Raw genomic sequence first — 139,563 nt, forward strand, 5'->3', positions numbered from 1 at the left:
CCAGACGCTATGTTGGCTAGTTCCCATGTTGTGACTGCAGAATTTTAGGAAGGACCCCAAAGATTCTGGCCCTGGTATAAACTACCCTCCTGTTCGAGTGTGGGTGAGACCTATGGATATAATGACATCTCACTACCAGGATTATGTCACCTTATATGACAAAGGGAAATTATCCAGGTGGACTTAATTAAATCACAAGGGCGCTTTAAAAGCAAAGTTTTCTCATCTTATCAAGCAGAAGGGAAGTTAGAGTCAAAGGATGAGAAGTGTTTGACATCCTGTGATGACCCTGAAGAGGGAGAAGACCATGTATAAAGACCAGAGAGCCACTTCTAGGAGTGGAGAGCGACTTCAGCCAATGACCAGCAGGGAAACAGAAGCCTCAGTCCGATAGCCACAGGAAGTGAATGCTATCAACAACCTGAGTGAGATTGGAAAAGGAATTTTCTCCAGAGCCTCCAGTTAAGAAGCCAGTCTGGCTCACATCTTGTGAGGCCTAACCAAAGAACCCAGTTGAGCCTGCTCTGACTTCTGACCTATGGAGCTATAACTTAATAAATGGGTTTTGTTTTTAAGCCTCTTCGTTTGTGGCACAGCAATAGAAACTCACTTTACTAAATCCTCACAACCATCCAAATGGAGGGTCCCATCCCCTTGTACAGAGGGAACAGGTAGGTGAGGTAAAGGGCTTTGCTCTAGGTCACACAGGATAGTGCCAGAGTTGGGATTGAAACTCTGGAATCTTACCACCTCATCTTACCATGCTTCATGGAGAGGGTATCAGAGCAGCTGGCAGAGGTTCAACATCCGAGGCCTGACTGGATGGGCACTTCGGGTCCTGATCCAGGCCAGGGAATGGAATTCCAGCTTCTGGTTGTGATCGTGTTCATCTCAGGGGCTCTGAGGGTCTGAGCCTGGTGTGTGAGTCCCTGACAGTTTATATGTGGGAGCGTCCGTGGGAGCTTGGTGAAGTGTTTCATTGTGTGTGAATCTGAGCGTAGTCTGTGCATCAGAATGTATCTGTCACTGGGAGAGATTAAGTCTGTGTGGCTGTGTCTCAGAATGAGCATGTGTGTGTCACTGAAGTGTGTCTGAGTGTCTCTTTCTCTGAGGGTCTGTGTCTGAGGGTGCCTGTGTGAGTCTGAGAGTACCAATGTTTGTGTGTATGTGTGAATCAGTGCTGAGAAGCCATCGCTGGGGGGCGGGGCTGAGTCTCTGTGTGCAGGTCTGAGAGTGTGTGTCATCTGAGTCTGTCTATGAGTGCCCGTATGTGTGAATCCTAGGGTGTTGTGAGTACTGTGGGTGCATGCGAGTGTGCGTGTGCCCATCTGAACTTCTCTATTGGTTTGTGTGGGATCTGGGGGTCTCACTGTGTGGTCAAGTGTGGCCATGTTTGTCACTCTATGTGTGTCCATAAGTCTCGGGATGTGAGTCTGTGTGTGTCCGTGTTAGAGTCTGGGGGTGTCCCTAACTGTGTGGGTCTCTGGGAGTCTGGAGTCTGGTTGGTTCACAAGCGTCTTTACAAGTATGTCTGGAGGAATCTCTCAGGTGTGTGTGAGTCTGCAGGTGGCTGTGGTGTATTTTGTGGAGTGAATGCAATTAGAGTGGGTGCCTTTTTGAGCTCCACCGTGGGTTCCTGTGTAAATGTGAGGGTTATGCGTGTCTGTCGGTCAGAGTGTATCCCTTCTGAGTGGGTCTGTGCCCCTGGGTGAGACCTGTTTCGATGGGTGACTGCACGCCTGCATCGGGGACTAGCCTGCTGGCAGCGCGTGGGGTTGGGCACGGCCACGGGACCGGATGGCAACCAGCCTGGTGCGCTCCTTTCTCCGGTACACAGCTGCCGGGCAGGGCCAGTGAGATGGCCCCCTTTGGCGCCCTCGGGGCTCCCACGCCCCGGTACACGGCGCCCCCACCCCGGGCGGCGCCCATTGGCTGAGGCGGCGGCTCCGAGCCCGCCCCGCGTGGCCAGCTGGGGGCGCCGCGGGCCAGAGCGCGCTGCGCCGCCACCGCCGCCACCGCCAGCGCCACTGCCGCCGCCACCGCCGCTGCCGGGAGCAAGCGCGCCCCGGGCTCCGCGCACTGCCAGCTCCCGGCCCGTCGCGCCTGCCAGCCCGGCCGCGGAGCCCCGACCTGGCCCCGGGCCGCCGCCACCACGCCGCGCGCCGTACTCCGCGTGAAGAATGGGGCGGCCAAGCTGCCCAAGCCGCCCGCCGCCGCAGCGGCGGCCGAGGCGGCCGGCGCCGGCATGGAACGCTCGCAGAGCCGCCTCAGCTTGTCAGCCTCCTTCGAGGCTCTCGCCATCTATTTCCCGTGCATGAACTCCTTCGACGATGAGGATGCGGGTAAGCGCGCCGCTCGCCTCCGATCCCCGGGGGTCGTCCAGGGAGCCAGACCCAAAGGTCTCCTCCCCAATCCGGTGCACCCTTAGAGGTGGCTTCTCCCTCCTCCCCACCCCCAACCCCAGCCGGGGATGCGTTCCAGGGTCTCCTTCCCCAGCCACCGGACTCCAGGGTCTCTAGGAGGCGATGTCTTCTAGCCTCGCGCCGCCCCCTAGGGACCCCTAGACCGTCTGCCTTCACTCCTTTCCCGCAGGTGGGCCCTTTGAGTCTCCTGTACCCTGCTCTCCCTACTCACATGCGCCTACTTGGTGTCCCCTGTTTTGTCTCTGGATCGTACTACCACCCTTCCTGAACCTCCTGTATGTATCCACGCTCAAACCCCAGGGCATTGGCTGCCTCTACCCCGGGGCTCCGACTCCCCCCCCCCCCCCCCCCCCCCCCCCCCCCCCCCCCCCGCCTTTGGAGGTGGCGCGCAGACCTTAACTCTCCATCTTTGTCTTGGCTGCATCCAGAAGCTCCCTGCCCTAGACCCCCTGCCCTGCGGGCAAGGCCTTAAGCACCCTATTTGTCTCTCCTCTGCTTCTAGAGGTGGGGTTTCCGGACTCCTGGTTCTTACCAGATTGGAGCGAACCCGGGGAAGGAGTGGGGGAAACTGGCCGGGTGATGGCCTATCCTCTTCTCTCCAACCCGCTGGTCCGGAAGGAGGCGTAGGGCGACGCCAACTCTACACCTGCACGCCCTCCGGAGTGTGCCCCTGACCCTGAGTGCTCTTGTCCCTGGAGTAGCCCTTCTGGGTGGGCTGAACCCAGACACCACCCAGCAGCCGGAACCTCTGGCACCCTGGCCTGCCCGCAACCTCAGCCAGAGCCCCAGGGGTGGGGAAATGTAGGGAAACCTGCTCTTTGGGGGCCTGGGACCAGGCAGAGGGAACATCAGGTTCTGCCCTGTGGAAACGAATTCACCAACAGGTGGGGTAGCTAGAGGGCCTGGGTGAGAGTTCCCCAGGGAGTGCCAGATGGAAGTCAGAATCAGGTTCCAGTCTTGCTTCTCTACTTACTAGCTGTGACCTTGGGCAAGTCTTGTCACCCCTAGCCTCAATATCCTCATCTGCAAAATGGGATGACAGTGCCTCAGACATAAGAATGGAGTTAAAAGTGTTTTGTAAGCTGAAAATCCAAGAGTATTTAAATTCAATCAGGTGACAAAAGGGAAGAGGAGTGTATGAGGTGGAAGGGGAGCAAAATGGCTTCACAGAAACTTTTTAAAACTTGATGAAAAGATGGACTATCTCTCAAAAAAAAATAAAAAAGAAAATATACACACGCACATCTACAAAATTTTGTCCACAGCTTAGTTTAGGGAGTTCATGGACCCTGCTTAAGACTTCCTGCCTAAAGGGACTCTTGTCTTGTCAACCTGTTGTCCGATAAACCATGGGATGGAGCCTGGGTGATGAGGATTCGCGTCTTCTTGCTGGAATAGGAGGCAGGTGGGGAAAGGTGGGGGGTTCTCCAGAAGAATTTGTTGACTAAGTGAATGAATGGGAGTGTGTAAAGCAGACCTTTGGTAGACCTGTCTTGCTGTTGTCCTAAGGGGGGGGGGGGTAAAGATGGTTATTGCAGAGCCCTTTTATAGAATCCCCATTTTACAGAAAAAATAACTGAGGCTCAGGGGCTTAACTCCCCCCCCCCCCCATGTAGCCAAGGGAGGTTGTGTTATCCTGGACAAGGCAAGGTGAGGAGGAACGGAGGGGCTCTCTTAATACAGCTGCCTCTACTGGAGCAAACTCAGAGAGAAGAAGTCAGGTGAGTGTGGGGGCTGGGGCCGGGAGCCCCTCCAGCCTAGGTGAGTCGGTTCCCCCACCCCTGACTTGATGATCAGGGATTCTCCTGAAGTTCAACAAGGTCTCGAGAGCCAGGCTGGGCAAGAGCATGGGTTTGTAGCAGCTTCCGTGGCAGGGACAGTTCGGTTTTCCTCCAAAGTCATGCCCTGGGTCAGACGCCTTGGTGATGGTTGCTGGTTGCCAAGTGACTTGCTTTCGCTTCACTTAAGTCAGAATAGGTAACTTCATGGAAGTAGAGATTTATTTAAAGGTCCACCTGATGGTTTTTCTTCCCCAGTGGGTTTCTTCAAATTCTTAAGTTTTTCAGTTGGAATAGACCTAGAAATCATCTTGTCCAACTGTTTTTTGCTCCCAAATACAAGAGAGAGAGAGAGACAGACAGACAAACAGAAATTCTGGTATTTGTGTGAGAGACTGAAGTCCTGGTGTGTGTGTGTGTGTGTGTGTGTGTGTGTGTGTGTGTGTAACTCAAGGTCACCTAGTGAGACAGGCACAGAGCTGAGACTAAAATCTGGTTCTCTTTTCATTAGCCCTCTCTCTGAAAGAGGATTTTTAAAGAGTCAAATCTCGCTGTGTAGAAAATGGTTCCCAGGTGAGGAGGCCCCAGGGAGTGGCTGACAGCCAGGAGTTTGGTTTGGGCATCTTGTGCCTGCTGTATGTTCATCTTAAGGGACACTTCGAGTTTGGGAGGGGGAAGGAGATAATCCAGTTTCATTTCCGGAAGACTAATGAGTGTTTGGCGAAAATCGGAAGTACAGAGCGTTGTCTTGGTGCTTAATTTCTCTCGTTCTCCTCCAAGTCATTAATTTTCTCCTAAAAAAAAAGCCTTTTGGATTTATTCTTTTAGAACAGCATCGCATTGAACTAATTTCTAAAAGCAGCTTGAATAATCTCTCAAATTCTGGACAGAGACTGCTTTGGGAGGAGGGCTGTCAGGACCAGCTTCACTCCATCACTCTCTTCTCCATTCCCTTCTCAGGTCCCCTTAACAGTCCAGAAGTGTGTCCCTGAACGGCCTTTGGCTCATCCAGGTGCCTCCTCTTGTCGCTGCTTCTGACTCCTATTGGAGGCATCTTTTTCATCAACCAGATGGAGCCAGAGCCATCTTCAGGGCTCACACGCCACCCTTTAGCTGGTTTCCTGAGAAACCGTGTGAGGAGACTATTTCATTAGCCTTAACTGGGCCAGAGCACTTTACTGCCTTGGGCTTGGGAGGTTTGGACATTTTGTGGGCAAAGGAAGCTGCCCCTTCCTCTCAGCTCTTTTTAGCCACCTTGGGGCTCAGGATGCTGGTCATTGCAGATTCCTAGAATTCCTCTCAAGGGGTATCTTTCCTTGCACACTCAGAACTTCTTCCTTATCTTGCCTTTGCCCCTTTTCACCAAGATGCTAGGGTTTTAAAGAGGCCTGTACTTGGGGGCATTTTCTGTGTCTGTGTCTTTGTCACTCAGCCTTGCTAGCACTGGGTCTGTCATTGGGGAGGAGAGGTGGGGAGGAGTTAGACATGGGACCTCGGCTTTTTCTTCTGTGTGAAAAGAAAAACAATAGCGTGGGCCACATAAAGTCAACATTTAAAAAATGATCATCTTTGAATAGGCATCCTCCTAGGCACTTTAAATATATTATGTTAATTATTTCCTCATAGCAACCCTATAGAATTAACATTTAACATATCTATGTTCAGATGAGAAAATCGAGGCACAGAGAGAGGATTTGTTCAAGGTCACTCAGCCAGGAAGCGAGGGAATTAGGATTTGAACTTTAACAATCTGACTCTCAAGCACCTGTGCTTTTGATTATTATGCTGTTTGTGCTACGCAAAAGGCTTAGTACAGTCAGTACCTAGCACCAGGTAGGCTCATAATATCTGTTAGCTGTTATCTGTCTTATTACCAAGTAAGATTTGTTTCTCAGCATGACTGTAAAAAAAGAAACTGTAGGTTTGGGGAAGGGAAAAACTCCATTCTCAGAAATGTTAGCTTGTATGATTTGTAATAAGCTAATTTTATTGCTTTGTTACAGCTACTAAGGTAGAGTTGGGCCCTCCTTCTTGGAATTGGTTTAAAGATGGGGATTTGTGGGACTTACATGGGGAACAAGAGGCTGGGGAACAGTCTAGCTCTCCATGTCTCTGTTCTTCCTGAACAGTTAATTTCCATCACATCTACAGTCCCAGCCCTGCCACTCAGGGGCACAGCTGAGGAGCAGTGGTGTCGCCAGTTTCCAGCAAATACTAAAGAGGATTCTTACATCAGGGTCTGGAATTGAGGATGGTGTCCCTGAGTCTGACCAAGTGGTGTTGGCATCCAGTTCTCCCCCGCCCGCCCAGGAGAGGGGCGGAGAATCTGAAGCAGCCAGCTCTGATTTGCCCATAGGATGCTTCGATCCAGCGCAGGGAGAAGTTACCATGGCAACACCGGCTGGCCACCGGTCCCTCTCCTAGGCGTTTGGGCAACATCTCTGGGCTGGAAAGCCCTTTACGGCACCTCCCCCTTCTGCTCAGTCCAAATCTGGTGGGTGGGGTAGTATGATCGATGGATCCCACAAACAAGTGTCACTCCCCTTCTTTTAGCCAGAAGGGAAATGGAAGGAGGCTGTCTGAGTTACTTACTTCTCCTGGGCTGGGGAGCAAAGATACCCATACCCTGCCAGATAGATCCCGGTAAGGGGAATCAGCGCTCCCACCTCCTCCCCTCTAATTTACTCCGTTTGGCAGAGTTTTCTTTCCCAGACCAAGTGCAAACTTTTGTCCTTGAAATTTGACCTAAGCTTTTTCTGGGAAACGAAATGTCCTGCCGGTCCACCCTCTTCCCCCTGAGATTGTGGGAACAGAGTGCTTCAGCCTTAGAGGGGTCCTGGATGGATACAGGGGAATGGTAAGGGGGAGGCCTTAAAATATCCTTTGGGGTCAGGGCCACTTGAGAGCATGAGGCTGAGGTTTTGAAGCCCCTGTTCCTTCCCTCCTGCCTAGGGCAGGCCTCTTCCCGTCCTTCCCCGCCCCTCCCTGTCCCTCCCCCAGTTTACCACCCAGAGCAGTCATCTCCTTTCTGTGTTGGGAGTTGGGCAGAACTCTTCTAGATTTGGATAACTGAGGCATGGTAAAGAATTGAACCAATTATTCCCATAATTCAAGTCGTGGGATGGGGTGAGAATATGGATCCCCCACACTACTTTATCTTAATCCAGTTACCCTGAAAGAAGTGTCTTAGAAAAATCAGGTGCACGGGGATTCACTCCTTCCCCCACTACCCAGATCACTGGCACGAGGACCTGCTCTGACGCTGTTAGTGCTCTTTTCTTAAACTCTCTCTGCCTAGGGTATCTCCTCTTCCCCGGCCCCAAGCTGCTAGACTCATGGCTCCAGCGTCCTTGCCTTTGCAGCTGCCAGAGGCCCACCTGTTCTGTTTGGTGGGAAAGAGGGAGGAGGGGTCTATCCCTTGTCTTCCTTTGAGGATGATACTGCCTCCCTCCCCACTCCTTCATGCCAGAGGCAGAGCCTGCTTGAGCTGCAGGCTGGCTCAGTGAGTGAGGGCTGCCGGAGGAGTGGAGGAGAGCAAGAAGGTAAGAGAGCTACCATGTCAGCTGACCTTCTCTCCCACCCCAGGGTCTTTCTCTGAGTTTGCCTCCTCTAACGTCTTTAATGGCCTTAACAACCATAGCGTCAGCATGTCTTTTAAACAGTGGTTTTCAACTGCTGGTCCACGAAGGAGTTAACCACCCTGACATTTTATGAGGAGTTAACCACCCTGATGATGTATGAAGATTATGTAGACATATAGACAATATGTCTATATAATTGTAGACAATCTTCATACAACATCAAAGTGGTTAATTCTCTCCTGGACCGGTGATTGAAAAACACTGCTTTTAAGAATTGTTAGAGCCTGACCAGGCAGTGGCGCAGTGGATAGAGCGTCAGACTGGGATGCAGAAGACCCAGGTTTGAGACCCCGAGGTCGCCAGCTTGAGCGTGGGCTCATCTGGTTTGAGCAAAGCTCACCAGCTTGGACCCAAGGTCGCTGGCTCAAGCAAGGGGTTACTCGGTCTGCTGAAGGCCCGCGGTCAAGGCACATATGAGAAAGCAATCAATGAACAACTAAGGTGTTGCAATGCGCAATGAAAAACTAATAATTGATGCTTCTCATCTCTCCGTTCCTGCTATCCCTCTCTCTGACTCTCTCTCTGTCTCTGAAAAAAAAAAAAAAAAAGAATTGTTAGAAAGCTGGCCTGACCTGTGGTGGCGCAGTGGATAAAGCGTCAACCTGGAATGCTGAGGTCACTGGTGGCTTACCCGGTCAAAGTACATACAGGAAGCTACTATGAGTTGATGCTTCTCACTTCTTCCTTTTTCTCTCTCTCTCTCTCTAAAAAAAAAAAAAGTTAATAAATAAAATAAAATAAAAATTGTTAGAAAGGTGCCAGTCTTGGGGAATGTGCTCCAAAGGGTGCAAACATGTCCCCCACTTTAATCTGTTCCCTGCCCACCTTTCCGGGGCTACAGTCAGTCCCCCTGTGTCACTGTTAGTGCTCCAGTTCCTACCCTTTGGTCACCTGCAATGAGCAACCAACTGCACCGGCCTTCTCTCCCTCCCCAGCTCAGTTTAATCCTGGGAGTTCGGGTCTGACTTTTTTTTGGCTCCGGGGCTTCAGTTTTCTTATTTCGGGAAAACAGGAAAAAACAGGTTAATTCTCCTTGTCCGAGCTCCCTCAGGGTTGTAAAATGAAATGACTGAAGGCAGCTTGGTTGTGCTCCGTGCTTTCCGTGATCTCACTGGATCCTTGGCAACCAGAAGGTGCTACTGCTGCAGACGTACCCATTTGGCAGATGAGAAAAGCCGGGCAGCTTGTAGTAGTTTAACGACTCTCTTGTGTTGCATGGTGGCGATTCAAACCCGGGTGTGTTCCACTCCACAGGCCCCCTCTGCCTCTTGGCATGAAATGAGATTCCAGTAAGCCCTAGGGTTGTGCTTGTGCCCTCAAAACAGCAGCCGGCAAAGGTCGTGGTATGGGGGCCTGTCACATTCATTCCCCCCCTTAGGGGCCGCCTTCCCACTACAGTGTGCCCCGCCCCACTGGAGTGCCTTCCTGGCCACCAGTTCCTGGATGTTCCCCGTCACAGGGCTGCCTGGCCTCCTTGAAGAATCCAGTTGTCTGCCCTGGCCCTGGGGGCCAGCCATCACCTGCCTCTCCAGACCGATGTAGGCCATTGCTGGATTATATTTAACGCTGTGCTATTTCCACTTGACAGCTCCAGAGCGCCATGCCCCCTCCCCTTTTCTCCTTCCTTCCCCCTCCCCTTCTGATTCACTCGGAAACTGAGAGGCTGATGTCAGCGCCTTATTCTTAGCCCCCATAATTGTAACTGCATTTAGCAGTGTGCACTTCATTAACAGTTTCTGTGAAGGGGAAGTGAGAGGACTGTGTGCCTGGGCAGGGACACAGTGAGGGTAGGGAGCGGGCAGCTGCTGCAGGGACCCTGGCCAGCTGCCTCTTCTGGGTGGACCGACTGGGCAGGTTCCAGGCCTACCTTTCCAAGGCTGGCAGTCTTAGAAAGACACTTAGCAAGTATCTAGTCTATTGCCCTCGTTAGGCAAGGAGGGAAGCTGAGGCTCAGAGAGGCAAAGTGGCTTGCTAGGGTCACATATTAAGGAGGCAGGACTCTGGTCTCTGAGTCTGGGTTTTCTCCTTTGGTATTTATTCATTCAACTAATATTTAATTAGCTTCTCAGTGCTGCTGGGGATATATTGGGGGACAAGACAGGCACAGTTTCTGCTCTCATGGAGTTATGTCCCAGGGTGGGGGAGACAGACAATAAACAGGTAAGCAATTAAAAAATAATTTCAGGTTGTGTCAGCGGACTGAAAATAAAACAGGTTAATGGGATAGGCAATAACATTAAGTAAGGTAGTCAGGGAAGGCTCATTCTACATGACATTTGAGTTGAGGCCTAAATAACAAAGAGACAACAATGGAAATAGGAGGGGATAAAGTGATCCTGGCAGAGGGAACTAGCTGGTGCAAAGGCCCTGAGGTCAGTGTGAGTTTGGGTGGTTAAGGAACAGAAAGCAGACCAGCATGGTTAGACAGAGTAGGTAGAGGAGACGAGGTCAGAGAAGTAAACTGGGAGCAGATCATTTAGCCTTGTGGACAATGATATCAGGTGGGGAAACTGAGGTTCAGAGTGGGAGGAGAAAAGCTCCCCCTGCCCAAGATGGGTAAGGTGGGAGAGAGGCTAAGAACAAGTGTCCTGAGCCCCTGTCTTTTTTGTTCCTTAGACAGCGATGGCTGTTCCTTTAAGTGTACCACGTGGCTTTCTTTCTCATTGTAGGTGGAATGGTACTGTGGAGCTCTGGGCAGGCCCCTCCCTACCTGCCCTGCTCCCCTTCTTGAATCTCACCTGACCCAGCTTTATAGTTTCTTGGGCTGATGTAACTGTGAAAGTCCCTGGGAAGCTTCCATGGTGGAACAGAAAGAAGATGGCCTTGGGGGCCCTGGCCCAGTAGCTCAGTTGGTTAGAGCATTGTCCCGACATGCCAAGGTTGTGGGTTTGATCCCTGGTCAGGACACATCCAAGAATCAACCAATGATGCATAAATTAGTGGAACAACAGGTCAATGCTTCCCTCCTCACTCTATCTCTCTCAAAATTATTATTAATAATAATAATAATAAAGAACATGACTTTGGAATCCAACCGATCGGAATTTTCAACTTGCCTTGGCCACTTCTAAATTGTGTGACCTTCAACAAATGGCTTCAATTCTCTGGGGCTCAATTTCCTCACCTGTAAAATGGGAGCATGATAATAGTAAGTTCTTCAAAGGCTTATTGTGAGGAATAAAATGTATGTGTAGCCTAGTGCTGGGCATGTGGAATTAAGGTTTCCTTAGTTACAAGGACTAATAAGATTGGGTTTAATGCTGGGCACATAGTAGTTGCTCAGTTAGTGGTAGCTGCTACAATTGTTGTGGTTATTACCATCAGTTTGAATGGGGCAGAATCATCGAGGGGGCTTGTTAAAACACCGGTTGCTGGGCTCCACCCCTGAGTGTTTTTATTTTTTATTTTTTTTGTATTTTTCCGAAGCTGGAAACGGGGAGAGACAGTCAGACAGACTCCCGCATGCGCCCAACCGGGATCCACCCGGCACGCCCACCGGAGGGCAACGCTCTGCCCACCAGGGGGCGATGCTCTGCCCCTCCGGGGCGTCGCTCTGTTGCGACCAGAGCCACTCTAGCGCCTGGGACAGAGGCCAAGGAGCCATCCCCAGCGCCCGGGCCATCTTTGCTCCAATGGAGCCTCGCTGCGGGAGGGGAAGAGAGAGACAGAGAGGAAGGAGAGGGGGAGGGGTGGAGAAGCAGATGGGCGCTTCTCCTGTGTGCCCTGGCCGGGAATTGAACCCGGGACCCCTTGCACGCCAGGCCGACGCTCTACCACTGAGCCAACCGGCCAGGGCCGGCTCCCCCCCTGAGTTTTTCATTCAGTTTGGGGTGGGACCTGAAAGTCTCATTTCTGACAAGCCCCCCCAGGGATGCTCATACTGATGCTGCTGGCCAGGGACCCTCTATTGAGAGAACCACTGGGTTAGAGACAAGAGTTGGAGAGAAGCGAAAGGGTCTTCTCAAGTTGGGATGTCTCCCGGCAACCTGTGTCTGAGATGCTGGGACTCGGGTACCAAATTCAGTACCCAGATACTAGTCTTCAGGCGCTCCTGTTTCCATCACATGGTCTCAGATCAAATGAGCCTCCGCTGTTGTCCTGCTTTGCACCAAGTTCGATGTGGAGCACCCCATCAGACCTCTTGGAAGTCTTCGTCTCTGGAAATGCTACATGAGTAGACATGAATAACACATCAGGTCATAATATCCTTTGACGGGATCTAGGCTCAGACAGCTCTGGGGATTCTGAGAGGTTCAGGTCTGACATCTCACCAGAGGCAACAGGACACAGCCCCTTTCCTGTGTCAGGGAAAGGCAGGGCGATGTGTGAAAAGCGGGAGGTTCATTTGAGGACAGGCCTCTGCTGGGAAGAAGCAAATCAAAGCAATCAAGGAATTATCCATGTAAAGGGGTAAAATGCTGGGAACTGCTACCAGGGGAGTTTACTGAGTCAGTTTATTTACATGTTTCTCCGAAAGGGTCGCTGGTGATTTTCTAGGGAAAGCGGAGTTTTAGCTTGGATTAGAGGCAGAGGGGACAAACCGTATGATGTGATAGGCTTCCCATCCAGTCCCAGAAAACTCAGAGTGTGACGACAAAGGCATTGACAACTAGTTTCCAGGTGGGACTTGTCCTGAACTGGTGGGAAATAATTCTTCAAGAGGGGTGATTTGTGTAGCAAAAGAGCACGAACTTGGGAGGCCCCAAACCTGCTCTGAGCCTGTGCCCAGTACTGGCTGTATCTCTTTTTTTTTTTTTTTTTTTTTTTTTCTGAAGCTGGAAACAGGGAGAGACAGTCAGACAGACTCCCGCATGCGCCCGACCGGGATCCACCCGGCACGCCCACCAGGGGCGACGCTCTGCCCACCAGGGGGCGATGATCTGCCCATCCTGGGCGTCGCCATGTTGCGACCAGAGCCACTCTAGCGCCTGGGGCAGAGGCCACAGAGCCATCCCCAGCGCCCGGGCCATCTTTGCTCCAATGGAGCCTTGGCTGCGGGAGGGGAAGAGAGAGACAGAGAGGAAAGCGCGGCGGAGGGGTGGAGAAGCAAATGGGCGCTTCTCCTGTGTGCCCTGGCCGGGAATCGAACCCGGGTCCTCCGCACGCTAGGCCGACGCTCTACTGCTGAGCCAACCGGCCAGGGCTGGCTGTATCTCTTGACTGTGGCATGTCACCGTTCTGGGCCTTGTCCTTGTCCTGCACAAAATGGAGTAAGTCCTACCTCATGAGAATTAGAAGTCAGTGGAAGCTGCTGCTTTTCCTGCTGTTGTAGACATCCTGGGTACAGGAAGGACAGGACAGTGGGGTTGCCCTGCCTGGCGTGGGACACCTGGCTCTGGTCTGGAGAGTTGGTGTTGACTGTGCTCCTGGTAGAGACCGAGAGGCTCTACAAGGAGTTGGGAGAAGAGGTCACTGCGCAACTGCTGAACCTCAGCGTCTCCTCTGGCCACTTGCTTTGTCTTTTAGGCCTTGTCATCTCTATCTGCAGAGTGTGGGTCTGATGGGCTTTGTTTAGATACAACCAGAGGATCCCAGGACACAGAGGACACTAGTCCAGGCCCCCTAGTTCCTCCTTTGGAGTTCTCCCCCACTCTGCTACCATCCCTCCACGGTCACTCACATCCCCAGAGCGTCCCCTCCTGCCAGGGTTTCTCCCTAGTTCGTCCTTGGCTGATTGATCATTGAATAATTTTTAAAAGAATAAGTAGTGTTTGGATTAGGTAGTATATGCAGATGGCACAACATTTTAAAAGCATGGAAGATACCCAGAGAAGAATATCCCAGGCACCTCCATCCCCTGACTCTCCTGTCCCTTTCCTGGGACAGCCACTGCTCTCAAAACCCTTTATGCAGCTGCTACTGGCAGTAATATATACCTGGTTAAAAAGCCAAAGAGCACCAAAGGACGCCCAAGGAACATCAGTCTCCCTCCCCCTTGGCCACCAGTCCCACTTCCACAAACCACCACTGGTCTTTTACGCTACCGGGTTTTATTCTCCAGTTATGAAATTCTTATTAAGTGCTCGTGGTGGTGCCCAGCCCTGTGCCAGGCGCTTGAGGATTCGAGAATAGTCAGGTTATAAAAGGCAGTTTGGCATGGTGGTGGTTACATACGAACTCCACAGCCAGATGGTCTGGGTTTGAATCCTGGCTTTGCCACTTAGTAGCTGTGTGACCTTGAACAAGTTACTGAACTTCTCTGAGCCTCAGTACCCTCAATTGTAAAATGCTAACAGTATCCCCTCCCTGTTTTGAAGGTGTCATGAAGATTAAATGAGTAAATATTTGTAAAAAGTGCATTGTAGAGCGCCCATGCGCAGTATAAGTGTGTCAGAAGTGTTAGCTATCTTAGCGCCTTCAAGGAGAAGTCTGTCTGAGGTCATCTACTCATCTCCACTGGAAGCCCAGAGAGGGATTGCATGGCTTGTCCGAGCCTCACAGCAGGTCTCTGGCAAAGCCAGGAACAGAACCTGTGTTTCTGGACTCCTTGCCAAGGCCCTTTTCTCTCCCTTGAGGTGGCCCAAGCAGCCACCCTGGATCCTATTGGCATGTGTGGCTTTATGTCCACACCCTGTGTTTCCAGCACATGGTGTCCCTGGAAAATGCCACCTCGAGTGGTCCTGGGAGTGGGTGGCTAGATTTGTTACTAATTGGGGCCCATAATGGAAATTAATTAGCTCCTTGGCAAATGTCTTGAGAAACATCTTTTATCTGCCCGGGCCCAACACCAAGACTCGATGGAACCAGGTGCCTCTGGGGCCCACCAGGCCCTGGCCAACCCACACCCAAGCCATCTGGTCCCAGCAAGCTGCCACTGCTGCCCAGCTGGTGTTGGGTATGCTGAGTGCGCCTCTGTAGTATTCTCAGACTCCTTCCATCAGCCTTCAAGTTCAAAAGAATACAGAAGATGGGAGAACTCTTCCCTCCTGTGCCCACTGTCTCAGCCCGAGGCATAGATTCACGTGCAGGTATGTGCTGTGCCGGTCTCAGGTGAGGCCCGCGGGAAGGTGAGAAGGACGCAGGATGGGCAGGAAAAGAAAGCAGCTGAAGGTGGGTGCTCAGCCTGACCAGGCAGTGGCGCAGTGGATAGAGCGTCGGACTGGGACGTGGAGGATCCCGGTTCAAGACCCCGAGGTCGCCAGCTTGAGCGCAGGCTCATCTGGTTTGAGCAAAGCTCACCAGCTTGAGCCCAAGGTCACTGGCTGGAGCAAGGGGTCACTCGATCTGCTGTAGCCCCACGGTCAAGGCACATATGAGAAATCAATCAATGAACAACTAAGGAGCAGCAACGAAGAATTGATGTTTCTCATCTCTCTCCCTTCCTATCTGTCTGTTCCTCTCTCTAACTCTCTCTCTCTCTGTCTCTGCCACAAAAATAAAATAAATTAAAATTTATAAAGGTGGGTGCTCAGCCGCAGGCCGGCCTCAGCCTGATCCATGGGAAGTTCTAGAGAGCGGATGGCATCACAGAGTCGACTGGCCTTTTGTGCTCCTGTATCAGTCATTCATTGGCTCTGGGCAGTCCTTTAGGTTGGAGGGGGGCATAATTTTGGGGGCAAGGCAGCTCTCATCAGCTCAGGGCAGTTCTCCAAACAAGGGGCAAAAGTGAGCCAGAGCCAGCCCACAGCTACTCACAGCAGATACTCACAGATACTCCTGCTTGGCAAAGGGCATCTGGCTGGGCTGGGTTTGCCCCCTGCTGTCTGGGACGTGGGGACAGCAGGGGCGGCCCACGCTGTGCTGCTGGGCAGGAAAAGAAGCAGCTAAAGATCCTGTTCACCCCTAGTTCAGGCCGCCCTCTCCACAGTTCTGTGAAGTGTATGGAGTCATTGCGTTTGATGGGCAGGGAGAATTGAATATCCGGAAGGACTCTTGGCTTGGCCATGTCCCACAGCCAGTGAGGGCCAGGAAGGGCTTCAAACCCAGCTCTGCCTTCCACACTTGCGGTCTCCCCCCAATTCTGTACTGCATTTAGGTTTTTTTCGTGCATATAGATCTTTGTGCACTCCAGTGGGCTTTTACCAAGTGCTTCTTCGAAGGGTGTCTATCTTGATTTTCTCCTTTGTGCCTTGCAAAACATAAAGCCCTTTGGCTCTGACAGGACACTTTTGCCTGTTCGCTGTCATCTGATCCTCATAGAAGATTGGCAGGTAGGGGCCGTGACAGGCTGCCTGAGGTGAAGAGTTTAAGGGGTAGCTGATTTGTCACCGAATGAGTCCTGGATTGGTCATAAGAAAGCCTGGATTTGCGACCCCATTTCTGCCAATTTGACTGAGGAAAACAGAGCTGAGTCTTACTGCGGGTTTCTGGGAAACTGAAGACTCAGCAAACTCCCGTGAAGGGCCAGACAGTGGATATTTTAGTCTTCGAGGGCCAGAAGGTCTCTTTTGCAACTGCTCAATTATGCAGTTGGAGCTCAGAAGCAGCCCTAGACAATGTGTAACTGCTAGGTGAGCCTGTGTTCTTTTATTTATTTTTAAAGATTTTATTTATTAATTTTTTTTTTATTTTATTTTATTTTTTTTTAGCGACAGAGAGAGAGAGAGAGAGAGAGAGAGAGAGAAGGGAGAAGGAGCAGGAAGCATCAACTTGTAGTAGTTGCTTTTCATATGCCCTGACCTGGCAAGCCCAGGGTTTCAAACCGGCAACCTCAACGTTCCAGGTTGACGCTATATTAACTGTGCCACCACAGGTCAGGCGAGGCTGTGTTCTAATAAAACTTTATTGATAAATATATAAGCAGTGAGCTGGATTTAGCTCATAGGGCATAGTTCCCAGATCCTGCAGTATAACTTGCACCCCGGTTATCCCAGGAGCGAGGGAGGATGGGGGGGTAGTTATACACTGGCTTCTGTGACTTTTCTGCTGCCACACTGTGAGCCACTCCGGCTCAGGGACTGTATAATTCTCGTTTGCATTTCACCTAGGGGATTTGGAGCTAAAAGGTAGGGCTAGTTCCCAAACTTCTCTCTCCTTCCCATTCTTCCTTCCTCCCATTCTCCTCCCTCCATTTCCCCTTTTCTTTCTCCAGTAGCTGTCGATGGCCAGGCCCTATTCTAGGTGCTGGTAAGCCAAGGCAAGCTCAGTCTTTGCCCGCATGGAGTTTACAGTCTGCTGGCAGTGATGGTGGTGGTGGTGGGGGCTAGACATTTGATAACCCGAAGGAACAACTAATAATTTGATCATTGCTGTAATGAGTGTCATACAAGACAACTGCCGGGAGTCAGAGAGGCTGGAGTTTGGAGAACTGACTTGTCTGGAGGTGGGAGGAGGCGAGTATGGGAAGGGACAGCTAAGCTGAGACCTAAGGGATAAGAGGAGTAGCCAAGTGAAGGCAGGAAAGTGGGACCAGAAGCCATAATGCTGAGAGCACAAACTTGGGAGTCAACTTGGGGGAAGGGTTTGAATCCTGGATAGTCTCAATCTGTGAGGCTGCCCCTCCCCCCCCCCACACGCATGCACATGAATGGAAATATTAATAGCAATTGTGTCTGCATGGCAGAATTATGCATAATTTTTGCTTTCTAGTTTGTACTTTTTAGTTTGTGCTTTTAAAAAAAATATCTTTCAAATTTTTACAATGGATGTGTCATGGTGAAGGTTGAGGGCTTCAGAGTCTGGAGACCACGCTGTCACTGGTAGCTGTGTGACCTTAGTGACGTTGTCTAATCACTCTGTTTAATTGCTGTAAAATGGGGGTAATTTTCAGCGCTCGTTACATTCTGACACTTCACCTCCACTACCTCGTTCAAGCCTCACAACTGCTCCACGAGGTGGGTGCTTTCACCAGCCCTGTTGACAGATGAGGAAACAGGCACAGAGAGGTTATGTACATTGCCAAAGATTACGCAAGCCAGTATGGGTCAGAAGCAGGATTCAAATCCAGCTGTCTGACTCCAGAGACTAAGCTTAATCACTGGGCTAGACTGCCTACCTCCTAGGTTAGGGATGAGAACAGTGCCAGGCACACTGGTATGGCTCTATTAATTTAGTTCTTATTAGCAGCTGTGCAGAGGCCCTGTGGTGGGCACTCAGTGTTTTGAAAACCTGGGCAAAGGTTGGGGAAATAGCAGGACTGGATCATACTAGGTCTTTAAAGTCATGATTCTTGGATTTGAGCTTAAGGACAGTTGAGCCCCTGTTGGGTGTTTAGCAGCAAAGGGAGAGATTCAGATCTGGGATTTGTTTGCAAAGACCTCTTTGGCTGCAGGCTGGAAGAATGGGGACAAGAGGCCCATGGATAGCTCCCTTTGGTTATGGTGACTGTCTCCAAGCGAGTCTGACCATTCCAGCGTTGAATCCGCATGCCATGGCGGTGATGGTGATCTGGCGTCTGGACTGGCTGTGTGGGCTGGAGCACAAGGCACGAGAAAGTCAGGAGCGTGTCACCAGGCGGGTCCAGTGACGCTGGGAGGCTGGGAAGTGGCAGCTTGCAGGCAGGAACAAATTACTCTCCTGGAGACGAGGCTGGGCCAATTCCTGCCGTGTTACATTATTAAATTTGTAATCTTCATTCTAATACTTTCCAGCAGTGAATACGAACCAAATTTAAAATGCCGGCTTTACATTTCTGGAAGGAAGCTCTTTTTCAAGAACTCTTGAAACCCATAATTTCTCTCCAGAGGTGGATGTCTACATCTTTTTTAAAAAAAAGAAAAAAATTAAAATAAAAAAAAAATAAAGGAAAACCACTCTTTAGTTAAAGGTTGGGTGTGCTGGATTGTCTGTGACCCTAATCCTGGCCAGGAATTGGGAGCAGGGGTCTGACTGTCTCCAGCCCCAGAAGAGGCTCAGAGTAGGACTCAGCCTACAGATACTGGGGGCTGCCCAGGAAATTTAAACCCCTAAATCTGGGCCTTGCTAGGGAAGACAGGTGAGAGAGGCTGCACGCCCACCTCACCCCCCAAGTGGTTGGCAAATCTGTTGATTGGTGAAAGAGTTTGGTAACACTTGGGTCACAGTCCCCAAAAGATCAACCCACGTCAGGTTCTTGTGAGTTTTCTCACGACCTTTTTGGGGAGCAGTAGACCTGGCCGCTGGTGGAACCGTGGGCCGTGTCATTACCGCCTTTAGACAGGAAAGAAAGGCCCTGATTTGGGGTCACGGTTGGGTTGCTCTCCAGCCCTCCTCATTGGGGCAAATGAGGATATGCCCACTCTCTATTCAGGCCGTGTTCTAGGGAACAGGGGGCCCCAAAATTCCCTGTCCAGAGAGGGCTCTGAGTCCGCTTTCAGGGTCTGTTTGGACCACTTCCCCGGGTCCATCCAGGGTGGACTTTGTCCATCACACCTGATAGGTGGCCCCAAAGTGGCAGTTTGTGAAGTGAGAACAGAACATAGATGTGCGGGGTGGGCCCCTTGCTATGCGCGGGGGAGGGGTGTCATGGGGGGGTGTGGGGGTGGGGACACAATGATGACAGGAAGGGACAGGCTGCAGCTGAGGGCCGGCTCCCTTCTCACTTCGGATTTAGCCATGGAGCACTGAGGAGTCTAAATTTGAACCTGTCTCGGCCTTCAAGGTCATTATGAAGGCAGATTTGTCAAAGTGGAAGGACAGGACATATTTTATTCAATAGCCTGATTTATAACTTTTAAATATTTAGAATAAGTATGTGGGCCTCAATTGCCCTGGGCACCACATGATCATTTGAACTGAGAGGGAGAGCAACCCAGGGATGGCCCTTCCCCTCATGGTCCCATGTCCCGGGCCCTGTGTGGACACATGGTTTGTATGACACCTTTGTGCCAAGGAGACACTTTCTCCCCTTACGTCCACCTGGGTGATTAAATTAAACAAATGGTACCTCCTATAGGAGGATGGGTTAGAAAAAGACTCCCCCTTCTCTGGTGCCAGCAGGGTGTATGGCTTGGCAGGTGATGACAGGCTGGACTTCAGCCCTGTGACCACCCCCAATGGGGCACCTTTGTGCAGGTAGCAACCATTCAATAGTTCACAGGGCCCCATCAACCCGAACCAGAGAGGAGCCACGGGCAAGACCAGAAGGGACAGTGCTCACCCTCTGGGATCTCGAGCTAATCATAAGTCATCCTACACCTTTGGTTTGGTTTGGTTTGTTTTATTTATTTTGTTTTTTAGATTTCACATGTAAGTGAAATCATATGGTATTTGTCTTTCTCTGTCTGACTATTTCACTTAGTATAATATATCCTCTCGGTCCATCCATGGTGTTGCAAATGGCAAGATTTCATTCTTTTTCTATGGCTAATACCCCATTGTATATATGTACCACCTGTTCTTTATCTATTTGTCTATCGCATCCTACACTTTTAATAATTGTCCTCATTATGATAGCTTATGTTTATTTTGTGTTTTATGCATGCCAGGTACTCTGAGCACTTCACCTGGATTATCCTATAGAAACCTCAGAATATGAGGGAGTACAATTGTCGTACCCATTGTATAGAAAAGGAAAATGAGGTTCAGAGAGGACAGGCTCATCGTTGGCCCACGGCCATTCAATAGTAAGGTCAAACCTAGGCCTGCTGGTACTGAGGATGTTAGCCTGACCACTGTTCTGCACTGCCCTTGATCATTTTTAAAAGCAACCTTTATGCAGTTAACGTATTTACTGACCCCTGTTCTACTGTGCTGGGTACTGAAGGTATGGTATGAGAGAGGATGGGGCCTCCCTCAGCCAAGGAGGAAAGGCAAGCAGAGCATGTAACTAGGTGACCCCATTGAGCGGGGGGCAGGGGGGGCGGCGCTGAGTACTGCCTTGAAGAGGAAAAGCTGTTCACCAGGCTGGACTTGGTGCTTCAGTCTCCTGGGCATCCATGTGGTCAGGGAGGAGCTTCCTGGGGTTTTTATTTATGTCTTATGGAGGCAAGGTAGGTGCATTTGGCAATGGGCACAGGGAAGAATGGGGCCAGGAAAGAGGCATGGGTGGCTTACAAAATGCCCAGGGCCTGGCCCTTCTCAAAGACCAGAGCTATGTCATCATTGTCAGGCCTCACCACCACCACCAGGCTTTTCAAAGGCAGAAAAACGAGATTGAAAGGGGAAGGAAGGGCCATAGGGTGCTTTCAACCAGGTTGGGTGTGGAACACAGGCCTCTGAGCCCTTCTAGGCTGTGGTCTGTACCGGGAGTGGGCGAATCACTATCGTTTTAATTTTTTAGAACAGTAATGTGCTTTCACAAGTTGCAAACACTTGTGTGACTGTACTAGCTGGCATTTTCTGCACACATCTGTGTTCTGGAGGCTGTGCTAAGATTTCATGCACGTGACCTTGTGTCTTCCTCAGAGTGAACCACCAAGAAAGGTCCTCTTGCTCTTCCCATTTTATAGATGAGAAGATCAAGGAACTTCCCCAAGGTCCCTTGTGGCTAATGTCTTTAGCCTACACTGCGTGTACTCATGGTGAATTTGGGGGAAATGCAGGGAAAGCACACACAAAGAAAGTCAAAGTGACTCCAGTTCTGTAGTCCAAAAGCAGAACATTTAACCATCAGGGGCGTCTCTTTTTATTTGTGTGTGTGTGCGTGCATGTGCACGTGTGTGTGCAGGGATGCATGTTTAAACCGAAGCAGGGTCACGCTATGATACTGTTCTGTAAACTGAAGCCACTATTTAAAAATCACCTTAAAAGGACCTTCACAGGCTGATCTCCACAGGGACACCCATTTCTAGGATCAGGTCTGGAGCTGCATATGATTCGTCTGCAGATCACAGGCTTGCCAATGCGGGCCCAGGGCAGCTCACCCCGACAGCCACGCTTCATTTTCCACTCTGCTTTCTGCTCCTGTTCTTGTTTAAAAAAAAAAAAAAATTAAAACCGATAGACCTACCCAGCATTTTATTCCATGCCTGGCCCGGCATTTAAATGCAAGAAGCAGAAGGCTTGTGAGCTATAAATAGCCCAGGCTGCTTCTGAACGGTGGCAGGGAGAATTTGTAGGTTCTGTTTCCTCCCAACCTGGTGACCTGGATTACTTCCTTCCTGCAGCGGCTGCTGTCCTCGCTGCCTCCTCTGCCCATCCTTCATGGAGCAGAGCAAGTCCCTCTCTGAATGTTTAGTAAGCACCTACACCGGGCGTGGTTGCTGGGCACACGGACTGGAGTGAGCCACCAGCTCTATCATGACCGGGATGGTGGGGGTGGACATAGACACAGACATCTGCAAGTGAAAATCTTGTCATTGTGCAAGCCCAACAAGAGGTCTTCAGGTCTGGAAGTCAGGGAAGGCTTTCTGGAGGAGGGGATGGTGGAACTGAAAAAGGGAAGAAGGAGACAGGGACCTGGGGAAGAAGTGGCCTGGGAGAAGCAGTCTGTGGGGCCAGAGTGTAATGCTTGGCATAGAGCAAGGTTTCGTTATTACTAAGTGGTCACATGCTTTTTGCGGGCATGTCCGAGGTTCCTTTGGTGGCTCTCATGGCTTCTAGAATCCAATGATATTGGCTAAGGAAGGTGCTCAGCATTTCGCTCATCCAGTGATTCTCAACCTGCTTTGCACATGCCTTTCTATCGGGGACCAGGTTCCTGAGCTCCAACCCAGAATCCTGAGCTCCAACCCAGAATCCTGAGCTCCAACCCAGAATCCTGAGCTCCAATCCAGATCCTGAGCTCCAACCCAGAATCCTGAGCTCCAATCCAGAATCCTGAGCTCCAACCCAGGATCCTGAGCTCCAACCCAGAATCCTGAGCACCAACCCAGAATCCTGAGCTCCAACCCAGGATCCTGAGCACCAACCCAGAATCCTGAGCACCAACCCAGGATCCTGAGCACCAACCCAGAATCCTGAGCTCCAATCCAGAATCCTGAGCTCCAACCCAGAATCCTGAGCTCCAACCCAGGATCCTGAGCTCCAACCCAGAATCCTGAGCACCAACCCAGAATACCGAGCTCCAATCCAGACAACACAATTAAAAGTCTCAGATGGACCTGGAAATTGTTCCTTCACAAGCCTCCGAGGTGGTCCTGGTGTTCGACCATGTACATTTGGGATTCACGGTGCCCATCCAGGCTCCCATCTGGGGACCGTGCCCTCGCCCCCAGTCCAGGCTCTCCTGGATGACGGTGGAAGGAGCTCACAGCCTTTCAGGGCAGTTCCTTCTATGGACAAACAGCTCAGCTACACAACGTCCTTCTTCCCTTGTGCCCAGACCTTTGCCATTAATTCTAACACAGCGATGATACTGAAAATCAAAAATGTACAGTCCCTTGTCTACAAACTGCTTATTAATTTGAAGGCAAAAACTGCATAGGTTTTAAAGTCAGACAGACTGTCACTTAAACCACTTCCCTTTTGTTGTCCTACCCTATTAGCTTTGACTCAAAACCAGTTAGCCTCCCTGTGTCTCAGTGTCCTGTCTCCTAAATGGAGGTAATAATAGTACATGCCTCTCAGGCCACTGGAAGGATTGAGTATAACGTGTGATACGAGCTCGGTCCAGTAGTGAGACACTCACTTTATAATAATTTACTAGTAGTATTACTGCTACTACATAAAACATTTACATGGTAAATTCAACATCCTAAAGGTTTTTACTGAGTACTGAATGAATGCCCAACCCTATTGTAGGCGGCGGAGCGCATCATGAAAAAGTTCTTACTAAACAATGGCTGTCGCCATTATCAGTATTAGTATTACCTGAGCCACACAGAGCGGCTGGCGGAGGAAGCAGTAGGAAATTCATCCACCTTTTACTGATAGGAAGATGAAGCTCAGAGGCTTAGGGAGTTTTGAAAGCCCACTCAGCTGATGAAAGAAGGGAAGGAATTGAATCTGTCTTCCATTGAATACTCTTCCTTTCTCCCCCTTTCTTAGAGCCTTTTGCAATTGTCCGTATGTGAAGGAAGACAGGAAGGAAGGGAGGCCGGGAGGGACCATTATGCTCAAGGTTAAGGGACTTCCCCAGCATAGCCTCCAGGGTCTCCTCTGTTCCAGGCAGTTTCAGGACAGATCTGTGGTCCTTTCTTCTCTCCCTCCACAATATTCCATCAGGAAAATCCAGTTCTGATGTCTCTGAGCATCTTGCAGATAAAGGAGACCCCAAGGAGCGCTGGGTGGCCTGGCTGCTCGGCCAGCTGCTCCTGGTTGGGTTTGCAGCCTGAGTGTCTTCAGATCTGCTCTGGCAGCTGCAGGTGCAGCTGACAGCTTGTCCACTGTCTGCAGCCCCTGAGTCACTGCCCCGTACTCAGAGTGTGTCTTCCCCAAGTCCAGGCCCTACCTGATCTGTTGGGTCCCAGGCTGGCCTCTGCTGGCTATAGAATGCCCCCTGCTCCTGGTCCCCTTGCTTCCCCAGGGAAGTCAGCAGGAGCTTTGACTACTGAGTTCCCTCTCCCAGGGGACTGCCATTTAGCCTGACCTCCCTCCACTGGTTGAAAGTCCCTGCTCCCTTATAAAGAACCCACACACATCAACGAGGGAAGGAGTGATGTAGCTGGAAACGGGCTCCTGTAATCAGACGTCCAGGCGTGTTCGCTGCTGGCGAGGTGGGTCCCAAGCCAGTGGTTCTTATGCCTTTCATCCTGTATAAGATGTTGCCTTGGGCTTTCCTCCTACGAGCCTTTCTCTGAGCTTGCTTGCCCTCTTGTGCCACCTTAAGCCACCCTATTCGGTCACCCCTTCCACCCACTTCAGTAATCATGCAAATCTCACCTCTGGTAGCCCCCGACAGTGGGAAAACCCTGGGTTGAGAGGAGACAAGCTGTAAAGCAGCACTGCTCAATAAAAACTTCTGTGACGAAGGCCACAGGTGACTGTTCAGCTCCTGAAATGTGGTTAGTGCAACTGAGGAACCAGATTCTTAACTTTTAAAACATTTTAAATAGTGTAAGTAGTCACATGTGGCTAGTGGCTATTATCTTGGGCAACCAAGCACTGGACCCAACTCTCTATGTGCTGGGCTATGAGACCTTGCACAAGTTTTTAACCCTCTCTAGAGAGATAAAAAGGTACAGTTAGAGAATCCAGAAAGAAGCGGTCTGGAATGGAGACTGAGGTCTGGGGTCGAGTCTAGCTCCAGTGGTGTGATCTTGGGCAGTCATAGCCTCTCTGTGCTTCAGTTTCCTCATTTGTAAAAGGGGCATACCAACAGTCACCTCACCGGGTTACAATGGGGTTTAAATGAGATACAGTGAATCTGCCAGTGTCTCCCTCCCAGGAGTCTCTTGACAAGTTGTCAAAGTAGTTTTAGCTGGTGTTTTGGGAACCCATGTTCCCCTCCTGCCACTTTAGACAACTCTGACAATTCTTGCTTTTGCTACCAATGTTTGCGAAGCACTTACTTTTCAGGGCCTGAGTTCATAACCTTGAACCTCTTGAAATTATGTACAAGTTGTGTCATTGTGCGTCTTATTTTTTTATTTTTGGAGAAAACCAGAATTTTTCAAATGAGGAAAAGCCGCTTTCAAAAGATTTTCAAAGGAATCCAAATGGTTTAAGAACTCTAGGAGGGAAAGGAACTGGTACTCACGGCGCATGTGCAGCCGGGCTGGTGGGATCAGGGAGACAGCGGATTGGCTGCAGGCTGCTGGCATTCCTGTCCCTGCCCCGCCTCCTCCAAGCTGTGTATACCTTTGGTTGTACCTCTGTAAAGTGGGAATTATAGAGGACCTATTTCATGGGTTAATTAGTTTAAGTGGTCACATGTCGCTAGTGGCTACTATCTTGGGCACCCCAGCCCCAGATCCACATTCGGTGGTTGAGCATAGGGCCTGGCACGTGGTCAGTGCCCAGTGAATGCTGGCTGCTTGTGTCTGCATCATCTTTTCCCTCCTACCATTGTGTCCATCCGCTGCATACCAGGCTTGATGCAAGTGGCGCCGTCCTCCCAAAGTCTGGACTTCCTCGCCGGCCACACCATCTCAAAGTTCATTTCATACCACCCTCTCCCCCTCCTCATTTCGCTCCGGCCGCTCCAGTTTCCTTGTTGTCAAACATGCAGACGTAAATGCGGTTCGGGGTCTGTCTGTTTGCGGTCTCTGTGTTGGGAGCACTTTCCCCCAGATGTCCACCTGGCTCGTTCTTACCCACAGGTCATAGTGAGACCTCCCTAACCTCTATTTAGAAATGAAACACCCATCCCTCCACTCACCTGTCACCCTCTATATCTTTGTCTATTTGTGTGGTTTAAGGTTTGCTTGCCTCTTCTAGATGGGAGCCTTAGGAGGTCACTGGGTGTCCCTTATTTCGCTTTTTGCACTAGCTCCAGTGCCTAGAGCAGCACTTAACATACAGAAAATGCTCAAGAAAAGGCGTGGTGAAGGGAGTGAGTGAATGCATCTCACTTAGTCGGAGATGGACTCCTTCCTGTAGGATCCGGGAGTTCCCGAAGCTGTTTCTGGATTTAAGCAGTAGCTGTCTCAGGTAATAATAATTCACCAGATATGCCCTGCACCCTCCTCTGTGCCAGGTGAGGTCTTAGGTTTTGGAGATAGAAAGGTGAGAAAGAACCTCCCAGCTCTTGAGGACTCACAGGCATGGGGATGACCACGGTGTACTCCCTACCAAGTAGCTGTTAACTGCAGAATTGTGGCCATCTTGTTTGCAGCCCCCCCTCCCCCAGCCTGGATGGGCTTAGCGGACAAGGACCCGCGTCTAACACGCTTGATGCTGTGTCCTCGGCACTAGTACAAGGCCCAGCATGTGTAGGGGCTGGATGCATGAGTGGGCAGATACAGGTGTAGCGGGATAGATACGGACGGGCAGAGGGTCTGTGGCTGAGCCAAGGAGGGGCACTGGCTAGCCTGGGGAAGTGGGCAGAGGCGTGGAAGAATTCACGCAGGAAGCGAGGTGAGGAACCTTCTCCTGTCCCTGGGGAGCTTGCCGTGAGTCTCACTTGGCCAACAGTGGAGCAACTTGGGGATGAAGGGAGGGTGGCAGCCTCCCCTCCCTCAGTCAGGGTGGCCTGTGGCAGCCCTTCTGTGTTTGAGCTTCTGCCTGAACCTCTGTCCTTGGAGTTAAAAATAGCCAAGGATGGGAGCACAAGGACATGCTGTCTTTCTGTCATGGAGCAGGGATTCTGCTACCTGCTCTCAAAGGGGGCTGCAGGGTGGCAGGTTTGAGAAGGCAGCAGCTTAAAGAGTTATCTCTTCCTGCCCCCTTGAGGAGAAGCGCAGACTTTCTCTCTCCCCAGTCTGGGATGACTCTAAATAAGCTATGGAGTGTCACAGCTCCAAGGGCCCTCTAGGCCTGGGACCTTAGCAGACATCACCAATTAATTAAGCTCCCATCCCCCCCCCCCGGTTTCCTGGGACCATGACAGGAATCACCAATCAATCATGGTACCCTTTTCTGCCAAGTCTAGACAGACTAAGAATTCTTAACATAGGATATTTTAGGTAACAGCTACCCGAGTTGGCAAAAATAAGAAGACGTATTTATCATCATAATCTAGTCCAGTCCTGCCATGGTGGGGGAAACTAACTAAAACTCAGAGACAGGCAGAAACTTGTCTGATGTCACACAGGAAGTCCACAGTGAAGCAGGGACCGGACCCAGTAGCCGCAACACTCTGATGAGCCCATCCCCACCCCCGTTTTCTACTGCGTCCTCTTTTCCACAAAAACTGTCCAGAAGAAAGGTTTTACTGCAAGCCTCAGAATTTCAGGCAACATATTGTGTGGATGTGCTGGCAGGTAGTTTTCTAAGGAAAGAGAGAATATCTTGCATCAGCTTCTCACGAGGATGGTTGCACAATCAAGAAAGGCAAAGAAATCAGGAAAAAAGAGTGAGTGAGATGGGCTGAAGGCTTGCTGTTCTAAGTGGGGGCCATAGACCAGCAGCACGGGCCTCACCCAGGAGGTGTTAGAAATGCAGAATCCCAAGCCCACTTGCACCTACTGAGTCTGAATCTGTACCCCCCCCCCCAAATACTTGTTTATTGGCAGTGGGCTGGAAAGGCCATTGGAGTTAGCACATCCGTGAATCTGTATTTTAACAAGATCCCTGGGTGATTCATTTGCACATTAAAGCCTGAGAAGCACGGAGCTGTAATTTGAAAGCATTGCAGGCTCTGGTTTCCTGGATGGGTGTGGAGTACCTGCTGAGTGCCAGGCACCTTTGCAGGTCACTTCCCTGCCCTCCTTTGAGGGAGCAGAAAGAAACTGAGGCTCCTTCGCCAAGACGGGGCCCAGCAGCTCTGCAGCTCTGCCAAGGCCGAATCAAGGGAGATTTTTGTTTCAACTGTTTGCAAATAAAGGGTTGAACTTCCATCTAAGGAGTGTGAGACACCCCCCCCCCCCGCCCCCACCTGCGTTAGGCAGGTGTGCAGGGACGTTCCTGCCTGGAAAGCTGCAGTGGGCACACTTAGCCGTCCTCCTGCAGAGCGGTGCGGAAAGGGACTGGATTTTAAGGCATCATGAGACTTGGAGGAGCTGAGAGGGAGCAACAGGGGATGTGGTGCTTGAGGCCAGCGTCGCCGGCAGCCTCCGGTGCTGAGGACAGCTCATCCTAGGCCGGTTTCCTCCGGTGAGTGCTGGTGACAGGTGCTTCTAGCGGGTTTCAACTGGTCCCCGTGGATCCTGGCTAGTTCAAACTGAGGAAGGTGGCAGCAGGGAGCCTGGGGCACAGACAGAAGGCCTGCCCTGGTGGTGCTGAGAGGAAGGAGCCCTACCCCCTCGCCCTCCGTGTGCCTGCCACCTGTTTTTGTGTGTGTGCTTCTGTGGGGAGACAGGTGTCTGTGTGTGCTCTAAAAACAGGCTTCACATGCTGGCAGAGGCCAGTGCTGGCCTGAAGAAGCCTCACCCACCCCTGTACCACTGGCTCCCTGACCCTCTGGGAGTCAGTGTAGAGTGGGGTCAAGAGCAGGGCCTGGGAGATGAGATGGATATATACGTAGACATATAGATGCACTATGTTGAAATAAAATTACATAGCATACACTTCGCCTATTTAAAGTGTTCAACTCAGCAGGTTTTTAGTACATTCAGTTATGTAGTCATCAGCACAATCAATTGTAGAACATTTTTATCACCCAACAAGAAACAGTTATACTCATTAGTAGTCACTTTTTATTCTCCCCTCACTCTAGCCCCCGGCAACCACTAGTCTGCCTTCTGTTCCTTTGGTTTTGCCTATTCTGGATATTTTCTGTAAATAGTCATTGAATAGGGTTGTTTCTTGACTGCCTCCTTTCGTATTCCTTATTTTCAAGGCTTATGTACATTGTAGCATTTTTCAGTACTTTGTTCCTTTTGATGGCTGAGTAATATTCCGATGTCCGGATAGACTACATTTTGCTTGTTCATCAGTCGGTAAACATTGGGATCATTTGCACTTTTTGATTCATAGGAATAATGCTGCTGGGAACCTTGCATTCAGCTCTTTGTGTGGAGGGGATGGGTTTGTGTTGCACCTTGCCTCCACCACACACACTTACTGGCTGTGGGACTGTGAGTGAACTGCTTCAGTTCGCAAAGCCTCAGTTTTCTGAGAGTTCCTGGGAATTGGGCGCAGTGCCGTCCGTCGCAGAGCAGCTCGATAACACTACGTGTTGATAATTGCAGTTATAATCTACTGCGTGCCTTTATCTTTTCGTCACTGCACATATGTCATTGAGTTCAGCCCCACAAGGAGCACGAGAGGATTTATTTTACAATTAATGTGGACCTGTGCTGTGATGGGCTAACAGGCTGCCTTGTTATAGCATATCATTTGGTAGCTTGATGAAGTCTCTTTTCAATGTGCATGCAGGGAAGAGAGCTCCTCACCCCTCCCCTGCACTTCTGGCTTTCTCACATTATGAGGTGGCATATTTCTTACCTTTTCTTTTGTACAATGTAATTGGGGAAAAAGTACAGTGGCTGGAAGAACTTGGGTTCCACCATTCCTGATTTCACCCTGCCATGAGATCGGCACGTCCTCGATAAGGCTGCCTCCTCCGTCCTGAATCCCCCCAAACATTCATGGGATAGAGCCACAGTGAACTCACAAAGGATGTTTAATCCAAGCAAGAACTAAACCTTTGTTCTCAAAGCCACTGAGATTTGGGAGGGGGGGGGTCACTTGTTACTGTAGCACAACCTAATGAGAACTGACCAATTCATTTAATCTTTCCAATAATATGTGAAGTGGATGCTATTATTTATTTCTATCTTTTTTTTTTTTTTTTTTTTTTTTTTACAGATAGAGAGTCAGAGAGAGGGATAGATAGGGACAGACAGGGACAGAGAGAGATGAGAAGCATCAATCATCAGTTTTTTCGTTGCAACACCTTAGTTGTTCATTGATTGCTTTCTCATATGTGCCTTGACCGTGGGCCTTCAGCAGACCGAGTAACCCCTTGCTCGAGCCAGAGACCTTGGGTCCAAGCTGATGAGCTTTTTGCTTGAACCAGATGAGCCCGCGCTCAAACCAGTGACCTTGGGGTCTCGAACCTGGGTCCTCGGCATTCCAGTCCGATGCTCTATCCACTGCGCCACCATCTGGTCAGGATTTATTTCTATCTTATGAGGGAACTGAGGCTCAGAGAAGCTCAGTAGCTTTCTTTAGTGTTCTCAGCAAGTAGCAGAGGGACGCTCCAAGTCCCAGACAAGCCCAGTTATTCTGGCTGCAGAGCCTGTGCTCTACAGAAGACGGAAGTATGTGGGCTGTGTTTGGTGAACGATGAGTAACCCAGTGTGGATGGAACACCGGGTATGTGCATGGCGTTGACTGGTCGTGTGTAGGCTCGGGGCAGATCACAAAAGCCTTGAGCACTGTGCCCAAAGACGCTACCTGTGGTCCGCAACCCAACTTCTTCTGGAGCTGCCCAGCTTTTCCAAGGTGCAGGTGGGAATGGCTTCCCAGGGAAAGGCAGCCACTTGTGGGGACTGTAACTTGTCTTCCTTCCAGTGACTGCTGAGAGTCCCCCTTCTGCAGGAAGTCTGCACCCACGCCAGCTGGAATAGAGTGAATGGCTTCCCCCTGACCATCCCTGCTGGGTATAGGACCTCCCCCTCCTTATGAGGGCATTTATAACTCTGCCTTCGGTTTATATTTTGGTTCCACATTTTTACCTTCTCCCTCCGTGTTTTCACTTAGCAGGATAGTTCTCGGTTGTAAACTTCCAGAAGGTAGTGCTTGCATCTACAATAAAATCTTTTATGATTTTATTTGCAATCAACTTCAATTCAGTATTGAAATAATTCTATTGACAACCCAGAGCCTCCCTCAACTTCCAATGCTGTATTAATTACTCCTCTTATTACTCTTACAATATGTGTATATTCTGCCCTTGAACCATGCTGTTGTAATTATAACGCCTTGTGTTATAATTGCCCCTTTACTTGTCTGTCTCCCGGTACACTGGGAGTTTCGGCAAGCTCTGGGTGTAATTCTTCTGTGTTATGAATCTCCAGCACAGATCCTGAATGGGCACTTAGTAAGAGTTTGTTGAATGAATGTTAATTACTTGTCTGTTTCATCCTCCCTCCCCCTCTACTAACTGTATGTTCCTGAAAGACAATGACTGTGTCATATTAGAATCCCTAATGCCAAGAAAAGCACGGCATAGAGGATGAGCTCAGTAAATGTCTATTTTATTGGATGAATGAGAAGAATACATTTCATTCCAGGGGCAGAGTTACAAAGTACATTCATATACATTACCCAGTTGATCCTCTCAAGCTCTTCAGATTTTCACCATCTAGTGTTCTTCAATCCTTATCATGGGCCCTTTGCCTCCCTTGCTCCCACCCCTTTAATTTTTGCATCTTTATGATCTCTTCCATTTTACCCTTTAAATCATCTTGGAAAAAGATCCGAGGCATTGACTGCCCCACCCCCTCCTCCTTCCCCAGTGTAAAGCAGCCTAAAGGGAAAATTGTGCTCTGATCTGCTCCCGCTTAGCGGCAACTCTGCCATCTAAGGGAGGCTCATTGACCCCCCTGACTCAGCGTTCTCTTCAGAAAAATGAAGACAATAGTAGTTGTGAAGATTAAATGAATGTAAGTTGAGCACCTATCATAGGTTCTGATTGAGCTCAGAAAGTCCATGTGGAACAGTGGACTTTGAGGCATCAGCAAGCCAGTGGAAAGGAATTGTGGTTTAATAACAAGCCTGGGGCCCTGGCCGGTTGGCTCAGTGGTAGAGCGTCAGCCTGGCGTGCAGAAGTCCCGGGTTCGATTCCCGGCCAGGGCACACAGGAGAAGCGCCCATCTGCTTCTCCACCCCTCCCCCTCTCCTTCCTCTCTGTCTCTCTCTTCCCCTCCCGCAGCCGAGGCTCCATTGGAGCAAAAATGGCCCGGGCGCTGGGGATGGCTCCTTGGCCTCTGCCCCAGGCGCTAGAGTGGCTCTGGTCGAGGCAGAGCGACGCCCCGGAGGGGCAGAGCATCGCCCCCTGGTGGGCAGAGCATCGCCCCTGGTGGGCGTGCCGGGTGGATCCTGGTCGGGCGCATGTGGGAGTCTGTCTGACTGTCTCTCCCCGTTTCCAGCTTCAGAAAAATACAAAAAAGAAAAAAAAAAATAACAAGCCTGGGATGGGGTTGTTGTTTTTGAGATCTCCCCTTCCTGTGAACTGTCACCTTTGCCCCAGGCAAGCCTTGGCCTCCATTCCTGGTCAGCACTACGGACAGTCCCATTCCCCCCCCCCCCACCTCCCCGCTGCCCCGAGTCTGGGGGATCGTGTGAAGACTGCACTTAATAGTGTCTAAGCGGCATTCACTCAAGTCATGGGTTTATTGTATATACCACCAAGAAAAATAAAACGTCACAATTCACCTCTGACTTGCCATCGGTTGTCACTCATATCTTAATTTTAGAGATGTTGAAAACATGTCTTAGAATCAATAAAATGAGGACAAATTATGAGAGATAATATCAGTAAGCCATTGATCATTGACCTTTGAATGGTTAGTTATAATAGCCCAGCATTTATTGAATGCCTACTGTGTTCCACGCCTTTTTTTTTTTTTTTTTTTTGTATTTTTCTGAAGCTAGAAACGGGGAGAGACAGTCAGACAGACTCCTGCATGCGCCCGACCGGGATCCACCTGGCACGCCCACCAGGGGCGAGGCTTTGCCCACCAGGGGGCGATGCTCTGCCCCTCCGGGGCGTCGCTCTGCCACGACCAGAGCCACTCCAGCGCCTGGGGCAGAGGCCAAGGAGCCATCCCCAGCGCCCGGGCCATCTTTGCTCCAATGGAGCCTTGGCTGCAGGAGGGGAAGAGAGAGACAGAGAGGAAGGAGGGGGTGGGGTGGAGAAGCAGATGGGCGCTTCTCCTATGTGCCCTGGCCGGGAATCGAACCCGGGTCCCCCGCACGCCAGGCCGACACTCTACCGCTGAGCCAACCGGCCAGGGCCATCCCACGCCTTTTTTACACCTTTGTCTCCTGTCCTGGGTGCTCTCTGCCCTCTATACATGCATTTAACAAATATTACATTTGGGGGAAAGAAATGTGAGCCAGATAGACAGTTAACTGTTTTCTCACCATTATTCTTCCCAAAATATTCCAGGCCTGAGCCTTATTTCTCAGAACATTGCTTCCTGCTGAAAGGTAATGTAATGTGTTAACATTTTCAGTCCACATCATGCTTTACCCATTTGTAAAGCATTTCAAATTATAGCTTATGACCCAACAATTTCACTCCTAGGTATGTGCCCAGAAGAAATGTGCACATGTGGTCACCAAAAGACACAGACAAGAATGTGTTTGTGTTTGACAAAACTATTTGTAATATCCCCAGATTGGAAACTAGCCAAATGCTCATCGACAATGAAAAGGATGAGAACAATTATGATATATTCTCACAGTGAATGACAGGAAAGCCACGAAGATGAATGAACTACAATGGAACAATCAACATGAACCTCACAAGCATAATGTTGAGTGAAAGAAGTCAGACTCTAAAGAATGTATACCAGTGATTCTGTGTGTGTAAAAGTACAAAATAGTCAGAGCCCATTGGTGCTGTTAGAAGTCAGGGTAATGCTACTTTTTGAGGGGAAGTAACTGGTACTTGTTGGCGGGGGCTACTGGGGACATTGGCAATGTTCACTTTCTTGATCTGAATGCTGGTTCCTTAGATGAGCATGCTTTGTATACAGAGACCTGGGTCTGAAACCTAACTCTATCTTGTCTGGTGTAACTTTGGATAAGCTGCTGGACTGCTCTGAGCCTGTTTCCTTTTGGTTAAGTTGGGATAATAGTACTTGACTCTCAGAGTTATGGTTACATTATATATATAGCATACACACACATATATGCATGGGTGAGTTCTAAATAATATTATAGATTACGTGTAAAGAATATGTTATATAGTGTACATATTTGTCTGGTACAGGGTAAATGCTAAAAATAATGTTACATATTCTAATAATTTATCATTGTCATCATTTTATTATCCTGTTCCTTATGAACAGTTGGTTTGGGGAGAAGGTACATTAAACACATTCACACTCAATTATAGACGACCTAGTGAGAATTTGCATGTTCCTTGGGGACACATCCTAAGAAGGAAGCAGATTCAACCAAACACACGCGGTTAGTGAGATGAGCCAGGCTGAGCGCTGTCCAGGGTGCTGAATGACAATACGGGAGGAAGTGGCTTACGCCGTCGCCATCAACTGGGTTGAATGAGGACTGTTTCGAGGGGCCGTGGAATAGAGACACCAGTAGAGGTGAATATAAAGGGCTCTTGGGGCTCAAGTAGTTTGATCAGGGGAGTCCTTGTGGAAGAGATGGCATTTGAATTCTGTGGGAGAACAAACTGAGTTAATGATTTGACAAAATCATGGTATTGGAGCCAGAAAGACCTGGGCTTGAAACCCGGCACTGCTGTTCATAGCTGTGTCTGGCCTTGGGAAAGTTACTTAGTTTTCTTAATTCTTATTTTATCCCCCTGCAAAATCAGGTAGTAGTTATCTAATTCATGACTTCCTGTGAGAATTAAAGGAGATGGTGCCTGTGTCAGACACTTGGCATAGCATCTAGCAAAATGGTAATAATAATTTTTATAATGGCCACCTTTGTGGAGTGCTCACTTAATGCCTCCACCCACCAAGGATGTTCTGAGGATTAAATGTTGTTATATTATTACATTACCTTATTGTTGTATTTAATCTTCATGAAAGCCCTAAGAGTTTGGTGAGTGCCCAATAAATTATGTGTTATTTAAAGCTTAACTCTGGAGGATAATTAGAATGTGTATAGGGAAGATGAAGGAGGGAGGGAGGGAGGCAGGCAGGCAAGGGAGAGAAAAGCAGGGTGAGGAAGTTATTGAGGGTGTACGTGAGCACTGAGGTGCCTAGCTGGGCTGGACTGTGGACACTGAGGGAGACCAGGAGCAGATGGGGAGGGAATTGGGCAATGGAGAGTCTTGAATACTTGGGTTCAAAAACTGAACCTAATTTGACAGGCAGAGGGGAGCCATTCCAAGGTTTTAAATAGGACTATAGTGTGATTAAAAGTGTGACTTATTTACGAATTTGTATTTTATCTTCATTTACATCATAGAATTAACACGTTATCTGTAAAACTTCAAGAGACATAAAGGAATACAAAAGAGAAATTTTCCCCAGTGTGCTGGTTGGAGTATAAATTAGTGCAATTACTTTGTGAAGTTATTTGGCAGTGTCTTCTAAAGCTGAATGAGTGCCTGCTCTATGGGCCAGTAATCACTCCTAGGTATGTTTCTAAGAGATCTGTGCGCAAATATTCACCAGGCCATACACTAAAGCAATTATAGCAGCATTATTTTTAATAGTCCCAAACTGGAAAAAGATCAAATGCCCATCAACAGTAGTACAATGGATAAATAGATGGCAGTATTTCCATACAGTGGCGATAAGCCATCTCATCTACAACTGCATACAACAATATGGATGGATCTCCTACAGTCAACTTGATAGTGAGCAGAAGAAACACCCCTTCTCTCAAGAAAGGCCATGCCTTGTATACAAAGTTCAAAACCAAACAAAACTGGCCCTGGCCAGTTGGCTCAGCGGTAGAGCGTCGGCCTGGCGTGCGGGGCACCCGGGTTCAATTCCCGGCCAGGGCACATAGGAGAAGCGCCCATTTGCTTCTCCACCCTCCCCTCCTTCCTCTCTGTCTCTCTCTTCCCCTCCCACAGCCAAGGCTCCATTGAGCAAAGATGGCCCGGGCGCTGGGGATGGCTCCTTGGCCTCTGCCCCAGGCGCTAGAGTGGCTCTGGTCGCGGCAGAGCGACGCCCCGGAGGGGCAGAGCATCGCCCCCTGGTGGGCAGAGCGTCGCCCCTAGTGGGCGTGCCGGGTAGATCCCGGTCGGGCGCATGCGGGAGTCTGACTGTCTCTCCCCGTTTCCAGCTTTTAAAAAGAAAACAAAAAAACAAAAAAAACAAACAAAACTAATATATGGTGTTAGAGATCAGGGCAGTGGCTACCCTTGTGGAGCAAGGGCTTTGGGGACCCTAGCAAAGGTCTGATTCTTCACCATGGTGCTGATTACATGGGGATGTTTAGTTTGTGAAAATTCATCAAGCTATACACTTAAGGTTTGCGCACTTTTCTCTATACACCTTATACTTGAATGAATAGGTTATGGAATAACCTTCCACACATTTTTTTTCCCCCCTCTCCTGGACAAATATGTGGTGATGGAAAATGATTTGACTTTGGGTGATGGTTATACACCAGTTATAATCAACAGTTCAAATGCTATAGAAATGTTTACCTAAAACCTGTATACTCTTATGGATCAATGTTGCTCCATTAAATTAAATTTTCTAAATAATAAAAAAATAACCCTTTCTCCCTACAGTTATTCCCCCTTAACAGACTTTTCTGTGTTTGTGCACAAAGATAAAGATACGTATAATCTATAACTTTACAAAAACAACCATATGTTTTACATCCTATCCCACAATGCGTTTTGGGTTTTTTTCTTTTTTTCTTAATATGTTGAGGCAATCTCTCTGTTACCGTACATGTAGATCTAGGTGATCCTTTTTTAACAGTTGCACGGTATTCTACTGTGAAATGAGTCATTTTGTAAACAGGTCCCCTGTTGATGGACAGTTAATTCCAGCATTTCATTGATGTGAACGATCCTGTGGAGAATGTCTTCATGCATATCTCTGTGTACTTGAGTGATTATTTGTGGAAAATGAATTAGCAGGGGTGGAATATCTTGGTCCTAAGTGGTAATTTAAGATAGTTAATCTATTAATGGCTTGTTTGGTGGGTGGGTTGGAAGCAGGGAGCCCAGTTGGGAGGCTGTTAAAATAGTTTAGACTTCATGTAATGAAGGTGGTTGGATGTGAAGTTGGTCGAGGGATAAGAAGGGAGAGATTTAAGAGATATTCAGGGCAAAGCCTTTGTCTGACTTGGCGTTGATGGCGGAGGGGAAAGGCAGAGAGGTCCTGGGGCTTCTGAGTCTAGGAGACTGGGAAGGCTGGAAACACAAGTCAGAAGCAGTTGATTGAGGAAAATGGGACCAGGGATGGGTTTAGTTTTGGCCAACTTGCATTCCAGGACCCCATTCATCACGCAGGTGGTGATGGCCAGAATGCAGCTGGAAGTATTGCTCCTGATAGAGTTAAGGGTTTCAGACTGAGAGAAAGAATCCAAGGACTGCATGGTGAGGTCCTGGCGTACAGGGATGGCAGGAGTGGGCAGACGGACAGGAGGCAATCTGCTAGAATTCGCTGTCGCAGAGGCCAAGGAAGGAGGGGTCTGAAGTGACTATTGTTCAGAGTAGTCTTTCTGTTATTTCCTCTCCCTCCAGTGGGTGTTATCATTATCTTGTACGTGCTCTTCAGAGCACTTCCTACACTTGTGATTAATCCACGTGTCCATCTGTTTAATGTCTGCCTCCCTCGCTGAACTGTGAGCTCCGTGGTGTCAGGAACCACAGAACTCTTGCTCTGTGTCCTCAGCATCAGGCATGGTGTTTGGCACACACGGCGTTGGTTCCCTAAGTGTTCGCTGCCTCTTGCAGGACTCCAGCCGTCCACACACCCTCCCTCTCTCCCAGCCTCACCCACAATACCCTGCGCAGGCTGGGAGAAGAGGGACTTAGGACTCAGTAGGAGAAAATTCAAGCTGCACAATTGGAGTGTTGGGTGCAGCAAGTGTGAGCGGTTGGCCAAAAAAAAAATGGGTCATTCCAACTCTGTTTATGTGTGTATCACAGTGACCAGCCACAACTGGTATGCAGAGTTTAGAGGACTCCACTCCAGGCTTCTGCCGTAGAGTACCGTGATGACCATGGATAAGGAAGCCTCTCTTACCAGTGTAAACCAGGCTTAGAAGTATGCTTAACAATATCATGAGGGCTTCCCACTGAACAGGAAGGCACTCAGTAGTGTTTCCAGCGTGAATGGAAGTGCCACACTTCAGGGGTCGGGGGCTTGAGAGGAGGCCCTTGTGTGCAGTCAGGGCAGTCATCCGACTGGTTTAGCAAGCTGAGTGAACCGAGAGGCAGTGGCAGCCACGCTGTGGCTGTGAGAGGTGGGAGTGCGTGGTCGGTGATGTGGTGGGAGAGGCTGTTCTCTGAAGTGTGTCGGTTGAAGGGGGTGGTGGAAGAAGCGAAGCCTTGCGCAGGCTTGCTGGAGGAGTGGAAAGAGCCAGAAGATGGAGAGGTGGCAGATTCAAGGGCCAGAGAGGACCAGGGATGGGAGGAGCTTCCAGGAAGGGTGGGGGGAGGTGGGATGGGAGAACAGATGGCAGATCAGCCTCGGCAGGGAGGTCACCCCTCCCTCTCAGCGGAGGGGAAGGTCGAGGGGCAGGTTACAAGGTCTGAGGATTGTGAAATCTGGAAGTGAGAAAGAGCAAGTCAAAGAAACCTCTCTTTTCAGCCAAGTAGGAGAAAGGCCATCTGCTGGGATGGATGGGGCTCTGGGGCGGGGAGTGGGAAAGCACTGGGACCCACACTTCGGGCACTGTGACCGCGTGAGCAAGAGATAGCCAGTGGACGGGTTAGAAGGTGGGCCTTGTTGGTGTGGTTGGGCACAACTGTGCCCCCCAAGATTGGGGATTATGAGGTGGGGAAGGTGGCCTGTTGGGGAACATGCAAGACAGTTGCTTGGGGAGATTTGGGGGGGGGTGCTGGGAGGTCTTTCTCTGCAGTGGCTACGGCTGCTTTTGTTTGGCACCTACTATGTGCTGGGCACTGTGGTAAATGTTGTCATTTAACCATCTCAATAGCTCTATGAGGTAGATGCTACCCAATTTGCCCAAGGTCAGCTTGCTCGTGACTGAGCCTGGGCTGTTGATCGCAAAGCCAGGCTCACCTGTGTGGTGACTCACATCTACCTGGGGCCCAAATTGGGTACCGGATGTGGGGTGCTTCGGGGCTGTAGAATGTGACATGGATATGAAGCTCACCTCTCCAAATTCCGCCAGCCCCCATGGGGACTGGGTTGGTGTCATGTTTTGGTTCTGCCCTTTTCAGGGGGAGAAATGTGTCAGACCCTGGCGGATGGGGGCGAGCCAGTGTGGGGCCCCAGACCAGGGCTCAGTGGGGAGGTAGAAGTCCCAGGCAGGGGTCTGGTGTTTGTCCCCGACATATATGACTGTGCTGGTGTGTATGTGTGAACGGAGGAGGGACGTCTCCGTGCCTGCGAGTCTGTTCCTGAGTGCGCACGCTGTGCTTCTGGGAATCTGCCTCAGCGCCTCCGTACCTGTTATACACAGAGGAAGAGAAATGCTGGGCACGGGGCGGGGTGTGTGTGTGTGCTGCAGATACAGTGAGTGAAAGAACAAACAGTGGCGTGGAGGGAACAGAATGACACGCACATCCCCCTACATGCTCTTCAGAAACCCTTGGGGTGACACAGAAATGCACAGTGAAGGTCTTGGATAGGACGGTGTGTGCTCACAGGGTGAAAGAGATAGATTGAGCTGCTGAGGGACAGGGCTGCCCAAGGGGAGGGGAGAGCAGGGGCAGAGGGCCATCTGTCTTCGTAAAAGCTTTGTTGTCTCCTGTTTTACAGTTGGGGAAACAGAGGCACAGAGAGGCTGAGTAATTTGCCACAAGTCTCACAGCCGATGAGAAAGAGACCCAGGATTTGAACCACCTGAGCAGTCAGGTTTCAGAGCCAGTGGTTGAAATTGGCGGTCCTCAATTGGGGGTGACTTGTGCCTCCAGGGGATGTTTGGCAATGCCTGGAGGCATTTTAGATTGTCACACTGGATTGGAGGCTGCTACTAGCACTTACTCGTACAAACTGGGGGTACTTTAGACCTTTACGATGCACGAGACGCCCCTGACCACAAGCCAATATCCCATCCAAGCTGCCAGTTGTGCTGGGGTTGGGAAACCCTGAAAAGCATTTGACAAGAGTATGACACATAGTAGGTGTGCAGTAAATAATTGCTGAAGAAGAGGAGGAAGAGAAGAAAGGATTTGGAGAAGGTTGCAGGGGAGAAGTGAGTTTCAATTCAAAAGGGAGAAACAGTCCATATAGAGGAATCTGTTAGTGAAGAGAACACACGTGACACTGTTTTTTGGGTGGCTCTGAATGGCTGTCTGCCCCAGGAAGGGTGGGTAGAGGTGAGGCCGGTGGTAGGAGGAGGTTGATGGATTGGGGGTGGGGGCCGAGGCTGGGCAGCCACCAGCCACGGAAATGCTAACCTGATGTCTCGCCTCTCTGTCCCCTCCCACCCTGTGTCTCTCTCTCCACTCCTCTTGGCCTCTTTGCCAAGTAGGGGACAGCCGGAGGCTGAAGGGGGCCATCCAGAGGAGCACGGAGACGGGCCTGGCGGTGGAGATGCCCAGCCGGACGCTGCGCCAGGCCAGCCACGAGTCCATCGAGGACAGCATGAACAGCTACGGCTCGGAGGGCAAGTGAGTGTGGAGTCTGACCTGCCCGCAAGCCTTCCTGGCTGGCGGTCTTCCCCGGCCTAGGGCGGGAGGACCTCAGACTGGGAGGGGCCGTGGCTCAGGGTCCCCTGGCCGGGTCCGTCTTCAGGAGGGAGGTGATGAAGCAAGGACGCTCTGAGGAAGAGCGAGGAGGGCCAGACCCCAGTGCCTGATGGTCTAGATTTGAATCCTGGCTCCACCACTCACCAGCTGTGTGACCTTGGTCAGGTCGTCTGTGTCTCAGTTTCCTCCTCTGTAAACGAGGGTAAATACTTCATAGCGGCGTTATGAAGACTAAACAGGTTCATTTTTATTAAAAGCGTAGGCTAGTGCTCGACCTCCACCTCAGCTCCCTCCCATTTGGGGCCCTGACTGGCAGCTGGGGGCTTCTGCTGGCTGAAAGCCTGCCCGCTCCAGGCCCTCCGAAACTGGACATCTCCGGCCTCTGAGTGGCCTCGCCTTGGCAGATACTGCCGTTCCACCCACCTCCTCAGAGACTTTCCGGAGGGCGAGGAGAGGACAGGCGGAAGGGAGAGGAGGAGAAGGAGGAAGGGAGAGGAGGAGAAGGAGGAAGGGAACAAATGTTTTCTTTAACCTGAGAAACTTGGCAAGGCAGCAGAACTTGGTGGAAGATATTCTGGGCATCTGAGTAGCAGCGAGTCCCTGCTGAGTTCGTGGGGATTGGGAGGTGTGGGTCTGGGTCCTGGCTCTGCCTCAGACCCCGAGTGGCCTTGGGCATGTTCCTTGACCCGTCTAAGCATCAGGAGGCCAGAAGATGTCTCGTCTGTTGGTTTCCAGGCACGTTGGAGGACCAGGTCGTGGGAGGGTAGTGTGGTGCAGTGAGCATAAACAGGAAGTCAGACCCATATTCCCATTTTACAGAACAGGAGGCTCGGAGATGCCACACAGCGTTCTCCAAGGGGAGCAGCATAGGAGGGTAATAAAGTTGTGAGGATTAAATGAGCTAATATATGTGAAAGCACTTAAAATAATGAATGGCACATAGCAAGCAATATTATTCGTTAAGATGACTGTTGTTTGTTATTGACTTAGCTGCTGTTACTTGGGTATTTTGTTCTGTGAGGTCAGATGCATCCTAATGGACATAGTGAACCCCCCTAAATATAATCATTTCTATATAAAGTGCTTAGCACAGAGTAAGCACAGGATAAACGTTGGCTTTATAATTATTAAAAAGTTTTGGGAGGATGCCTTGAGCCCAGTTGAGGGAGGATCGGGTGGGTTGGAGGGGGCAGGGTCTAGCCGAGGGCAGAGTCTTGCCCTCCTGAGAGAGGCTGAGCTCAGTCAGGTGCTGACACCCTGTTCAACACCTGGGCAAGAAAGGGAAGGTGAAGGGACAAGTGGGGACCTTGAGCTGTGGTTGGCCTCCTCCTTGTTCTGGAGGTATTTTGGGCACTGGCAGAACTGAGGGGGTATGACCGTCCTCCTCCTGGGCTCCTGCCAGCCCAGCTCAGATTCACAGGAAGCCAGCCTGCCCAAGCAGCCCCTGCCAGCCTGAGGCCCAGGGCACTTCCGGATCTGTCTGTCCCGGGCACTGGATCACCGGGCATGTGTCTTCCTGCTAGTGGGCACAGGGGTGCTCCCCCGTGGATCTTCATTTCAGCAAACAGGATCAAGCGCCTACTGTGTGCCAGACAATTGGACTGGGCACCTCAGGTACCCTGCTTTCTTCTGACGAAGTAGCTAGCAGCGGTGAGAGCTGCAAAGGACAGGAATAGAGAACTTGGGGACTGTGTCCCACCCCGGACTTGGGGCTGGGAAGGTTCACGTGGGTTGGGCCATTCAGTCAGTGAAGGTCTTTGGGCTCTAGGTTATACTATACCAGGTGACCGTGGCTTCAGCCCTTGCTGCTTGGGCTGTGGTCTCTAATCCGGCAGCATTGGCATCCCCTGGGACCTTGGATGGCGCATCCATCCCAGACCCACTGAATCAGTCTGCATTTTAACAGGGTCCCAGGTGGTTCATGTGCACATGAAGGTTGAGCAGCCCTGGTGTAACAGTAGTAATGTGCTAGAGCTACCACTTCCAGAGACCTGGCTGCGGGCAGACATTCTGCTAAAGTGCTTTTACGCATACTGACTCACTCAATTCTCAGAGCAACCCGATGATGCTGGGACTATTAACATCCCCATCTTACAGACAAGAAAATGGAAACCAAGAGAGGTTCATTAACTTGCCCAAGGTCACACAGCCAGTAAGTGGCTTAAATGCTGGGATTCAAACCCAGGCATTTGGAGTCTGCACTTAAGTGTTACACTTGACTCTCTCCCTCATTTAATGGCTGCATCTACTTCCGGAGGTAGATAATTTCAGGATGGTTTGATGGCTGAATTACGCCATCAGGGGCCCTGAGTCTCTCTGTTTAGCCAGGGGTCCCCAAACTTTTTACACAGGGGGCCAGTTCACTGTCCCTCAGACCATTGGAGGGCTGCCACATACAGTACTCCAGTACACTGACCACCAATGAAAGAGGTGCCCCTTCCAGAAGTGTGGCGGGGGCCAGATAAATGGCCTCAGGGGGCTGCATACGGCCCATGGGCCGTAGTTTGGGGACGCCTGGTAGGTCTCAGTATGTTGGACTGATCCTGGTTTATCCCTTGAAGCTGAGGAAGGGCTTTCTTTCCCTGAGCCCCGTTCCGCCTGACTGAAGGCTGGGGTTCTCAATGTCAGGGGTGGAAGGGAACAGCGGTGGGTTTGGCAATCAGCCAAGCTCCCCCCACCAACAGGCCCATCTCCTCTAGACAGAGAGCAGGGATTCAAGTCCCCTGAAAAAGGGCCATGAAACAGTATCTCCCTAGACCCCCTCCCAGAATCCTGAGATCCTCCCTGGTGACGGTCTTCTTCAGTGTGGGTTCCTCAGAACCCAACCCAACACGTGGATTCAAAGGCAGCTAGGTCACGGGAGGCGATTCTAGATAACCACGGCGAACGAGCACCTGAGAGAGACCGGGCAGCGGCGGCATCCAGTAGTGTGTGCCCGGAGATGCCAGCTGCCACTGTGGGCAACCGGAGTTCAGTCCTGATGAGACCTCTGGGAGCCAGTGTGGAGTGTGTGCCTGAGAGTCATCCCCTGGGAGGCGAGGGAGCTGAAGACTTTACACTCAGACTCTCATCAATTACCGGTTGAAGGCGGCTCTGGTTAACCCTCCTGCCCTTCCTGCGGCACAGGGGGCTTCGGGGGCCAGAGAAGTTCCTCGGGGGCTAGGGGACGCGTGTGCTGGCAGTGAGAAGTCCGTGTGCCGTGGGGAGGGTCAGGGGACATGGAGGGTGGAGGCCGGCAGAGTCTGTTCCCCCGTCTGAGTGCACAGCACCACGTCCCGCGGCCCAAACCGGAAACCCGGGGTTCTCCCCGACGGTACCCTCTCTCACACTCCAGACCCGATCCCTCACTGGGCGCTACTCTTTCACTCCCGATTATCTCATGACTCCATTCATTTCTCCCCCTCCTCCCCCTTCGGTGAAGCTGCCTCACACTCCTACCTGGATGCCTGTAGTAAGTGCCCTTTTTGATCTGAGCTCCACAGGCTGTCACTCAGCACTTAATTCCTCTGCCCTGTGCCTCCGCTCCAGCGCCCGGAACCTCTTACGCTTCCCTGTCTCACCTCTGGGCCTTTCCTCCGCTGCGCCCTCCTCCTGGCACCCCCTTTCCTACCCCTGCTCCTGCTGCATCCTCTGACTCATTCCTCCTTCAGACCTCAGCTGAGAACTGGCACGTAGCTTTGTCTCATGTGCCAACTCTAGTTAATTGATAATGGCTCCCTGGATTGCTGTGTTCAGAGGGGTTCTGGAGCCCAATCCAAGTTTGGCGGGAGTGTTGAGGTTGATTAGTAATGTCTGCCCTGGGCGTGGGCAGGGGAGGTGGAATGGCGTGGTCTGCCACTCCCTGACTGTATCAGCAGCGTCCAGGTCATTCTTGCCCCTCACAGCACCTTCCACCCTGTAGTAATTCTCATGCACGTGTCTGTCTGCCCCACCAGACACTGAGTTAGTTTAGTGCCTGCCCACCATGGGGCCTGGCCCAGAGATGATGCTCTGCAGATTCTGTTGAATAGTGGGTAGGTACCACGAGCAGAAGCATGCACAGATTCTGCTTTTCCTCCTTTCCAGTCTCCTTCATCACACAGAATTGGGGCTTCAGCATCCTCTCTGTAAAGCCCAAGCTCTCCGAGCTGGCTGCCAGCACCCCTCCGGCCTCTCCCCTCTGCTCCTCATTGTCCCAAGGTGTCTGAGTTATCAGCATCCAGCTTCCTGGGTGTCTAGGTCACTGTGCCCACGGCCCTGGAAAGCAGAGTGTGGGCTGGTGGCAGGGCCACCTGGGCCCCCCGGGCTCAGGGGCTAATTCCTTCCAAGCTTGATTGCAAACCACTGAAGGCCAGGAGTCTGGGTGGGTTGTCAGAACCCCCTGCCTCTTCCCCACGTCTGATGTTAGCACAGACACCGTGCCTGAAGGACAAACCAGGACTGGGTGTGACTGGGCGAGGAGACAAGGGGGTTATAGGCATGAGTGTTTGTTGAGCATTTGGCTGTGCCAGATTCTGTTATGAGAAATATATCTCATTTAATATTTACATCAGCACCGAGGAGGTTGTAATCTATCATTGTTTGTTCCTATTTCACCAAAAAGGAGAACCAGGCTCTGGGAGGTAAAGACTGTGTCTTCACAGCTAGTGAGTGGGGAGTCAGGATTCAAATCCAGGCCTGCAGATCCCAAAGCCTGGACTGCAAAACCCTGCACTCTTCTCTGGGCAAGGCTGTGGTCCCCTCAGGGCACATAGAGACAATAAAGCAGACTGGTTAAGAAGATGACCTCTGGGCCAGAATCCCAGGGTTCAAACCCCAGGTCTACTACTTATTAGCAGGGTGATCTTGGTTGGGTTACTTGACATTTCTGTGCCTTGGTTTCCCCTTCTGTAAAATGGGTATTGGTAAAGCATACCTAGCCTTCATGGAGTTGTTAAAGGAGACTTAAACAAGTTAATGTCGATAACCTAGTACTATCGGTGCTTGGCTCATGACAAATTTTTAATAAATTAAAAAAAAAAAATAAATAAGATTCCCAGCATCATGCCCACGAGCCAAACTGCCATGGCAGGTGGGGGAGGGGCTGGGGGAGGGGCCGGTTTGGAGCCGTCTCTCGAATGCTGGAGAAACCGGAGTCAGGACTGTGCGAGGCTGCGTATCCTGGCGTGTGGTCAGTCCTGCTTCAACGTTTTGTTTGAAAACTTGAATTTGTTCCCACGCAATTGGAGTCTTGGGAAATAATCTGAGCACAGCACACATTTTTGCCTTTGCTCAGGTACGATTTCATACACGAGAAGCATTAGGTGAACGGAGGATATTTGCACCCACGTAGGACTACGTGACGCACACGCGCACACCTCCCCCCCAACATAACCTGCTCCCTCAGCCTCCGTGCGCTGCCCCATCCACACCCCATGTGACAGCTTCCTGTCCCAGTTCATCAGCCCTCCTCACCCCTTCACAGTCAGTCACACGCTGCAATCCTGACACTCATTTCCGCAGCAAACTTCCGGTCATCGGCAAGGTAAAGCACGTATTTATTGTAGTATTCGTACATTTCTTCACCACTTAACGTGTGTAAGACTGGGCTTCCATCTTTACTATGTTCCTGTCTTTTATTTCCTTTCTTTCTTTTTTTGGGGTGTGTGTGTGTGTGATACTGACATAATATTTGGGTGTTGTGCCCCAACCCCATTTTCCCCATGAACTCTGTAATTTTTTTTTTTTTTTTTGTATTTTTCTGAAGCTGGAAACGGGGAGAGACAGTCAGACAGACTCCCGCATGCGCCCGACCGGGATCCACCCGGCACGCCCACCAGGGGGCGACACTCTGCCCACCAGGGGGCGATGCTCTGCCCCTCCGGGGCGTCACTCTGTTGCGACCAGAGCCACTCTAGCGCCTGGGGCAGAGGCCAAGGAGCCATCCTCAGCGCCCGGGCCATCTTTGCTCCAATGGAGCCTTGGCTGTGGGAGGGGAAGAGAGAGACAGAGAGGAAGGAGAGGGGGAGGGGTGGAAAAGCAGATGGGCGCTTCTCCTGTGTGCCCTGGCTGGGAATCGAACCCGGGACTTCTGCATGCCAGGTCGACGCTCTACCACTGAGCCAACCGGCCAGGGAGAGCTCTGTGATTTTTTACTGCAGGATTTTGCACGCACAGTAACTTTTAGCACGTGTATACTTCATGTTACAGCACAACTGGTTGTGTGGTAGGCTCAGCAAGGCCGTGAGAAGGTGGATGGATGGGTGGATGGACGTGGGGGGCAGGCAATGCAGGATGGACAGAAAGTTCATAAACTTCAAAAGCCTTTCAGAACCACAAGACCCATCATCGCCACGAGGGCTGCGCAGCCTTTTAGTTTCAGATACAGTTGTGACAGGTGATCCATCCGGAAAAGAGGACCGAATCCAACCCCCAATAACCCAATTACTTCTTTAACCTTCGAGAGCATGGACAGTCCAGGGCCAGGTCGAGCTCAGTGATTCATCATGAAAGACAAACAGGTCTCAGCTCCTCAAACAAAACCTAACAGGATTTTGAAAGGCAGCTAATCTCATTTCACCATTAACACAAAATCAAAGGCCAGTAGAACACGGGCTGTCATCTCTTTTCAGGGCTCCACATGGCATGTGCCTCTGGGTGGCCCCACTTGCTGCAGCTGTTCCCCCTCCACGACCCGGGCTTGGCCTCAGAGGTCCAGATGCCGCACTTCTTAACAGGTCTGCAATCAGAAATGCAAGAGCACCAAAGAGAGAAGAGGCTCTTCCAGGCCGGGCAGCAGGCCACGGCATCTCAGTCCTTGATTCATTCAGCACATACTGTCTGCTAGGTCCTGCGCCAAACACCTTGCCTCCGTTACCGGCCTGCCTCTCCCCAGCGACTGCAAGGTGGTGACAGTGTAGTCCCATTTTATGCAGGGGGAAGCAGTAGCTCAGAGAAGTTACAGAACTTACCCCAGGTTGCACAACACTGCAGTCCAAGGCCTGTATTATGCCAAAGTCCGGTCTTAAACCACTATATTTTTTCCAGTTTGGGCCCAGCGGAAGCGTCTGGCAGTTTATTGAGTTCCGACTGCAGGGCAGTGAACGTTTACTGAGTTCTGACTGCAGATGAGTCATGGTCTGTGTAGTAGCGTGTATGTGGTAGTAATTCACAAGCTCTTTCCTACCCCGTTACAAATGGATCCAATGAGCAGAGATTTCTGATGCATTTAAAACTGGCACAACACCGGCACCGCTAACGGACTGGCTGCACATTGTCTAAGCGGCAGGTGTGGTCTTGTTTGCAGAGAAGAGTCACAGGCAGAGACAGCGGCAGGTGGCCAGCAGTTGACTCTGAGGAGTAGAAGCAGCTCTGACTGTGCATCTGCAGCCTTTCGCCCCGCCCCCGGGAAGACCCCAAGGTGGAGTGGGGTCCCCGATGCTGTTGGTCCTCTGGCCAGCAAGGACCTGCCACCACTGTCTTCTTTCTTCTGCCAGCCCCATGCAGGATGTGCTAACCCGTTCAGGGTTTCTGGGGCGTCTGCCTGGATCCTTGGCAGCTGGCGAGGCCCCCTGGATGGGAAAGCAGGCAGCCGCCCAGATATTATAAACAATTACCGCTAATTACCAGGCCTGCCAGTTCCCCATTGTCTGCTCACGATTCCACCAGGAACCGAGCAGCAGACAATGGCGTTGTTGGAGGAAACTTTCAATTTTAGGCTGCAGAAGGCCGGCTCTGATTGAGAGGCTGGGTCCCTTCAGTGATTTGGAATTCAAGAGGTAGCAACAATTTTGGAAGCAAGCTCCCAGACCCGCTCCCAAATGGCCAGGAGGTTGAGGTGGAAAAGAAACAGGTGTGGAGGGAAGGCCATGCCACCAGCTTTTGCGAGAGAGTCTGGTCTTTGCTGTAGTGCTGTTCATTAAGGGTCTTTGGGTTTGCAAGAATAACGAGTACTCATTTCTATCCCCAGATATTTAAGTTATTTTCCCATACTTTATGATGCTGTTGCATAATCGTTGAGCTTAGAGGTTTGGGAGCCCAACTGCTTGGATTCAGATAGCGCTCTGCCCCTGCCTTGCTTTGGCCTTCTCTTGCATGCAGCGGGAACATGTGGTCCCCTCTGCGGCATGAGGGACAATAGAGCCTGAGAGTCTCACAGGTTCACTCCACAGGATACCAGCAGCCACTGCTGCAAAGCATCCTGCCCTGTCCTCAGCGCCACCCAGGAGAAGGGTGGGCACAGTCCTCTGGGCTTTCAGGCTCCAACCCAGCTGGGGTTTCCTGGCCTCCTTCAGCGCCGCCAGCCCAGCTCAGGGACCCAGACCTTCCTCGAGGGTCCTCCAGCCTCCCAGCTCCCTTCCTTCCCACCCTGACATCCTTTGCTCCCCCAGGCTGAGGGCTTTTGTCTGCTTGTTTATTTGGAGACAGGGCAGCCTACTTTTGTACCTATCCTTCTCAGTCTGTTTCTTCTTAGATTTGAAGCTCAGAAGCCAGTAATCTGACGGTTTTATTCTCTGGCTGCTGCCTGGGTGGGGCAGCAGGAGGTGGTCGGGAATCATGAAAATGAGACGCACACAGGCTAAAATGTCAAATTGTTATTCTGCCAGCGACTGCCGATAACAAATAAAAACAAAATTTATTGGAACGATGATGGGGCCTCTTACAAAGCTGAGAGAGAGAGAGCTGAGCAGTCAGGACGAGGGGGCTGGTAGTTGGAGGCTGTTTGTAAGGATAGCCATTCACAGGGCTCAGATGGAAACTTTGTTACCCCCACTTCAGAGCTGGAAGAGAGGAAATTCACTAAAATTGGCTTAAGCAAAATATATTATAATTATATTTGTTGTTGTCGTTCTTTTGACTCGTGTGACTAAATAAAAAAGTCACACGACTTTTTTTATTTATGAAGTTCTTGCCTTAGGCAGAGCGTGGTCCAGGAGCTCACGGAACGCCATCAAGTTCGATGGCTTCATTCATGGACTCCAGGTGGTAGCAGGGTAGCTGCCAGAGGTTCTGGTCTGTTTCTGGGTCAAGACTGGTGGGAAGAGAGAGCATCTCCCTTCCTGCAGGTCAGAGAAGCTTCCCAGCCTGGTTCCTGGGGGCTGAGTCTGGCCACGGACCTGTCTTTGAGCCAATTTGCTGGGAAGAATGGGCCAGGCTGAGCTCATACCAGCTTCTGGCATCAGGTCTGGTCCACTGATGGAAATCAGTACCTTGGGGAGAGGGCTCCCTAGAGGAGATTTGAAATCTCATTCCCAAAGTAACGGGGTCGACATCGGGCAGCCCCCAGCAGCAACGAATGCAGACTTCCAAGGTCGAGCCACTGGTCCCTTCCACGCCGCTCGAACTGTCAGGTGCGAATGACTCTCCTGCGGATCGTGTTAAAAGGCAGGTTCTGATTCAGCAGCCGGGGGTGGAGCGGGGCGGAGTTCTGTATCTCATTAGCTCTCGGGTGATGCTGGTCTCTGGGCCACACTTTGAATATCACGGCGTTAAATCATAGGTACCAGGCGCTGACAAGCATCATCTCCCGCAATGCCTCCAACCAGCCCGAGACGCAGGAATCCCCTCACCCATGTCATGGAGGTGGGACCTCAGGCTCCGTGACAAGAGGGAGGGAAATGGGACAGGTCACAAAAGCTAAGCCCCAGAGTTTCGGAGTCGGAGCTGGGATTTTAGGGCCGTGAAGAGAGAAAGGAGAGAGAGATAGGACATGGGTCTGCCTGAGCCCGAGTGACGGATGTGGACAGAATCATCATGGCACGAGGGACGTTCTGGAGCTGACCGCCTGAGTCATCTGAGTCCTCGGTTGGCCCCGGGGAACATGAGTTTCCATCTCATCCTTTATTCTTACAGCCTGAACTATGGGGGAGTCTGCCTGGCGTCGGACGCACAGTTCAGTGACTTCCTGGGCAGCATGGGGCCGGCGCAGTTTGTGGGCCGCCAGACTCTGGCCACCACACCGATGGGTGAGTGCCCCAAGACCTATTCCAAAGAGGGGTGTCCCTCCGGAAGCCCTGCATTGCCCCTTCTTCCCCTTGGCTGTATCTGCTGGCACCAGCTTAGAGCCTGGTCCACACCTGCCAAGCCCTTAGCAGAAGCTGAGCATGTGGTGTGGCAGTTGGTTCTGGTCTTATTTTGGGCTGGGAGCAGGGGAAGGGGATTTTATCTCTAAGCAGAGAGGAGGTTCTGTGTCCTTGATTGAGCTTTCAAGCCACTTCCTAGTCTCATCTGTTGAGCCCTCTTGCAGGGGACGTGGAGATTGGCTTGCAGGAGCGGAATGGTCAGCTCGAAGTGGACATCATCCAGGCAAGGGGACTGACGGCCAAGCCAGGCTCCAAGACACTGCCAGGTGTGGAGTGCCCTCCCCTCTGCGAGGTGGGGGTGGGAGGTTGGCAAGCATGACTGGAGGTATATCTGGGTCCAGAAGAGAGAAAATTGAGCCCGGTGCGGAGGTGGAGGATGCCTTTGTCCCAACATTAGTGACTCACAAAGAACTGGTGATTCAGGGTTTGTTCTGGGGACCCAGTTGAGATTATCAGCTGACCTTGTTGTCATTCCCAACTGGACTGAGCTCCTGGAGGGAAGGGACCTTCTTTCCTGGGTAGGATTATACCCCAGTGTCTGGTCAGGTTCTTGGTACCCAATGGGTGATCAGAAAACATTTGTTTGGTGAATGGATAGAATGAATGTATAAGCCAGGAAAGGGATGGGCATGTCAGAGACAGAGAAAGGGACCAGGTGAGTACAGAGTGAGCAAGGGAAGAGGGAGGCTTGCAGGACCATTTGAGGGGGTGGCGTAGCCCCACCAACCCTGGCTGCACCCCATCTAGTTTGGCCCTGTTGTCTCCTCCCCAGAACCCCAGGGGGGCACTTTGATGCCCAGCGGTGGTGGGCAGCCTCCCTCTATGGTGCCTATGCCCACCATGTGAGGCCCACACTAGAACTCACCCTGCTGGCTTCTGTCCCCAGCGGCCTACATCAAGGCCTACCTGCTGGAGAATGGCGTCTGCATTGCCAAGAAGAAGACCAAAGTCGCTCGCAAGTCACTGGACCCGCTGTACAACCAGGTGCTGCTGTTTCCCGAGAGTCCCCAGGGCAAAGTCTTGCAGGTGAGGGGCGTGTGTGTCGTGTGTAGTGTCACACAGTAGTAAAGGGAGAGGCAGGCGCCCCCGGGGCGGGCCGCGCCTGGAGGAAGTGGAGTGCTGTGGTCGATGGGAGCTCCACAACTTGCTGTGCAACTTTGCACAAGTTTCTTTCTGAGCCTCAGCTTCTGTGTCTGTAAAGTGGGGACACTAACAGTACTTACTGATAACAGTGACCGTAACAGTAAAATGTGTGCTTTGTGCAAGAAAAGTATTTGCATGTTTGGCCTATAGTGAGTGCTCTACAAATGGCTTCCTTCATCACCATCATCACCATCATCATCATCATCATCATCATCACCATCATCATCATCTTCATCACCATCATCACCATCATCATCATCTTCATCACCATTATCAGCATCAGCATAAACCTCTAAAGGCCTAGGGCTTGGCCTGAAGCAGTGTTAATAAACTGGAAGCCCTTTGAGCATTCACACAGGTGTTGGGCCCTGTGGTCATTAGGAGAATCCCAGTGGTGACTCAAACCTGGAGCTAGAAACAGCTGCCCATTGCGGGTATGGGCAGGGCCCAGGCCAGATGCCTACAGAAGCAGGATGCCCATCCTTTCAGAGTTGTCTTTTAGGCCAGGGGTCTCAAACTCAACTCAGCATGTGGGCCGCAGAGCAAGATCACAGCCGTTCGGCGGGCCGCACTAGGTCTACAAAAGGCAACTGTTACGCAACACTTTTCTCACTGCAGTTGAAAACAAAAAAAAATCAGTACAACAAGCACAATCGTACATGCAGTTTACTCAGTGTCACAAAACGACCAGAAACTGTAGTTCGCATCACAACTGCTGTTAACTAAGCTAATATCTAGCTAGGATGCTAGAGAAATGAAAAATACGAGTAGGCCCCTAGGCTTACTTAATTTTATCCAAAATATTTTGAACTTCGTGGATTAGTTTGCGGGCTGCACAAAATTGTTCGGCGGGCCGCATGCGGCCCGCGGGCCACAAGTTTAAGACCCCTGTTTTAGGCACTTTCTGGCTTGCACCTAATTTCTTGCTTCTCACCTGGGCAGGCAAAGCAAATGAAGATGGGGCCAAGGTGTTACCAATGGCTAAGACAGTGGGACTTTTGCTAAACTGGGAGGCCAAGGTCCTGTCCAGGACAGAGTGTTTTGACCTGTGGGTAGAGACCCATCACTGAGTTGTGAATCAGTTTAGCTAGTCCTAACACTTTTTCCAATGGAGTGGATAGGAGAGAAAACATTTTTCACTCCTAGTAAGGTTAAGTCTCCTTCTTTAGTGGGTCACTGGCTTCAATTGTGAAGCCCATGTGTGCATGGGTGAGGATGATCCCTGTTAAAAAAAGGTTTGCAAAAGCCCTTCAGATATCATTTCAAACAACCGAAAGACCGTTTAGCTACTGTGCACGTACCTGCCACTTTTAAAAACTTTATTTCAGCCTGACCTGTGGTGGCGCAGTGGATCAGGCGTCGACCTGGAATGCTGAGGTTGCCGGTTTGGATCCCTGGGCTTGCCCGGTCAAGGCATATGTGGGAGCTGATGCTTCCTGGTCCTCCCCACTTCTCTCTCTCTCTTTCTCTCTCTCTGTCTCTCTTCTCTAAAATGAATAAATAAATAAAAATAAAAACAACTTTATTTCACGGGGGGATTCTGAGACTCTGGAAGCAAAAGGCCCGTGGGGCAGAAAGCAGGTAGGGAACTGATGATACGGGTCAGCCCTCAAGACTTGGATTCAAAGACGGGGCGTGAGGAGGACGGAACAGAACAGAGGGCAATACTGGAGGCAGGAAGCCAGTCATCTCTATGACTGATGACGGAAGCACTAGAGCCAGCGATTTTAAGGTGGTCGAATCACAGGAAGTGAACTGGATGTGGGAGTGAGCCCAGGGTCTGGTTCTGGGCCTGTGAGTGGCACCGGACTATTGGAACCACTGTGTCTCTTGCCCCGCAGGTGATCGTGTGGGGGAACTACGGGCGGATGGAGCGGAAGCAATTCATGGGTGTGGCCCGCGTGCTGCTGGAGGAGCTGGACTTGACCACCCTGGCCGTGGGCTGGTACAAGCTCTTCCCCACCTCCTCCATGGTGGACCCAGCCACAGGCCCCCTGCTTCGGCAGGCATCCCAATTGTCCCTTGAGAGCACCGTGGGGCCCTGCGGCGAGCGATCTTAGTGCCAGGGATGGGGAGGGGCTCCCCGAGATGGCCTGGAGACCACCCAGCCCCGACCTGGGACCCTAGGCCTAGGGGCACCTTGGACAGAGGAGGACGGGGTTCTCGCCCACAGTGGGGAAGCAGAACAGGGAGACCCCTTGGGACCCTCCTCACCCCTTCTTTGCCTCCTATCCCCTGAGACCTTTCCTCTCCCAGTGGGATTGGCTGCGCTTTTGACTTGGCCGGTTCTTGACCTGGTGGATGTAGCTGCAATCTGAAGAAGGAAAAGACTGAGGTGGCAGAGCAAACCATTCTCCTGCCCCAGACTCTGTCTGACTGCTCCCCCTTTTAGCGTCCTCGGAAGCTCGCTGCCCAGAGCCAAGTCCAGAACCCAGCGGCCATCTCCATGGTGCCAATTACCAGCAAGTGTCTTTCCTGTGGCACCGGGTTCAGGCAGCTACACCTGCCCCAAAGCTGACGGGGCAGCTTTGCAAGGATCCGGAGCCAGCTCCGGGGCGGCCCAAACCCCCCACTTGAAGAGGAGCTCCGGCCTCCCTCCGCCGGCCCGTGGAGGGAGCTTTGCCGCAGCCTGTCCGAGTTCATCTGTCTGTCCCCTCCTGCCTGCCCCTCTTCCGGTGGGATTGGGGTCCAGCGCGGACCGAAGGGAAGAAGGAGGTGCCCAGGGCCTGGCCCAGACCCCCCACCCTGGGGTGCCTTGCTCTGTGGGACTGAAACAAGTTGCTTTGGAAATGTGGGACAGGAGAGAACCCTGTCACCTGGGTTTTGGTGGAGGAGCTTTGGGACCCTGATTTTCCAGAACCCCAAGCCAGAAAGCTCACTGTCTCTGCATTTTGGGGTGCTGGGTTGGAAAAGAAGTCTAGGGAATGCTGGGGTTGGGACTAGTGATGCCTAGGTGAGGTTTCCCAAATAGGGGAATCCCTTCTTGTTGGATGAGGTCAAAGGTCATCTTGTCTATCCCTTTGCCTCCAGGCTAGGGGTCTGGGGAGGCAACAGAGCTCCCCTATTTTAGTCTTTTTAAACAAACCACATGTACTAAGGGCAGAGCCCACTGCCCTGGCCTCAGTTACCTTGGCTCAAGGAGAGAAGGAGAGAGGAGGTGTGAGTCTAAGAACCATGAGATTCCTTCTCGAGCAGGGGGGAGCTGCCTTCCCGGCCCAGCCCTCCCCGGGGCCTGTGGAAGCCCTGTTGCATGCTGGGGAGGACTCGGGCTGGCCCCTCTTTATAGAAGCACATTTCTGCCACCTCTCCCGGGAGGCCCCCAGCAGCCCGCCACCCCTCATCACCCAGTCCCTGCTGTGTAGGGCGTAGTCCAGGTTAGCTGGGTAGAGTTAGTGCTCCAAGCCCTGGGGCCTGTCCTTAGCTTGCACATAGTTCTCCCGGAGTCCCCAGACGGGGTGCAGAGGAGGGAACGAGTACATTCCAGGGGGCCACTGTCCCCTTGCTGGCCTGGGCCTGGGCCTCGGAGGCCAGCCCCTCCGTCTGCCCCTGCCTGCCCCTCGCCTGTAGTCTTGTAGCCGGAGCTGCCCACTCGACTCAGATATTCTGGTTTATTACCCTGGGCACTGATTTTATGAAGCATTCCTAAGGTTGTGGGTGTGGGTGGAGGCGGCCTGGACACTGTCACAGGGGGTCATTTTCCACTGCGAATACCCGCTGTGTCCAGTCCCGCTGTACAATCCTGGTTTCACTGTAGGCTACTGACCAGGTGGTTCTGCACCTGGAATTGCTCACACACACAGCCCTAACCTCCCCTCCCTTGCCTGTTTGAGCCCTAGGCATCCTTTAAAGTCTGGCTGAGTTCCCTTGCCTCTGGGGAGCTTGTCACATTACACGGGGCAGGGGCGACGGAGGCCCCTTCATTGAGGAGGCCGTCAGAGTGCCGGGGTTTGTGGGGTGGAACCCTGAGATGGGGCAGGAGGCAGCCGGCTCTGGCTGCACTCTCGTCGGAGGCCCAGAATCAGCCCCTCAACATTTGTTTTTGGTTTTTTTTTAAACCAGTGTGCTTTTTCTGCTGTTTGTTTATTACTCGCCATTTGGAATATTTTGAGCCAAGAGAGCACCTTCTCTCTCTGCAGCCGTCGCTGCTCTGGTTGTTCAGGGGTAGTTTTCAAAGATGGGGCAGAGAGCCTAGCCATCCCAACCAGAGGGAGAAGGGGCGCGGTGCCCCCCAGCCCGAGCCCGCCCTCTGGTGTCTGCACAGCCTTTATAAAGAGAGAGGGAGAGAGAGAGAGAGAGAGAGGCTCCAAAGCAATAACATCCTGGGGTGGCCCCCGAGGGCCCCCTCACTGACTTTCTTGTTTGTTCTGTGAAAATCAGCTCACCTCCTGGAGGGGTGGGGTGGGTGGGGGCTGGAGCCCTTTTTCTTTGTATAATCATTGTGAGCACGTGCCCCCTTCCGAGGGGCTCTATTTGACATGGGAACCACCGTCTGTCCTCACCGATCGGGGTCTGGGGAGGGGGTGACTCTTCTCATTATTAGCTTTGGGACCCTTCAAGCCCAGCCTGTCCCCACTGCTGTCAGGTCCTTTGCAGCTCAAACACCATTTGGAGAGGATCAGAGAGGGTGGAGTTGGGAGGACCTGGGTGGGGAGGGGCCGGGGTCTCTAGATGGTGATTTTATTTTTCAATCTCTGGTTCAGATGTCACTTGCAGAGGTAGCACGGGAGGGAGTCATCTCCACTTTCCTTCTTCAGAATCTGCTTTTCATACTAAAGGGAAGGCGGCTTTGGGACCATTATTAGAGTCATTTCCATTTTGCAGAGGGGGAGCCCGAGGCCCGTGCAGGAATTGCTTTCCTCTGGGGTCACCCGTAAGTTCAATAGCGCCCCTAGCCTGGGGCTCCTGCTACCTGAGGCTGAGACAGAGCCAGGGTAGGAAGGGGAGGGGGCACTGCCATTTCTCACCACGCTTCCTCCTCCCTACTCTTAATGGAGCCTCCCGGTGACCTTGAAAAGATGGGCAGGGCCTGAGAGGGGAGGAAAGAGGCCCAGAATGGGGACAGGAGACCACCGCTCCAGGGCCTGTCTGCTATGATAAGTATTTGTGGCCTTTAAACCCTGGTCCACCCAGCCCTGCTTGGCTCCATCTCCATGGCCAGTAATTTTTCTGGGCCCGGGTTTGGGAAAGAGGGTTTGCCATAGAGACCTAGCTCTGGGAGTCTGGCCCAGCTGATTGAGGATTTGGCCCAGGCCTTGGTGACTGGGTGGGGGCTCCCATGAAGGGGCCATAACCTTCCAGGACCAACCTGAAGGAGGTAAGAAGCACCGTTTCCTGCCAGGGGCTGCGTGGGTGTGAGGCTGCTCTGTACACCTCATCCCAAGGCAATCCTCACAAAACCCTCGGATGTAATACTCTTTGATCTCCCTGTAGTACTTTTCAGACATTTTTGTTTTCGAAATGCTTTTACTTCGACTGTACACCTTTACAGGAGCCCCTGGGCAGTAGGTGTGGGGGGGCTTATCAGCCCCTTTTTGAAGAAGAGGAAAGCTGAGAGGCCCTGGGAGGGGACGCTACCTGCTAGGCTTCCACTGTGAGGTAGTGGCCGAGCCTGGACTAGAACTCAGTTCTCCAACTGTTCAGAGCTATTCCTTCTAGGCTGGGAGATAGAGCCATTTAGGGGGTGGTTATGCACTTCACGAGCTGACTCACCATCCAGTTCCTTAAACCAAGAGCTCCCGGGCACACTCCGGTGTCCAGGACAGCACTGAGCCCCTTCCCCTTGGAGCACAGCTGTTGCGGCAGGCAAGACCACCTGTGTTTATTTATTGAGCAGCAGCGTTGTGCCGGGCCTAGGGGACAGGGCCACCCCCATGCCCCTGTGATATCTATCTCCTGCAGCCCTCTGGGAGGGCCCTGTGTCTGTATGGCAGCACCTAGCAGGGGTCCCCAAACTTTTTACACAGGGGGCCAGTTCACTGTCCCTCAGACCATTGGAGGGCTCCCACATACAGTGCTCCTCTCACTGACCACCAATGAGAGAGTTGCCCCTTCTGGAAGTGTGGCGGGAGCTGGATAAATGGCCTTAGGGGGCCAAATTGCGGCCCATGGGCCGTAGTTTGGGGACGCCTGATAGAGTGATGGGAAGCTATCATGTCCATTAGCTCCTCTGACTCACAAACCCTGTAGGGAGGCTGACCGTGCCCATTTTACTCATAACTCTGTGAGAGCAAAGTGGAGACTTGAACCCAGGGCCTCAGACATCATATCTGGGGCCCTCTCACTCTCCAGCTGCCTCCTGAGGGGGTGGCAGGAAGGCAGGACCCCGGATCCTCAGGCTGAGGCCTCTCCATCCACCCACCTTTCCTCCATTCCCACTCCAGGAACGGGAGCCACTTGGGCCTTTGGGGAGGGAGGATTCCCCAGCCCCTGGGTTGGAGTGGGTCACAATGCATTGTGTTCATGATCATGTAGCTCATGTTGAAAATTAAAGTTTTTGGCTTTTCTAACTTGTCTTGCTCTACTTTGTGTCGGGACAGTTCTATTTGGGGCGATAAGGGCAATTGGTGTTTTAAGGAGCCGAGTGCTACAGGATGCCAGCATGCCCCACCATGGGCTTTCATGATGCCCCTCATCGGCCCGTCCCCAGGAGCTTCCAGAGGTGCCCAGGAGGGAGCAGGATCCTGGATGAACCCTGTCATTTTACGGGTGAAATTTAACCGAGGACCAGGTGGGGGATGAGAGTCCCCAAAGTCACATTGTGGGTGACTAGCAGGACTAGTCACATCTCCCAGACAATGTCTCACATTATTCAGCTGTGTCCAGATGGCCCCAGTGACATGGTGGGAGTCAGCAAGGCCCCCTAATACCAAAGTGGGGCTGGCCAAGGACAAAGAGCATCAGTTTGAGTGGGAGGAGAGTGTGCTTAATTCCCACAGGGTCCATCCAGTTCCTCTACATGCTGAGCAAGAGAACACGATTATTGTGCAGTGATTTGCCCAGTGGTCCACACTGGCTGGTAGAGATGGTTCCCATCAGTTCCTCTCCATCCCGTTCCTCTCTGGTGTGAGCAGCTGCCCTCACGGGTAGGATTCCAGAGTTGAAAATCGTGCATTTCCCCTGTGACACGGAAAACAGGCCTTTTCGTGGGGCAGAATAGCCACCCGTTTCCACTCGGCAGGGCCAGATATTGACGCAGGCCATGGAGCCTCTTAGGTGGCTCACGTGGCCGCACCTTCCTAAATCAATTTGAACCACAGATATTTGCACCTCTGGGTGACTTTAGAGTCGTGGTTATGCTTATGATGCAACTTTAATATATTTTTGGAGAGGAGAGAAGGGCTAGCTGCTGAAGGGAATGAGAACCTGCTTGTGGCAGGAGAGGACGTTGCAGCCTGGTCCCGGGCCCCTCTCCAAGTTCTGGGGAGAGTGGCGCACTGATAGGTGAACCCAGACCCTCTGTTCCAGGATCAACCCCCAACAGGGTAGGACTGTCAGATGGACTTCCGCCGGGCCGGGGGTCTACCTGCCCCGCCGCCGCCAGCCATAGCGCCAGGGCTCGCGGGGGGCGAGAAGCCCAGATTGTCGCGGGCCCACATCTCCAGCTGGTGGATGCGGTAGGAGACGGAGGAGCTGCCGAGGCGCGCCGGGAGGCAGGGCAGGGCAGGGCCGCGGCTCTCGGGCGCCCCCTGGCGGCACGGGCTGGCGCGGCGGGCAGCGTGCTCGGGCGCGTTGGTGCTGGCAGCCAGGAAGCGCAGGACCACGAGGTTGAGGAAGGCGCCGATAACCGTGAGCCCCAAAAGGATGTAGAGGAAACTGAAGGCCACGTAGGGGGGCTTCCTCTGCAGCGCCTCGTCGCTCTGCAGCGCCACGAAGTCACCAAAGCCGATGGTGGTGAGGGTGATGAAGCAGTAATAGTAGGCGTGGAAGAAGGTCCAGCCCTCGAAGTGCGCGAAGGCGGCGGCCCCGAGGGCCAGGGTGGCCGCGCACACCAGCAGCCCGGCCACCACCATGTTCTCGGTGGACACGCGCGGCCGCCGCAGGCCCAGGCAGCGCTTGGCCGCCAGCAGGAGGCGCCGCACCAGCGCGTTCAGCCGCTCGCCCAGGCTCTGGAAGGTGACCAGCGTCAGGGGAATGCCCAAGAGCGCATAGAACATGCAGAAGACCTTTCCGGAGTCCGTGCCTGGCGCGGCGTGGCCATACCCTGAAGACAGAGATAGAAGGGGAGGGTCGGCGAGTACCCAGTGCCATCTAACAACACGGTCGCCCTCGGCCGGCCTGCCCGGTCTCCCATCCCCCAGAGCAGGCTGGGCATCTTGAAAATGCTACTTCTATCTAACTAGGTCATTCTCTGGTTTCAAAACCTTGCACGGTTATCCATAATTACCCCAAATTGTAAACAGCCCAAATGTCCCTCAGTTAGAAAATGGTAAACCACCTGAGAGGTACATCCACACAATGGAATTCTTTGGAGCAACAGAAAGGCATGAACTGCAGTTATCGGCAGCAACAAAGGACGAATCTCAGATGTATTATGCTGAAGCCAAGCTCTCCAAAGGTACAAACTGCATTGTTCCATTTAAATGACATGCTGGCAAAAAAACTATGGGGACAGAGAAAAGATCTGTGGTTGCCAGTCACTGAGACTGAAGGGGGGGTTAACTACAAAGGGGCTTGACAGAACTTTGGAGGGTGATGGGAACGTTCTGTCTTGACCGTCGCCGCTGTTACACAACAGGTCTTCATTTGTCAAAACCCACAGAAGTGTGCACTGAAAAATGGTGAGTTCTACTGAATGTAAATTGTGTTTGGATTTTTTTTTTAATTTTTTAATTATTTTTTATTTATTCATTTTAGAGAGGAGAGGGAGAGACAGAAAGAGAGAGAGAGAGAGAGGAGAGACAGAGAGAGAGAAGGGGGGAGGAGCAGGAAGCATCAACTCCCATATGTGCCTTGACCAGGCAAGCCCAGGGTTTCAAACCAGCGACCTCAGCATTTCCAGGTCGACGCTTTATCCACTGCGCCACCACAGGTCAGGCTGGATTTTTTTTTTTAAGGCAGAATCTTCTGTGGCTCCCATTCCCCACAAGGTAAAGAAAAAGTTCTCACGGGGTGTCTGATCTCCTTCATGATCTGAATCCCCCTCACCTCTCCAGACCCCCATGTTCTTTCCCCAGCCAGCTCGTCCCACCTCTCCAGACCCCCATGTTCTTTCCCCAGCCAGCTCGTCCCACCTCTCCAGACCCCCATGTTCTTTCCCCAGCCAGCTCGTCCCATCTCTACCTGCCTTTGCTCATGTCACCCCTCCCCATTGTCCTATCTGCCCTGCCCCAGTCTACTTCTCCTCCGCAGATCCTACTCCAAGCCGGCGCTCACTGAACACCTCTGCAGCCTGGCTGGCGTAGCAATTCTTCATTCGGTCCCCTTAGCTGGTGTAGAGGCCAAAACATATGTGGATAATTATCTTTTCCAAAAGAGAGGAGGGAAAGCTTTCACGGTATTTTCAAAGGCTGACCCAGGAAAATTCAGGTAGGCTTTTCCCAACAGAATATGCTTTCTCTAGCAAATTGGCCCCATCTGCCAAAAACGTAAAATACCCAAACCCTTTGACCTCTGCAGTTCCACAGTTAGAAAGTTAGTCCTTCAAAACACACATGTGCAAAGTGATGTATGCACAGGGGTTATCATCGAAGCATTGTTGCTCATAGTGAAAATTTTAGACAACAAGTGTCCATCAGTAGGGGCCTCATTAAATAAATCCCAGTGTCATCCAAATGATGGAATGTGATACAGCAAGTTACAAGTTACCGGGATGATTTCGCTCCTAAGGGGACATTTGACAATGTCTGAAGACATATTTGGTTGTCAAAACTGGAAAGTGGTGGCTGTATGCTACTGGCATCTAGTTGGTAGAGGTGAGGGTACTGCAAAGCATCCTGCCACCCCCAGGACTGCCCCCACAACAAAGAATCATCCAGTCCAAAATGTCAGTTATGTCGAGGGTGAGAAGAGCTGCTATACAGCCATGAAAAAGATGACACAGTTCTTTAGGGACTGATATAAAAACATCACCAAAATGCAGGATAGGGTACGTTTGCAGCTGTGAGTATGCGAAAGAGTTTGTTCTTGTATTACTGTTTGTTAGTTATTGTATTATTTTCCATGCAAATAATTGTAAGCCTACTTTTGCCCCACCCTGTATATAAGTTAAAAAGGCAAGAGACAAAACAGCATGCATAATATAATGTCTGTATAATGCATGTGCTTTAAAAGAATGTATAAGGAGAGAGCATATCTAGGAGGACTCACAGGAAACCGGTAACAACTCTTTGATCCTGGGAAAGGAATTTATGGGTTGAGGGACAGGGTAAGAAGGAGACTGCCTTTTCATTCTATACTGTTTGGGAACATGTGAAGTGCATACTGTGTGCATATGTAACTTACTCAAAATATCAACACAATATACAGTGTGTCCATAAAGTCATGGTGCACTTTTGACCGGTCACAGGAAAGCAACAAAAGACAATAGAGATGTGAAATCTGCACCAAATAAAAGGAAAACTCTCCCAGTTTCATACCTATTCAGTGCAGTTCGATGTGGGCTCACGCACAGATTTTTTAGGGCTCCTTAGGTAGCTATCCCGTATAGCCTCTACAGACTCATCACTGACTGATGGCCTACCAGAACGGGGTTTCTCCACCAAACTTCCAGTTTCCTTCAACTGCTTATCCCACCGAGTAATGTTATTCTTATGTGGTGGCACTTCGTTATAAACGCGCCGATATTCACGTTGCACTTTGGTCACGGATTTGAATTTAGCAAGCCACAGAACACACTGAACCTTCCTCTGTACCGTCCACATCTCGACTGGCATGGCAGTGGGCTGCTCTGCTTGCTGTATACACGGTGTTACGCCATCATCTGCGCATGCGCACATGCTGCCACATCATCCTACAGAAACTGGGAGGGTTTTCCTTTTATTTGGTGCAGATTTCACATTTCTATCATCTTTTGTTGCTTTCCTGTGACCTGTCAAAAGTGCGCCATGACTTTACGGACACACCGTATGTGTTTAAAGACCTATGGCTCCCCTTCCCCTTTTCTGCTGCATGGCCTACCTGTCACTAGGGCAGTGAGGCTGTGCCCATCACTAGACTGTGAGCTCCCTGAAGCCAGAAACTATCCAGCCACTTCCCTATGTCCCTCGTCACTGGGGCCTACAGATCCTGGCACAGACTATGGGTTCAGTGAAAATTTAATAATCAATACTAATTGTTATCATCAAACCACACTGAAAGGAGTGCTGAGACCAGGGGACCTCTTAGAATCAGAGACAGCCAGTATGGTTCCCAGCTGTTTGGGGCTGTGTTAGGTTTTTGGCAGAGAGTGAAATGAATGACAACTAAACATGCTGGGTACTTTACATGGATTATCTTATTTAACCCTTTCAGTGCCTGTTTGAAATGATATTATCGCCATTTTACAAATAAGGAAATGAGGACTAGAGGGATAGAGCTGCCCAAAGATCACCAGGCCTGAGCTATTAACTATTATCTTCCATTGCTTCTCAGTGTCCCTCTGTCCACGCAGTGATGCTCCTGGGTCCTGGGCTCTCTGCAAGGTTGGCTTATGCAGCCCGCACCTCACAGCTTATGCTAGCGCCCCCTGGTGGCCCAAAAGGCAAAATTCCTGTTTCCCCCCTCGGTCCCTTCCGCAGGCTCTGAGATGCATGTTGGTGCGGAGGCTGGGGGTAGGGGGTGGGGAGATTAGCCAGGAGAGGAGGCCAAACCCAGCTGGGAGGCCTCTAAAGAACGCAGGAGGAAAGTAGAAGAGACTGATGGGGTCTCGCACCACTGGGCACAGTGACAGGGAGGCTCTTAGGCTGAGCTAAAATAGAGAAGTGGGGGTGTCCGTGTTGACAGGAGAGGGCATAAGGGCTGAATGGGAGCTGAGCCCACAGTTGGCAAATAATAAATTGTCATTATTACTAATTAATAGTGCCTATTTAGTCTCAGGCGCTAGGCCAAGCATTTTACATGCTTGACCTCATTTAAGCCTGGCAGCTACCCAGTGAGGTAGGAACAATTGCATTTTGAAGTTGAGGAAACCGGGGGCTTAGAGAGGTACAATCGATTACCAGAGAGGCAAGAAGCAATCGAGATGAGAGTGAAACTCTGGTAATTGTAATAGTAGAATTCAGGCTTTTAACTCCACTGCTAAACCCACAAGCTCACATTCACCTGCCAGAACATTATGGAGATATATATCCTTCGAGGTGCAGACTTCCAGGGTGGTGGTCCTCAGCTGGGGCCCCAGCAGTGGCTGGTACCCAGCTTGGAGCCCTGCAGAACCTGCTTCTCTCCTTTCCTGATTCCCCAGGCTTAGGCTCTGAAGGTACCAGCCACACGGTGGCCATGACAACGGCTGGCGGTCCAGATGCTGCAGAGAAGGTGCTCTGGATCCCCTCGGGTGAGGTCCAAAGCTTGTGGTAATCAGTCATTCCTGTAACAACTATTTATTAAGTGTCTACTGTGTGCCAGGCACTGGTCATACTGCAGTGACTAAGACAGAATAATAATACAAAAATCAATTTCTTTTTTTATGCTTTCTATGTGTCAGGCCCTGTGTTAAAACTTTATGCATATATTGTTTCCTTGATGATAATGATCTTACCTCAACCCGAGAGAGGGTCGATTAGCACCCCAACTTTACAGAGGAGAAAAGTGAGGCTCAGAGAGGTTATGCGACTGTCTCAGGTCACACAGCTAGTGTGATGCAGCCAAGGAGGCAACTCCAGCCACTTGGGCTTCCGAGTCCCACTTTATTTGCCTCCCAGCCCTTGGAGTATTTTCTGGGCACTCTTGCGTGCCAGCCTCTTGGCAAATTTGACCTACTGACTCCTCCCAGCCCAGCCTGCGTGGAATGACAGCCCATTTGGCACAGTGAGGCTCGCTGAGCTGAAATGACTTGTCCAAAGTCACCCAGCTGGGCAGGGGCAGAGGTGACATTCAAACCCAGGGCACCGCGGGCGGCTCGGGATGGAGCGAGCGCCGATGGGGGGCTCTGGGGCGCTCACCGATGGTGGTGATGACGGTGATGGCGAAGTAGAAGGAGCCGGCGAACTTCCACTGGCGGCCAGCGCGGTGAGGCTCGGACTGCAGCGCCAGGCGCTCCAGCTCGCGGTAGTCTTCGGCGGAAAAGCCGTACTTCCTCCGGAGCTCGCTCCGCTTCTGAGCCAGCAGCCGCTGGCGGCCACTCTCCGCCTCGGACTCGAGCGCGTCGAAGACGGCGGCGCCCACCAGCAGGTAGGACAGAATGCACAGGACCAGCGCGGCGGTGCGCACGCTCTGCTGCCTCATGGCGGCGCCCCGACCCGCGCTTTTCCGCGCCGCGCCGCGCCAGCCGCGCCCCCGGCCCGGGCCATGCGCCCCGACGGCCGCCCGGTGCAGCTCCGCCCCAGCCGGCGCCCGCGACCCGCGCGGCAGGAGGCCAGACGCGCACCGCCGGGTGGGGCACCCAGAGGCGGGGCCTCTGTGGGGAGGCGAGGAGGCCGGAAGGGCTCCCCCGACTGCTGCTGCCCGGCCCCTGCCGTACAGATGCCTTTGTTTACCCCCTGGCGCCCCGGGGCTAATGTGTCTGCAAACAGTGACATCTGGAGCGAAGGGCCCTAAGCCTGAGTCTGCGAAAGTACGGTCAGCTAAGGTGATGGAGGTGGGGGGCTTCCTGGGAGTCACCGCGGAGAGAGCATCCAGGCAAGTGCAAGACCTTTGGGAAGTGAGGCTGGAGCCAGGAGAATCGGGGAACCGGCAGAGGATGGCCGAAGGAAGACAGAGGCAACTTCGCACAGGTCTTCCAGGCCCTTCTATGGGTTTCATCTGTAGTACAAATGGAAAGGCTATAAGCAGGAAAACGAATACACCAATGATCTGATTGACATTTTTAAAGAGAGCGTCCCTGGCTGTCCTGTGGAGAAGGGGGGATGGCTGAGAGTGGAGGCCAGTTAGGGGACTCTTGTAGTCCAAATATGTGCTGAGGGCGGCCTGGACTAGGAGCACTGGAGAGGGAGAGAAGCAGGTGGACCTGAGATGTGTTAGGGGGTGAAGCTGGGCACGCACAGCTACCACATCTCCCAGCCTCGCTTGCACTTACAAGCTGTAGCCAACGGAATGTGGGCATAAGTGACCTGTGCCACTTGCAGGTCTAGCCCATAAGACCCCCCCCACACACACACACAAGCCATGCTCCACCTCTCTTCCCCCACTTGCAGGCTGAATGCAGAGTCTTTAGAAGAGGGCAGAGCCACAGGATGGAAGGAACCTGAGCGCCTGAATGACTCATTGCAAAGGTACCTTCCACCAGGAACGCCTATTCCGAACTTCTGTTGCCATAAGCCCCTGGATATGGGGTCGGTCTGTTACCACAGCTACTGTCATCTTGCTGCACAGAGCAACAGGACTTGCTGATAGCTTGGATATGGAGGGCAAAGGGAATGACTCAAAGATGACCCCTGGGTCTTTGACTTGAACAGTTGGGTGCTTGAGGAGCCTTCCACTGACCTCACTCACTTTCCAAGGAATCCACTCCAGCCCCATAGCACCAAAGTGACACTCACTTCAGAGTATGGGTGAGTCTCCGTGGAGATTCTGGGCAGAGCACCAAGCAGCCTCTCCTGCAGCTGTCCAGAGCACCTGCATTCTCTGGTCTCGGATGCAGCCTTGGCATGCGTCACCTGTCCCCCATCACTGGTCTAGCCTCTCTGTCCGAAGCCCCTCTGTCCTAAACTTTTAGCTCCTTACACAAACTCTTGCTCTGCTTGGAATTGCCCTCTCCCTATCCATTCAACAGCCAGCACTTACTGAATGCCTGCCAGGGGGAAGACACGGGCTGAAGCACTTTACAAGGATTAATGCATTTAATCACCACAGTCTCCGTGTGCTGTGGGCGCGGCTGGCTCGTGCCCCATTCGTCCTCCTGCTCTCAGTTCATTTGGACATCTTCCTTCCTGACTCCTCCCCAGGTGGCCCTCCTCTGCTGCCAGTGGCCTCTGCCACCGACCATCTTGCATTGCTCCCACTGTGTTGTGACTCTTGCTATTCCATACTCATGTCCCCTCTGAAGACCAGGGTCCTGTCTTGATCACCTCTGTGTCCCCAGCACCCGGATCTGGCACAGAGAGCACACCAGTGACTGTGGACAAAGGAGCAGCTGCAGCATGTAGAGGTTAAGAATCTGGACTGTACACCTCGACTGCATGGGGTCATATTCCACTACTGTTGTTTACTAGATGTTTGAAATTGGATGCCTCACTTTCCCCACCAGTAAAATGGGGTTTAAAAAGTTCCTATCTCATTAGGTGCTGTGGTGGGCAGAATAATGGCCTCCCAGAGATGTTCAGATCCTATCCTTGGGACCTGTGAATATGTTAGGTTATTTCGCAAGTGGGAATTAAGGTTGCTAAACAACCGACTTTGAGCTGGGAGATGATCCTAGAGCTGTGATGGCAAACCTTTTTATAAAAACCACCCACTTTTGCAGTGCTGGTCAACCTGGTCCTCTAGCCCACTAGTGGGTGTTCCAGCTTTCATGGTGGGCCAATCACAGCGCCATTTGGTTGCTCCACTATGACCCACCATGGAAAGCTGGACAGCCCACTAGTGGGTGGGAGGGACCAGGTTGACCAGCACTGCAAAGGTGGGCGGTTTTTAAAAAAAGGTTCACCATCACGGTCCTAGAGTATTTGTGTGGACCCAGTAGAATCACAAGGGTCCTTATAACTGGGGCAGGGATGCAGAAGAAGAAGAACCAGAGAGATGCAAGATGAGAAAGACTCAGCCTGATGTTTCTGGCTTTGAAGATTGAGGAAGGGGCCACAAGCCAAAGAGAACAGGCAACTTCTAGAATCTGGAAATGGCAAGGAAATGGGTCCCTTCTTAGGACTGCATCGCTCCTTGGTTTTAGCACAACGTGACCTGTATAGACTTCCACCCTACAGAACTGGAAGATAATACATTGGCGTTGTTTAAGCTGCTAAATCTGAGATACTTTGTCACAGCGGCAATAGGACACGACTACAGGGGTGATGAGGATTAAATAAAACAGTAGAGGTGATGCTCCGACAGCAGCCGCCAGCCTTGGAAACTTGTCTAGAAGTGTTAGCCATTATTACAAATATCACAACCAAACAATGGCCTGGGCCTGTGGGACGTGGCACCCAGAACCTGCCTGACGCTGTTCCCTGGCAGAGTCAGGGCCCAGTGCCTGGCGGGGGGTGTGTGTGGCTTGGACTCCTCTGTCCCCTAAAAGCTGGACTGAGGCCCAGTGGCCTAGAAGTGGGGTGTCGGAACTGCCACCTCAGCCTTATTTTTAGCAATGGCATCAGCAAGTTTGATTTTCTGACTCTTGCCCAGACTTTAGAGGCGCAGAAATTAGGCTACAGTCTCAGGCGGGGTGGGTGGGGCCCCTGGGACCGACAGCCCAAGAAGGGCCTGAGAAGAGCTTGTTGGGACGGTGTGGTGGTGGGGAAGGCTTGTTCCTAGGAGAAAGACTGGGCCTACGCTGGGGAGTTACTGGGGGTGTGGTCATGATCATCACTGAAGTCAACGGGGCCTGGGTTCAAATTCCAACTCCTCCACTTTCTAGGTGGGTGTCTGTAGATAGAGCACTTCTAATTTTCTGTGCCTTGGTTTTCCTGTCTGAGAAATGGGGTGATAATGATGCCAACCTCACAGGACCGTGTTGAAGGTTATATAAAATATTGTGTGTCACTTTCCAGGTGTGTGGTCGCAGGTAGAGCCATCTACCCGCAACCCCCTGTTTACAACTGTGTGCCTGCCGATGTCAGGAATTCTTTTCCAGAAGCAGGGGCGAGGCCGAAACTGTGAGCACCTGTCCACGCGCGGCCTAGTCACAGACGTGACTGATGGGGACACAGAGGAGCAGAGGTGGTGGCTGAGCCAGCACTTGAACTCGGGGCTGCCTGGCCACCACAGCCACGATCCTGCCAATACACGGTCCCGTTGGGCAAGATGCCGCCGCCTTTATCACCTTCCTGTCGCCGCTACTCTGGCCCTCACTTGCCTCATCTCTGAGATGGGACTGAGGAGTGCTGGCTGGATGCCCCTGCCCCCGCCACCCCGTGTGCACACACACACACTGTCGTGAGGACCCTGTGCCCTGCAGCTGAGAAGTGCTTTGTCAGATGTGCCCTCTCGGGACGGGTATTATTGGGGCCGTTGGGGGAGCTGTCTGGCCCCGCCAGGCAGGTGACTCTGCCCTGCGATTGGCATTTTGGGTTCAGTGGCTCTATTTTAAGCCAGAAGAGGTAAGAATTTGTGTATGTGTGTTTCTCAACTGTGCAGTCACCAAAAACAGCAACACCCCGAGGCATCCCTGCAGCTCCCCTCCCTCCGCCTCCCTCCCTTCTGCCCCCTTTGGGAACCTGAGAGCACCTAGTGATTTTCCTCTGTCCCTTCATGCCAGACGCACGCCCGTGACCTTTCATTGGGGCCTTGGATCTTCTGCAGCTCCAAGGTTGTCAGCTTTGAGGACAAGGAGACAGGTGATCCCAGTCCCCAGCTGGGCCCTGGGTGCCTTTAAAGCACTTTGCATCCCTTATGAGTATAGATCCTTCTGAAAGCTTAGTGAGCCGGGCAGGCCCTGCCATCCCCACACCAGGGAGAGGAAACAGGCTCGGAGAGAGGGGCCCATCATTGAAGGGGCACAGGGTAGGGCCGTGGCTAATTGAGGACGTGGGTGTCTGAATGAGCCAGACCTCGGTTTCATCTCGGGTAAGTGACGTCCCCTTTCTGAGTCTCAGTTTCCTCATCTGTGACACGGGGTAAAAATATCTGCCCCACCGTGTTCCTGTGAGATCGGAGGCGAGTGTGAAGGAGCACTCAGTGTGGGGGCGGTGCCAGTGAGCTCGTTCGCCTTCTCTGCCCAGTTAATTTCTTCTTTCCCTTTTCCACGTTACCTATTCCCCAGGCGTACTGGAATCTTAGGCATTGATTTTTATAGTTTGAATATAGTTCAGTAATTTTCCCGAAGGCCAGAGGGTCTGGCAGTTTTCCCCAGTAACATCTCTCTCTTCTCTCTCTTTCTCTCTCTCTCTCTCCTAAAAGAATGGGATGTTTTGACCTCAGGGGACAATAGATACCAGCTCCTCTGAGATGGCAGCTGTGGCTTTCTGGCAACCCTGGTATCGTTTAGGAATGTGGCTTGCAAGAAATTAAAGGCTGCCTCGCGCTAATGTAAAGAACATCATTGGCAGGCTTTGGGGGTCTCCCAGAATCTTCCAGGCGCTGGAAGACAAACCACATGGTTTGGGGAACTCTGAGAGGTGGCACGTTGAGCATCTTCAGGGAAACACCATAGCCGTGCCCAGTATGAGGGGTGCCATCGTTCCCAGGATGATGAGGATATAGTTTGGGGGACAAATGACAATGGTCTGAGCTTGACCCTGCCCCTGACCTTTGGGACCAGGGTTGCTCAGGAAATTCCTGGTATGTGTGAGTGGTCATTTAGTTGGAACCCTTGGGAGTCTGGTCTTCAGCCTCTTAACAATGGGTATCCGTGGGTGAATGGAGGTATTGAAACCTTTACTGCGGTTAATAATTTAAAAGCCTAAGCGATAGGAGTGTTGGGGGGTGGTTTATTAACCCATTCTCTTTACTTTTATGTATGATTGAGGATTTTCACCCGCATTGTTGTTTCCTGCTGCTCCCTTGGTCTGAGTGGGAGGGAGACTCTGAAGGTAGGAGTGGTTCGGAAGGACATTACTGAGCAGCGGCTGTGATCCAAGCAGGCATCACCTGGTGCAGTCCTCACAACACCAGGCACTTCTGAACCCCAGGGAGAGGAGGAAACCACTGCTCAGAGGGCTGTGGTGATTTGCTTGAGGTCACACTGTGAAGGAGGGAGGGAGCTGTCGGGTCCCGCTGCCAAGCGCTTCTGCTACAGCCACACTGCCCCAACCCGACGAGCTTAGCGGTGTGCCAGCACAGGGTGCCCAGCACAGGGTGCCCAGCACAGGTGCCCGAGGAGCTTAGCGGTTTGCCAGCACAGGGTGCCCAGCACAGGTGCCCGAGGAGCTTAGCGGTGTGCCAGCACAGGGTGCCCAGCACAGGTGCCCGTTGCTGCCACACGGCACTTCAAGCTCAGCCATGGCTGACAGACGCCTGTCCCGTTCTCCAGGCAACACAATGGATTGGAATCAAAAGATGTCTGAATCTCTTGATTCAGGGAGCATGGTTCTTTTTTTTTTGTTAACTTTATTTTTATTCATCTTTAGAGAGAGAGGAGAGAGAGAGAGAGAGAGAGAGAGAGAAGGGGGAGGAGCAAGAAGCATCAACTCCCATATGTGCCTTGACCAGGCAAGCCTGGGTTTTCGAACCAGGAACCTCGATGTTTCAGGTCGAGGCTTTATCCACTGTGCCACCACAGGTCAGGTCATAGGTTTGCATTTCTGAAGATGGCATGGCTGCAAAGGGTCAAAGCAAAGAGATAAAAGCGCGTAAGTCTCTAAGGAAGGCATGTGAGTATAGCACGGAGCTGCAGCCACTCGTGGCCATTTATATTTAAATTAATTGGAATTAAATTAGGTTTCAAAATTCATTATCCGGTCACAGGAGACACATTTCAAGTGCTTGTGTGCTAGTGGCTACTACCGTGGACAGGCACCTGTAGAAACAGCTCCATCGTCATGGGAAGTTCGAGTGGACATCACTGGCATCAAGAGTGGACTTTGCAACCTGACCGGCTCGTTTTGAACTGTGGCTCCACTCCTTACCTGCTACTATCCTGGGCCTTGGTTTATTCACCTATAAAATGAAAGTAATAGTCTCGTAGAAACCCACACGTCCAGCTTAACTAACTGGACCAGGGGTTAGTCATTTAATCAGAGAAGCAGGGAGTCATTTTACATGACATCCACCTGAACGTTTGCCCATCTGTTCTTTGAGTGTGGGGCTGATTGGCCTTTCACATTGTCCCTCTGACATACCGTAGTTCCCCATGTATGAGATGCTCCCATGTATAAAACGCACCTTAATTTTGGGGCCCAAATTTGAAAAAAATGTGTTACATAAAGTTATTGAATTCAAGTTTTATTCATCATACAGCTCCTCATTTGCGTGAAAAAGTGGGAAATGCAAGTAAAAAAATCTACAACCACTGTATAAGACGCACCCAGTTTTTAGACCCTATATTTTTCAAAAATGGCTGCATCTTATACATGGGAAAACATGGTAAACTGCACCAAGATTCCATCTCGTTATTTCCAGTTTGGGTTTATTTTAAGCAGAATAAGGATTTGAAGTCACTTGTGGAGCAACTTGAGTGCAGAATCCCCCTAGATTCTCGTGGTAATTTTTTCCAGATCTTTTGTGGCTATTTCTTTCATGCCTAACCTGACAGTGTTTTTTAGCAACTCATCTGTATTGAGTTTCCACAAAAACACAAACCTCTTCCCCTTTTTGCACTCATATTTCATCAGCTTATTAAATTACATCTAGTTATATTACATTAGTATAATAACAGGTCTGGTTTGGAAACCAGATGCCACCGATTCTTGGCAAATGTGCCGTTTGTCATAGCTTGGGATGCTATAACAGAATACCATAGCCTGGGTGGCTTCAATCACAAACATTGACTTCTCGTAGTTCTGGAGGCTGGAAGGTTGAGATCTAGGTGTCAGCATGATCGGGCTCTTGGAAGCCCTCTTCATGGTGGGGTGGTGAACACACGATACGGCGTATAGATGATGTGTTGTGGAGTTATGCACCTGAAACCTGTATAATTTTGTTAACCAGTGTCACCCCAATAAATTCAATACAAAAAAAGAAAGCCCTCTTCCTGGTTGACAGCCAGCTTCTCATTTGCAACTCACCTGGCAGAGGACAGAGAGAGGAAGCAAGCTCCCTCAGATCTCTTCCTACAAAGGCACTGATCTCATTCATAAGGGCTCCACCCTTGTGACCTAACCGCCTCCTCAAAGCCCTGCTTCCTCATACCATCAGATTTGGGGGGTAGGATTTCAACATATAGATTTTGAGGGGATACAAACTTTCAGCTTTCAGTCCATAGAGTTGTCTCTGGAAGACACCTGTCCAGTCAGAGACTACATTTCCCAGCCCCCTTTGCATCCTAGTAGGACTAGTTTCCACCAATGGAACAGGAGCGGGAGTAGTGAGTGTCTCTTCGAGGTGGGGCCTTATGGAAGCAGGTGAGTCTCTCTCTCTCCCTGTGCGCAAGCTAGATACACAACACGGACACCGAGGCCTGGCCCCAGAGGATGGCGGAGCTGTAACAAGTAAGTCACCTGGCTCACCAGGTGAAAGAATGCCACCCTCCAAGCAGGAACGCCTCCCCTGGAATATTATGTGAGTAAGAAATAAATTTCTGTTGTGTTAAGCCACTGGATTTGGGGGCTTTAATTATAGCAGCTACCATTACCCTAATTAATAAATTTAAGAGGGCTGTTGTGAGGATTAAATTAAGACGACATACAGACTCTTGTAACAGACTCTTAAATGGGACTTTTCCTTTGTCTCATCGTTTTAGTTAAAGCCCCCCCCACCCCGTATTCAAGGAAGCCACAAACACACCTGTGGGATTTTCTCAGGGACATCATACCTTCCTAGGGAACCCTGTCCCCACCACCTTCAGCCTCCGTAATCAGAAGACTAGAATCTGAGAATGATTTTCTAGAATAGAGAGAAATGATATACCTTTCTTGTCTTGCGGGAAGAATAAAAAGGGAACTCCCCCCGTTCTGACAGGTCCCACTTGTAGAGATTTGGGGTTCCTGCCAGAAGCGCGTGGCATCTGACTGCTTGTCAGGCAGGCTTGCAGATATGCCTTGGTGCCTGTTGGTGCGAGGAGAAAGTGCTTAGGGAGCAATGGTGGGGGGGGGGGGGGCGGGGGACATTCTGTATACCCAGCATCTGGTGCATAAGAATGGCTGAGCTTGCCTGACCAGGTGGTGGCGCAGTGGACAGAGCGTCAGAATGGGATGCAGAGGACCCAGGTTTGAGACCCCAAGGTCACCAGCTTGAGCGCAGGCTCATCTGGTTTGAGCAAAGCTCACCAGCTTGGATCCAAGGTCACTGGCTCGAGCAAGGGGTTACTTGGGCTGCTGAAGGCCCGCGGTCAAGGCACATATGAGAAAGCAATCAATGAACAACTAAGGTGTCGCAATGAAAAACTGATGATTGATGCTTCTCATCTCTCCGTTCCTGTCTGTCTGTCCCTATCTATCCCTCTCTCTGACTCTGTCTCTGTGAAAAAAAAAAAAAAAAAAAGAATGGCTGAGCTTTCCCTGAGCCAAGGGGGTGCCAGGCCGTTGGGTCTGTCTGCTGCCCAAAGACCCTTTTGCTGCCCACAAAAGAGGCCCCTGGCAGAAAGAGGCTGTGAAATGTACTTCTGGGGACAGGGTCCAAGAGAGGTCAAGGGGTCCCAGATCTCCCTTAACAGCCAGGAGACTAAAACTGGGACCCCTGAGCGAGCTACCCGTGTGGCCCAGGAATGCTAGCCTTCGGACACTTGCCACATGGAAGACATCGTCTTCCTGAGAGGACTTGAAAAAACACCAACTAGATTTTTGTCTCCTGTCCCCTGCTGTTTGGTCCAGGCCTCATAAACAGGAAAACACTAGAATTTAGAAGGGGCGGGGGATAGGAAGGACCCTCACAGCGCCCTCAGCGCTGCAGAACACTGTAATGCGGAGATCAAGGGCAAGTCTCTGGAGCCAGACAGCCTGGGTTTGAATCCTCTGTTCATAACTTACCAGCTGTGTGACCTTGGGCACGTTACCCCACCTCTCTGGGCCTTAGTCTCTTGTAAGATGCGTGGCTTTGTAAGGTTTCACTGAGTCGGGCTATTAATAGTTTGTTGAATTTAACAGCAATGCATTCTTGAGGTGAAGGGTCAAGTTTGATGTACAGGAAGTGTTAAATATTATAGAATATAATTTGATGTTTAGACTGGACCGAAAGGTGTGGGGCAACAGGAGAGATTTGCGTGAACGTGTTCAAAGGCAATGGTTTAAGAAACACTAAACCTATGAGTGCGTGTCCTTCAGCCAGTTCGTATTATTCAGTGAACCAGTTACACATGTGAAGTCTTTAGATCAGTGTGGGACCCACTGAAACGCTCAATGCACATTAAATATTATTATTACTCAAACTCATGCGAGGTCAGGAGTCAAATCCTCTGTAACCTTTATTAGTTGGGAGTGATAGTAAGAAGGGCTGTGTTTGTGGTGGTGTGAAGCAACAGTTCTCATTCTTTTTGGTCTTCCTAAAATCACTGCATCTCAGAAAATATTTGTGAATTCAAATAACATTGCCGACTCTGTTTGCAAAGTAAGAATAAAGGGAAAATCCACCTGTACTCATTGTACTCAGCCTCATTTTATAAAAGAATGGTTTTCGTAACCCTTCAGATGAGGAAGGTCTTAAGTTCAAAGCCCAGGCCAGCTCCACAGAGGGAATCCATTCACCTTGATGAGATTTTACTGCGCTATCCTTATTATTTGCGCCCGTTCCCTGACTGGTGTTTGAAGACCTCGGCTATAAATTACCATTAGAGTTTGCAAGCATTCAGAGCTATCATGCCCTTTAACCCTCAGGATTACCCTGTATGACTGAATCATTGTCTCCATTTTCATTATGAGGTTCAGAGAGGTTAGGTGATTTGCTCGGGGTCACCCAGCAGGAACAATAATCAGGCCTGGCCTCAGATTCTCAATGTTCCTAGAAAGTAATAATAATAATTATAATAATACTACAACCGGTCCTCGAATAATGTCGTTTTCTTCTATTTCATTTTGCTGTAACATAGACAAGAAAAGAAGAATTGATTCCCTTCCGGGGCCACTGTGTGGAGTGTGCATGTTCTCCCCATGTCTGTACGGGTTTCCTCCCCACCCCACCCCACCCCCAAAGACGTGCATGTGAGGTGAACTCATGGGTCCCGGTCTGAGCCTGGGCGAGGGTGAGTGCGCCCTGCGATGGAAGGGTGTGTCCTCGGTGGGTCCCGCCTTGCCCCCTGCGCTGCTGGGACAGGCTCCAGCCACCGTGACCCTGAACTGGAATAAACAGGTTGGAAAAGCATGAGGTTTCTTGTTTTTACTCCTCTTTCTGAAATGTGTGTAGAGCTCACATTTATTTCAATGTTTAATATTAGAAAAAGAGTTTTTGGCTTTCGTTTAGAAGTTTGGTGATGTGTTTATGACCCGAAATACACCGTAGGAACGTAACTCACCTGTCCATCAATTAGCCTGTGGTCTAATTATGGCTTTGTCGTCTGCCTTCAAGTCGCAGTTTTCGAGAACTGATCCGCGATGTTAGGTGAGAACTTACTATATAGTCTCACCTAACCTGTGGCTGTCACGAGTTTCTAAACCTTGGGCTTTAATGGGGTTGAGAGTGGGGCACAGAGCAGGAATCAAGAGAGGAAGGGAGAGGAACAGGACGTGAATCAGGTGTCTCAGAGATGGAAGGACACAGGAGGGGACTCAGGACACAGAGGTCCAGTCCTCGAGGTGAGAAGGGGATGAAAGTCAACACCAACCACTTGTGTGTGACCGCCTGCTGGCTTCAGGGCTGGAGAGAAGCAGCTGACGAAGCTCGTGTCAAAGTACTGGCCATCCAACAGAGTGGATGAAATGCCCTAACTCGGTGTTGAGACTGGAAACACTTTTATGAAAGTCAGTGTTGAGGGGCCAGAAACCAGCAAATAGGCCACAGACAAGAATCAAACCAGTGTGATGGGGCCACTTACAACTAGGCTTCTTGATCCACCTCGCGGTGTCCGAGAGGCATAGGCTCTTGCCCTTGGGTTTACCCTGATATCATACTTAATTGCAGTGGAAGAGAAAAAGAGATTTCTCCAGAATTAGCTAAATCACCACCCCATTGCTGAGAATGAGCCTCAGACCCTCGGCCACAGTTCAGCAGGTGGACTTTTTGATGGCACGTCAAACTTGCTGGCCATATGTGGCCTTACCTTTCCCAGGGACCCCCGGGGAGGCTGCTGGAGTTGCCCCTTGAGGAAGGAACTCCACCTCCTGTTACCAGGGTAGCCAGGATGGGCATGGGCTGGTGGGCACCCTTCACAGCACTAGAAGAAAGGCCAGCATGTGTGTATATTGATGGAGTCATCTGGAAGATGTGGGAGGAGGAGGGGTGGAATGGGAGAAGGACAGCACCCGGGCAGGTGAAGGGATGGGAGGCTCGGCTGCAGCCAGCAGGGGAACCGTGACTAACGAAGAAGAGTCAGGGGTCTGGGTGGTGGGGACAGCGTGTCCAGGCAGAGGATGCAGTCTGGAGAAAGGCCTGGGCCACGGGGCGGCCCTCCGAGCGGTCTGGTGTGGCCAGAGCACAGAAGAGTCCGGAAGACACAGCAGGCCCATGAGTCATGGAGGGAGTTTGGACTGAACCCAGAGGGCAGTGCTGGGCCTCAGAGGGGTTTAGGCAGAATGACATAACTATAATTATGCTCCAGAAAGACCTTCTGGCTGTGCAGTATGGGCGGAGGGAGCTGGGCTGTGGGCAGAGGGACCAGGGAGTCAGCCAGGGGACAGATGGAGGTGCCCTGGCTCAGGGCCTGGCAGGGGCCCTCATAGGCATCTGTTTAAATAATATTTTAAGAAAAAAAGCTGCTTGCATTGGTCACAAACAGGAAAGAACTTTATGCCTAGCTGTATCACTGCCTCATTCCGAGACCCTGGTCAAGGTGCCTCCCTTCGCTGAGACTCGGTTTCTCCGTCTGTGAAATAGGAGAAGGCCGCTGGACCCCAGTCTCTGAGGGTGCCTTTCCGCGGTTCACACACAGAAGTGCCACAAGGGGGCAGCAGCACACCACCGTTTTTCTTCTGATTCTGGTCTGAAGCCGCACTGTGAATCTGACATAGATTTTAAAGAGGTGGAAGGTTTGTTCAAACACAGATATATGGACCCCACCCCCAGAATGTCTGTAAGTCTGGAACAGGACCAAACCTTTGCGTTTCAAACCAGGTCCTTGGTGATGCTGATGCTTCCGGTCTGGGTACCCCACTGAGAAATACAGAGGTTGATGTTTAGGGGCTGGTAGGGGTGAGCTCTGACCCACACAGACATGGCACTGGGAAATCACTAGGAACTGGGCAGCCACTTCTGTTTGTCAACTACATAATTACTTTTCTAAGCCCCATTAAATCTCTTTTTTAAAAGCAAGAGATATTATTTCCTTCATTCAGTAATGACTGAGCTAGATCCTGTCCTGCGCACCGCTCTAGGTCATGGGGATCCATCAGTGAACAAAGCAGATGAAGTCCCAGTACTTGTGGAGTTAGGCAACAAATAATAAATGTTATAAGTGAGTTATGTACTGTGTTCAAAGGTGGTATGTATGATGTGCATGAGGGACATAAATGTTAGCTCATTATTTATGCAGTAAGTCTTTATTGAGCACCTATTATGTGTAGAGACTTCCATTATTTATACCAGGAGGTAACGTGACCCCGGAGAAAGATCACAAGCCCCAACCCAACAATTCGACTTCTGAATATATGTCAACAGAAATGTTTACCAATGTACCAGAATTGTTCACAATGCCCTATTCATCATAGCCCAAGCTGGAAACTACCCAAATGCCCATGGAGAGTAGAATGAATAAATAGAATGTAGTATATCCACACAATAGAATATTATACAAGAAAGAATAGACTATTGTGCCTTGAAACAATGTGGATGCAATTTACAATGACATGGATACAATGTACAAATATAATGGGAACAGCTGGGCTGGGTATTCTGGCTTTGAGCTGCAGTGAGGACAGCCGGATTTTCACCTGGGGACCTTTGCCCCCCAACACCTCCTCATCTTCTCCACAGATAAGATTGCCAGCCTTGCCTTCTCATCGCTTTCTGACTTGGAAGCAGGGTGATAATAGCTTATATTTAAGGTGAACACAGAGGAATTATTCACCTGATATTTGCAATACTCCTACGTGGTAGATACTCACTCATCCTTCTTGTGATTTTCATCTTGCGATTGATCCTGGAGGGTGGGCACTATTATTTATTCCCATTTTACAGATGAAAAACTAAAGCCCCAAGAAGTCAGTTCAAGATAATAGTTAAAATGTTTACTTAATTCCCATAATATTCTCTACAACCCTCTGTATTGAGTAGTGCCATTATCCCATTTTAGAGGAGAGGAAACTGAGACACAAAGAACTTAAGTACCCTGCCTGAGTTCACACTAGGACACAGCAGTGCCAGGACTGGGCAGACTGGCCCAGACCACTCTTCACGGTTCCTCTCACAGCGGCTCATTGGTGAGGTTAGGGTCTGTAGTCACCCTGGCCCAGCGTCCAGCACCACAATCCTGGGCAACTCATTAATCACTCCGAGCCTTAGTTTACCCATCTCTGAAATGGGAATATCAATAGTACTTTCCCTTAGGGGTGTCCCAAGGGCAACATGCAATTCTGTGGTTGAAGCGCTCAGCAGAGAGGGCTCTGTAGGAATCCTCCGATACAAGTTCATTGTCCTCACCCTCACTCTCTGCTCTCATTTCTCGGGATTTTGTCAGAATTTGAACTGGTTCTGTGTTCTGAGTTCACCTGTGCAGCGCCAGGTCCACCGAAACTCTCAGCCCATGAGAGACCATAAAGCTTGGATGAAAATCCCACCCCAGGAGCAGACCAGCTTTTAACCAGGCCACTTTTCTACTGTTTCCTCGTCTGTGAACTAAAGTTAGTTCCATTTTGTGAAGATGAAGTGGCCCGAAACGCTGGCTGTGGTTCTCAAACTGGGGTTCCCAGAGGAGGCGGAACCCGAGCGGGGCGGGTCATTCACAACCTTGTGGGCTGGACTCCCCCGGCTCTCTGGCCCTCCCTCCCCACCCTGGCTGTTTGTGTCTCCGGGCTCTGCATTCTCAGGCTCCATCCCCAGCCCCCTCCCCAGTAGGTTTGACCAATGGGAGGCCCCACTGGAAATTGGGGAACAGGAGAGAGCTGAAGCTGGGGGCTGTCTCCCCATCTCCATCCACTTTTTGTAAGGTCTATATGGCTTCATCTCCTCAGAGGCTCCTGTTCCCAGCAGGCAGCCCTCCCTGGGCTCCTTGGCCCCAGGGCTAGAATTGAGCAAAAGCAGCCATTCATTCAAGAGTACCTACCTACTGTGTGATTCTATCTATACGAAGTTCAAGAACAAGCAATACTCATCTGTGGTGACAGAACTCCGATCAACAGTTATCTTCAGGGAACACGGAGGAGATGAGTAGGAAGGGGGCGGGGGAAACTGTCTGAGATGATGGCAATGTTTTATACCTTGATTGAGGTGCGGGTTACATAGGCGTGTATATTGTAAAGACTCATTAAACCACACGCTTAAGACCTGTGCATTTAACTGTGTGTTTTCTAATTTCCTGGTTGAATCCTGAAGGAAACATAGTTTTTCACAAATACAGTAGATCATAGAGGAGGACATAAATTTATAGATAAGGGTTTTTTTTTAAACAATAGAACTTCATACTTGGGTTGGTTTATTTCAGACTGTGTTCTCTGGCCCCCAGGGGACAGACTCCCCTGCTTTTCTCGAGTCCAAAACATTGCAAAGCACTGATCTGTACAAAGTGTCCAGCTCAGCGTCCAGCACGTCGCAGGTGCTCAGAAGGGGTAATTATTAGAAATACAAGCTGAGTTGAATGAACCCATTCAAGGCCGATTTTCTGACTCGCTGCAAGAAATGATTCCCTCTTGCGATTTTCCTGAAGCATTCAGCCCCGGAATTCTGCCCAAGATGGGGAGGGCTTTTTCTCAGCACAAGCCTGACATGCGAGTTCACGCGTGGCACACGTTCAGGGACGTTTTACAGCATCACAGGAAAGGGTGCAGGAGGTTCAGAAGACCTGGGACCCTCTTCACCACACCCCCAGAGAAATAGCCAGCCCAGCCCAGCCCAGGACCTGCCTGAGCCTGATGGTTGAGGAGAGATGATTGTCCTACCTCCCAGAAAGCTAGTCCGCGTGTGTGTTTGATAAAGGCTGTGTGTGGAGCCTGGGAATGGACCAGAAGGCCCTAGAAACCTGTCCAGCGCCCCAGGCTGGGAGTTAGAGGAAACGGGACTAATGCATGCATCCCTGCCCCATCTCACGATCCAGACAGACCTCGTGACCACTCTTGTCGTCCTCCAGGGCCCGCATGGGGAACCTGAGCTGGGTTGTTGCCTGTAGCCGAGACTGCCTGGGCCTGACTCTAAAAGGCACTGTTCAGTGGGTAGCGGCCACTGGCGGGCGGGCAGGGCCCAGGCAGGCACAGGCGGCGCTGGGTCTCTAGTCGGCAGAAGCGGTTCTGGTTGGACACCCGGGTGGTCACGCCTAGCCCACAGGAGGTTGAGCAGGGGCCCCAGGCTGTGCTCCATTCTGGACAGGGGACCCCAGCAGCTGGGGGAGCAACAAGACCAGAAGACTGGAGTCCTGGAGGGAAGAAAGAAGGGTCAGCGCTGTGAGGTCAGGACTTGGCAGCCAAAACAACCCGCTGGGTTGTGGTACAGTCTTGGTCATGTTGCTTAACCTCTCTGGACCTCAGTTTCTTCCTTTGTAAATCTCCTAATGGTCGATCGTTAGGATTGAATACAATAATGGAGGTGAAGTACTTAGCACGGCACCTGCTACTTGTACACGATGGTTACTGGGCAACTCTGATGGTGCTGACCGTGACCGTTCACCGGTCATTGGTGGGTTTCTCTTTTTACAAGGAGGTCAGAGCTTGTGCACGGTGCTGCCGTGTCTTGGCGACAGGGAGGCTAGTGACTCCAAGGCTCTGCCTGGAACAAACTGGCGGGTTCCCCAGGGCCTGCCTTTTCCTCCTCCCCAAGTCTCAGTCTCCTCTGCTGATGCTTTGGTGTCCTTCCTTCCGGCCCTTCATAAGAGTGGTTCTCAGCCAGGGATGATTTTGTCCTCCAGGGGTCACCGGGCAATGTCTGGAGAAGTTTTGGTTGTCACTACCAGGGGAGGTTGCTACTGGGATCTAGTGGGTAGAGACCAGGGATGCTGCTAAACATCCCACAGTGCACAGGATGGCCCCTCGGTGAAGCATTATGCGGCCCAAACGTCAGTAGTGCCCAGGTTGAGGAGCCCTGTGTTATATGCACACGTGTGCAGCACGTATGATACATATATGTACACACACATAATGGAGATATAATTGCACACACAGTGTCCCAGCCTGCTTTTTATACATAAGGTGGACTCATGGCATTCTCCTATGGATTTAAACAGATGTGATAACAACAGCTACTTACTGCCAATGGAGTGCTGTGGGCTGGGCTTTACCTGTATTAACTCATCCAGTCCTTACAACAACTCTGTGAGGTGGGTGCTCTTACGTTACAGTTGAAGGACCTGAGGCACAGAGAAGTTAAGCAACGTTCTCGGAGTCACACAGCTAGGGAGAACTGGGCTTAGAACGCGGGCAGACTTCATGCTGAACCCACCACGCTCTACTGCCTCTCCTGTGGTGCCATCATCTATGGAACCAATACCTGCCTTTCAGTTTCCTTTAAAAAAAAATCACATTCATATAATAATAATTTTTAGAAACCCTCACTATAACAACAAACTCTCTAAAACTGAAGATTTCCTAGCAGGCGGTAACTGTCTTCCTCCACCCCTGCCCACCTCTGGGCCCATGTCCCAGAGCCAACCCCCTGGCTACATTCAGTTTGGGGTTCCTCTTTTTTTTTTTTTTTCCTGAAGCTGGAAACGGGGAGAGACAGTCAGACAGACTCCCGCATGCGCCCAACCGGGATCCACCCGGCACGCCCACCAGGGGGCGACGCTCTGCCCACCAGGGGGCGATGCTCTGCCCCTCTGGGGCGTTGCTCTGTCGCAACCAGAGCCACTCTAGCGCCTGGGGCAGAGGCCAAGGAGCCATCCCCAGCGCCCGGGCCATTTTTGCTCCAATGGAGCCTTGGCTGCAGGAGGGGAAGAGAGAGACAGAGAGGAAGGAGAGGGGGAGGGGTGGAGAAGCAGATGGGCGCTTCTCCTGTGTGCCCTGGCTGGGAATCGAACCCGGGACCCCTGCACGCCAGGCCGACGCTCTACCACTGAGCCAACCGGCCAGGGCTGGGGTTCCTCTTTTGATAAGCCCAAATAATAACAGTATATTAATATTATATATATATATACACGATAATATACTTGTTATGTTATATAAATGTTATTAATATGTATCAATATTATTACAACTATTGTAACAATACATATTATAATAGTATACTTTACTATGAAATTGAGAATTTGGTTCAAGCATTCTAATTCTCCTTTCCCTTCTCCACTCTGCCACCAGTTTTTACTTTTATTTATTTATGATTTAAAATGACATACTTCTACCACTGTTTCTGGTTATGTCGGTTTTAAATAGGTCTGTGACTCTCTACTCCACTTTCCTATATGTCTCCTCAGTCACTGCCCCCTCCCTGCTGCTGTCAGTAAACCTTGGCCTTGATGGGTCCAAGTGTTCCGACACCTCAGGCCCCGCCCCTCCCTCCAGGCGGCCCGCCCCTTCAAGCGGCCCCGCCCCTCCAGGCGGCCCTGCCCCATGGCCTGGGCACCCCCTGCACTCACCTTGGGCTGGGAAGGGCTGGACCCCCAGCCACCCTGCTTGGTCGCACACCCACTCAGGGCAGCACCTGCCCGGAATCTCCACCCTCTTGGGATAGGGGCAGTCCCAGCTGGGCAGACGGACATCCTCACTGCACAGCGGCACACAGGTGAAGCCGCCATCCTCACAGCGACAGCGAATCCTGCAGTGGGGCTGGAAGACCTCCCCATCCCGGTACAGGTGGCCATTCACCTCACAACTCCCGTCATCCTCTCCCCCTGCGGAGGACAAAGAGGACCTCCATTGGTGATCCCCACCTTTTCCTGGTCAATGCTGTGCTGGCCGCATCCTCCATATGGTTCTGTGCAGAGCTGGCCCAGAGCCCACTGGCCGGCAGCGCCCTTAACGCTCTGAGCACTGCCAAGGGGCTCCAGACCCATGATCTGCACCCCTCCCATGGCCTGCCTGCCCTGGCACCTGCAGGAAGATGGCGTGACCAGTGCATCCTGGCACAGGGTCTGCAAGAAGACTGACCCGGTTTGAGCCCTTTATTAGCTGTGGACCTCGGCCAAGTGATTTCACTTCCTGCTTCAGTTCCCTCTCTTGAAAAACTGGCCATAAAGGTACTTACAGGGGTGGGCAAAAGTAGGCTTACAGTTACCATACAAATAATACAATAATTAATACATAATAATACAAGAACAAAATCTTTTGCATGCTCATAACTGTAAACCTACTTTTGTCTCACCCTGTATTTCATGGGGCTGTGATATAGACTAAACAAACATGCTGTATGAAATGAATACGACATAAAGGAGAAGTTAACAAATCCTAGCCGATCTGTTGTTGCTATTAGCATAGTTATGACATTAATAATGAGTAACTATGATATACACAGTGAAATTTCATACAACACATTTTCATGGTCCATCTACTTGTCATCACTGGAGGTCAGGGCTTAACTTGCTGGCCCTGTGACTTCAGGTAGGCTACTTAACTTCTCTGAGTCACCTTAACCACAGCAATGATGAGAACAGTAATCTACCTTCAGTTGCATGAGATAATTTGTGCATATTACCCAGCACAGTGCGAGGTGTATAGTAGGTGCTCAGGAAACACACTTTGAATGGATCCCTCACGATATGGGCGTTATTACCACTTCCTCTGCTAGACTTGCTTGAAGTCTGGGGCTGAGAATGTTCACCCTGGCATTTCCCGTGCTGGTTCACAGCATGAATGGGACACATTCATGCCCTTTGAATGAATGCCTGGCACAGGGCCCAGCACATCAGAGACACTGATAAAATAGTTCTGACTCCTATAGTTCCAGAGATATGTATTGTGTCCCTTCTATGTGCCAACCACCCTACCCTGCTCCTGGCCAGGAAGGACTAAGACACAGTCCTTGTCTGGACAGACTCAGGGGCCAGAGGGGGAGACAGATGTGAAAGTCATCATCCCCAAGATATAATAAATTGCCCTGGAGAGGTGCCTGTGAGCTGCTCGGGAAGTTCAAAGAACGGCGCAATCAGGAGAGCTTCCTGGAGGCGTGGGTGGCAGTTCAGCTGGGTCTGGAAGAAAGGACTTGTTGGCAAGCAGGTTTTTCCAGGTCAAAAGAGAAAAACCTCAAAGAGGCCCGTACACACGCAGGAATTTTGGAACCATATAGACTTGGGTTCAAATGCCAGTTCCCCACTTGTAAGCTGAGGGCCCTGGGACAAGTTACTTCACCTCTCTGAGCCATGGTACCCTGCGCACAGGGCCGCTGCTGGTAGGTTAAATGAGCTAGTGCACTTCAAGCATTTTGCCCCAAGTCTGGAACATAGCAGATGCTCAATAAACGGGCATGAGTGATGTTTCTTCCTCTGGGGGCACAGGACGAGTGTCAGCTCTCTGTCCTTGCTCCTTCCTGACCACAGCCCTTTGGCTTCAAGTCCCAACCTTTTGGCCTGGACCATGTAGCTACTGGTGTCCCAGAAACTGCAGGGGCAGTTGCACCTTAATCCCAGTCTCCAGCCCTGGTGCCGCAGCCCTGGGCCTCTTGGTTGCTGAGATGGCCTGGTAAACAGAGGGACTGTTTAGGAAAGTCCGCTGGAGGGGTGATAATTTTAGCAAGGTTTCTTGGAGCCTCTCCTGGGTCCTCCAGCTCAGAGCTGGCTGGGAAGGCGGTGGAGGAATGACGCCTGGGCAGCCACTCCCCAGCCCTGGTGCACCGTGTACATGGTCCCAAACAGCACGAGCTGCCCCCAAACTCACTCGCACTTGGGTCCCCATCCATCCATGCACACATACTGCTGCCCAAACCCCACTCCCGTTCTCATACCCTCTCCAGTGCCCCCTTGTCCAACAACCTTCCCCAACTAATTTCAGGCCACGGGTTTATCATCTCGTGATTTCTGCATCCGTCTTCCCTCTAAAAGTCCCTTGCAGGAGAAGGAACAATACAAGTTTTTGTTTTTGGGGGTAGGGAAGTTTGTCTTTAGTTATTTCCGTGCTGTGTGATCTTAAGCAGGTGATTTAACCTCTCTCAGTCTCTGTTTCCTCATCTGCAAAATAGGAATAATAATAGGACCTACCTCATAACTAAAGTTAAAATGAAGTCATGAGCGTAAAGGGCTTGCTCACAGTACATGCTCAATAAATAACGCCTAATACTGCTAGCCCTACTAGAACAATTGTTATTAATCATTCATGCACTCATTCATTCATTTAATGGTTATTTATTGAGTGCCTACTATGCACCAGGCACTATTCCCGGCACTTGTGATACAGCAACAACTAAAACAGGTAAAACAAGCAAAATCTTGCCCTCATTGGAGCTTTTTGGCTCTAGTGGAAATAAACACAATAAACAAGTATGTAGAGTTTATGATATCAGATTAGTGCTGGAAAAATAAAGGAGGGCAGGGTGGTAATTTTTTAAATGTGGTGATCAGGGAAGGCCTCACTGAGGAGGTGATGTTTGAGCAAATATGTGAAGAAGGTGAGGGAACTTATCATTTGGGGAAAAGAACACAGTACAAGGAATAGCCAGTGCAAAGGCCCTGAGGTTGGGAATATGTCTGGGATATTTAAGGAGCAGCAAAGAGGCCAGTGTAGCTGGAGCAGAGGACAGCAGGGAGAGAGGGAATTAGATAAGAGAGCTAACAGGATCAGGACCCTGTGGGGCCTTGTGGGTCATTAAGAGGACTTTGCTTTTTACTCCGAGGAAATACGAAGCTGTTAGAGGCTTTCAGGCAGAGGATGGATGTGATCTGACTTGTGTATTAAGAGGGGCCTTTGGGCTACTATGTTGAGAATAGACCAGGACAGAAGCAGGGAGACTTATGGAACTACTGCCAGATCCAGGCACGGGATGATGGGGCTCAGACCAGGGTGGTAGCCGTGGAGGGACAGAGAAGTGTCAGGTCCCGGAGTCTTGCGAAGAATTTGCTGCTGGCTAATATGTGGGATGTAAAAAAAATAGATATCAAGAAGGACTCCAAAATTTGTAACTGAGCCAGAGGAAGGCTGAAGCTACCCTCCGCTGGGCTGTGGAAGCTGCACGTTTGGGGTGAGGGAGCTCAGGGGACTGGGGGACCCCTCAGAGCCAAGACCCAGTTCAGCCCCTGGGAAGTCTTAGCTGGCTCTGGCCCGCCTGTGGGATTCACCAGCTCCCAGCCTCCAAATTCATTTCAAATCATGAAACAATCATGAGTACCCACCATGTTGTGTGACCGGGGCTGGGTGTTGCAGGAAGGGGCAAGGACCAAGTAAATTTTTGGCCCCCAGGTGTTTGAGTCTGAATCAAGATGGAATTTTAAAGGTCCCTTAATGAAGTTATTGGTTCTAGCAGTCACTAGGTACCAACCATATGCTGAGTGTCAGGCTTTAAAGCAATGGAAACTAAGTATAGCCAGCTTCCTGTGTTCAAGTCCAAGCTCAGCTACTTATGAGCTGTGTGACTTTGGCCAAGAAGCTTAACCTCTCTGTGCCTCCTTTTTCCATTTATAAAATAAGGATAGCATCAGTGCCTGCCTCACATGGTTGCCATGAGATTAGATGAGGTGATGTTTGTGAAACTCTTAGCACCTGGCGTCTGCTGAGTGCTATGCAGTGTCAGTGCATAAACTCTGCCAGTGCCTTACACGTGCCGATGCTAATCTAAATATCAGCCTTATGATCTAAGTGTGACTTGTCTCATTTCTTTCTTTAGGTGCATTTTTATTAGCAATCATTTATGAGTTTATCTAACAAATGTCCCCTTTCTTCTTCTTATAAACCTCTGATCAAATAAGGGATGTAACAAGAATTGCCTAAAGGATAACTTTCTGTCTCTAAGTTTTGTTGTTCTGCTTGTTAACAGGGTTGTTCCTATAAATGGACTCCCTGTCAGTGCTTCATGGGCCTCTGTCTCCTGTTCTTGTTTTTATAAAAGTTTGACGTGTAATAGATGAAAGAGGTCTATTGCTCTACAAGGCTTATTATTATATAGAAAGAAAGAGGGGGAGAGGAAGGAAGGAAAGAAAGAAAAGTAAAAAGAAACAGTCTCTTGGTTCTTTCTATTTTTCTAAAGCAGTGTTTCATCATTGGAGATGGTTATGCCCCCCTCCCCAGGGCACACTCAGCAATGTCTGAAGACAGATTGTCATCATTTGGGTGCCATAGGCATCTAGTGGGTAGAGACCAGAGACACTGCTAAATATCCTACCAAGCATAGGACAGCCCCCACAGCAAGAATTATCTGGTCCCAAATATAAAGCTGAGAACCTGGTCGAAAGCGCCAGGGGCCCGAGGCCTAGAAGAGTGGTGGAAGATGTAGGACGCTCAGGGTCACTGGGAAATGCAGACTCAATTCAAACTGGGACCTGACCTGTGGTGGCGCAGTGGATAAAGCATCGACCTAGAACACTGAGGTTGCCGGTTCGAAACCCTGGGCTTGCCTGGTCAAGGCACATATGGGAGTTGATGCTTCCTGCTCCTCCCCTCTTCTCTCTCTCTCTCTCTCTAAAATGAATAAAGTCTTAAAAAAAAAAACCAAATTAAAAAATTTTTTTCTCTAGATCCAGGGGGAAGACCTTTAGAGCCTGTTGGATCAGGTCCCAAACTGTGTGATATTAAGCTTGTCAGTTAATATCTATGCACCTCAGTGTTGTCATCTATAAAATGGGCCTAAAGGTTCTTACCTCAGAGGATTATTGTGAGGGTTATGTGATTTATGTAGTAAGTGCTAAGCACAGTGCCTGGCCATATGTTATGCCCTAAATAAGGGATTGCACTTTTATTTCCCCGAAAGTATTGTGAGGGTCCTGAGAAGGGGCTGAGGATTTCTGGTTAGAAGAATCTGCGACGGCTTCTCGGGGAGGAGGTGTTGCATTTGGCATTGCGAGTTGGCTATGATTCGGACAGGTAGGAATGGGGGAAGCTGCTCAGGCAGTGGCACGGTCGTCAAATAGAGAGGGGAGAAGCAGGGAGTGGGCCTAGGCTGGAATTGATGGTGTACCCGAGATGAGGTTAATGGGGAGAGAGAAGGGCTTCCCTTTGACTGAGGACACCATGGCCTTGGCGCCCCTCCCCTCCAACCACACCCTCCATCGATCCCGCAAACCTGCTTACAGAGGCACACGGCCCCCCGGCCACCAGGGCCCGCCCCGAGCTGACAGACCAGGCCCTGGCTGGGGTCACAGACGTGGAGATGGTCGCAGGGTTCCCCGAGCCGACGTGCACATACCCGGCAGCAGTTGCAGCCGTCCAGCACCAGGGGCACCCCCAGTGGGCACTGGGGTGGCGGCCAGGGGCAGGCACATGGTGTTGGGCACAGCTGGGCACACACCTGCAAAGACAGAGCCTTCACTCAGCCATGGTTGTTGAAGGTGGGCAGTGAGACCCTCCCAATTAGCTACCTCTCTGCCAGGCTGGGAAGTGTGGGATCCACACCCTGGCCCCAGAAAGACACAGACCTGGCCTTGAACCCTGGCAGTCCCCCGGTACTCACTGTGGTCGCGAGCATGGACTCCGGACTAGCGTTCCAGTCCTAACTCTGCCGGTTATTAGCTGAGTGGCCTTGGGCAAGGCACTTAAACTCTCTGAGCCTCTGCATGCTCACTTGTGAAAAGGGGGCAATCTAACTCAGGATTGTGGGGGGAGCACATGAAACGGTGCAGCTTAAACCCTTAGCACAGGCCTGGCATGCAGCCGAGGCTCCATGCGTTTGGCCGTGACGGTCATCATGGTGAATTACATACAGTAAAGGGCTTAGGCCCTGCCCTTCCGGAGCTTACAGAAGGCAAAAGCTGCCACATGAAGCTTCAAAACCACAGGGTCCTGTACATTTTCCAGCAGGCAGACTGTAGATACTTGTCTTAAGGGCTGAATAAATCCAACAGTATCATGGGGGTTTTTTGATCTGGAAGCCAAACCGGAATATGTTGCTGGACGAGCAGCCATGAACCAGGAAACTTGGTAAGACACCAGCCCCTAGGCCTCCTCCGGGACTTACTGGGTCAGAACTTCGGGGCGGGGCCCTGGGATCTGAATGTTTAACAGGTTGTTCAGGGGCTTCTCTAACCCTTTCCCCTGCCATGTACAGAGGGACACCTGAGCGTCAGACAAGGGAAGGGACTTGCCCAGAGTTGCAGTGTGTCAGCTGCAGAGCTGGGACCTGCCTCTTCGCTGAGGACCCAGCATCCCAGGGTGGGGGGTTGACTCTTCCTGTCATAGGGGAAAGTCTGAGCCTGGGACCCACACCCCGGGGGCAGTGTCCTGACTGCCCCTCCCCACTCAGGACAGAGAAACAACCAAACCAGAAACCAGATGCCATAGGCTCCTCACATGTCCAGTTGAAGGTGGGGACCAAGAGGTAGACATAATTCAAGCTATTCCCAGTGGCCACACCCATGGAAGACTGAACTTTAGTAGGATCCCTGGGGGACTGGACTTTTTATCTAGCGAAGAGAAGACTACAGTTTAGGAAGATGAAATCAATCATCTTGGGCCCCTGTGTGGCCCCAAAGCAGGCAATGACCCGGTTCCCATCTTGTCCCACCTCTACTCTGCAAACATACTATCAGTGGCTTGCAGTTCCCACCCTAGCCACGAGGGGGCGCCCCAATCAGGCTGACCAGCTTCTGGTGGGGTCTCAGAGCAGGAAGTGCTCACCAGGCTCCCATCTAAAATGGCACTGGTGATGGAAGCTGGTGGTGCAGCTGGGTGCCCTGGGCCTCACGAGGAATAAGTGCCAACGTTTGCAGGAATTTCAGGCAGGGGACTAGGTGATACTGAAGAGATTCTAGACAAGGTGGCCTGGCCTATTCTCGCCCCTCAGTGCGGTCTAGACCAGTTACAGAAACCTCACCAGGAAGCTTATTAGATATGCAGCCTCGCGGGTGCTTCTTTATGAATTGAAATCTGCCTTTTCTTTTCTTTTTTTTTTTTGTATTTTTCTGAAGTTGGAAACGGGGAGGCAGTCAGACAGACTCTCGCATGCGCCCGATCAGGATCCACCTGGCACACCCACCAGGGGGAGACACTCTGCCCATCTGAGGTGTTGCTCTGTTGCAACCAGAGCCATTCTAGCGCCTGAGGCAGAGGCCACAGAGCCATCCTCAGCGCCCAGGCCAACTTTGCTCCAATGGAGCCTTGGCTGCGGGAGGGGAAGAGAGAGACAGAGAGGAAGGAGAGGGGGAGGGGTGGAGAAGCAGATGGGTGCTTCTCCTGTGTGCCCTGGCCGGGAATCGAACCTGGAACTCCTGCATGCCAGGCCGATGCTCTACCACTGAGCCAACCGGCCAGGGCAAAATCTGCCTTTTAATAAATGCAGATTAACATGGAATTGACCTGAGAGGCAATAGGCCGGCTGGAATTTTGGGTCCCTTGCCAAACAGAAGGCTCATCTCCCTTGGCTAGTGGGAAGTGGGGAACCCTGCCCAGAACTGGCTCTCAGGTCCCTCCCACCTGAAAGCAGGCGGTGGACATGAGCCTTCGTTTTGTACCTGGCTTCCCACTTCGGGCTCTTTCTACCAGGCAAGCTTGGCAGGGGCTGGATACCCTGGAGAGGTTACTAATGAGATCAATGAATATGGCTAATATTCACGGCACACCATGGGCGTGCCGTGTACTGAGCCCTTTAATATATTGTCTAATTTTACCCTCCAGTGTGAGGTGCTGTCATTATGCCCATTTTAAAGATGAGGAAACGGAAGCCCAAGGCAATGTTCCTCTCCAGGAAGAGGTAAAGCCAGGATTGGAACCCAAGGCCTCGGCTCTTCATTGCCATGCCCGCCTCTTGTTCTCTGGGGTCTCTGATGCCAGCTTAGCCTTTGCCTCAGTTTACCCATGTGTTCAAGAGGACTAATGACAAGTTGGGGAGGGTGTTCCAGCATAGCCGAGGAGAGATATGCCCTCTCTGGTTTTCCTATCTCCACCTCCATCCTAACCACCCCATCCCTCTGTTCAAGTGGCCCCATTCCCCCCTGGTTTCCCAGACCCCTGCTGTGCTCACCAGGGGACAAGGGTCTGTGGTGAGAGCCCTGGACATGGCATCTCCCGGGCAACGTTGAAATCTAAAGAATACCACTGGCTTGCTGTGAGGCCTTGAGCACTTCACTTAACTGGGGAAGGAGTTGTTTCCTCCTCAGTAACATGGAATGGAGACCACCTATCTTGGGGTAGTGACAGGGATTAAGTAAGGTCACAGCCAGTTCTCAGTTAACGTGGCTCTGCTTGTTTCCAAATCTCTGCCCCCAACCTCTGTCCATAGCCCTGAGCCCAGGAGCCCACCGGCTTGGAGGACATGGCATTCTCTCTCTGAGGATTGTGGTGGCTTTCCATGTTCACGATGACAAAGTCCCTGTGTTCTAGGTAGGATGCTGCCCGGCTCCCGGGGCCCCGGGAAGAACGAAGGGGTGCACAGGAAGTCAAGGATGGCTTCATTTTGGCTTTTCATTTAATCCTGGACCCCAAACCCTAAGTCCCCTGTTCCAACTCCCCCAGCCACCCACCCTGGCATGTGTGTTGCCCACCCCTTTGGCAGAACAAACAGTAGGATTGGGGTACCCGCAGGCTTCTCACCCTACCCTGCTCCAAGGCTTGAGATCTGAAGGGAGAAACTCCTGCCCAAGCCCCTCAAAGGAGCATGAAAATACAGAGAGATTATGGCTTGGGGGGGGGGCGTCCCCATTGGATGGAGAACTCAGCATTTGCTGAGGGGATGACAGAGTCCAGCAACTGTGGCCATGGCCTAGGCTGGGGTGGAGAGGCACAAACTGAAGTCTCCAGCCCATCCCCACACGCCCAGGACTTATGTCTGCTCTACCTCCTCTATTGCTCTGATGTTTCTTTACTGTGTGGCTTTGGGCAACTTGCTTACCCTCTCTGAGCCTTGTTGTTGGGTACGTTAGACAAGGTAGCCATTCCATAAGCTCTTTGAAAAATGTCCCATAAGAGAAGGTCATTATTCTATGAAGATGTCTCTCTGTCCCGTCTAGCCAGGGTTAGCAGGTCACTCACTGCCTAAAGGCCCAACAGAATCAATGCCCTTGCGGTATGAACTTTCCAATGAGTTAGACACCGGCATCCATTCAAATCCTGGCTCATTGTGAGGCAAAGCAGGTCAGAGTCCACCTTGCGAGGAGGACACCCCCTTCCGCTCTGTAGAGCGTGGTGGGGTTGGTAAGATGCATGCAAGTTCTCCTTTGAACTTTCGCCATGTGCCAGGTCCTGTGCTAAGCACTTTAGATGAATTATCAAAAATGATCTTCACAAAGACCTCAGGAATATCGTGCCCATTCAACCGAGGGGCAGCTGAGGCTCAGAGAGAAGGGACTTGCTTGAGGTCACACAGCAGAGCGGGCCAGAGGCAGCTGTCTGGGCACCAAGGAGGGAACCTCCCTAGCCCAACACGGTCCCTGCAGGGCCCCTTCCAGGGGTCCTCGGCGGTGATTTCGTGCCTCCCCCACCATACCAAGGAAGTCAGCGATGTTTCAGGGCCCCAGCGTCCCCCTTACCTTTGAGAGGAGGCAGAGGAAGGAGAAGGCCAGGAGGTGGGTCTGTAGTGTGCCTCTCATGTCACTGTGTCCCCCACGGAGCCAGCTTTGAGCCTGGGAGGCAGGACCTGTAAGTCTTTATGTTCCGGAGGCTATGAGGTCACTCCCAGGCTCACACACACGCAAACACACACACACACACACACACACACACGCAAACACACACTCACACACACACACACACACACTGGTCTTTGCATTCCTTGCTCCTCTCCCCATCCTCAGCCTCCCGCTGATGAGCCCATTTACCTGAAGGTGAGACTGTGGAGGCCACCAAGGGGGTGTCTGCCAGTGTGTGTGTGTGTGTGTTTGTGTGTGTATGTGTGAGTGTGTGTGTGAAAGCCAGAGCCAGTGTCAGCACCAAGAGCCTGTGAAAGGCTGGCAGGGGCCTCTGTAGCTCCTCCCAGCCCAAAAAGGCCTTCCCATGCCTCAGCTGTAGCTGCGGCAGCCCTGCCCAGACCCCCTGCCCGACCCCGGGGGGCTGTGGATCCAGGAAGTGTTGGGCAGACACCCCCTTAGCGGAGCTGACCCAAGTCCTCCTAAGCCCTGTGGCCCGGTCTCTGGGCAGCTTTGGAGGACCTGCGGTTTCTGGCAGGAGGACTGGCAGCCACCCAGAGGTGGGTGTGACCCACAGCAAAACTTCCCTGGCGGCCTGTTTGCTTTTTGGCAACAAGGGGCCTCCCCAGAGCTTGCTTGCTGGGCGCTGGCAGGCGGCCGCAGCAGATGAGCCCACACAGGCTGGACCTATTGCGTGCTGGCACTTGCTGGGCACCACCATCAGATCTGGAAGAACTGAATCTATTTTATGCCCTCCTGCTATCTCTGAGGGACTGGATACACAGTACGGCCATTGGGTCAAAGCCCAGAGTCGGAGACGACAGTGAGAAAACAGGTGGAATTTCTGGGCACACCAAGGAGGGGTCCTGGTTGAGACTGAGGGTGAGGGACAGCTTTCTGAAGGAGGCGCCTTCCCAGAGAGCCAAGGAAAGATGGCGTCAGAGAGGGCAGAATGTTCCAGGCAGAGGAAACAGCATGCACATACACCTAGAGGTGGGGACGGGCATGATAGCATTGGCTGTTTTAGGACCCTAAGATCCCTGGGGTCACCAGGGCTGACTGTGAGGAGGGCAGTGGTATTGTACGTGGAGAGTAGGACACCCAAATTCAAGCCACTAGTGATTGGGGGACATCTACAACATTCCAGCCCTGGGGTGAATGTAAAGAATGAGCTTCAACTGTAGACTTTGCAAAGATAACAGAGGTGATGGCAAGGGGTGGCTGGAGAAGCCTTTGGCCCCCATACTCTCCACCAGTACCCCGAACCTCAAAGGGAGGGAGCCAGAGAGCAGAGGGTTCCAAAATGGGCGGCTGGTGGAAGGGGGAGAGGGACTTGATCCAGGTGTCAGATTGAGGGACTTTTCAGCAGCGGGGAGACACCCCTCCGGTTGCCATCTTAGGGGAAGAAGATGAGGGGGATAGAGGATGTCAACTGATGATCACTGGTGCCAATTCAATGCCAACAGGAATCCCCAATTTGGGGTGCAGGAATGAGGGAAACTGTACTCAGTGCAAAACAGCTCAATTTTGCTACAGAACAACTGTGAAAACAGCACAGCTGTGAGGCAGCCCTGAGGCCAAGCAGCCTCTCTCTGGCTACACAGTTCTGCTCTGTTCCATGGTCTGTCTGCACTCTGTGCTGATCTGCTCTGGTGAGACATCATCAGTGTTTCAGCTCAGCCAGGGAGACACAGCCTTCTGTCTTTCATGGAAAGGAACAGTGCACTCAGAGCCACAGGGGAGCTGGCTTATATAGACAGGAGCCCCTGCCCCAGGTCCCTGATTGGTCTGTTCTTATGCAAATGAGGACTCCAAATTCTCACAGTTTGATTGGTCCAAAAGGCACCATGCTGATTGGTCAGAAATAAGCCTTTTTGATTGGTTGGGGCTGCACAGCTCCAGCTGGATGGGGAAAGCCTCAGCCCTAGTGCAGGGGTCCCCAAACAACTGCCTGTGGGCCTGCATGTGGCCCCTTGAGGCCATTTATCCAACCCCTGCTGCAATTCCAGAAGGGGCACCTCTTTCATTGGTGGTCAGTGAGAGGAGCACAGGATGCACCCGTCCTGTGCTCCTGGAGTACTGTATGTGGCAGCGGCACCGCAAAGCACGGCATTGCTCAGGTACAGTACTACTTCCGGTGACGCCGGACGCTTGCGTCACGGCTCCGGAAGCGCTTGTTACGGCTAGCAGTGACAAATATGGAACTGGACATTGACCATCTCATTAGCCAAAAGCAGGCCCATAGTTCCCATTGAAATACTGGTCAGTTTGTTGATTTAAATTTACTTGTTCTTTATTTTAAATATTGTATTTGTTCCCATTTTGTTTTTTTACTTTAAAATAAGATATGTGCAGTGTGCATAGGGATTTGTTCATAGTTTTTTTATAGTCCGGCCCTCCAACGGTCTGAGGGACAGTGAACTGGCCCCTGTGTAAAAAGTTTGGGGACCCCTGGCACTAGTGGTTGAAATGGGATTCCAGGAAGCCTTTAGAAGCACTGGTCAGATGGCAGAAACACTGTAGGCAGGCAGTTCAGCAAGGCTTCTCTGACATGTGCAGTGTGCCGGAAAGCCCTCTGTGCAGAACATGGCTGCTAGGCTTTGTTTTTTAAAAAAATTTGAGCCCAGTAAGCCACCAGGAACCCTTCTTAGTAGGTATCTTTTTTTTCTCAGAGTTCACAGGATGAAGATAAAAATGCAGAATTTGATTATTTATGGTTGGAGGAAGTGGCTAGGGGTAGGGGTGGGGTGTCTAGACTTGCAGGGAAGGAGAGATACAATGACTAATTGATTGTCTAATGATTGATGGATAAATCCTTGTTTTATATCAGAGGCATGCCTAAGGTATTTTATACCCCGAGTGGATAATTTTTGAACACCCTCTTCTTTATACAACAAAATGATTTTCAGTAATAATCATCAGATAAAAAAAAAAACTTCATGTGTGAACTAAAATCTGCACTTCACATGATCATTATCCTTCACAGCTCACACGGTTTCAATGTTTTAAATTTTAAACACCAGTCAGAACGCCAAGCAGTCACATAAGACGACAGGATTGAAAAAACTGTGTCTTCTTCTTCCCCCTCACTCGACAGTCATTGTTTTTGTGTTTTTCCTGTTTTAACAGGTTTATTGAGGTATGGTCAGCATAGAGTCAACTGCACATCTTACAAGTGTACAATTTGATAAGTTTTGACTTGTTCACCCATGACACCATCAGTTTCTTCTTTCTCTGAGGAGAGAAAGGAGACGGGAGAGAAAGGAGGTGTGAGGAGGCGGTGAGGGGCACGAGGAAGGGTAACATCAACAACATCACTCACAGGAAACACTCCCCTGATGGTGAGGAGGTGAGGGGGCAGCTGCCCAGGGAGGTGCCAGGAGATGAGTGGAAGTGTTGCCGCCGCCTGAAGGGGCTGCTCTGAGTCAAGCATGGATTTTTTTTTTTTTTTTGTATTTTTCTGAAGTTGGAAACGGGGAGGCAGTCAGACAGACTCCCGCATGCGCCCGACCGGGATCCACCCGGCACGCCCACCAGGGGGCGATGCTCTGCCCATCTGGGGCGTCACTCTGTTGCAACCAGAGCCATTCTAGCGCCTGAGGCAGAGGCCACAGAGCCATCCTCAGCGCCCAGGCCAACTTTGCTCCAATGGAGCCTTGGCTGCGGGAGGGGAAGAGAGAGACAGAGAGGAAGGAGAGGGGGAGGGGTGGAGAAGCAGATGGGTGCTTCTCCTGTGTGCCCTGGCCGGGAATCGAACCCAGGACTCCTGCATGCCAGGCCAACGCTCTACCACTGAGCCAATCGGCCAGAGCCAAACATGGATTTTTTCTTGGGATTTGTCCTCTCTAGTCACCGAGGATGGGCACGTGTGGACAGCGGAGGCCCTGCAACCCAGCCAATTCAGGAAGCACGCGCTGGCACCGAGGCCCTCTGGCCGTGAACGTGCGAGTGATGAGCCTTTCATACACAGTTCAAAGTGCCCAAGGACTGCGGCCAGAACTGCCACTTTGCTGACTGCTTGCCTGTGGTACAGGCCCCCAAACTGCCAAGTTTGGCACCGGAGGGATGTGGCAATCCAGGGAACCCATTGATCTTTTGGCTGCTGCTATGCCCCCCCAAATAAGACTCCAGAATGAGCATGTGTGCCCTTTGCATTGCTGGAAACAAACTCAGGCTCATAGTCAAATGGTCTGGGCTTCAAATCCTGGCTCCCGCCCGGACTTACAGTGCTAGCCGTAGGGAGGGGAAGAGGGTCGCCCAGCGAACAAAATGTAAGGAGCTCTCCCTCTCGGGCGCCAACCTTGCACTTGCAAGATCCTGAGAGTGAGTGCCCCCTTAAGAGTGATGCCTGGGGCACAGGATGAGTTGGAGCTCAATCAATATTGGTTGAATGACTAAATGACAATTTCCTATTTCAGTCTGTTCATTGGGTTACATTAGGATCTTCTGATGTTGATGCATTTCTGAGATAAACCTTTCGGTACTGTAACACACTGTTCAGTTGGCTAATATTTTTTAGTGTTTTGCCATCCCATGTTCATAAGTAAAACAGGTTTATAATTTTATTTATATTGTCTTGTTCATTGATTGCTTTCTCAGATGTGCCTTGACCGGAGGGCGGGGGGTTACAGCAGACTGAGTAACCCCTTGCTCAAGCTGGTGAGCTTTTAGCTCAAACCAGATGAACCCGTGCTCAAGCTGGCGACCTTGAGGTCTCGAACCTGGGTCCTCCACATCCCAGTCCGATGCTCTATCCACTGCACCACCACCTGGTCAGGTCTTATCCAGGTTTTTTAATCAAGATGACACTTGCCTCAGAAAATAAATAGGATGGCTTCATTTTTTTTAAGCTACTTGTATAGGTTAGGCATTAACTGTTTCTTAAATTTCAGCAGAACTCACCTGTAAGAATGTCTAAGTATGATGATATCAAGGGATGAGAGGGCTTGACTACCACTTCCGTTTTAATAATCCTGATTGACCTTTTTATATTCTCTATTTCAATAATACTGATTGACCTATTTATATTCTCTATTCCTTCCTGGGCTAACCTTTTCACATTTTATAGCTTTCTATAAAATTTATCCATTTTCCCTAAGTTTTCAAATTTATAAGTGTGTAACTGTTCGCAATGGTTTTTAAATTACTTTTACTCCCTGTGAAGTCCATGTCCTTCTTCTTCTTTTACTCTGTATTTTATTTTATTCCGTCATTTCTCTTGGGTCATGATCAGCCTTATGAGGAGTCTGTTTCATGTTCATTTCATCCTAACCAGCTTTGGTTCTGTGGCTCCTCCTCATTCTTCTTTAGTTCTCTGATCTGTTCTCGGGAGGTGTTCCCTTATGAGCAGCTGAACCTCCTTTTGGCCCTTGCCCTACTGAGTTGTTCCACATCTTCAGTGAGGTCTTCTCCATCAGGAAGGTCCATAGAAGGGGCCCAGCAAATAGCCACGACTGGCCCCTGTCTGGGCTTCTGCTCCTTAACATAAAGCTCTATCTCTCCAAGACTGGCAGCCTCCACTCTGCACAGCCTAGGGCCATGTTGGGAGGGGCTGATGTGGGGCGGTGTGATTGCTACCTGTTGCCTGTCAATCTGACCTGACCCCAGACACCCGTCTATGGCCTCTTCTTCCACACCTCCCCTAGTCTGGGTAGGAGTTCAGAGGTCAGCTCTCAGCCTTGCAATCCCAGGTGCCATGATGAGCTTCCAGGTCAGCGGTAGGGCTTGAACAGTTTAACACGTGGCTTCAGCCTGAGCTGGTTCTGTGTGCAGAAACCAACACAGTCCCCACAGAGAGAGGGTGAAGTGTGGCGCTCTCGGCGCATGTGTGTGACCAGCTCTGTACACAGCTGCACATGCCAGTGTGAGCTGGGAGTTCCCGGCAAGAATGTTGTCCTCATTTTCTGGGTAAGGGGGTTGGCACGGGGACTGTGCCAAGGGTGCAGCTGGTGAGGCTTAGGTAAGCCTACTGGGGAGCTGGAGGAAGTCATAATGGGGCAAGGGAGAGGCTTCGGAATTGATGTGAGGGTTTACTTACAGACCTAGTGTGCCAGGAAACAGGCACTGAACCTGGCATACATTAGGGGCTAGATACATATTTGTTGCATGAATGAATGAATGAATGAATGGGAATGAATTGGAGGACCCAAGACCTAATGCCAGCTTTACTGCATTCTTAGGCAAGTTCTATGGCCTTGCTTGGCCTCAGTTTCCTCATCTGCAAATGGAAGAGGGGTGAATGCCATACTTTCTAGGGCCTATTGGCTCTAGGAATCTACGTTTCTATACCTGGAAGCATCTCCGGAGAGGCAGTTCTGACCCAGAGGGGAGTATGGAGGGAGGGCGCTCAGGGTCACAGAGTTCTAGAATGTCAGAGGCAGAGGTGGCTCCTGTAGATGTCTGACTAATTACCTGAGTTCAAGAGACCTCAGTCAGTTGAAATCAGTCGGTCAAGAGGGCCCTGGCACCTGGGCAGAGATGGCTGTGCTCGTGGCCAGATATCCCATGGAGGAGGCAAATACAGTACCAGGTTAGGTGACTGCCTCCTCAGCCAGGAGCCCCTCCATCAGTCAGGATGTCAAGTTACTGTCTGAGTCCCTACAGATGCCATTATCTGTCTGACCCACCCATCCATTTGTCTGTCAATCCACCTGTCCATCCACTGATCCATGTGTTTATCTATCCAGCCAGCCAGCCAGCCATCTATCCATCTATCTGTATATCCATTTATTCATTCAACAAACACTGAATATAGTGGGCCATGCATTCTATTAAATAAAGAATCAAAAATAAGGTCTCTGCCCACAAGGAGCTCAGAGACTAGAGGGAAAGACAGAGACAAGCGCTGTTAGCAGCAAGTACCAGGTACTGAGGGCGACGAGAGACGAGGACCTAACCCAGCCCGGGAGGTGGGAAAGGTGGCTTTGGAAGTCTTGTTGGAGGAGGTGACATCTGAGTTGAGTCATAAAGCAAGAGTAGGAGTCGTCCAAGAGAAAAAGCACTTAAAACAGGGACCAGAGAACAAAGACCTGAGGCCAGCGGGGGAGCGGGAGCTGCTGGGAGCTGTGAGGAGCTGAGTGAAGCCTGCAGAGCCAGGCAGGAGGCGGTGCAATGAGGCTGCGAGCCTGGCGGGGTTAGTTGGGGAGGACATTTGTAACCGAGGGTGGGAATAGGGACAGAAGCCTCGGGAGGGACCTCCAGGGACTATCTGGAGATGTAGCAAAGCGCTGGGCCAGGCTTCAGTATGCCAGGTTCCTCCTTCCTTCTACCCCTGAGTGGCCTTGGGCGAGTCCCCCCCTCACCTCTCGGGGCTCAGTTCCCCTGCTGTAATATGACAGGGTTGACCCGTGTGGCTTCTTGAGACCCTTCCAGTTCTGAGGGAGCCGGAGTCACATGTAGTCAGCAAAGCCAATGCCCACGTGAACATCTGGCCCGGCCCGAGGAGAGAGGTAATTGTTCCCAGCCCCTATGTGTGCTGGAGGAGGGGGGGGGGGGGCGAACACTGGTCAGGAGACCCAGCTGAGAGGCTGTCCCCATAGGACTCCCAGTCATGGATGGCAGGAAGTGCTGAGAAGGGAGTGAGTCACCAGCCGGTCATCAGCTCGGCCCGAGGTCCCCAGGTAGGAGGAGGGGAGCCCCGTTCATGCTCCTTGCTGGCCACAGCTCGGCCTGAGGTCCCCAGGTAGGAGGAGGGGAGCCCCGTTCATGCTCCTTGCTGGCCACAGCTCTCACGTCCCCACCCTCCGCCAGCAGACCCTTGTTAGGAACAAAATCCCGTACGAAACTAATATTTAAAAAGGCCCAAGGAAAACTGTTCAGGATGAGGCAGAGTGTAGGGGGCTCTTGCCCTCCCCCACCCTGGGGTCCTCAGGAGCCACCCTGAGTCCAAGAGTCCAAGCGCCCTCCCCCCTCGGGAGGAGACACTGAGACCCGGAGGGGAAGGGCCTGGCCCGAGCTCACGCAGCGCGTTGACTCACTGCTCTCCTCTCCTGGGCTCTGACCTCGGCAGGGCCTCCCTTCCTCCAGAGGCGGCTGTGCGTCCAGTGACTCCCCTCCGCTCAGACACACCACAGCTTCTCAGTGGCCCCACAGGAGGCATGGGCTAGAGCTATGCTCTGCCCCACGCAAGAGTCAGCAGGCTTGGCCTCCATCTCTGGGCCTGTGTCTCCCCAGCTCCGCAGGGGACGGCTGGCGAGAGACTAGAAGCAACTAGTGTTCGCGGAGGCCTTACCACGAGCCACGTGTTCACTCGGTCCTCACAGCAACCCTCTAGTGTTGTATCGTTATTGTCCTCGTTTCACAGACGGGGAAATTGAGGCACCGAGAAATGAAATAGCTTGCCTAAAGCCACATGACCAAGAGGAGGCAGAGCTGGGATTTGAACCCAGGCATCTGAGCTGGCCCCTGAATCGCTGCTCTTCCCCACTGTGCTATGGTAGCTCTTAGGCAATGGCCTGCAAACACCTTCCAGCTCCTACTGCCTGGGACTCAGACAGTAAGACAGAAGTGGTTCAGTGCGAAGGGAGAGACTCAGTCCCATCCTGGCTCTGTCACTCACTGTGTGACCTGGGGCAAGTTACCTTACCTCTCTGGGCCTCTGTTTCCAAGTGGGCTGATTATGAGAATTAAACGGCTAGGGCCAAGTTGTATTCAGGAGATGGTGCCCTCACCACGATTGGCATTTCTTCAGTACCCCCCATGGCACCTTGTCACCACTATCTCTGGGTGAGAAGGGGGTGATGGCCACAGCTGAGACATCCCCTTCCATCTCCAAGCTATCTGGCCCTGGCTCCAGTTTTTTGTCCCCCCACCCCACCCCCTGCCGCCCTGCAACCTCTCAGAAAGGAGCAACAGGCTGCGTTCCAGCCACACCCTCCCTCTGGGCTCAGCGCCTGAGCCTGTCCCCTTAGAGCCGGTTTACCCTCAGACCCAGTGGCCATGTGGGCTGTCCAGGCTGCAGTGAGGGGCTTCTACACCAGCTTTGAGGAGCCCAAGTGGAGGTAAGTGGGACAGGGAGGTCCCAGAGCCCCATCTCACCAGCCACACCGGCCCCAGAGCAGACCCTTTATTACCGGAAGCCCAACCAGGCAGAGGGGGTAGAAATGGCCGTGTTAGAGGAAACCGCACAGGGTCAGCCAAACCTCTGCCCTTGGGGCCAGCAGCCCGTGGACTCACCACGAAAGGCTGGCTCACTGGGTGTTTACGGAAACGCTGGCCCTGGAGTCGGCCCAGCTGCTGGGTTGGGATCCCCTGAGGCACCCCCGGGCCTCCGAATGCCAGCTTGGCAGGGGACATCAGAGGCTGCAGCTGGGACCTTGTTTTCCTCCACAGCCCACCTGGGGAGTAGAAAGATGAGGAGTCCAGAGGTTGGGGCACTGAGGTGGGCAAGGTCTTCGTGCCAGCCCTGGGGCTCCCTGAGCCAGGGGACCAAGCCTGTTCTGGACACCCCTGGGAAGTGGCATTCACTCGGGGGGGGGGCATGAATCAACTGGAGTCTGGAGCCAGGCAACCCGGGTTCAAATCCTGACTGCGCCCCCCATTGGCTATAAAACCCTGGGAAATCTGCTTAACTTTTCTGTTCCTCAGTTTCCCCATCTGAAAAATGGAAATGGTGATAATACAGAACCATTGTTGTATCATTAGTATTGTTGTAACAATGAAATGATTGTTACAGAAATGTTTGCAGCTGAGCATCCAGGCAGTGACTGAGGAGCCAAGGTCACAGAGATAAATTAGATTCAGGTTCTGCCCCCCCCGGGAGCTTCAAAGTCAAGGTTCCCGCCACACCCGGGAGGTGAGAGTGACCTACCTATGTCACAGTGACAACCCGTTGGTGAGCGTCTGCCTCTCCAGCCTCTCTGGGCCACATGAGTCCCTTCACCGCTCTATCCCAGCACAGAGACCCGTAGATACCAAGGGGGCGTTCAAACCTGACTGTGGAGCAGGCTAGTGAATACCTGATGCTTTCTGATCCCTGGCCGTGCTGCAGGCACTGCGCCTGAGGCTGTGTGCATGGCCTTCCCCTCCCTCAGAGCCCCCCATGAACTAGGTCGTTTTATTCTATGTTCAGAGAAGCAAACTGAGACACACCGGGCCAGCCCAAGGTCCTGTAGCTGGTAAAGGGCAGGGCTGGGGTTGAATCCATCTCTGTCCAAGTTCAAAGCCTGCATTTTTGTCATGTAGCGCATTGCGTAGTCACTCTCAGGCCTGGAAGTTCAGGTGAGCCCAGCCCAGTCCAGCCCGAGGAGAGAGATCTGGGGGAAGAAGGACATCTGAGGCAGAGGGAGCCGCCTGGGGAAGGCAAAGAGGCCAGGCCAGCCCACGGCACGAGTCTCTGCTGCACGACCTGTTTGTGGAATAGCAAAGACTGTGGTGTGCGGGCCTGAGGTGTGTGAATGGTGGGAGCAACAGAAGGCAAGGCTGAGGGATGTCTGCAAACAGCTTTGGATGCCAGGAAAGCGTTCAGACGTTCTGTGGGGTGAGAGGCCATGGACAGTCCCGAGCAGAGCCTGCAGGTGGCCAGGGATGTGATCACTCTGGTGGCCAGGATGGAAGATGCTTTTCATAGGAAGGAGGTTGGAGGCAGGGGAAAAAACTGATGTATACAAATAACAAACCTCAGCATCTTTACTGGTGGTGAGCTATCCTCCCCAAAGCAAAACTTACCTGTCTTGTGTCCTACTTTATCCAAAGTAACGTGTGTGTGTTTGGGAGCCTAGCCATGGAGCAGCCAGACTTAGAATGTTTGGAGCCCAGACATGTGCCTTCCTCCCACCCCACCCCCAGCCCTCGCTCCTGCAGAAGGTGGCAGTGACTATGGTCAAGTGCCCACAGGGCCCCCAGCAGCCAAACCTTCACCCAGCCGCTCACCTGGGATTCAGGAAATGGGAGTCCAGATCTTGGACCTGCCGCATATTGAGCTGTGACCCTGGTCTGGAAGTCTCCCTCAGGCACAACACAGAAACAATAATAAATGAGGACGCTCTCCCGAGGCTCGATGGAGGCCTTGAGGCTCGATGGAGGCCTTGAACGCGAAGCATGTGGCGTAGCGCTGGTTCAGAGTGAGCGGTCAGGAAATATGAGCTCAATGTCAGTATCACAGCCTGAAGGCAGAAGCCATTGTTGGCTTGGGAAGAACTCAGAAACTACTTGCTGTGGCCTGGAAAGGTCCAGAGCGTATCCGGGCCATCCTGTGTCCCCAGGTGTTGGGACCTGGCACAGCTCAGAGAAGTCAGCCTTCCTACCTGGGCACGGGGGCCCCTGCCTCCAGCCACCCGTCTGCACCTCTTGGGGGAAGGACGGGACCAGGTGAAGGCGCGGTGTTCTGGGCTCCGCCGTGTGGGTTTGTGGGATTAGACCGCCTTGGTCTGCCCCCGGCTCCAGCCTTCCCTAACAGCACATTCTTGGATACGTTACTTAATGTTTCAGTGCCTCAGTTTCCTCACTTGCAAAGTGGGCATGATCATAGTTCCTACCTCACAGCGTCATGGTAAAGCTTGAATGAGGGCTGGTACAGGACGCTTAGCACAGCACCGGCACGTGGTAAGCACCCACTCAATATCAGCAATCACAGCTGGAATGCCGCAACCGGGAGCAGGAGCTTTAGGACTAGGAAAGTAATGAAGTTCATAGTCATTAAATATTGCAAGAGGGGGACAAATAATGACAGTACATGCTGGTGGAGGAAGTGACAGAGGCCACAGAGAGTCCCAGAGTCAGGGTCCAGCCTACCTGTGAAAGGCAGTCAGTAAGAATAATTGTAATAATAACAGCATTTCTCAAAGAATGAGCACTAAGCATGTACTAGGCACTGTGCTAATGTGTTTGCACAGAATATCTCACTTCCTTCCCTGGACAACTCTAGGAGTAGGTTGGGCATGAGGGTGTGGCTTTAAGGTGACAGGGTGCATAATTTAAGGAGGCACTCACCCTCAGGCTCCTGCATGTACAAGGTCAGTGCCTAAGACCCAGCACTTCCTTAACTATTGTGTGCTGGGTACCTGAGTTACTGCACCCTAGTCCAAGATCAGCTGTGAGATTGGGATAATAATTATCCCCATTTGACAGATATGAAAACCGAGGCTTTGCCAGGTTGGGTGCCTGTCCAATGCCACACAGCTAGGAAGGATGAGGTAGACTCCTGGTTTTTCTGATTTTGAAGCCGGGAGCTGTTTTTACCCTGAGGAGCACCCTCCCGGCTTGGGGATGAAAGGTCCCTGACCTCCCTAGAAGGCCCTGCCTAGAACCACCCTCCTCTCTGGTTGGCCCAGGCAGCTGGGAGAACTGGACTGGAGGGCGGAGGCCTGGAGACTTCTCCCTACATTCCTGGGGGCTAAGCCTGGGGACCCAAGCTTCTGGCATCAGCAGTCACGTTCCCCAGAAAGAATCTCTATTCATAACAAACCCCAAAGGTCACCCGTCTGGGAAGGAGTTTCTGTCTCCACTCCAGGGCAGGAGAGAGGGCCCCCGCCTTTATGGAGACCACCCTGGTGTCCAGATGGGAATGACCTGCTTCAGGACAGCCTGAGAACCCCTCTTTCTGCTCTGGGTCTCCTCTGTGGACACTGTCCAAATGGGACAGGTAGAAAGAGAGGGTGAATGAACAGTCGCAGCGGAAGGAGCGCCGAGCGCCCTGGCGCAGTAAGTGTGTGGGCTCTGGATCGACCCGCCTGAGCTCAGACGCCCCTTTTATTACCTCCTAACTGTGCGGCCTGGGGCAATTACTTTACCTTTTTCAGCCTCAGTTTCCTCTTCTATAAAATGGGGCTAAGAACACCAGCTATGGCATAGGGTTTCTGTGAAGGTTAGATGAGATCTAGTCACTCAACAGCCACTCCCAGACAGTGAGTGATAAGTCACTGAGTAAGAGACAAAACTCTACCTTCAAGTTTTCAAAGAGGAATATAGTGACGATTTTTTTTTTTTAATTTTATGAGAAGAGGAGAGGCAGAGACAGACTCCCCTTGCAACAGAGGCTTTGATTGATCTGTTGCAATCAGAGCCTTTTTTTTTTTTTTTTTAATGCCTGAGGTGGAGGCCATGGAGCCATCCTCAGCACCCAGGGCCAACTCACTCCAATTAAGCCATGGCTGCAGGAAGGGAGAAGAGAGAGATAGAGAGATAGAGACAGAGAGAGAGAGAGAAGAGAGAGAGAGAAGCGAGAGCGGGAGGGGTGGAGAAGCAGATAGGCGCTTCTCCTCTGTGCCCTGGCCCTGAATCAAACCCGGGACCTCCATACACCGGGCTGATGCTCTACCACTGAGCCAACCAGCCAGGGCCCGGATATTGTTTACTTTAGAAAATGCTGGTATCAAAAAAAAAAAGACAACAAAACAAATACAGTAAAATGTTAACAGTTGATAAGTCTAGGGGATGGGCAAATGCAAATGGTTGTTCACTATATGTTTTCTGCATGTTTGAAATATTTTATAAATAAAAGGGAAGGAAGAAAAAAAAGGGAGATGGAAGAAAAGGAAAGAAGGAAGGAAGGAATCAAGGAATCTCTTTGTAAACTTCCAAGTAGGGGAATAGAGGACAAACACAGAAGTCAGCCACGCAGTGTGCAGACCAGTTGATGCTAAGTGCTTTGGGGAAAAAGAAGAGGAATCACAAATGCCAGGATGATGGGGACGAGGGGTCCACGTTAAACTGAGCGGTCAGGGAAGGCCTCCTCGGGCAGGCGACATTCGAGAGTAGGGCCCAGTTCTCCTGGTTTCTGGGTCTGGGTGCTCCCAGGGTCCATGGGCGACCTCCTACCCAGGGCAAGACTCATAGCAAGAGCCCCGAAACTAAGACTCTCGGATCCTGAAACCTTAGAGTTGTGTGTGGCAGGTACACGGTTCAGTTCCAATTCAAAGGGTCAGAGAAGATCATCTATTTTGAATTATTTCTATTATGAAACCCCACTTCCTCTGTGGGAAGAAAATTCATCTTGATCAGTTTGGTTACTTTCCCCCCGTCATGCACACGCATGCACACGCATGCACACGCGCGGGCACACACGTTCCCTGTGGTTGTGTCTACGTGTGAGGTTGTCTCAGGCCCTCCTGGCTTGGACCAACCGCATGACATTTCATCTCTCAAGTCCTTCCCCCACCCTCTACTTTTGGATTCTTCAAAGCTCTTGGGGTCACATTGACCCACAGAATTAAAAATATGTTGTTCACTTGTAGCTTTTTCTCTGGCTCTCTTCCCAGTATTTTTATTCGGGAGGAAGGAGGGCGGGGGAGGGGAGAGATGTGCCTCCAGTCAGGGTCGGCCGGGGGAGGGGCAGGAACAACCACCCGCGAACCTTGCTTCTCCTGACTCCTGCTGCACGTGAGGTTGGCCCAGCCCCACTCCGTGTGTCCTCACCGCGGGGTCCCAGCTTCCGGAACTGCCGCCACCCGCATGTACCCACGGAAGGACAGAAATCGAGTCACGCCTTGCTCTGATTCATTAGAATTAATAGGCCCCCAAGTCCCTTCCGGAATGGTTTTTTTTGGAATGAAACAGGGCTTTTGAAACCTAAAAGCTTGTCCTCTGCTTTTACTGAAACATCCCTCCCCTGAGGAGTCAGCAGATGTGCTCCAGTCTACCTGTCTGGATGGGGAACAGGGCGTCCTGGGGGAGACGCAGGCAGTCTCGGATTCCTAGAGTTTGAGTGTCGGGCAGTCTTAGGTTGGAACTGAGAAAATGCAACGGGAGACTGACAGTCACAGCTTTTCAAAATCAAAAGGTCTTTGAATCCAAAGGTCCTTCCCATGCAGGAGTTGGCTCTGTCACCTTCCCGGATGGCCGTCAGCTGTGGCTTGTTCCCTCCAGGGCCAGGGAGCGTGTCACACACCTGCCAAGGCAGCCTTCTCCATCAGTTCAAGTCATTCAACACTTCTGCTTCTCTCTCTCTCCCCTTCCGGTCCAGGGTCGTTCCTGGGACAGCAGGGGTGCAGCCTTCACCAGGACAACCCTGGAGGTAGGCTGGACTGGCAGCCAGCTTGGGGAGTGAGTCCAGGAGACCCTGCACAGCCCTGGGGGTCAGATGCAAGTAACAGAACATCCCGATGCTCCGGACTTTGACAATAAAAACTTTTGTGGCCAAGAAACCTGGAGCTTGGGTGGCCCACGAATTGGTAAACTCAGGTGCTCAGTGGTGCCATCCAGGACCCAGATTGCAGCTCCAGCATCCTTGGGGTGTTGGCTTTAGCCCTCTGGCTTGGCTGCCTCATGGTCTCAACATGGCTGCCAGAGTTTCAAACATCACATCTTCACACAACCACTTACAGAGGAAGAAGAGGGAAACATCTCCCTTCACAGCTTTTAAAATCGAGGCCAGCTCTCCTCAGGCCCCCCGGCAGACTTTCTGTCCCCTCCTGCCGCATTCTTGGGAGGCAGTGTGGTGCAGAGCGGGGGGTCTAGAGTTTCACATGCTAGTCTAGCCTCACTGCTGTCTGGCTGTGTGACCCTGGGCAAGTGCATCATCTTTTCTGAGCCTCCTTAACAATCGTGTGAGGCGATGGGACTGTAGGCTGTCCTAAGGACCCATATGCCTATCATATTCACTGGCTCCTTCCTCACAACAGCTAGTGGCCAAGGAGAGAAGGTGTGGCTCCCGCCAGGGGTTCAGGGTCAGGGTCACTGCTCTGTGTGGAATCTGGTCTCTGCTGCCCAGAACTGCCTCTTCTGGAATTTCACCATTAGTGACTCACGCCTTTGGGAAATCGTTGCCCTTACCCCACTGAGTAATAACAATCACAACCCCTCGTGGCTTCTCTGCAGAGCGCTCACACCCACAGTCTCTCTTGGTCTCATCGCGCTGCTGTGAAGGAGGAGAGACAGGGATGAAAGTTCGGATCAGGGGCAAGAGTGCTGTGCTCAGAGCTACCCAGGAGTCAGTGGTCGAGTCAGGAGACCTGGTCTCCTGGCTTCTTGGTCAGGGCCTTTCCCTCTAACAACTTTGTTTAAAAAAATGTTTCCCTGGGTATTTGCACACCGATGTTCACAGCAGCCAAAAGGTGGAAGCAACCCCAGTGTCCGTGGATGGATGAACGGATAAGCAAAATGTGGTACTTATATAGGGGGTCCTCGGGTTACGACACAGTTCCATTCCTACAACAGTGACATAACCCAAATTTTGGTGTAAGTCAAAACACACCCTAGCCTTAGTCACTTACCTATCCTAAACAGTTGTAAAATCATAATCTAGAACATAGAAACACAACTAAGCCACAGAAAAAGGAAAAAGGACATCAATATACTGTACGGTACACTGTACCGTAGTAACAGAAAAAAAATGACAAAAAACTGAGTGATAAAAAAAGTACAACGCTAATGGTGTAAACTAAAACACTCGCGTCTCAATTTTTTAAAAGTTTTTATGAGAGTGAACGTTGTAAACTCGAAACGTCGTATGTCGAAACTGTCGTAACCCGAGGAGCCCCTGTATATATATATGTGTATATATATATACACACACACACACACACACACACACACACACACACACACAATGAAATATTATTCAGGCTTACCAAAGAAGGGAAGTCTGGCGCACAGTACAACATGAATGAACCTTGAGGACATTGTGCTCCGCGAAATAAGCCAACCACAGAAAGACAAATACCATAGGACTCCACTCATAAGAGGTACCTAGTGTGGTCAGAGTCACAGGGACAGAGTGGAAGGGGGGCTGTCGGGGCGGCGGGGAGGGGGCGTGGAGAGTTGTTTCATGGGTACGGGCTTTCAGTTTACCAGAGAAGAAGAGTTCTGTGGGTGGATGACGGTGGTGGTAGATAATACTGTGACGGTCCTAATGCTACTGAAAATGTCCCACTGAAAAATGTTAAGATGGTAAATCTTATGTGTATTTTGCCATGATTTAAAAAGTAAAAAAAAAAAATTTATTTTTTAATGCTGCTCCTAAGAGAAAGATGGTAAGTGCTAACATTTTTAAAGGACATATAACTTAGTTTACCATGATTTGTATCAATCAGGATAAGGGCGAGGTCATGCTACAGTAACAAGCAACCCCAAAGACCAACTCCTGGGTCAAGCACGTAACCCCTGCGCCCTGCTATCTCTCCTTCTAAACCTTGTACCCTCTGGGACATTCCTCCTTGCTGTCCTAAACCTCTGTCTGCTCTGTGTACACCCCAGGCCCAGGAGAAGGCAGTGAAATCAGTCAAGTTCACCCTTGGCTGGCTGTGTGGCTGTGAGAAAGCTGAGTAACCTCTCTGAGCCTCAGTTTACTTATTTGGGAAAGGGAGAACAGTAACAGGGTGTATCTTGAGGGGAGAATTCAAAGAGCATGGGAAACATGAGTGTGGCTGAAGGCGTGCTGTCAGGCTGTGGGTATATTTAAGCCTCGCATGGGGTTTGGCATCCAGGCAGGAATGGCGTAGGCTTGAGTCTCCTGCCGGCCAGGCCCTCAGCTTGAAGAAATACCTTCCATCGCCCCAGAAATACCTTCTTCCAGCGAGCCTTGCATCAGGGATGGGGAATGAATGGGAAGGGAGCCAGAGGCTGCAGAGACGGTTGTCTTGAGCCTGAAATACTTTTCTCCCCGATAATCTGTTTTCAATCTCACACTTTTTTTTCTTTCTTTCTTTTTCAAATCCATGCTGCCAAAACAAACATGTATGTGTGCGTCAGCTCCCAGCCCGGCCCACATCCCACCCTTTGGGAATTTCTGGCTAACTGCTGGGATACAGGCCCCTTCAATACACCACGCATGCGCCAGCCCCCGCACCTTTGCGCGTGCTGCTTGTCCTCCCCGCGGTGCCATACCCTAGCTCCTGCGTGGGTTCTGATTCTGCTCATCAGCTGTCCAGGCTTGGCTGCAGGACCTTTTCCTGTGGCAGCCCCTCTGGCCGCTCCCCCGTCCCCTGTTAACCCTCACAGTCTCCCCAGGTCTGGGCACACATCTTTAATTCTTGTTTCCCTTAGTTATTAACACCTCTGAGGGCAGGGACGGTGTCATCCATCTCTTTGCAAAGTCCGAGATTTTCACGAAGAGTGCTTCCATCACCACCAAATCAACAGAAAGAAATTTCTATTGTGATAGCCCCATCTTACAGATGAGAAAATGGAGGTCCTGAGAGCGGAAGTGAGTGTCCTTGCTTGGGCTGAGCACCCAGTAGCAGTGCGCCTCCATGGGCATCAGCAGGGGACTGGGCAAGCGGGGCAGAGACTGGCAGTCCTTTCGTCCGCTGCCTGCACGCAGCGAGTCTGCATTCCCCGGCCTCCCTTGTGAGGGAAGCACGGCCTTTTTTGGTAGGCTGGGCATAGCACGAGACAGAAAGTGGAAGGTGCTGACCAGGGCCTGGGAGAAGGAGGGCCCCGGAGCTACGGGGAATGGGGACAGAGTTTCCATTTGGGGTGATGAGAAACTTCTGCAGGTGGATGATGGTGACGGCTGGACAGCAGTGTGATTGTACCGATGCCACCGAACTGGAAAGTTCAAAATGGTTAAAATGATAAATTTGATGCTGTGTAGTTTACCACAATAAAAAAATATAACACAAAACCACAAATGCAAACCACATATGTAATTTAAAATTTTCTAGCCGACTTTTTTTATTTTATCTTTTATTGTGAGAGAGGGGGGTAGAGAGGGAGAAAAGGAGAGAGAGGGCCCTGGCCGGTCGGCTCAGCAGTAGAGCGTCGACCTGGCGTGCGGGGGACCCGGGTTCGATTCCCAGCCAGGGCACATAGGAGAAACGCCCATTTGCTTCTCCACCTCCCCCCCTTCCTTTCTGTCTCTCTCTTCCCCTCCCGCAGCGGAGGCTCCACTGGAGCAAAGATGGCCCGGGTGCTGGGGATGGCTCCTTGGCCTCTGCCCCAGGTGCTAGAGTGGCTCTGGTCGCGGCAGAGTGACGCCCCGGAGGGGTAGAGCATCGCCCCCTCGTGGGCAGAGCGTCGCCCCTGGTGGGCGTGCTGGGTGGATCCCGGTCGGGCGCATGCGGGAGTCTGTCTGACTATCTCTCCCTGTTTCCAGCTTCAGAAAAATACAAAAAAAAGGAAAAAAAGAGAGAGAGACAAGAAAGGAGGGAGATGAGAAGCATCAACTCATAGTTGCAGCACCTCGGTTGTTCATTGTACGTGCCTTGACTGGGGGGCTCCAGCTGAGCCAGTGACCCCTTGCTCTAGCCAGCAACCTTTGGGCTCAATCCAGTGACCACAGGACTATGTCAATGATACCATGCTCAAGCCAGCAACCCTGCGCTCAAGTCAGCAACCTCAGAGTTTTGAACCTAGGTCCTCAGCATCCCAAGTTGATGCTCTATCCACTGTGCCACCGCTGGTCAGGCAATGTATTTTAAAAAGTAAAGAGAAGCAGGTGGCATTTAACTTTTTAAATGACCTAATCAATTAGAATATGATTATTTCAACACATCATCAATATAAAAAAGTTATCAAGGAGTTATTTTATTTATTTTTCACACTAACAAAATCCGGAGTATGTTTGACACTTACAGCACATCTCAACATGGACGAGCCACATTTCAAATGCTCAGGAGCTACCTGTGGCTCGCGGCTTCCATATTAAACAAGCAGGTCTAGTACGAATCTTTCGATTAATGTTTTATGCATCTCTGTTGGATGCCTGTGCATTTTTAAAATTTTAATTGAATTTATTGCAGTGACATTGGTTCACAAAACCATTCAGATTTCAAGTGTGCTATTCAGTAAATTATATCATATTACCAGATTACCTTCCATGGGTGTTAAACCATGTTGTTGTGTTTTTAAAAAATTTATTTATTTAGCCTGACCAGGAGGTGGCGCAGTAGATAGACCGTCGGACTGGGATGCGGAGGACTCAGGTTCAAGACCCCAAGGTTGCCAGCTTGAGCATGGGCTCATCTGGTTTGAGCAAAGCTCACCAGCTTAGACCCAAGGTCGCTGGCTTGAGCAAGGGGTTACTCGGTCTGCTGAAGGCCCACGGTCAAGGCACATATGAGAAAGCAATCACTGAACAACTAAAGTGCACAACGAAAAACTGATGATTGATGCTTCTCATCTCTCTCCCTTCCTATCTGTCTGTCCCTATCTATCCCTCTCACTCTGTCTCTGTAAAAAAAAAAAAAAAAAAAAAAAAAAAAAATTTAAAAACAATTTTAATCCTGTCAGCAATGGATGGGGGTGTGTTTCCTCAGACTCTCACCTGTATAACTGTCCATTTGGTAGATTAAGAAGTGTCTGCTCCTTGTGCCTTTGACACAGGATTCTCTGAGTAGAAGTGAGCTCTTTTTATTTGTTAAAAGTCATTGCGTTTCCTTTTCTGTGAACCATTGGCTCACCTCATTTGAGGGCTGTATTTAATGTTTCTCTGCCACCTCTCCATGCTCCTCAGGCCCCACCAGGACCGGGGACTAAGGCCAGATGTTTCAGAATCACGCGATAGGGGTAGCTGGCTATTCCTAGCAGCAAGAATTCTGTGGGCCACGTTCTGGGAAGCAGAATTTACCTTTGAGGGCATAGCTCCCTCTGCTGGCGAGGCTGAGTCTCTCCACTCCAGCTCGAGCCAGAGGAGGTGGCCTAGACAGCTGGGGACTAAACGGGTTGCCTGTGAAGTCTGGGTTTGATCTCAGGTCTACCATTTGCTGCTGTGTGACCTTGAATAAATAACACCACCTCTCTGGGCTCTCTGTAAAATAAAAACAGTAGCCATTCCTCTCACTCCCAGGGTTGCTGGAGGAACAATGAGGTGACAAGCCATGCTTAACAATGGCTATAGCACAAAACAAGTGCTAAATAAATGGTTGCTGGAGTGTTTTGGACCCGGGAAGAGAGGAAAGGATGGCTTTCAGGCTGCGAAAGGAGGCAGGGGTGCAGCTGCACTTCCATGGTCCTCCACTGCCTGGCCAGCTTCAAGTTCCTCTTCTGCAGAACGGCCACCTCACTTCACAGCGAAGGGCTGGGACGTGCTGCGACGCCTAGGACCCTCAGACCCGTGTGATCCCCTGCCTAACCCGGGCAGAGCCCTGGCCTCCCCCCACATTGGGCTGGGCACACAAGAGTGTTCAGCAAACCCAGGCGAAACACCCCACTGAGGCATTTGGACCCTCCCAACCTGGACTCTCCCTCTCAGGGACCTGCGGATGCCCTGGCAGGGGCTTTCTGGAGACATTTGTCCCTGAGAGCACCGCAATGGAGGGTCCTGTGTGATCACATCACCTGAGCACCAGCTCTTTGATGGGTGAGGACAGTTGGATCTGAGCCAATCTGGGACCTGTGCCATAGGGCCCTGTCCTTTTATCAGACATTCAACTCTCGCTTAATTGACAATTACACTTGAATCCTTCCTCTGCTCTAAAATCTCCCATGGCTCCCTATTGCCTGCCAAGTAGCCCAGATTTCTCAACCTGGCATTCAAGACCACCCATGGCCTACATTTGGTCTGCCTGTAGGGGGTGCTCCTAGACCACATAAGAAACACTCACTAAAATCCTGCCCTTCTATCAGACTGAACTAAATGCTACTTCATGCATTCATTCCACTCTCATCTATTCACTTACCACAGTTTATTAAACACATTATTTATTTATTAATAGGTATTTACCACCCACTATACGAAGACATTATTCTCGACACTGGAGGAGAGACAATGATCTTGACCAGCTGCAACTAAAATGTCCTAATTTGTAAATTTTATAAGATGTATGACCATGTGAGCACATTGTAGAGTCCCCCAAAGGTCTTGGACGGAGCATGCAAATGAGGTATCCTGAAGCGTCACTAAACTCAGGGTAAATCCACTTTGGGTCCAACCACGCATGTCCGGCTCCCAGTGCAGGAAGCCTTCCTTGACAATGCTTCCTCCTCTGAGCTCCACGGGCTTGACTCCTGGCTGTGTCGTGGAAAGTCATTTACCTAAGTGGCCCAGATTATTTTCTCAAGTGGTAGCAATGATTCCTACCTTGAGAGACTCATTGCAGGAGCAGCTGACTTCAACCCTAGTTCCCAGCTCTCTGAGGGATCTAGGGGTTTTCTTCTTTTTTCCCACTAGAGGGCATCAGAAATCACAAACGACATCCAGTGCTCTGCACCCTGGAGAAGCAGGCCTCCCAAACTCCTGGGGGGTAAGAATAAGGGGTTTCTGGGGTTCAAAAGAGACCCCACCAAGGCAAACCAAGAGGTTAAAATTAGTACCATGTGACCCAGCAATTCCACTCCCCCCAAAAATGAAAATATATGTCCACACACAAATGTTCATAGCAGCTTTATTCCCAAGAGCCAAGAGGTGGAAACAACCCAAACATCCAATTGATGAATGAATATATTAAAGGTGGTATGTGCATACAGTGGAATATTATTTGGCAATAAAAAGGAATAAAGTACTGATTCTGGTCACAACGTGGATGGCTCTTGCAATCATACTAAGTGAAATGAACCAGTCACAATAGACTTTGTGTGATGTCTGATTGGCTTGATTCTATTTCATGAAATGTTCAGAATAGGCAAGTCCATAGAGGCAGAAAGAGAGTAGGTGATTGCCATGTGTGGGGGCGGGGCAGATCAGCAGAGGAGCCAGTGATGATTGGCATTGTGGGGGGATGAGGAGAAAATTCCAGCATTGATTGCGATAAGCCTGGTAAAAAACCACTGAACTGTATACGTTAAATGGGTAAATTATATGGCATGTGAATTTTATCCCAATAACGCTGTTAGAATAATTTTTTAAAAGATAGAATGGAGACCCAAGATGATAATGAAAATACCCACCATCATTTATCGGGAACATGGACTGTGGGTCAAGTGTATGTTAATCTCACTTCACTTTCACAATAACCCTATTAGGTCATTTTCCCCAGCCGTGAGAACACAGTCAGGAGGCACAGAGGGTTTGAACCCTGTATCTGGTACCTTAATGCTTGTGTCGCCTCCTTGGAAGGGGCCGGGAGCTGGTGCACCGGGTCAGCTGGAAAGTCATGCAGGGCCCAGGGTCTGGGGCCCCTCCCTGCCCGTTATCTGGCATGGGTGGCCAGAGCTTGCGGTCAGGGCTCTTTATCTCTCCTTCGGACCTTCTCCCAGCTTCTCCCTGTTTAGGGCCCTTAAGGGGACACCCAGCAATAGGCTGCCCAAGCAGCCCCGGACTGGTTTGGCAAATAGGTCCGGCTCAGGCCTCTCTAAGGCAGGGCTCGAGCCTCTCCCCCGGGCAGCCCCTGAGACTCCCCATCTTTGCTATACAGAAATAATAATATGAGCGCACAAGATGCATGAACAAAGATTTTCATCATAGCATTGTTTATAGACCCCAGAAAGAACCCGGATGCCCAACACTGGGGAGCTGGTTACTAGGCAACAGAACGCACCATGGAAGGACACAGTGCAGCCCTCACAGCTCCTCTAGCAGACGAATGCCCACCACCAAGCAAGAGGAGGTTCCCAGTGCATTAAGTGAGAGGAGCGGACCGCTGCCGGCCACCCCCACCGCCCAGCGCCACCAGAGCGCGCCTGCCTGCGTCCTACCATCTAGCCATACTAAACTTCTGACCCCCAAATGCCCAGGCTTTCTTCTCAGGCATTTGCACTTGCTGTTCCTTCTGCCTGCAATGCTACTCCATCCCTTTTCTTTTTATTTATTTTCCAACTGGTTAACTCTGGTTCAGCCTTTAGGTCTCAGTGGAAAGATACTGCTCACAAAAATTAGGGGATATTTCAAAACGACTCTGAAACTATAAAATATCCCCTAATTTTTGTGAGCGGTAGATCTTCCCCCCAGAAGTGCTCTCAGGCTCTTGGGCTGAGACAAACAGGGTCCCTGCTCTGTCCTCTTGCAGCCCCTGTGGACCCCCAATCATGGCATGGATCACACTTATGTAACTATCTGCCTCCTGCCTTTGACAGACAAGGACAGGCCTGTCTTACTGGCCGACCTCTTCCCAGGGTCCGCTCTCAGAGTAGGCACCTTCCAGGGACTCCCTGGGCAACCGGAATAAAGCCAGACCCCTTTCTTGTTCTACCAGGCCTTACGAGATCTGGCTAGTGCCCACCTCTTCAACGTCTCTCCTACGATTGTCGCTCACTCTGCTCACGGGCCTGGATGCTTCTCCAACATGCAGCTGCCTTCCTGCCACGGGACCTTTGCATTTGCTGTTTCTGCTGCCTGAAGTGAGTGACTGAATAGTCAAGACTCAGTCCTTCACTCAAGTTGCTCACAGACCAGCGGGTGAGGCAGACATGTAAATGGACCCTCCTCTGGGTCCTGGTTTCTTCACCCTGTAAGATGGTGGGGGTCATCTCTCCCGTCTCTTTCCCCTTCCTCTCCCTCCCTTGCAGGCCATTACGAGGATCCCATGAGGCCCAGGGTAGAGCCTGTCTGGTGAACCGTGCAGGCCAGAGAGGCTGTGAATGGTTGTCAGTACAATGGGCGGAGAGCTGGGGGCCCAGCTCCCCGGTGGGTCAGGACCATCAGGAGCAGGGGAGGAGGGGACACAAAGGCGGGCTCTCTCCCACGTCGCCCCAGGCTGCACCCAGCTAGCTTCGGCAGACCTGCTCTAAGATCATTGCCACCAGGTGCCGCCTGGCCGCTAGCAGGGCCCAGCTGAGGCTGCTGGCCCTCAGTGGGGTCAGGTACCTGGTGACTGCCAACCCTTCCCTTCCTGAGCCAGGAGGGCCGGAGGCGTGTGGCCGGGCACCACCAGCCCTGGCACCTTTCCCATTGTGAGTGTCTCTTTGTCACAAACTTGACTCCTCTTCTCCCAGGAATGGCCTAGAGAGCAGTAGGATACCAGAGGCTCCAAATAACCCACTTAAGGAAGCGAAGTGTGCGTACTTCCCCTTGACTCATGGACTGCCCTCCGGAACCCTTCCGTGCCTGCTCCTGTAGCAGAACAGACGACCACGGACCTTTGTGTTCATCTGGCTTAGCAGGTGGCGGTGAGTGGATTGAAGCACTATGTGAGGTTATGACTGTAATGAGGAGTCAAATAGATGTAATAGATGAGGAAACTGAAGCTTAGGAAGATTTGTGACCATGTGGATTCAGGGAGAAAAGAGGCCAGAAAACTCATCAGACCCCTAAGATGCGAGGGGCACTTTACCCTCAGGATCTCGTCTCATTGTCACCGCAGTCCTTCCCGGGAGGCACGCTTCTCTTCATTCAGCAGATGGAGACACTGAGGCTGAGCGGGGTGAGGTGAATCGCCCGGGGGGGGGGGGGCCCACAGCTGAGCAGCGGTGGATCAGGGGCTAAAAAGCAGGTTTGGGCCCTGGCTGGTTAGCTCAGTGGTAGAGCGTCGGCCTGGTATGTGGAAGTTCCAGGTTCAATTCCTGGTCAGGGCACACAGGAGAAATGCCCATCTGCTTCTCCACCCTCCGCCCTTTCCTTCCTCTCTATCTCTCTCTTCCTCTCCCGCAGCCAAGGCTCCATTGGAGCAGGGTTGGTCCCGGGCACTGAGGATGGCTCCATGGCCTCTGCCCCAGGCGCTAGAATGGCTCTGGTTGCAACAGAGCGATGCCCCAGATAGGCAGAGCATCACCCCCTGGTGGACGTGCCGGGTGGATCCCGGTCGGGCGCATGTGAGAGTCTGTCTGACTGCCTCCTCACTTCTAACTTCAGAAAAGTACGAAAAAAAAAAGAAGCAGGTTTGACCAACTGCTGAAGCCAGTGCCCCTGATCCCGGTGCTTGCTGCCTGTGTGTGGCGTTTCAGCTGTGCGGCCGTGCTAGAGGGAGGCACGACACCTGAGAATGAGAAGTGAGCAGACTGATCAGCATCCCACAGCTGGTGAGGCTCAAGGTTCCGATCAGTCCTAGAAGTTCTGGGGTAGGAGGGATAGTAGGGTCTGTGGAGGTCATCTTATCACCCGCCCATTTTACAGATAAGAAAACAGGTCCAGAGAAGGGAAGCCCCTTCCTCAGTGTCATAGAGTTAGCAACATATTCCCCAGGGCCCTTCCTCCAGCACTGGAGTCGGTGTCATCTGGCAGGGACAGCAGGCCACCGTCACCACCTTCCTTCAGGACAAGGTCAGTCCTCCAGCTCTGCGTGACCGTCGCACCATCTCACAGGTATGATGCTGGTCCAGTTTGTTGATAACATCATGTCTCTGGGACTTGGTAATGGGGAAGTATTAGGCATCTTTGATGCCTTGCAGACTAGAGATTAGGAGACAGACCCTCGGTCAGTCAGGGTTCTCCAGAGAAGCAGAGCCAACACAGGGTACAGTTGACTCTGGAACGGCATGGAGGTCACGGAAGCTGACCTCCTCCCTCCCCGCACAGCTGAGAATTCACCTGTAACTTTTGCCTTCACCAAAACTTAACTACCAATAGCCTACTGTGGACTGAAAGCCTTACCAATAACAATTAACACGTATTTTGTATGTTATATGGATTCTATACTGTATTCTTACAATAATGTAAGCTAGAGAAAAGAAAATGTTATTAAGAAAATCATAAGGAGGAGCCCTGGCCAGATAGCTGTGTTGGTTAGAGCAGTGGTCCCCAACCCCCGGGCTGCGGACTGGTACCGGTCCATGGGCCATTTGGTACCGGTCCGCAGAGAAAGAATAAATAACTTACATTATTTCTGTTTTATTTATATTTAAGTCTGAATGATGTTTTATTTTTTAAAAATGAGCAGATTCCCTCTGTTACATCCGTCTAAGACTCACTCTTGACACTTGTAAGTTCGACAATTATATTTAAAAATACCACAGTTTTTACGCCGGTCGCATAATTTTATTTTGTTCATTTATCTGTCCCACCCTAAAGACTGGTCCGTGAAAATATTTTCTGACATTAAACCAGTCCATGACCCAAAAAAGGTTGGGGACCACTGGGTTAGAGCATCATCTCGATATGTAGCTGTTGCTGGTTCGATACCCGGTCAGGGCACATACAGAAACAGATCTATGTTTCTGTCTGGCTCTCTCTCTCATTCCCCTCCCCTCTCAAATTAATAAATAAAGTAAAAAAAAATCATTAGGTGGAGACTTGGGATGATGAACACACAATACAATATACAGATAGTATAGTATAGAATTATACACCTGAAACCTATATAATATTATTAATCATTCCAATAAATTCAATAAAAAAGAAAATCTTAAGGAAGAGTAAATACATTACAGTATTTATTGAAAAAAATATACTAAGAAATGGACCTGCCAGTTCAAAGCCATGCTGTTCAAAGGTCAACTGTGTGTGTGTATGTGTGTGTTTATACATCCTCAGAGGTGTGCAGAACCAAGGCCCAGCAGGCTTATAGCAGGGGGAGGATTTCTGCACTGGGGGGAGGTTGAGGAAATGATTTATGAAGTCTTTTCTTTGGTTTTTGTCTCTGTAGGTTAGGATCCCAAGATTCCCTCCCTTATTTGGCTGCACAACCAGTGATAGGTCAAGTTGGGATTAAGGACAATGCTTTCCTTTCCTCCTCTGCCTGTTCTCTCTGTGCTTTTCTGTTCCTCGTATACAGCCAAACTCCTACCCCACAACCACTGGGCCTTTGCACATGCCTTATCTTCTCCATAGAGGTACACTTAGATTTTATGTACCTGAAACTTATAAAGCTGACAGACCTCTAAGAAAAAAGAATAAAAAAATTAGACAAGCATGTGAATATTTACATTGAGAAACAAAACCACAAATTTTTGAAAGCTGATAAACACTAACCAACATCCAGAAAAAGAATATTTACATTTACCACCTGATATACCTCTATAACACTTTTATTTCTTCATTTTGGTTGTATACCTTTAGGATAACCTCTCCGTAGGACATTGATCTTGTCATGTCATTTTCTTTAGAAGAGAATAAGAAGAATCTTTTCTCAACCACAGTTGACCAAAAGGTTTTTGTTTTTGATAGTTTAGATAAGTTTCTTTCAAATTCACAACTCATCATGGATAGTGTCATAAAATTTTAGGGTCACTGTCAACTTTAGAAAACTCTCTGTTAAGTTGATTTCATACAGCAGCTGTAAGGTTTCAGGACTTTGCATATTTCCTTGATTACAAATCAAAATATTTTTGAGTTGATGCCACCTATGAGCCAATTTGTTGCAATGTCCTCTTTGCAATGATGTAGCTTGAGTTTAGTTCTTCTCACTGATGGTACTCCATGGAAACTTCCCCTTATCTAGGTCCCCAAAATGCCACAACCACGCCAGCAACACCCAAAATTAGAGAAATGTGGCCAAGGGGGAAGCTGGAGAGGAAAGAGGCAGCATTCTTATTGGCAGTTAAAAAAATTGCTGACTTTGGCAAACTCGACACTCGCATGTGACGCTGAGTAGGCCTTGCTATGACCCCTCCCAGGCCGCTGGAAAGCCCCTGGCCAGCGAGGGGCTTGACGGCATAGGCTTCAGCATTTAGGTGGGTCCGTTCCTGCCTTTCCCCAGAACGAAATCCCTACCTGCTCACCTCGAATGTGTTGACCAGCTCTTCGACTTGTCCATTTCCACTGAAGCGTCACTCCTCCCAGGAGAATCCGTTAGCTGCGCCATGTGGCTGGAGGCCGTGTCCGCACCTTCAGCATTCTTTGAGCAGTGTCTGGTACATAGCAGAATCATAGGCTCAGACGCTGAAGGGGTCTGCCAAGGTTTCCTAGATTGTAGGTGCCAGAGCTGAGAATCAACAAGGAAGGGAGGGAGGGACTCAGTCCAGCCGCCCAGATGGGCTACAGGCCTCAAACAGAGAAAGTCACTTCTTGCCAGACCTCCGCAGAGCCCTAGATGGCCTGCTTCTCTTCCTCCATCCCGGATGGCTGATTGGGAACCCCAGGAAGAGGTCTTCTGAGCCCCGCCACAGAAACCTTAGAATGGAAGCGGGGCCGGGGTTTGAGTCTTCGGGCCGCTGCTTAGCAGCTCTGGGCCAGCTGGCATCGTTGCTCGCACTTGGACGTCATCATCTGTAAGGTGGGTCTGTGACTGCACCTGCCCCGCAGGGTTAGCCGACTGCAGATGGCGACAGGTTAGAGGAAGTGCTCTGGCCCCAGAGAGGATGAGTGCAGCGTCATCTCGTGAACTGGGGCCTGAGCAGAAGCCTTTTCTCTGCAGTCTGAGCCTGTCTCAACTCCCATCCCCATCCCGGTCCCCTGGGGCTCCCCCAAGGCCTGTGCTCATGCTTCTTTGTTGATGTCAACCAAGATGACTAACCAGCTTTTTATGGCCAAGTCACTCTGGAATGAGAATGCATTTTCTCCTCCAGCCCCTGGGTGAAGGGGTGATGGGCATACCGCCATCTTGGACCAGGTGAGGGCCAGCCTACTACCCTCAAGAACAAGGAGAGCAAGGAGTTGTGCATGTCCTGGGTGCCAGGCACCGTGGCTGGCTTTTCTACATGCTTCTCTTGTTTCCCACAGCCCTGCAGAATAGGAACCATTATCCCCATTTCACAGAGGTGGAGACTGAGGCTCGGCTGGGACAAACCTGAGCCCCCACACACACTGGTAGAGCTCAGAAGGGACAAGCCAACTGTTCTGATTAGTCCTTATGCCTAGAATTTCCCGCTTAGAAAGTTATTCTTTTCGCCTGACAGGCGGTGGCGTAATGGATAGAGCATCAGACTGGGATGCAGAGGACCCAGGTTCGAGACCCCGATGGTCGCCAGCTTGAGCGCAGGCTCATCTGGCTTGAGCAAAAAGCTCACCAGCTTGGACTCAAGGTCGCTGGCTCAAGCAAGGGGTTACTCGGTTGGCTGAAGGCCCGATGGTCAAGGCACATATGAGAAAGCAATCAATGAACAACTAAGGTGTTGTAACGAAAAAAAACTGATGATTGATTCTTCTCATCTCTCTCTGTTCCTGTCTGTCTGTCCCTATCTATCCCCCTCTCTAACTCTCTCTCTGTCCCTGTAAAAAAAAAAAAAAAAAAGAAAGAAAAAGAAAAAAAGAAAGTCATTCTTTTCATTAAGGAATTATCTGTTATAATGTAACATGATGGCCAATAATCCTCAAATTTAGTTTTAAGAATCAAACACTTTTCTACCCAGGGATTAAAAAAAAAGAAAAAGTGAGCTTTCAAGGGGAAGGAATGCAGTGTTTGGTTGTTGTTTGTTTGTTTTTTGCTTTTGCCTTCCTGTGCCCTCCTGCTTTCCCAAGGCCTGACGCAGAGTCGGAGCTCGTAGCTGTTTGCAGAATGACGGTGTGGATGTGAGAATGCATGAGCCGCTACCGCGGCCTGCCCTGTAGAATCATAGGTCCTTTGACCAAAATGAGACTGGCCAACCTAGAAGTCACAGACTGATAGCGCGTGGATGTATGGCTCATAAGAAGGTTCTGTTTCATTCATACAATGTCTCCTTAAATTTTTAATTAATTCCCACTATTTAAAAATCAGAAGGTCTCACATAAAAGCGAGGCTTCCAGTTTGCAGTGGAGACTGTCATCAAGTGTCTACCTTTTACCAAACCCACGTCCTTTTCTTCTCGAAACAGTTAAACTCTATTTCCCAGACTCCCTTGCAGTTAGCTGGGACCACGTGACCACATTCTAGCCCATGAAATGCACAAAGAAGTAATGTGCTCCATTTCCTGCCTGGTCCCTAAAACCTCCCTCTGACCCTCCATACTCTCTTCCCCGAGTGCTGGCCAGAGGCAGATCAGGGGACGACACCTATGCTCTGGGAGAGGGCAAAGCTACAAGATGGTAGGAGTGGTGGTCAGTGGCGGTGTGGAGCCTCCTGCTGGCCCACATTGCCTATGGCAGGAACCGGAAGTAAACCTTTGTAGTAAGTACTAGGAGGCTGAGCTTCTGGGTTGCTTGTCACAGCAGCCTAACCTGACCCATAAGCTTCTCTTGGAAAATCAGAAATCTGGTAACACTGGGCTCACATTGCCATGTGGTACCAACGAGCTGTCGTTTTTAACTGCTGCCTGGCTGTCATTTGCTCATTCACCTGATCTCTGATTTCAATCTGTCCAACTCCTAGAGTGACTTGATTTTGCAGCTCCTGATCAAATTCCATCTTTCCCTCAAATACATGGGGAAACTAAGGCACGGAGAAGACAAGGTCAGCTCAAGGTCACCGTGTGTACAGGGCAGAGCTGAAACTCAGACTGGAGTCTCCTCACTCCTATGCCAGGATTCTTTCTCAGGAACTTTCTTGCCGGTGAGCAGGGAGGAGGTTTGATTAGGAAGTAAGAGAAAGAGGGAGAGTTCAGTGGCTAGGGCTTTTGGGGGGCGGGAGAAGCTAAGTGGCCAAAAGGAGAAGAGGAACCCCAACGGTGAAGGGACGAACATCAGGGGAGGAGGGGACCCAGGACTTCTCTCTGATCCATAGTTTGCATAAGGCTGAGAATGCCCGACAGGCAACCCAGATCTCCCTCCCCAGGCAGGGAGTGCCTGGTGGAAGAGCCTGACCCCTGTCCTCCCCTCTCCCTCATGGGAAAAGGCCCTTGTCCTTGATTGTGAAACACCCCAACAAAAAACAGGAACCAATTGTCCGTCACAGACAGTAAAGTCCAGAGAGAAATGCACTTGCAAAATATCCCAAGGCCAGGTCACTGCACCAGGAATGTTCCTGTAGAGAGGGCTGGAGGGAGTTTTGTGAGGTGTGGGGGTGGGTTCCAGGTGGGCCCTCTCCCTGCGGCTCTGCTGCTGGGCATCTCTTCCTGTCTGGGCACCAGTGTGACTCCTTCAGACCTTGGACACCTGCCCACCATGCGTTCCCAGAGGGCTCAGAAAACACGCACCCTGACAAAGATCCCCCTCTGCACGTTTTTCTGTAAATGCAGCCTCTTTGGCTCCATTATCCCATCTGCCCAGAGCAGACCACTGCCTGGAACCCACAGCGGCTTTGCCAAGAACATGGCTTGCTCATCGCTTCTCCATAGCTTATGTGCCCCTTCCCCACTGGGGCTTGCTGGCTCCCTCAGCTCAGACTGGGAAAGGCTCCTAGAGACTTAAATTTGGAACCACCCCTCTCCAAAACCTTACCCACCACCACCATCACCACCATCACCACCACCATCATTACCACCATTACCACCACCATCACCACTGCCACCACCATCACCACCACCATCATCACATCACCACCATTACCACCATCACCACCACCATCACCACCATCACCACCACCACCATCACCATCATTATCATCATCTACAACATCACCATCACTACCACCATCAACTATCACCACCATCACCACCACCACCACCACCATCACCACCACCATCACCACCACTGCCACCATCAATTATCACCACCATCACCACCACTACCACCATGACCACCACCATCATTACCACCATTACCACCACCATTACCACTGCCACCACCATCATCACATCACCACCATTACCACCATCACCACCACCACCATCACCATCACCACCATCATCATCACCACTACCACCACCATCACCATCACCACCACCACCACCATCACCACCACCATCATCACCATCACCACCATCATCATCACCACCATCACCATCACCACCATCACTACCATTACCACCATCACCACCACCACCATCACCATCATCACCATCATTACCATCACCAACACCACCATCACTACCACCATCAACTATCACCACCACTACCACCACCACCACTACCACCATCATCACCATTATCACCATCACCAACAACAACACCATCACTACCACCATCAACTATCACCACCATCACCACCACCACCACCACCACCATCACCACCACCATTACCACCATTACCACCACCACCACCATCACCACCACCGCCACCATCACCATCACCACCACCACCACCACCATCACCACCACCGCCACCATCAACTATCACCACCATCACCACCACTACCACCATCATCACCATCATCACCATCACCAACACCACCACCATCACTACCACCATCAACTATCACCACCATCACCACCATCACCACCAACAATACCACCATCACCACCACCATCAACACCACGACCACCACCACATCAACTATCACCACCATCACCACCACCACCACCATCACCACCATCATCATCACTACCACCACCATCACCATCACCACTACCATCACCATCACCACCATCACCACTACCACCACCACCATCACCATCATCATCATCACTACCACCACCATCACCACCATCATGACAGTAAAAGAAACAGGAAGATATCACTATATTGAAGGCCTGCATAGAGAAAGAAAAAGAGATTGTCTCTTCAGTCTTCAAAGGCTGTTCAGAGCTGTTGGTGCAGAAAGGCCCCACTAGAAAATTTCACAAAACCACAGGGCCTCGGGCACAATAGTTGTGAGTTGTCCTCAAGAAATGATTCCACGGCAGTTGCACCAGATGGGCGAGAAATTGTAACAGCAAACTCTCACATGGGTTTATGAATGTTTCTCTGCAATCTGAGGCCAAAACATTCTGAACAAAATAATTTCAGCTTAGCACCAAAACTGGTTTGGTGGACCAATACCGACCTTGAATAGATGTGAATATTCAGACATGATTCTCTGCAGAAATATGAGTGAGTCTAGTTATGGGAGGCTAACCCGGAACCCACTGCTGTGTTATTTAACTTAGGGCACATGCTGTCTAAAACACCCAAACTCTTTGTGCGCTCCCCCTCCTGGGAGCATGCTGTGGCTTTCCCTTCCCCCTCTTTTTCCCCATCCCCCTCTTTTCCCCCATCCCCCTCTTTTTCCCCTTTCTCCCCTTTCCCCTCTTCTTCCCCCTTCCTTCTCTTCCTCCCCTTCTTCCTCTTCTTCACCATAGACGTGTGTCTCCTAGACCCGCGAGACTTGCAAGCAGGGAGCATGGGCAGCGGCAGGCCTCCTGGACTCACCCCCTGAAAGGCTAACTAACCCTCCAAGGCCCCTTTTCTCTGACTTCTCGGTGAGCCGAAGCAGCCCCGCCTGGCTCTCTCTTGTTTCTTCTATCCTCAGCACTTTCCTGTTTCACTGTCCCTGACTTTAATAAACATACTCTCAAAATGAACAATAAAATACCCCAAAGTGTCAAAATCCCACAACTCGTGAGGGTCCTGAGACATCACGGTTTTAGATAAGGGATCTTAGACTGAATATATTCTAAGTGTTTTACATCTGTGAACGCATTCAATCGTTGCAATAATCCTGTGGGATAGAACTTATTATTCTTCTCCCCACTTTATAGATAAGAAAACTGAGGCAGGAAGAGGTGAAGTGACTTGTTTCACAGCTGGTGGATATGGGAGCTGGGGATTGGACCCAGGCACCTTGGTTCCAAAGCCCACAGCTGAACCAACCACCCACCATCTGCCTTGCTAAGCGAGGTGGGGGTTAAATAGCACAGCATTACCATTTTAAGTTGTCTTTGCAACAAGGACGTACCCAGGAAGGTATGTAAGAAGGCAGCCTTTCTGTGGCAGGTGTTCTTATAGGGTGGCCAGCCACCCTGGTTTGCCTTGGTCTGGTCCTGGTTTTAGCACAGAAAGTCTTGCATCCTGGTGAACTCCACATTCCCAGCACACTGGGATGGCTGGTCACTCTAGATCTTGGGGACCGTGTGCCTCTCTCCCTGAGCACTGTGCGCATGACAAGTGACTGAGGGGGAGTCTAGGATCTGAAGAAGGGCATTGTTCACACAACATGTCTTCTCAGTGCAAACCGGGATCTCCTGCAGGCGCTTAAGCAAGACATGGGGAGGAACTGCTGGCCTCGCCACACTCACCGAGTCCAGCCTGGCACCTGCGGAAGGGTTTGCAAGGACAAGTGCAACCCTATCAGGCCTTCCCCTTGAGCGTTGACTTTGGACTCCACTGTAAACACCGGGGGAATGTTCCTGTGGGGGGAAACTGGCTCTGATATTCCAACTTAGAAGTGTCTGGCTCTCTTCCCCAACTTTAAATTTTAACTCATTAAAGCCCCATCCCGGATGCTCAGCTTCTCAGGAATGAACCACACCAGGGGCTCCTCTCCAAGGTCTTGCCTCGGTCCAAAGAAGTGTGAGGCCGGGCTGGGGCTGTGGAGGCAGGAGAGAAGCATGCCTGGGCCCAGAAAGGGAGAAACAGAGCCCCGCGTGCCCAGGCTTCTGAGCTGGGTGAAGATGCTCGTGCCGTGCCATCCCCACAGCCTCTGGGGGCTCCTCTCGTCAGGAATGCTGGCAGGCTCTGGCCCGATAGCATGGTTGGCTAGAGCATCGTTCTGAAGCACAGAGGTTGCTGGTTCGATCCCTGGTCAGAGAACATACAGGGGCAGCTTGATGTTCTGTGTGTCTCCCTCTCTCTTCCTCTCTCTAAAATTAATAAACAATAAAAATTATTTTAGCCTGACCAGGCGGTGGCGCAGGGCATAGAGCATCAAACTGGGATGCGGAGGACCCAGGTTCGAAACCCTGAAGTCCGTGGCTTGAGTGCAGGCTCATCTGAGCACAGTTCACCAGCTTGGACCCCAGGTCACTGGTTTGAGCAAGGGAGTCACTTGGTCTGCTGAAGCTGCCCCCCGCCCCCGGTCAAGGCATATATGAGAAAGCAATCAATGAACAACTGAGGTGCTGCAATGAAGAATTGATGCTTCTCTTCTCTCTCCCTTCCTGTCAGTTTCTGTCTCTGTCACAAAAACAAAACAAAAAAACGCCACAAAACCTTTTTTAAAATGCAGGCAGGAGGCTGCTGGTTAAACATGGCTTCAACACTTATATACTCCCACTGTTCTCTGAAATGCCAATAAAATGAGTTAAATGTTTTTATTTTAATGCACACCCATTCACAGGGACAAAGAGAACATGACAAGAAATAACAGCTAGAAGGAGTCAACCGAATTCTGGAAGCTGGCAAGCAAAGGGCGAGTGAGGACTGAGCTGAGAAACCCGAGGGAACATTTGAGACCTTGCTTTCCAGCAGTGTCATCAGTTTGGCTGAAATAAACTCATAAAAATGAGAAAACACACACACACACACACACACACACACACTCACGCACACACACACACTCACGCGCACACACACACACACACACACACACTCATGCACACACACACACTCACGCACACACACACACACATATAAGAGGTTGGAACCTGACTGTTCAAGAGGAGCCATCAGGACATAAGACGATGTAGGATCCACAGAAAGGCTGAGGGATTGGAGGGGCCAGGAACCTCTCCAGACTGACGTGCAAGACAGCTCAAAACAGAAGGGCTGGTTGGTTATCCATCTGGGGACAACTGGGCTTTGAGTTCTCCTGACTCAGCTGGCACCGGCCAAACACGACCCTTCCCACCACCGCCAGAAGGCTCTCTATGGGAGAGGCTGGAAGATGAAGATCTGAGATAATGTTGACCCAGCTCAGTTCAGGGCCTGAATAGAGCAGGTCCTTGGCAAGGTGTTGCTGTCCTCGCTATACTCAGATGGCCTCTTTCTGTCTTGTTCTCTTAAGTTCTTGGAAGTTATGAGGCAGAAGAGAAGAAGCGGATGGCAGAGTCTGGCAGCCTGCTGACATCCCTCCACTCATCCACACACCCTTCTCACTAGCCAGGCTATTTGATGTGGCAGAAATGGCTAGTTGCCTTCCAATATCTACTATCCACTTCTTTTAGTTTAGCTAGCTACCTTGCTTTCTGGCTGAAGGCATTTCCCAGTCTCCTTTGCAATTAGGTGTGACCATGTGACTATGTAAGTGGAACTTGCTTTGAGGAAATCAGGAAGTATCTTTAAAAGAAGAAAGGTCTTCCACTCTGCTCTCTGGACAGCTGATGTGATGGCCAGTGCTTCAGCAGCCATCCTGTGCAATGAGGGTAAGGGCCATATGCTAGAAATGGCAGAACAGAGAGATGGAAGGAGCCATCTTTATGGAGTTGCTATAGCAGCCATGCATTGCCCACCTCTGGAGTTCTTTTACATGACAGAGAAATAAGCTTCTTTCTTGTTTTTTTGCTACTATTATTTTAGGAGTTTGTGTTGTGTGCAACTGATACTAATCCCATTTGATAAATTTGAGCCGGGGACATCCCTCCCTTGTCCTCTTTCCTATTCAGAGATCCTAGAAGATCAGAATCAGCAGAGACCTTAGTTACTATGGAGCCCAGGGGCAAAATCTGGCCCCCATATATGTATAGTGGTTATCCCATGAGCTAGGTACATATATGGGTTATCCTATGAGTTATGTATATATGTGATTATACTATGAATTAGGTATGTCTATGTGTTATCCTGTGAGCTTGGTACTATGTGTTATCCACACTCAACAGCAGGGATCCCCAAACTACGGCCCCACGGGCCGCATGCGGCCCCCTGAGGCCATTTATCCGGCCCCCGCCGCACTTCCGGAAGGGACACCTCTTTCATTGGTGGTCAGTGAGAGGAGCACATTGACCATCTCATTAGCCAAAAGCAGGCCAATAGTTCCCATTGAAATATTGGTCAGTTTGTTGATTTGAATTTACTTGTTCTTTATTTTAAATATTGTATTTGTTCCCATTTTGTTTTTTACTTTAAAATAAGATATGTGCAGGCCCTGGCCGGTTGGCTCAGTGGTAGAGCGTCGGCCTGGCATGCAGGAGTCCTGGGTTCGATTCCCGGCCAGGGCACACAGGAGAAGCGCCCATCTGCTTCTCCACCCCTCCCCCTCTCCTTCCTCTCTGTCTCTCTCTTCCTCTCCTGCAGCTGAGGCTTCATTGAAGCAAAGTTGGCCTGGGCACTGAGGATGGCTCTATGGCCTCTGCCTCAGGCGCTAGAATGGCTCTGGTTGTAACAGAGCAATGCCCCAGATGGGCAGATCATCGCCCCCTGGTGGGCATGCTGGGTGGATCCTGGTCAGGCACATGTGGGAGTCTGTCTGAGTGCCTCCCCGTTTCCAACTTCAGAAAAAAAAAAAGATATGTGCAGTGTGCATAGGGATTTGTTCATAGTTTTTTTTATAGTCCAGCCCTCTAACGGTCTGAGGGACAGTGAACTGGCCCCTGTGTAAAAAGTTTGGGGACCCCTCCTCAACAGATTAGGAATTTCGGGTTCAGAGAACACTTGTCCCAAGTCACAGAGCCGTCAGGGCTGAAGGCAAGACTCCAGACTATCAACATTCCATGCTTGCTCTGTCAGCATTTGCATTCGCAACCCTTGACTTCCCAAGCACTTGCTGGAAGTTCACAGAGAAAGACAATAGAGCCAAGGAGGAAGAAATACATAGCGACCCTTTTCATATTGTAGCAAACCAGTGACGCTGGCTTCCCTGCTCTGCTGTGAGCAAACCAACTGAGGGTGGGTTTTTTCCTCCTTTTTCTCCATATCCTCAGTGCCTGGTTCAGGGCCAGCCTCGGGAGCTGGGTGCTGGGTGCATGAAGTGACCCACGCTCGGTCACACACAGCAGGATGGCAGCACAGGGGTGCAAACCCAGGGTGCCTGCCGCCCAGGGCTCTGCCCCCAGGCCTGACTGCTCACCACCTAGCCCGCTTTCTCCTGGATACTGACAGAGGTCAGGAGCACAGGCTCTGAGCTCCAGCACACTCACACCAAAATCCTCCTTCTTCTCTCACTAGCTGTGACCATCTTGAGCTTTGGTTTCTTCACCAGGGAATGGGGCTGCTCACGTGCCTACCTCACAGGGCTGCTGGGAGGACTAGATGAGATCATACATGTTAATCTCCTCACAGTGGCCAGCTGGAGAAATAGAAGCTATTATTGCAACACATACTTTTTAAGAGTGTGTGGGACGGTGACAGATTAATTGCCTAGGTCTTGAAATATTTTTTCCTAGTCATGGACTCACCCTCCCTTAACTCAAGACAGCTAGAGTCCTGCCCAGGGCTGGACACAGCTCATGCTTGGGTGAGGGCTTTCCATATATCTCAGGAGCTTGGGGACAGTGACCTGAATTGCCCAGTTATATCCCGTTATTCCATCAACACACAACCAGCTTCTCTTCACCCTGGGGCAGAACAGGAGATCTGGGAGAATTTGAACCTGTCTTATCTTTGAAGACCATCCACCTGACTGGTAGGGTTGGTCAAGGTCACATGACTCTCCAGTACACGGAAGTCGATGACAAGTCTTATGGGAAGGAAAGCAAAAGGTCTTCCCTGAGGAACCTGCATTCCCTTCAGCAGAGATGTTGGCCGCTCGCCCACACCCCCTCTCCTCTCCTTCCGGACAGGCTGCTGGGTGCCTTTTCCAGTCTCCCGGCAGTTTGGTGTGGCCACGTGACTCGGCTGTGGTGGCTGAGTGTGGATTGAGGTGATGAGTGCCACTGCTGAGCCTGGTTCCTCAAAACCCCAAACATCCTTGATACTCTCATCCCCCTCTGAGAGGCTGGAAGAAAGATCCTCCCCAGGGCGACCTCGAGACCCACATCTTGTGGATTCAGCCCAGTCCCAGAAGGACTGAGCAGAGAGTTGCCACCCGCCCAGACTTGTTACATGAGCAAGAACTCTATTTCTGGCACACCTGCCAGGTATTTGTAACAGTCTGTGTGTTATAGCCGCTAGGGGTATGCTAATACCTCTGCTTTGAAAGTCTGACTTTCTTCATGACCTAACCTTTCCCCTTCTCATCTTTAACAATTGCCTTTGGTTCCGCGGCACTGAGTTACCAAAGCTGTTGTCACAACTTCATTCTTTGTAGTTTTAGATGAGCAGAGCCTTAGTTGTTAGTTCTGTTTGTATTGTTCTCTTTATTTTGGCTGGAATTAGATCTTGAACTAGATTTGTTTCAGGAAGGATATGTGAGTGTTAGAATTCCTGAGGGTTTGAGAATGTAGCTCTCTTGTCTACACATGTGACCGGCATGCTGTGTGGGTGAGGCATTTCGGGGAAAACCCCTTTCTCCATTTCTCCTCCAACTCTGTAGACATTGGCCCAGTGTGCATTAACATGGAGAAGTCCAAGACCAGCCCGTGGCAGGAACCAGCCAACACACCCAAATGGAGTGATTGAAGAGAGTTTAATAAAGGAATTGTTTGTAGTTACAGATGAATAAGACCTGAGGAGTTTACATACAGTTTGGCAACTGTGGCTAGCTGATAACACTATTGTATACCTAAAATTTGCTAAGAAAGCAGAACTGAAATGTTCTCACCAAAAAGGAAGGAAGAGATATATATGTGAGGTGGTGGCAGTGGTAATTAATTTGGGGGAACCCTTTCACAATGCGTCCATTTATCACATTGTAGTTGAGCTCCACACAGTTCAGCAAGGGGCTCTTGTGAGGGCTTTCACCCAAGGTCAAGAACCAGCTCCTGCCCAACTATGACCCTCAGAAGAAGGCGGGACTCCACAGCTGGATCAAGGGACTCATGGGCCTATTGATCACGACTTCCAGAAGGATCTGAAGGACGGAATTATCTTGTGCACGCTCATGAATGAGCTGCAGCCAGGCTCTGTTCCCAAGACCAACCGCTCCACGCAAAACTGGCACCAGCTGGAAAACCTACCTCTCCAACTTCAAGACCATGGTCAGCTATGGCATGAACTCTGTGGACCTGTTCCAGGCCAACGACCTGTCTGAGAATGGGAACATGACTCAGAGGCAGGCGTCGCTTCTGGCTCTGGCAGGGATGGCCGAGACAAAGGGGTTGCAGAGTGGCATGGACATCAGCATCAAGTACTCAGAGAAGCAGGAGTGGGACCTTGATGACGTCACCATGAAGGCAGGCCAGTGTGTCATCAGGCTCTAGATGGCACCAACGAGTGTGCCAGCCAGTCAATCATGACAACATGGGGCACAAGAAGACATCTGTATGACCCCAAGAATCATGTCCTGCCACCCATTGACCGCTCACCCATCAGTCTGCAAATGGGCACCAATGAGTGTGCCAGCCGGGTGGGTATGATGGCTCCTGGGACACATCTGAGACACCAAACTGGGGAATGAGAAGTGTGACAACTCCTCCATGTCTCTGCAGATAGGCTACATGCAGGGTGCCAACCAGCATGGCCAGGTCTTTGGCCTGGGCTGGCAGATGTATGACCCCAAGTACTGCCCACGAGGCCCAGAGGCTGATGGGGCTCCGAGGTCAGCCAGGGTCTGCCCAAGCCCAGGAAGGTCCCTGGAGTACCTCCCCTACTACCAGGAGCAGGCAGGCTACTGAGGCTTCCTTTGTGGAGTGTCTCCCCATCTGGGATTTGGGGTTTTTCTGTGTTTTCATTTTGTTTTTCTGTGTTCAAGTGTTTCCAGCTGAGGGTCTGTGAAGGTCAGATTCAGATGCATGTACAGTGGGGGTCCCTCCAGGGCGCATCTGAGTAGCAAATTTCCCAGCAGGCTTTCGGCCAAGCTGCTGTGGGAAGGAGACACCTGTGCAGGGAGGGAAACTGACCCCAAATGGCTTCCGGCTGCTTCTGCCGCTCTTCCCTTTTCTCTGCTGATCAATTTGTGGTTTCTGTGACCCACAGATGTTTTAGGCAGTTTTAGCAAAACAAAAGTAATCTTTTTGGGGGAGGAAATGAGTCAGGTAGGATCCAGCATTCCTGTTATCTATTGCTGCATAACAACCTATCCCAACAATTAGTGGCTCCAACTACCAACCATTTAAATTATATACTGCTCACAAAAATTAGGGGATATTTCAAAATGAATATGAAGTGATAAAATAGCCCCTAATTTTGTGAGCAGAATATTATATATCTTCGAGTCGGGAACGTGGAGTGGGCTCAGTTGAGTAATTCTGTCCCACGTGGCATGACTGAAGTCATATATTCAGCCGGCAGCTGCTCTGGTCTGGAGGGTCCAGCATGGCTGCACTAATGTGTCCGGTCCCTTGGTGGGGATGGCGGAAAGGCTGCGTCCCGCCGGACCGCCAAGTGGAAGGACTGTGTGGGTTCTCCAGTGTGACGGTCCCACGGTAGTTGGACTTCCTATATTGCAACTCAGGGTTCCCAGAGAGAATGTTCGAGAGGCCCCAGTAGAAGCTACAAGGCTTCTAATGACTTAGATTCAAAGTCCAGGAACGTCACTTTTATCACAGTCTATCCGGCAAACAAGTTCCTCAGTCTGGCCCGGGGACAAAAGGAGGAAAACTAGACTCCATCTCACAGTGGGAGGAGTAGCAAAAGACCTGTGTCACCTTTAAGTGACCAGCGAGTCATCCAGGTTGGCTAGTGTTTGAGGAATGTGCTGGGACTGATGTTGGAGGGGGACTTGAATGTCATGACAAGGACTGGGGAGACAGTAGTTCGGAGAGAGAAAAGGTTCTAGAGTCAGATTCAAATGCAGCTCCCAGCTCTGCCACCGAGAACACACGTGCCAAGCAGGCTGGTATTTTCTCTGAGCCTCAGCATTCTCATCTGTGAAATGAGATCATTGCCTACTGCAGTGTTGCTATAGAGATGAAATGGGATGGTGCTTATAAAGCGCTTCCCCTAGGACCTGCTCCAAGTATGTCTCAATTAATGGAGTCTTCTTCTTCTTTTTTTTTTTTTTTTGTACTTTTCCTGAAGCTGGAAACGGGGAGAGACAGTCAGACAGACTCCCGCATGCGCCCGACCGGGATCCACCCGGCACGCCCACCAGGGGCGACACTCTGCCCACCAGGGGGCGATGCTCTGCCCCTCCGGGGCATCGCTCTGCCGTGACCAGAGCCACTCTAGCGCCTGAGGCAGAGGCCAAGGGGCCATCCCCAGCGCCCGGGCCATCTTTGCTCCAATGGAACCTTGGCTGCAGGAGGGGAAGAGAGAGACAGAGAGGAAGGAGGGGGGGGGTGGAGAAGCAGATGGGCGCTTCTCCTATGTGCCCTGGCCGGGAATCGAACTTGGGTCCCCCGCACGCCAGGCCGACGCTCTACCGCTGAGCCAACCGGCCAGGGCCTCAATTAATGGAGTCTTTATGATCGATCCTGCGAGCACAGAGAGCCAAGAAAGGGTCTTACAGAAATCTCCTCTGGCTTCCTCAATGTATGGGAAGAACCATATTTGACCCGCTCTCTGCCTCACTACCACATGTAACTTAACCCAAGGTCAGCTGATTTTACCCCCTAAATGTAGCTTGCATTTCCAGTCTATGCCCACCGTCGCCAGCACCTCCACCCTGGGTTACTGCAATTGCCTCCTTCCTGGTCTCCCAATGACTTGCTCTGGCCCCTCTGCAATGCCCTCCCCTCACTGCAGCTGAAAGAGGTTAGTAAGCCAGGACAAGTGGAATAGGGAAACTGAGATGGATAAACAGCCAAGCCGTTTCTGGCCATCTAGGACAGTAGTCCCCAACCTTTTTTGGGCCACGGACTGGTTTAATGTCAGAAAATATTTTCACAGACCGGCCTTTAGGGTGGGACGGATAAATGCACAAAATAAAATTATGCGACCAGCGTAAAACCTGTGGTATTTTTAAATATAATTGTCGAACTTATGAGACAAGCATCAAGAGTGAGTCTTAGATGGATGTAACAGAGGGAATCTGGTCATTTTTTAAAAATAAAACATCGTTCAGGCTTAAATATAAATAAAACGGAAATAATGTAAGTTATTGATTCTTTCTCTGTGGACCGGTACCAAATGGCCCAGGGACCGGTACCGGTCTGTGGCCCGGGGGTTGGGGACCACTGATCTAGGAAACCGCAAAATCCTATCTTCCCTAACCAATGGTTTACTCTTCTCCTCCCCAACCGGAGGGTAGTTTAAACCAACCTACTCAGGAAGACAGATAACAGAAATCCAGTTAGTGCCACTTGTGCCAACCACACCCAACGCCGGACAAGGTCAAGGGAATAAATCTCCTTTTGGTGTATCAGCAGAAAGCTGATGGATATTTTATTGAGATCCTCCCCTAAGACCTCCCCTCAAATTCCCTCCTTTAGAAATAGATAAAAGGCCCTGGCCGGTTGGCTCAGCGGTAGAGCGTCAGCCTGGCGTGCGGGGGACCCGGGTTCGATTCCCGGCCAGGGCACACAGGAGAAGCGCCCATCTGCTTCTCCACCCCTCCCCCTCTCCTTCCTCTCTGTCTCTCTCTTCCCCTCCCGCAGCCAAGGCTCCATTGGAGCAAAGATGGCCCGGGCGCTGGGGATGGCTCCTTGGCCTCTGCCCCAGGCGCTAGAGTGGCTCTGGTCGCCCCGGAGGGGCAGAGCATCGCCCCCTGGTGGGCAGAGCGTCGCCCCTGGTGGGCGTGCCGGGTGAATCCCGGTCGGGCGCATGCGGGAGTCTGTCTGACTGTCTCTCCCCGTTTCCAGCTTCAGAAAAATACAAAAAAAAAAAAAAAAAAGAAATAGATAAAAACCCTCTAGACATAAACCCAGCGCTGGCTCTCACTGGAGCAAACCCACGCCTTTCATCCCCCTCAGGCATGCATCTTTTCTTAATTTTTAATTTTTATTTTATTGATTGATTTTAGAGAGACAGAGGAAGGGAGGGAGAGAGAGGGAAGGAAGCGTTCATTTGTTGTTCCTGTTTTAGTCATTCATTCATTGGTTACTTTCCCTATGTGCCTTGACTGCTGATCAAACCCACAATCTTGGTGTTTCCAGATGACATTCTTTTTTTAAAAATTATTTTAATTTATTTATTCATTTTAGAGAAGAGAAACACAGAGAGAAAGAGATAGAGAGAGAGGTGGGGAGGAGCAGGAAGCATCAACTCCCATATGTGCCTTGACCAGGCAAGCCCAGGGTTTTGAACCGGCGACCTCAGCATTCCAGGTCGATGCTTGATCCACTGTGCCACCACAGGTCAGGCAACATTCTTTTTTTTTTTTGGACAGACAGAGAGAGTCAGGGAGAGACAGAAAGGGAGAGAGATGAGAAGCATCAAGTCTTCGATATGGCACCTTAGTTGTTCATTGATTGCTTTTTCGTATGTGCCTTGACTGGGTGAAGGGGGCGGCGGCTACAGCACAGCGAGTGACCCCTTGCTCAAACCAGCAACCTTTGGGCTCAAGCCAGCAACTATGGGGTCATGTCTGTGATCCCATACTCAAGCCAGCAACCCTGTGCTCAAGCTGGTGAGCCCATGCTTAAGCTGGATGAGCCCATGCTCAAGCCAGTGAACTCGGGGTTTTGAACATGGGTCCTCCACATCCCAGTCTGATGCTCTAACCACTGCGCCTGAGTGGTCAGGCCCAGATAACTTTTTTTTTTTTTTTTACCGAGACGGAGAGAATCAGAGCGAGGGATAGATAGGGACAGACAGACAGAAAGGGAGAGAGATGAAGAGATGAGAAGCATCAATTCTTCGTTGCGGCACCTTAGTTGTTTACTGATTGCTTTCTCATATGTGCCTTGACCAGGGGGCTACAGCAGACCAAATGACCCTTGCTCAAGCCAGTGACCTTGGGCCCAAGCTGGTGAGCTTTGCTCAAACCAGATGAACCCATGCTCAAGCTGGCGACCTTGGGGTCTCGAACCCGGGTCCTCCGAGTCCCAGTCCAATACTCTATCCACTGCGCCACTGCCTGGTCAGGCAGGCCCAGATAACATTCTAATCAACTAGGCTAACCTGCCAGGCCCCCTTTTTTTCTTTTTAATTTTTATTGATTTTAGAGATGGAGGAAGGGAGAAAAGAGAGACAGATCAATTTGTTGTACCACTTATTTATGCATTCACTGGTTGATTTTTGTGTGTGCCCTGACTGGGGAGGGAACCTGCAACCCTAGCATATGAGGAGGATGCTCTAACCATCTGACTACCCATTCAGGGCTCAAGTGTGAATCTTTACTTTTCTCTCCTAAACTCTAACAGACCCCATGAGACTTGCAACCAGAAAGCAATGGGCAGTGGCAGCTCATCCCGGGCTAGCCCCCTGCATCTGTCCCCAAGGCCCCCTTTTCTCTGACTCTCCAGTGAGTTACCAGCAGCCCGCCCTGGTTCACTTCTTTCCTAGAAGGTTCCTAGACCGCCAAAGCAGCCGCGCCCAGGCTCTCTCCTGTGGCTTCTCCTGTCCGAGGCCCTTCCGTGTCTCACTGTCCCCTGCTTTAATCAATGTACTCTCAAAACCACCTGGAAATCTTTCCTGCATGAAGACAAGAACCCACACACTACCAGCCTGCCCAAAGCAGAGCCGTTCCAGGCCTGGTCCCTTTCCGGTGACACAGCGAGCCCAGGCTTAACCTGCACGGTGCACACCAGCCACTTGAGGATCTTGCTAAAAGGTAGATTCCAGTTCAGTACGTCTAGGATGGGGCCTGAGGCAGAAGTTATAATTAGCTCCCAGGTAACATCAATGCTGGTGATTCCCAGACATTTTGAGAATTCTTTTTTTTTTTCTTCCCCCAAATAAAAGTTTGATCCTGTCTTATCTCCACTTAAAACCCTCCATTGATTTCACAGCTCT

General features: G+C 51.0%; 3 protein-coding genes and 1 pseudogene across 5 annotated transcripts; 2 read left to right on the plus strand and 2 right to left on the minus strand.

Moving 5' to 3' along the window:
- Nucleotides 1–2,054: 2,054 nt before the first annotated feature.
- On the plus strand, nucleotides 2,055–56,172 carry RIMS4 (regulating synaptic membrane exocytosis 4). Its single transcript, XM_066387765.1, has 6 exons — nucleotides 2,055–2,342; nucleotides 40,414–40,552; nucleotides 50,441–50,553; nucleotides 50,835–50,936; nucleotides 51,557–51,696; nucleotides 53,655–56,172. The coding sequence occupies exons 1-6, from the start codon at nucleotides 2,246–2,248 to the stop codon at nucleotides 53,871–53,873; spliced, it is 810 nt and encodes a 269-aa protein (XP_066243862.1). The 5' UTR covers nucleotides 2,055–2,245; the 3' UTR covers nucleotides 53,874–56,172.
- A 468-nt stretch (nucleotides 56,173–56,640) lies between these two features.
- On the minus strand, nucleotides 56,641–65,258 carry KCNK15 (potassium two pore domain channel subfamily K member 15). Its single transcript, XM_066387762.1, has 2 exons — nucleotides 64,887–65,258; nucleotides 56,641–60,013 (listed from the first exon to the last, which is right to left on the minus strand). Exons 1-2 carry the CDS (start codon nucleotides 65,167–65,169, stop codon nucleotides 59,304–59,306), a joined length of 993 nt encoding a protein of 330 aa, XP_066243859.1. The 5' UTR covers nucleotides 65,170–65,258; the 3' UTR covers nucleotides 56,641–59,303.
- A 14,884-nt stretch (nucleotides 65,259–80,142) lies between these two features.
- CCN5 (cellular communication network factor 5) lies at nucleotides 80,143–103,415 on the minus strand. 3 transcript variants are annotated; one of them, XM_066385981.1, is made up of 5 exons: nucleotides 103,290–103,415; nucleotides 93,386–93,478; nucleotides 88,998–89,214; nucleotides 83,426–83,680; nucleotides 80,143–81,274 (listed from the first exon to the last, which is right to left on the minus strand). In XM_066385981.1, exons 2-5 carry the CDS (start codon nucleotides 93,443–93,445, stop codon nucleotides 81,054–81,056), a joined length of 753 nt encoding a protein of 250 aa, XP_066242078.1. In that variant the 5' UTR covers nucleotides 93,446–93,478; nucleotides 103,290–103,415; the 3' UTR covers nucleotides 80,143–81,053. The 3 variants fall into 3 exon arrangements, with proteins under 3 accessions (XP_066242078.1, XP_066242076.1, XP_066242077.1); XM_066385979.1 differs by lacking the exon at nucleotides 103,290–103,415 and adding an exon at nucleotides 93,674–93,975; XM_066385980.1 differs by lacking the exon at nucleotides 103,290–103,415 and adding an exon at nucleotides 93,674–93,749 and having other exon boundaries at nucleotides 93,386–93,500.
- A 15,070-nt stretch (nucleotides 103,416–118,485) lies between these two features.
- On the plus strand, nucleotides 118,486–134,402 carry LOC136406646 (calponin-2 pseudogene; annotated as a pseudogene).
- Nucleotides 134,403–139,563: the final 5,161 nt, after the last annotated feature.

This window comes from Saccopteryx leptura, chromosome 5 (genome assembly GCF_036850995.1).
Source record: "Saccopteryx leptura isolate mSacLep1 chromosome 5, mSacLep1_pri_phased_curated, whole genome shotgun sequence".
NCBI lineage: Eukaryota > Metazoa > Chordata > Mammalia > Chiroptera > Emballonuridae > Saccopteryx > Saccopteryx leptura.

What these genes read in the sequence shown, in the direction of transcription:
- RIMS4 (XM_066387765.1), top strand. Translation starts at nt 2,246, where the DNA reads ATGGAACGCTCGCAGAGCCGCCTCAGCTTGTCAGCCTCCTTCGAGGCT. An exon ending in CTTCGACGATGAGGATGCGG is followed by an intron (nt 2,343 to 40,413) that starts GTAAGCGCGCCG and finishes TTTGCCAAGTAG; the next exon opens with GGGACAGCCGGAGGCTGAAG. An exon ending in AGCTACGGCTCGGAGGGCAA is followed by an intron (nt 40,553 to 50,440) that starts GTGAGTGTGGAG and finishes TTATTCTTACAG; the next exon opens with CCTGAACTATGGGGGAGTCT.
- KCNK15 (XM_066387762.1), bottom strand. Translation starts at nt 65,169, where the DNA reads ATGAGGCAGCAGAGCGTGCGCACCGCCGCGCTGGTCCTGTGCATTCTG. An exon ending in CACCGTCATCACCACCATCG is followed by an intron (nt 60,014 to 64,886) that starts GTGAGCGCCCCA and finishes CTCTGTCTTCAG; the next exon opens with GGTATGGCCACGCCGCGCCA.
- CCN5 (XM_066385981.1), bottom strand. Translation starts at nt 93,445, where the DNA reads ATGAGAGGCACACTACAGACCCACCTCCTGGCCTTCTCCTTCCTCTGC. An exon ending in TCCTCTGCCTCCTCTCAAAG is followed by an intron (nt 89,215 to 93,385) that starts GTAAGGGGGACG and finishes CTGTCTTTGCAG; the next exon opens with GTGTGTGCCCAGCTGTGCCC. An exon ending in CCAGCCCTTCCCAGCCCAAG is followed by an intron (nt 81,275 to 83,425) that starts GTGAGTGCAGGG and finishes TCTTCCCTCCAG; the next exon opens with GACTCCAGTCTTCTGGTCTT.